The sequence below is a fragment of the Peromyscus leucopus genome, unplaced genomic scaffold (genome assembly GCF_004664715.2).
Source record: "Peromyscus leucopus breed LL Stock unplaced genomic scaffold, UCI_PerLeu_2.1 scaffold_1098, whole genome shotgun sequence".
In the NCBI taxonomy this organism is placed as follows: domain Eukaryota; kingdom Metazoa; phylum Chordata; class Mammalia; order Rodentia; family Cricetidae; genus Peromyscus; species Peromyscus leucopus.
The window spans coordinates 1-119,364 of NW_023504224.1; the positions used below are offsets into that span (position 1 = coordinate 1).

Sequence of the window (119,364 nt, forward strand, 5' to 3'; positions counted from 1 at the left end):
CTTAGGTCTGTCTGTACGTGTGTTAGTGTATATGTGTGTGAATGAGTGTGGCTCTATTATGTGTGTGCCTCTGCATTGGTGTATGTGTGGAAGTGTGTATGTGTGTGTGTGTGTGTGTGTGTGTGTGTGTGTATGGTGCATATTTATATTTGGTGTTTGTGTGTATTTCTTTGTTTGTATTTGAGTGTTTCCTCTGAGAGAACTAAAATTCTAGGAACACAATGACTTTATTTATTCACATTCTTTCATTGAGTTTCTCCCTTGGGCACTTTCAATAAATTTGTCTTAGGATAAAATCAGAACATATTCTCAAATCTAAAATAAGGTAATACAGACTGAAGAGTGTTGTCTATCTTTCAGCTTCACCTATTTCTGAAGAATATGCACTTTGTTAATCCTGCTGGAGATGTAATACATATGACTCAGAAAGAAAAACTGCAAGCAGAGTATGGCATTTACCACATTTGTAATTTCCCCCATGGTGTTGGACTTAAGGTGAAAATAGGAGAGTTTAAGCCATATTTTCCACATGGTCAACAGCTCAATTTATATGAAGACATGATAGCGTGGGCCACAGGAACTAGACAGGTGGGTCTGACCAAAATGTACTGATGCACACCTCACAGTTTTCACCAGTGTCAAGTGGGGCCATTTGGGTTTCTATGTGACTTAGTGAAATTAGATGGATGGTCATGAAAAGACTTAATTTTAAACTTCTAGTTGGTGTTTCTAGTTTTTTTAAAATATGATTTTTTAAATAAATTTTTTAAAATCTAAGCCACACATATGATATATTTTTATCATATCAGAAACTCTGATTTATAAACAAATATAAAACTAGATATGACCAATGTTTGATATTATTCCCAGTAAAGTTATCAATATTCTCTCAGTACCATTCTGATTGCTGCCCATTGCCTTTTTTCTCTTCTGCTGAATCTCTAATCTGCAAGCTGGAAAGACTGAAGCTAATTGTAAGGAAAGATGTGGAACTAGGAACAGATATGCAAGTTATTAATTTATATTCTATAATTTTATTCAAGCACTGTGACCAGGAGGTCCTAAATTCCCCACTTCTCTAACAATACATCACATTTTCATGGGCCACCTTAGATATTTTACTAATTATAACTTTTTAGACTACTTTTTGTATGTGGATGTTTTGCCTGTATATATCTGTGTTCCATGTGAGTATGAGGTATCTAAATATGCCCGGAGAGGGATTAAGATAACGAGGAACTGAATACAATTTGAACCTAAGTGTAGGAGTGGGGGATAGAACAGCAAGTGTGATGGATTGCTGAGCCACCTCTACTGCCCTGTATCATAAATTCTAAAGGAATCCCTCATTAGAAGATCATTTATTTGCACCTTAATTCTTGCATAACGCATTCAAACAAAAAAGTGAACAAGCAAAAAAAGATTTGTATTGTTTCCTTATCCGTTTGGGCAGGTGCTCATAGTTATAATAATTGGGCTTTGAGAAAATTTGTAAATAAAATATCCCATTATGTGTCCCCAGATATATATAGGTATTGATTTTGATGTGTCTGGTTTTATAGTATCTGAACTACACCACATACTACAATGTTGTGTGTTGAGTTTGAAAGGGGTTTACGTCCAGAAAGTGTGCAAAGTTAATCTGAAGTGATATCTCAAGTTGCTCAGATAGAGTTAAATCAAGAGTTAATATTCTATTTTCACAGTGATGAGAAACTTATACTCAGAGGAGAGAGCAAGTGGGTTAAAGTTTTAGCTAATGGCCTTTTCCCCTAGATCAGAGGACAGCAGTGAAATCACAAGTCTGCTTCTATCAGGCCTATCTTGAACATTATAGAAACATCAACCAAAAGGATAGGGAGGACTAAAAACAACTCAATATATACCGTATTCTAGATATGCACATCTAAAGCAGAAATGGCAATTTCAAACAGTGAGGCAGCAGGACAATCATAGGCTCACATGACAGTGAACTCAGTGACATACTAACAAAGACTTCAAATAATAATTGTAAAAATGTTGCAGAAATCAAAGAGCATACAAATAACCTCTAAGGACAAAACAATTAGACCCCAAACACTTGCAAATAATAAGAAATTGAGTGATGTGACAAAAATTCAATAAAGGTACAATAAACATGAAGAATTCATGATATCTTTCTGAAAATGAAAGACCCAACAATTCAAATAACAGACTGTCTAAAACTTCTTACTAAGAGAATGTCTCAAGTAGAAGACAGACTATTGGGACTTGAAACAAGACAGACAAATTTTAATTTAAACTCTGACAAAGATAAAACAATAAGGAAGGATAAAGAAAACACAAGAGACTCAGGGGACATCAGTAAAAGACCAAATTAAGAAAGCACAGGCAAAAGAGGAGGACAACATGTTACAGGCATCATAGGTATTTCTCATAAAATGACAGCCAAAATATTACCAAATGATGGGGAAATATGGCCACCCAGATACAGGAGGCAGTCAGAAGGCCTAACAGACATGTTCAGAAAAGGATAGTTTGAATTTTTAATATTACTTAAAATCTCAATTATGCAAAATGAAGAGGAATTTTAGGTTACAAGAGAGAAGGTCAATTTCATTGAAAGTCCCCATCATAACCACAGTAGCTTTATTCATAGACACTTTAAAAGGAGGGAGTATTAATTATGTTTTTAAAACAGAGACAAAATTTCCAACTTCACCTACTATACCCAGCAAAGCTGTCCTTCATAATTTTAGGAAGATAGAAAAACTTGTAATGATGACTGCAAATTGCTGGGATATATAGCTACGGGAACATCACTAAAGAAGACAATTCCACAGTATCTTTACACTTCACACTCCTTCACACTGAATATTAAAATTAACAGTAGATGTAACAGGAATGTGTAGACTACACTAGATCATTAGACAGAAAAGCAAAATTTTGAAATACATCAAAACTTACAAAAACACAAATTGACAATAATCACCAAATAGTTTTTGTTAATAACTGAATTTGAAGAATCCCAATCTCTAATCAAAGGACACAGACAAGGAATTTTTAAAAAAACAAACAAACAATACTGTCTTGCTACTGAACTCATAAAAAAGAATAGAGTCTCCGTAGTACATGAAAAAGACCATTCCAGGTAAAGTGAATCAGAAAGAAGAAAATTACACTCTAATCAATGAACATGGATGGAGAAATTCTCAAGTAAATACGGCAAACAGGTCTCAACAGCACACCAAATGATCAGTCCCTATACACAAGATCACTTTATTACAGGGATGTAAGGCTGGTTCAACATATGCAAATCAATCAAGTATGGTATGTCACATAAATATATGCTAGGATAAAAATTGTAGGCTCATTGAAAAAGATGGAGAAAAGGTCTTGAACAATGTCCAGCATCCCTTCAGAGAAAGCAAACAAAGAAACATTAAAAAAATCCCTTGAAAAATGAAAAGGACATTTCTTGACAAAATAATTTTGTATAAGACAAAACATGGACAACATTGTACTATATGGAAAGAAACTCAAAGAATTCCCACTTAATTCAGAAAATGAACCAAGTATGGTGGTGCTTTCCAGAATTAATGAGCAAATAAAAAAATAGATCAACAATATGACCAGAGGCCAATTAGACAGAGACAATTTCTCAATTTAGTTTCCCTTTTTTTCTTGTATCTCTGCTTTGTGTCAAGTTTACAAATCTAAGCTACACAATGGGTGGGTAGGGTGTTCAGTTCAGGCATTCCAGTGGTGACATAACATATACTCCTAGGTCTTCCTGAACTTTTAGTAGTTCAGAAGCACCTCAATATTTCATCAATTTGTTCTCACATATTCATGTGTGGCCTTGTAGAAAGTAATGAAAGAAATGTGTTCACTCAGGTCATGTATAGAAAGAAAACTTGTTAACTACTCAACATGATGAGATGCTATAACTATTGAAGGAGTAGTCAGACTCCTGGCCCAGCATCTATCTGCTTTTCCTCAGATGCCCCTCTGCTGTGTGCAGTGTTGACTGTCCCCCTGGATTCAAAAAATTCCAACAAGAAGGAATGGCAGCCTGCTGTTTTGATTGCACCCCCTGCCCAGCAAATGAGATTTCCAATGAGACAGGTAAGTGTTGACTGCAGGGTGAAATCCTTCAGACTGACTGACTTCTGCTATCCACACTGCACTTTCGAAGGGGCCTGGAAGGGGGCTGCACTGCTCTGTGTTATTCACCAGAGAAGACTGCTGGGACATAGGTTTAAGCCAAATAAAGTCATCATTAGCTGGATGTCAACTACAGTTGATGTTCAGAAACCCAGTGGAGCACTGAGCCTTTCTCAGGGTGAGATTTGAAGCAAAGGAACCATGTTCTGGGTTGACATACTTCAGTTACCAAGAACAGTGAGCCAAAAGTAGATCCATAGGAGCTAAAAAGCAAAGTTAGTACATTTTGAGACTTTCCCAGAACTATAAGGACTATGATGGATTAGGCCTTTGCTTCAGTTTGGCAGGTGGTGCTGCTAGGTGGTGAGTTTTATAGTCTGAGTGGTACTTCTATCATGGAGTCAGTTGAGCTAGGGAGGGTCTGTGGACCTACTAAGTTCTATGGCCCTTTTACAGCACAAATAAAATCTATTCCTTTCCTAAGTTTGTTTTACAAGTATATGATCAATAATAATGTCCTTATAAATAACAACCTGTGCCTTCCCATACACCTTTGACTCAGTGTAAAATCAATGCTGGTAGTATTTTGTAAAAGAAAGTGTTTTGAAAAAATCAAACAGCCCTGTGAGGAAATTCTACACTATATCTGTCCGATGATTATATCCCTGTAAAGGTACATGTAGACTAGATTGTAGTCACAAGTCTTTGTAAATTGTTGGTTATTCATTTATCCTCCTTGAATATATCTATGTGTTTCTGTGTGAGTTTATGTGCATGAGATTGTGGAGGCCAAAATAGTGCATACAAGCCCGTGGAACTTGAGTTACAGACAGGTATAAGCTTCCTCATGGATGCTGAGTCCAAACCCTTGTTCTCTGCAGAGCTGTAAGCACTCTTAACTGTTCAGTCATCTCCTGCCACTGAAGTCATGAATCCTACACAACTTGTTCTTGCCACTGCCCACAAACATTGCTGACAAAGAAAGGTATTGAGTCATGTAGCAGGAATCTTAGAAGGTCTTATTAATAAAATCAAACCTGGAACCAGATATGGTGGTAAATGCTGGAAGATCAGAGAAGCAGAACAAGCAAGAGATATCTCACCTTGCCAGTTCCTCCGCTGATCCTGTTTCCTCAGGCTGGAAGCCTCTGTGTCCTCATCCAGAATTGGTCTCAGCTGAACTGGAGCTCAAAAAAATCCTAAAATCTTAACCAGCCAAATGCTTCTAGTTTCTGGTCTTCACGCCTTATATATCTCTGTGCTTTCTGCCATCACTCTCTGGGATTAAAGGCTCTCTTCTTGGGATTAAAGGCATGTGTCACTATGCTTGGCTGTTTCCAATGTGGCCTTGAACTCACAGCGATCCAGAGGGATTTCTACCTCTGGAATGCTAGGATTAAAGGCATGTGTTCCACCATTTTCTAGCCTTTGTATCTAGTGGCTGTTTCATTCTCTGAACTCAGGTAAGTTTATTAGGATCCACAATATTTTGGGGAACACAATACCACCACAGAGTCACCATATATTGGAATGGTAAATAAGTATTCTGTGGTGGTGGGCATGCTTTTTATACAGCATTAGATGAATTGTTAGTATTTTGTGTTGTCATTTAGCTGACAGGTGAGTGGGGAAGACAGCATGAAGATGTGAATTCAGGGTGGTACCATAAGGCTGCAATGGGAGCCTGCTAAGGAAACTTTAGGAGGATGCAAGTGCTGTTACTTCCATGTGAGAGAGGTTCTCAGAGAGTTTTGAGACTGATGCCATTGTAGGTTGTGGTGACTAAAGAGTAGTAACTGTGGGTAAAATTACTAGAAACAGCTAAACACGAGACAGCACTTGATTTCATATAAAAAATGGGGAAAAGTGTGGACACTTGATGTAGAGAAAGACAGGTGTCCCTCTTAAGATTTCTGTACACAGTAGACAATGAATGTCACAATAATATAGATAAAATAGTTTTTTTTTTTTTTTGGTTTTTCGAGACAGGGTTTCTCTGTGTAGCTTTGTGCCTTTCCTAGAACTCACTCTGTAGCCCAGGCTGGCCCCGAACCCCCAGAGATCTGCCTGCCTCTGTCTCCTGAGTGCTGGGATTAAAGGTGTGGGCCACCACCGCCAAGCTGATAAAATAGTTTTGTAGGGAAAAGAAACAGCCACAATTATTCCAATGATAGTTTGCATACACAGTCCATATAAGTCAACTGGTTATTGATTTGGAGATGGCCAATTTCAAAGGAGAGTCCATAATTATTTTTGACTTTTATTGCCAGTCATTGTGTATAATCCAAAGAACATTATAAAAAAGACATCTCGGATGTTGGAGAGATGTCTCAGCGGTTAAGAGCATGGGATGCTCTTCTAGAGGTCCTGTGTTCAATTTCTAGAAACCACCCAGTGGCTCACAACTATCTGTAATGAGATTCGGTGCCCTCTTCTTGTGTGCAGGCATACATGCAGGCTGAGCACTGTATACATAATAAATAACTAAATTTTTTAAAAAAGACAATTTAGGGTCAATGAAAAGAGTTAGCATGTAAATCTCTTGCCACAAGTCTGATGACCTGAATTCATCGAAAGAAGTCTATTGGAATGAGATGGAGCCAATTCCTACAAGATGGCTTCTTGACAACTTGTGCTTTACACACACACACACACACACACACACACACACACACACACACGTTTAAAAAACAGATTGTAATAAAATTAATTAAAGATAATAACTATAAAGGGCATTTATAATAATAAATACCAACAAAAAATAAACAAAATCTTTATGTTTATGAATATTTGAATTAGGCATATGTAGAGGGTAGTAAGTACATACAGGGCCAGGTCCATGTGACATCTACCTGAGGCATCTGATGTCCTTTGTACCAGAGATACAGGTAGTAATATGGCACTTCACATATTCTTGGAACTGGACTTAGGCCTCCTGTAAGAGCAGACCATGTTCTTAACAGCTGAGCCATCTTTCCAGCCCCTTAAAGAACAACAAACCAAAAATGCAATCATAGCTGTCCATAAATGCTGGTTGGTTTTATTCATGGAATGACTTAAAATCCTGGAAGCACATCATTGCTCTCATTTATTATCCACAATTTAGCACAATTCCAATCATATTTCACTTACTTGCTGTGGTGGAAATTACAACTTATGAATGGGGTATTATTGCTCAATTCAAATATTCTGTTTTACCACTCTCATTTGGGAGTTCTCATGTTGCCTTGCTCATGCTGTTTTACCAAAAACTCCTTCACCATTGAGTACATTAGCAGAACCCAGGTCTGTTGGAGCCCACAGAGGTTTCCTAGTGATATCTGAGCTAGCTTTACTAGCATGGCTTCCTAAGAGGATGATTGGACCTCAGGCCTGGCTACTAGCTGTTTCATAGGGTCTACCTTTAGTTGTATCTAGTAAGGGGGAGGTCTTTTGCCTCCCCCTTTGGCATTGATTTAAAAAGCCCTTTGGAATAAAGTTCTGAGCTTGTGGATTAGGATCTAGGCCCTTCTGAGACTATCCTGTGTTTCTGTCTTCTCTCTCTCTCTTCCCTCTATAATTCTATCTAAATCTCTCATCCCTCACTCCCCAAGAACACCCAGGGGAAAATGTGGGGGCGGGTCCTGACACAGGTCTCATATAGAAGGAAATTAGGGAAGTAAGCAAGTGCTCTGTGCTCACTAAGGTGGTGGTATATGATACAAGACTTCTCGGTGCTATGTATGTATTGAGTTTTCTACCTTAAGTGTAGGATTAATTCATTTTATAAACTATTTGCTATCCCTATTCCCTGATGAGGACACAACTAAGGGCATCATATTTAAATAATTTTTCTTGAGAATTTCATACATTATAAAACCATCCTCTCTCCTCATTCTATTTCCCACACATCACATGCAACAAAACTCTCAAACTCATGAGCTCTTTTTCATTTACTATTTTCAAACACTATTTTTCATTTACTGCTTTCACATACATATGCACTTGCACACACACACACACACACACACAGATTCTATATGTTATTATTGCTCTGCTACTCGTGTGTTTGGTGATGATCATATGGGAATAAAAAAAGCTATAAGAGGTTTCATCCTGAATAAGACCAAGTCTCCATCTCTCTTGAGGGCATCACTTCTAATCCAGACAGAAAGATTCATATTATAGTGTATCAATAGGATCTGTGTTTGTCCTTGAAGAAGATAGGCATTATGATACGGATGGAATGCTCTTCAGAAAAGTCTCAACTACATCTTTATCAATAAAGTATGTGGATGTTTTAAAGATTCAAAAATACAGATTACACTGGAGTGGCCTGTCCATAAGAAATGCTGAAGTTGCACTAACAATACATTTGCTTTCTGCATCAGATATGGATCAGTGTATGAAATGTCCAGAGGACCAGTATGCCAATGCAGAGCAGAACCACTGCCTGTACAAAGATGTGACCTTTCTGGCCTTTGATGACCCCTTGGGGATGACTCTGTCCTGTATGGCCTTGAGTTTGTCTGCATTCACCGTTCTGGTTCGTGGGATCTTTGTGAAACACCAAGACACTCCCATTGTGAAGGCCAATAACATCACTCTCAGCTACATCCTGCTCATCTCCCTCATCTTCTGTTTCCTCTGTTCCTTGCTCTTCATTGGCCATCCCAACTCAGCTACCTGTATCCTGCAGCAAATAACATATGGAGTTTCATTCACTGTGGCTGTTTCCACTGTGTTGGCCAAGACAATTACTGTGGTTTTGGCTTTCAAAGTCACTACTCCTGGAAGAAGGATGAAGTGGCTCCTGGTATCAGGGGCACCAACCTACATCATTCCCATCTGCACCATCATCCAAATTATTCTCTGTGCATTCTGGCTGGGAGTTCTCCTCCCTCTGTTGACATTGATGCACACTCTGAGCATGGCCACATCATCATTGTGTGCAACAAGGGCTCAGTAACTGCTTTCTATTCTGTCTTAGGATACCTGGGCTCTCTGTCCCTGGGGAGCTTCACTGTGGCTTTCTTGGCCAGGAATCTCCCTGACACATTCAATGAAGCCAAATTCTTGACATTCAGCATGCTGTTGTTCTGCAGTGTCTGGGTCACTTTTCTCCCTGTCTACCACAGCACCAAGGGCAAGGTCATGGTGGCTGTGGAGGTCTTCTCCATCTTAGCCTCCAGTGCTGGCTTGCTGGGATGCATCTTTGTCCCAAGTGCTACATCATTTTGATAAGACCAGAGAGAAATTCTCTTCAAAAGTTAAGGGAGAAAACATTTTCCAGGACTCACATTTCATAAATTTCAACTGTCAAATTTAATGTTGGTACAGAACCAACTGTTAGGATACAATGCAAGATTATTCATTAGCTAATGACTCTCACTGTTTCTTCTAATGGTGTTGTTTATCAGTGTCATGTATGCTACTTTTATCGTATATTGCCTCCCATAACTTTCTACTCAGCCACCAATTTCTACAGGACTTTGCATTTGGACATTAGTGATGAGTGGAAGTGTTCTTTTGGTCTCTAAAATGTAATAAGATTTGAAATTAACTCAGAGGTTTCTTTTTGATAACTTAGTGAATGTAAGACTTTGACAGCAATTGATTATTGGAGAAATTGAAGGAAGTTTGTGACCTCATGTTTGCAGATGAAGGCAACAAAATGCTACCCCTTGTAAGCTGGAAGACTACAGAATCGTGATGCATCTTTGGATTTAGTGAAGTAGAACTTAGGAGTGACATGGATGTTTCAATAAACAGATATTGCAGAATATTGCAGAAGCTGGAGAGATGTCTCAGCAGACAAAATCATGTACTGCTCTTGTAAAGTGGCAGAGTTCAATACACAGACATCATAAAATGTAGTTTACACCCCCCTGTAACAGTATCTCGATGGGATCAATGTCCTCTTTGGACCTCCAAAGACTGTTATGCACACACACACACACACACACACACACACACACACACACACACACACACCAGAATCCAAACCTTTTCTGTCTGTCACTAGAAAATAAAGAGATTTCTGTGGATAATAATAAAATGAAACATACTAAGAAAAAACAAAACAATAACACATTAGATTGAACAAAACAAACAAAAAGAAGGAAAGGAGCCCAAGAAAAATCAGATAAATCAGAGACCCACTTGGTTGCACATTCTCAGTCCCATAAAAACTGTAAAGTGGTAGCCATTGTACATAGTCAAAGAAACTAGTAGGGTAAAATGAGAGAAGAAAAAAATAAGAAGAGAAAACAAAACAAAATGAAACAAAACAAAAAAAGATTAAAACAACAAAGAAATAAAGAAACAAAAAAGGAAAACACCCTGACATGATATTGTGAGACAAGAAACATCCAAAGATGCCACAGAGTTCATTTTCTGTTGGTCAACTACTGTTACACATGCATTCTACCCTGCCTCCTGAGGGCTAGGATTAAAGGTGAGCACTACCACCACCGAGGGCTCTTCTTAATCACCACTAATTTCTCAACTCCAGCCAGTCAGCATCCAGTATCTCAGTAAAACAAAGGTTTCCTTTAGCAGATGGCCCAGGTCAAAGAGGGTGGTGACATCCCCAGGCTGATAGTCCTGAGTTCTATAAGAAAGCAGGCTGAGCAAGGCAGTAAGCAGAACCTCTCCATGGCCTCTGCCTCAGTTCCTGTTTGATTTTGGTCCTGGCTTCCTGCAATGATGGACTCAAATGTGAAAAGTGTATGCAAAATAAGCCTTTTTTACCAACTTGGTTTTTGGTCATGTTGTTTTATTGTAGCTATAGAAACTCTAACTAAGACAATGTGGTACCAGGAGTGGGGTCTTGTTTTGACAGACCTGACCATGTTGTTTTGTAGGAGGACTATGGAGGGACTTTGAAACATTGTGTAAGAAAATTCTTTGAGTGTTTACCTAATGGGAGCTGTTCTGAGTAGCTTGGAATATAAGAATGTTGAGTGCAATGCAGAAGATGGGAGAATGGCTTGTGAAGTTTCAGAGGGAAGTTTAAAGACTCTATTGGAGCCATTTGTTATTTTGAATTAAGATTCTGTGGTCCTGGTTATCTGGGACTGAATAACCAGCTATGATTAACAAAATATCTGAACTGCTAAAGGGAAACCTTTGTTTTACTGAGATACTGGATGCTGGTTGGCTGGAGTTGAGAAATTAGTGGTGATTAAGAAGAGCCCTCGGTGGTGGTAGTGCTTGCCTTTAATCCCAGCACTCAGGAGGCAGAGCAAGTCAGATCTCTGTGAGTTCAAGGCCAGCCTAGGCTATAGAGTGAGTTCCAGGACAGGTACTAAAAGTACAATGAGAAACCATGTCTCAAAAAAAAGCCCAGCATTGCTGAGTTGAAATCTTCTGAGAAGTGGTTCCTGATGGCACACAGATGCTGTGTCCCAGAGGCAGTTGTATTTCATGCTGGCAGTCAAATTTGATGGTGTGAGTGTCACCCAGATGGTACTGGCTTTGTAGGCATGAATTGGCCATGGATTCCAGCTGAGGCTTGGCACTGTGAGAAGCCAGGAGATGCCATTGGTGAAGGTGGAAGTACACTAGCAGTTGAAGGTCCAAAATTAAAGGAGTCATACAGAGAATTTGAGACTTGGAACCATGAAGAGATTCCATGAGAGGCATTGATGAAAGTGCAGCCATGTTGCAGCAGAAGGCCCATCATTGTGGTTGATGTCAGTACTGTGGGGTGACTGACAAGAACAGCAGCAGCTATAGAGTGGAGCCATCCTGAGGCTGGAAGGCAAGCTGTGTGTGCTGCAGATGATGGAGCTGAAGAAGTGTCCTAAGCCCTTTGGAGAAGCCCAGAAGATAGTAAGTGGATCCAGACATTGGAAATCGAACTATTACATAGTTGGAGAGTAGATTTTATTTGTCAGAGAGAGACTTTGTTTTGTGCCTTTCCCTCTAGAAGTAAGGAATTATTTAACCTAATTTTTATTTTTTTAAGAGCCCACACTTGGGAGATTTCAAACTTTTAAAAACATTTTTGGGTTTTAAAAGATCTGGATATGATATAGGGACTGATTTTTCTGTGTTTTTTTTTGAGACAGGGTTTCTCTGTGTAGTACTGGCTGACCTGGAACTCACTCTGTAGATCTGACTGGTTTTGAAAGCACAGATATCTACCTGTTTCCATCTTCTGAGTGCTGGGGGTAAAGGTGTGTGACACCACTGCCCAGCAAGACTGCATTTTTTTAAAAAAAGATTTATTTATTATGTATAATGTTCTGCATGCATGTATTTCTGAATACCAGAATAAGGCTCCAGCTCTCATTATAGCTGGTAGTGAGCCAACATGCAATAGCTTGTAGTTGAACTCAGGACGTCTGGAAGATCTGCCAGTACTCTTAACCTCTGAGTGAAATTTTACTGTGTTCCATTGTGGGACACTTAAAACTGTGGGATATTTTGAAGTTACTTATGTTTTTAAAAATACTTGTTTATTTTTATTTTTTGTGCATTGGTGTGTTGCCTGAATGTATATCTGTGTCAAGGATTTGGATCCCATGGAAGAAAGTTACAGACAATTGTGAGCTGCCATGTTGGTGCTTGTACTTGAACCTGGGTTCTCAGGAAGAGTAACCAGTGCTGTTAAATGCTGAGCCATCTCTCCAGCCCCTACTTAGAATTTAATGTGAGACCTCAGGGATGAATGGGAAAGGAAAGGTACCTTTGTGGTGATGTATTTGTGTGTCAAGATGATATGGGGTCAATTGTGCTGGATGGTTTCCTACCAACTTGACACATCTGAGTCACCACATCTAAAGTCATCTGAGAAGAGGGGACATCAATTAAAAGAATGCCTTGAGCACTTATGACCATAGGGCCAGCTCTTCCCTATGAACCAGGCATTACTGGGTGAGGGAAGGGGGCAGAAGCAAGCTCATCCCTACCCATGCCATGACCAGACAGATGTCCTGTGGTCATAGGAATGGGAGAACTATCTCTGACCCCCAGCAGCTGCAACACTTGGGAGAGCAAACCCCATACTTCAGGAGAAAATCAGAATATAGCCAAACTTGTTATTGTGGTTGTGAATGAGCCAGCTTAAAAATTGTGAGCATGGGAGATCTGTCCCTGTTACACATCTGTCTTGAGGTGGTATCTTGGAGGAGAGTTGCCCTCCTCCCCCATGCCCATCAATATCTGGGGCAAGTGATAGAGCTGGCTTTGTGGTCATAGCGTGGGAGAGCTATACCTGACCCCACCAGTGCAATACTTGGGAGAGCAGCCCCTGTATCTCACCAGTGCAGCACAGTGGATCCATACTTGTTAGTGCAGGTGTGTGTGAGCCAGCCCCGAAGTTGTAAGCATGGGAGAGTTGTCCCCTTTTGACATCTGGTAGACCAATCCTACAGTTTCACAGGCCCAGACCTAAGGATATGACTTGACCACTATCCACCCCATCTATGATCTGCTGGAGCTTGTGAAGAGACCTGGTCTGTAGACCTAAAGTCTCAAGATTTCTAAAACACAGGGCAACAACAGGATATCCAGGAGGAGCCCTAGTGAGGGCCCAGCATCGATAAGATAGTAGAAACCAAAGGCCTCGAACCAGACCAATGACTCTTTGCAATGAACACTTGCAAGTAAAGATAGATGCACAAAGGGGTTTATGGCGTGAATCATTGTCTCACACTGCAGCTTCCATGATGAGATTAAAAAAAATTCCCTCATTTTATTTTATTCCATTTTCCATTTTTCTCTTATACACACACTTTTCCCCTTATACACACAAACACACACACACACACACACACACACACACACACACACACACACACAATGTATTTGAATGGAGCAGCCAACTGAACAAAGTGTATTTTCATGAGAATGAGGGATGTACATCATGGGAAGAGTCCTGGGGCTTTATAGACACATGAAGCATCCTCTTCTTTTGGGAACCCTGTGTGTATAAGAATGTGTGCCAGTCCCCATCTTCTTTATGGATTATTATTTACTCTTGTCTTCCTGACTGACTTGGCTCTCTCAGACATGGTTCAATAAGTCTTTGTTCACATACAGGCATCACACAGACCGGTTCTGAAGCTGAGTGCCAAGTATCTTCTGCTGATTCTTTCTGGAATCCAGGATATAGAGAAGCCTCTGCTTCAATGGCTGCAAATGGCCTTCCAGGATTGTAGGTCTTTCCCAGTCTGTATGAGTTGAAGGCATATGCACCAATTTAGCAAAAGGTAAAGGACTGTGAAGAAATGACAAGATAATGGCTGACTGGATGTTTAGAGTAACACAGAGAAGTGAATACAAAGTCAGTGGGAGTAGTTACATCTGGGCATTTGACACAGGGCATCATAATGCAAGAGAGGCTCCAGTTGTTGACTACAAATTGGCTGTTCTGGTTGACATTTGGTGTTGGGTTATAAAATGAGGTCCTGAGTTTGCAATAACTTAGTATGTAGCTCATTATGTACTGTTCTGTTACAGTATAATCTTTATGAAAAGTTACATGGAATGTGAATAATTTGAATTTCTTCAGAATAAAACATATAAGAAAAGAACACATGACAAATTGGAGAATGGTCTCAAGGGCTTCAGAAACAAAACACTATATTGACACAAATTTGTTGTAATGAATGTCAAATTTAAAAATGTTTAATATTTACATGTATAACTCTTGAAACTGTTAATCAACACATATAATTGACAGCAGAAATATTTTTTTGGAATAATCTAGTGGTCAAATTAATAAAACATGTGAATGATCCAAGTGGAAAATTCCCAAATTAGCATTTCATCAGCAAATGAAATCATTAACACAAAAGTAATAGTGAATGTAAGAGGAGAACTCAAAATGCAGGCTATATTCCAACATGAATAAGAGGATTGATGCAAAATTCATTTAGCCTAATATGATTACTTAAAGAAATAATAGGGTATGGGATCAAATGCCAAATTATGACTTCATATGTGAGTATTCAGAGAGTGAAGAACAATCATACATCAAAACTCTTTAATTTAAGAAATATGGGAGCTAGGTTTTAAGGTTTGTTCTTCTAGCATATGTTGTGTCCCTAATGTGATGAAGTGAGTTCCTTTCTTGTCTTAATAGTATTATTTAGCACTTGGGATCAAAGATGATGCCTAAGAGTGATGTACTAGAAGTCAAGATAGAGAGGACTTCCACAGCCACCATGACCTTTGCTGTGGGACGGTCTATATGTCAAATTGCTCTGATTGGTCAATAAATAAAACACTGGTTGGCCAGTGGCCAGGCAGGAAGTAGGTGGGACAAGGAGAGAGGAGAATTCTGGGAAGTGGGAGGCTGATGCAGAGAGACACTGCCAGCTGCCGCCATGACCAGCAGTATGTGAAGACGCCGGTAAGCCACCAGCCACGTGGCAAGGTATAGATTTATGGAAATGGATTAATTTAAGCTATAAGAACAGTTAGCAAGAAGCCTGCCACGGCCATACAGTTTGTATGCAATATAAGTCTCTGTGTTTACTTGGTTGGGTCTGAGCAGCTGTGGGACTGGCGGGTGACAAAGATTTGTCCTGACTGTGGGCAAGGCAGGAAAACTCTAGCTACAAATGGCGCCCAACGTGTTGGCTAAAGTTTCTACCTAAAACCTGAGAAAAGATTCTAAAACGGAGCTAAAAACAGCTTCCTAATTGTCTCTCTCAAATGAGCAGCAGCTGCCGGTTTGAGTTACTGGCGGGTTCCTGGCGTGTGCGCTCGATCTGCAGTATGGCGGGAATGAGGCCTCTGCAAGTGGCACATTAAGCTGCGTGGTGGATTTAGCCTTTGCTAGTACAAAACAAAAAGAGGTTTCTGGGCTACACGCTGCTTGGATAAAAGCATAGACCCACGATGGCTCCCAGAGCTGGCGAAAAACATACTACCGCCATGTTGGGAAGCTGAAGTGGGAGGAGCCAGCAGCCACAGCGCCGTTTCAGGCTTAGAAGGCTGCAGTTTAAAGCATTAGGCTCAAGGTAATATAAAACATAAGCCACATAAAGATGGCTACCACACAGAGAATCTGGATTATGTTCTCTTTGATATTCATAACTGAAGAGAAACATTTGATTACAAAAGCTGTTGAGTTATGCCAAAATGTGTATTTTAAAGGCACCTTAACTTCAAAATTTGGATGTAAGGATATGTTGCTTTGGAAAGGAGGCTCTGCTTTTGTTTCCACAGAAAGCCAGAGGCTATGGATTTGTTCCAGATTAAGATACATCAGGTTTGACCAGCCAAGACCACCTGAAAGGTCTCCGATGACACCATGGCCCAGATGATCCAACATCCAGAATCGTTTCAAGTCATGGACTACTCCATGATCCTAAAAAATTCTTTGTGTCCCCATAAGATACAGCGCCCCCCTCCAGCAGGAAGTAGTAAGAAAAGCTACGCCCAAATTCCCAAATATACCAAGCTGACTTTGGAGATGTGTAAAAGTTAAAACCTTCCTTTTAAAAAAAAGAAAGGGGAAGTGCTGTGGGACGGTCTATATGTCAAATTGCTCTGATTGGTCAATAAATAAAACACTGGTTGGCCAGTGGCCAGGCAGGAAGTAGGTGGGACAAGGAGAGAGGAGAATTCTGGGAAGTGGGAGGCTGATGCAGAGAGACACTGCCAGCTGCCGCCATGACCAGCAGTATGTGAAGACGCCGGTAAGCCACCAGCCACGTGGCAAGGTATAGATTTATGGAAATGGATTAATTTAAGCTATAAGAACAGTTAGCAAGAAGCCTGCCACGGCCATACAGTTTGTATGCAATATAAGTCTCTGTGTTTACTTGGTTGGGTCTGAGCAGCTGTGGGACTGGCGGGTGACAAAGATTTGTCCTGACTGTGGGCAAGGCAGGAAAACTCTAGCTACAGACCTTCCCTTTGGTGCTATGGTAGACAGGGAGGAAGCTGATCCACACACTGCAGAACACCAGCATGCTGAAAGCCAGGCACATGGCTTCATTGAATGTGTCAGGCAGATTCCTAGACAAAAAAGTCATGAGGTAACTCCCTATAGCCAGTATTCTCAGGTATCCCAGGATGCAGTAGAAAGCAATAGCTGAGGCTTTGTTGCAAATAATGATGATGTGTCCATGTTCTGAAAGGACATTTTTGTGAAGAAATGGAGGAAAGGTTGCCAGCCAGATTCCAGAGAGAACAACTTGCAGCAGGGTGCAGATAGGAATGATGAAACAAGGGGCCCTTGCTATCAGCAGCCACCTCCTTATTCTCCCCGGAGTAGTGATCTTGATGGCTATAAGTACAGTGACAGTTTTGGCCATCACAGTGGAAAGAGCCACATTGAACAGAAGTCCAAATATGTTCTGCTGCAGGATACAGGTGACTGTGCTAGGATGACCAATATCAAGTAAGGGATAGAGAAAACAAAGGATGAGAGTGATGAGCAGGATATAACTGAGATGCCGGTTATTGGCCTTGACAATAGGAGTGTCTCTGTGTTTCAAAAATACCCCAAGAACAACAGCTGTGAGTGAGGAGAAACCCAAGGACATGAAGCTGAATATCTTCCTCAAGGGGTCTTCATAGGCCAGAAATGGCACAGTCTTTTGTTGACAGTGACTCTTCTCAGTATTTGCATAGTGAGTTTCTGGACACTTCACACACTGATCCACATCTGGCAGAAATGCAGGTGGTTATGAATGCATATGCAGGTTTCCCCTTTTATTCTAAGTCACTTACCTGCTCAAGAACATTGCAATGATATCTGAACCACCTTGCTTTGTTTAGATATAAATACAGAAGGATTAAACTCAATTTGCCTTCTACTTCATGCTGACAGAAATTAAGCAGCACCCATGCTTTCTCTGTTGTTACTCATATGGTATCCTCTCCTGGAGTGACAATGCTGTATCTGTTTTACAAGTCACTAGAGCACTGGCATACATCACATGAACCTAATTTCACTCTGTCATTGCCTCTTCATTAATACATCTCCATTCTTAAGAGGGCACGAGACTTCAGTGCAATAGAAAGGATGTCCTTTGAAAACTTATAAGGATGTTCTCTTGTATTTCAAATGCATCTACATTCATAATATCCATGGTGTTCTATAAGTTTCTTCATTCTATGAAAGGACCTGAATGAGCTAAAATTCTTAAATTCTTGTAGCCTTGACCCACTTCATCAGTGATACTGTTTTCATAACTCTGTATAATAGTATCTATGAATTGCATAGATACAGAACTACTCATGTGTTCTTCTGTCTTTATGGAACAGTGTTTGAACACTCTGTTCCTGATATTTTATCAATTTGCTCTTGGATTATGTTGTATGCTTATGTATTTTTCTGCTGTATTTTCAGTGTGTTAATAACATCCATATTTCTATAAACTTTTTTATTTGATATATATTTAATTCTCTTTCTATCCATATTACCATTCACACTCCCTATTTAATACATTCTTATTATGATTTTGCACTACTCTAACTACTCTCAGATTCTCCCCAAATCCATGTGCACCCAATTCCACACCCTGTCTTTTTCTCTTTCATTAATAAGAAAAATTCACGACAAACCAAACAAGACAATAATTAAATAAGCTCAATCTCTCACACATGCACACATAAAGCACAAAACACAAAGTTGTAAATCAAAGTATAAAAGAAAAGTCCAACAAGACAAGAAGAAAATATAAAGAAAAATAGCAGCACAGAACCTTACCATCTCTGCTCAGCTCCATATTCTGGCCCACAACTCTGGCAGCCTTCATGGAGTCCAGGTTTATACTAGGGACCTCAGCATTTTAAAGCCTCCAGGTTGCACTATCTTCTCTGTGCTTCATATTCCAACCCACAGCTTCAGCAGAAGACTTCTGCTTTACCAAATGTGAGGTTTGTTCTAGGAACCTTAGCATCCCCTTCACTCAGATCCATATTCCAGCAAACAGCTTTGGTAGGTCTTAGGGACCCCAGATAAGACTCTGCCCACTGCTGGCTAACAGTCCTTAAAGCCTGCCCTACAGCCCCAGAATGTACTCCCTCCCCCTGGATCCATATTCCATCTCACACCTTAGGCCGAAGACTTCTCTTTTCCCCAGGCCAGGCTGGTTCTAGGGACCCAGAGTAAGACACTGCCCACTGCTATCCAACACTCACCAAACCTGGCTCAACAGCCCCCAGCTGCACACCACCTGCACTCCCCATACCAGCCCACAACTTCCGCAGAAAACTTCTGCTTTACTGCAGCCTATGCTGTGCTAGGAATCCCAGACACCAAGCAGATACCCAGAACACAAGAGGCCACACAGGTTATTGGAACCACAGAGGCCAGGGTGGCATCCAAATTCCAGAGGTCTTGCAGGCCACAAAACTTCACTGGAAACACCCTACTGGACCTATAAACTGCCTAGTCACCAGAATCCCTGGCCACTTAGGCCAGAAGACCAGAGGAAACAGAAACCAAGAAACAAAACACCCATTCAATAAAGACAAAGTCAGGAATTAACATCTAAACTTATAACCAATGCAAACCTAGATGCCTAATTGCTAGTATAAGAATACAATCAACAACAGAAAGGGCAATAAGGCACCACCAGATACCAGCTACCCTATAACAGAAAGACATGAACATTCCAAAGGTGCTGAAGCATAAGAAAGCAACCTTAAAAACAACTTTATGAAGATGATACAGGAAAGAGGGAAATAAAAAATCCCTTGAGGAAAAGACAATCAAAAAATTGGAGGAAATGGATAAATTCCTTAAAAAATGCCAAGGAATCCAGTAAAATATAAACAAACAGGTGAAGGAAACTGTTCAAGACCTGAAAATGGAATGAGAAGCAATAAAGAAAACAGAGATAGAGGGAATTCTGGAAATGGAAAATCTGGGGAAGTGAACAGAAACTACAGATGCAAGCATCACCAAAAGAATTCAAGAGATGGAAGACAGAATTTCATGTGTTGAAGATACAATACAAGAAATATATTCACTGGTCAAAGAAAATGTTATATCTAAAAAATTCCTAACACTAAACATCGAGGATATTTGGGAACCTATGAAAAGACCAAGCTAAGAATAATAAGAATAGAAAAAGAATACCAGCTTACATGGTCAGAAAATAAATTCAATAAATTCATAGAAGAAAATTTTCCTAACCTAAAGAAGGACATGCCTATACAGATACAAGAAGCTTACAGAACACCAAAGAGATTGGACCAGAAAAAAATGTCTGCATGCTACATAATAATCAAAACACTGAACATACAGAACAATGTTCTAATACAACTATTAGAAATTCAAACGGGAAAAAAAACAAGTAACATATAAAGGCAGACCTATTAGAATACACCCAACTTCTTAATGGAGACTCTAAAAGTCAGAAGGATCAGGAGAGATGTTATGTAGACTCTAAGAGAATGATGATGCAAGCCAAGATTACTATATTCAGCAAAAAGCTGAATCACCATAGATGGAGAAAACCAGATATTTCATGACAAGTCAAATTAAATAATATCTATGCACAAACTCAGCACTAGAGAAGGTACAGGAAGCAAAACTCGAACCAAAACTCCAAGGAGGTTAATTATACCCACTAAAATATAGAAATAGATAATCTCATACCAACAAAAACCAAAGAATGGAAACACACACACACACACACACACACACACACACACACACACACAAACACCATCAACAATGAAATAACAGGAATTAACAATCATTGGTCATTATTAATGGACTCAATTCCCCAATAAAAAGACAATAGGTAAGAGAATGGATATGAAAACAGGATCCATCCTTTTGCTGTATACAAGAAATGCACATCAACACCAAATATAGACATTAGTTCTGAGTAAAGGGTTGGGAAAAGGTGCCTACATAAAAAATGGAGAGATCTCAACCCTAAGGAAATAGAAATGGCCATTAAAAGTCCTACAGCTGATAAATGATTTTAGTAATGTGGCATGATGCATGATTAACTCAAAAACATCAGTATTCCTCCTATATACAAATGATAAACGTGCTGAGAAAGAAATCAGAGAAATATCACCCTTGACAATAGCCGCAAATAGTATAAAATACATTGGGTTAACTCTAACTAAACAAGTGAATGACCTGTAGCATAAAACTTTAAATCTCTGAAGAAAGAAATTAGAGAAGATATCAGAAAATGGAGAGATCTCCCATTCTCATGGATAGGTAGGATTAACATAGTAAAAATGAGAATGCTACCAAAAGCAATCTACAGATTCAATGCAATCATGATCAAAATCCCAACACTGTTCTTCACAGACTTGGGGAGATCAATACTTAATTTTATATGGAAAAACAAAAAACCTATGATAGCTAAAAAAAATCCTGTATAATAAAGCAACCTCTGGAGTCATGATGATCCCTGACCTCAAACACTACTATTGAACTACAGTAATAAAAACAGTATGGTACTGGCATAAAAACCGACTTGTGGACCAGTGGAATTGAATTGAAGACCATGACCTTAATCCACACACCTATGAACATATGATTTTCAACAAAGAAGCCAAAATTGTACCATGGAAAAAAAGCATCTTCAATAAATGGTGCAGGCATAACTGGATGTCAACATGCAGAAGATTGCAAATAGATCCATACCTGTCACCATGCAACAAAACTCAAGTCCATGTGGATCAAAGATCTCAACATAAATCCAGTTACACTGAACATGATAGATGAGAACATAGGAAGTAGTCTTGAATTCATTGGCACAGGAGACCTCTTCCTAAATATAACACCAGTAGCACAGACACTGAGAGCAACAATTAACAAGTGGGACCTCCTGAAACTGAGAAGCTTTTGTAGAGCAAAGGACACGGTCAAGAAGACAATATGACAGCCTACAGAATGGGAATAGATCTTCACCAACCTCACATTTGACAGACGGCTGATCTCCATAATATATAAAGAACTCAAAAAGTTAGACTTTCAAAATACTGAACAATCCAATTAAAAATGGGCTTCAGAGATTAACAGAGAATTCTCAACAGAAGAACTTCAATGGCTGAAAGGCATTTAAGTAAATGCTCAGTATCCTTAGTTATCAGGGAAATGCAAATCAAAACAACTCTGAGACACCATCTTACACCTGATAGAATGGCTAAGTTAACAACACTGAAGACAGCTTATGTTGGAGAGGATGTGGAAGATGGGGAATACTCCTCCACTGTTGGTGGGAATGCAAACTTGAACAGCCACTCTGGAAATCAATATGGTGCTATCTCAAAAAATTGGGAATAAGTCTTCCTCAAGGCCCAATTATACCACTTTTGGGCATATACCCAAGGAATGCTCAATCTTACCACAAGGACACATGCTCAACTGTGTTCATATCAGCATTATTTTTTAAAGTCAGAACTTGGAAACAACCTAGATGCACCTCAACTGAAGAATGGATAAAGAAAATATGGCACATAGACACAATGGAGTACTACTGAGGAGTAAAAAACAATGATAACACCAGGCAATGGTGGCACATGCCTTTAATCCCAGACCTTGGGAGGTAGAGGCAGGCAGATCTTTGTGAGTTTGAGGCCAGCCTGGTCTACAGAGCGAGATCCAGGAAAGGCACAAAGCTACATAGAGAAACCCTGTCTTGAAAAACCAAAATAACAAAAACAAAAACAAAATACCAAACCAAAACAAACCAAATGAAAACAAAACAAAACAAAACAATGATGTCATGAAATTTGCAGGCAAATGGATGGAGCTCAAATCATCATCCTGAGTGAGGTAACCCAGACTCAGAAGGACAAACATAGTATGTACTCACTCATAAGTGGATACTAGATGTGAGGGAAGGGATGGCCACACTGCAATCCACAACTCCAGACAGGCCAGCTAACAGGGAAAGACCCTAGGAGGGACACATGAATGGCCCAGCATAGGAAAAGTGGATGAGATCTAAATGAGTGGACTGGGAGTGTGGTGGGGGTGGCAAAGGGTGAGGAGTGGGGGATGTGAACATAGGGAAATGGGAGGGTTGAGCTGGAATAGGGACAGAGTTGAAGGTCAGGGAGGAAGATACCATGATAGACGAGGACATCATGGGAATGGGAAGAGGCAGGGAGTTGGAGTGGCTCTCAGGAATCCACAAGGATGACCCCACCTTGGCCTGGTGGCAGTGTTCCAGAGGGTTCCTGGACTGGTCTACTCTGATGACAGGTCTAGGGAATACCCTAACTGTCATCATAGAGGCTTTGTCCAGTGACTGATGGAGGTAGATGCAGAGATCCATGGCCAGACACCAGGCTGAGTCTGGGAATCCAATCAATGAGATGGAGGAGGGATTCTGCAGGTGGAGAACATCGAGATCATGATAGGAAGACAGGCAGAGATGACCGGCCACACTATGGAAGCCCATGAACTGTGGACTGGTGGCTGTGGAGCCCCCATGGGACTTTACTAGGCCCTCTGGATATGGAAGATTGTTATTTGGCTTGAACTTTTTGTGGGGCACTCAGGCAGGGGGATTGGGATCTGTCCCTGGTGTATGGACAGGCTTTTGGGAGTCCAGTGTCTGTGGTGTGATGCCTCAGTGCAGTGGTAAGGGGCTTGGACCTGCCTAGGTTCAGTGTGCTCGGCTCTGCTGACTCCTTATGGGAGACCTAGGGTGGCTTGGGAGGGATGGCTGGGGTTGGGAGGAGAGAGGAAATGCAAACTATGGGTTGTATGTAGAGTGAGTAGAAAATTTCCTAATAAAGAAAAAAGAAAAAAAAAGTAAAGAGCTCTCATACCAGCAACTTAACAGTACATCTGAAAGCTTTAGAACAAAAAAGAAGCAAGAACACCCAAGGAGAGTAGATGGCAAAAATAATCAAATTGCAGACTGAAATCAATAAAATAGAAACAAAGAGAAGAATACAGAGAATCAATGAAACAGAGTTGGTTTTTTGAGAAAATCAACAAGATAGAAAAATGACTATCCAAACCAATTAAAAGGTAGAGAGAGAATACCCAAATTAACAAAATCAGAAATGACAAGGGGAGGGCACCAAGATAATAACAACAGACTCCAAGGAAATTCAAAGAATCATTAGGTCATACTTTAACAACCTGTACTCCACAAAACTGGAAAATCTAATTGAAATGGATATTTTTCTTGAGAGATAGAACTTATCAAAATTAAATCAAGATCAGATAAACAATTTAAATAGATCTGTAACCCCTAAGGAAATAGAAGCAATCATTAAAACTCTCCCAACCAAAAAAAGCCCAGTGCCAATAGAAATTGAAGGAAAATTGCTAAATTCATTTTGAGGTTATGGTCACCCTGATATCCAAATCACCGAAAGAGTCAACAAAGAAAGAGAATAACAGACCAATTTCAATTTTGAATATAGATGCAAATATAATAAAATTCTTGCAAATAGAATCCAAGAATATATCAAAAATTTCATCCATCATTATCAAGTAGACTTCATCCCAGAGATTTAGGGATGTTTCAACATAAAAAATCTGTAAATATAATCAACATATAAACAAACTGAAAGAAAGAAATTGTATATAATCATCTCAGTGGATACTGAAAAATCCTTTGACAAAATCCAATACACTTCATGAAAAAAGTCTTAGAGAGATTAGGGATACAAGGCACATACTTATTCATCACAAGGCAATTTATACCTATAGCCAACATTAAAGTAAATGGAGAGAAACTCAAAGAATTTTCACTAAATTCAGGAAGAAGACAAGGTTGTGCACTTCCTCCATTATTGTTCAATATAGTACTTGAAGTTCTAGCTAGAGCAATAAGACAACTGAAGGAGATAAAGGGCATACATATGGAAAGGAATTATTGAAAGTATCATTATGTGCAGATGATATGACAGTATACAGAATTGACCCCAAAATTCTACCAGGGGAATCCTACAGCTGATAAACATCTTCAGCAATGGCTGAATACAAGTTTCATTAAAAAATTAAGTAGCTCTCTTCTTTACAAATTACAAAGTGTTTGAGAAAGAAACCAGGGAAACAACACCCTTCCCAATAACCATAAACAATATAAAATCTTTTGTGGTAACCGTAAATAAGCAAGTGAAAGACTTGCTTAGCATAAACTTCAAGTATTTGAAGAAAGAAATGAAGACTATATAAGAAGATGCAAAGATTTCTCATGTTCATGGGTCAGTAGGTTCAACATAGGAAAACATGGCCATTTTACCAAAAGCAATCTACAGATTCAGTGCAATCCATGTCAAAATTTTATCACAATTCCACGCTTTACAGAGTTGAAAGGACAAGACTCAATTTTATGACAAAGCAAAAACCTGGGATAGGTAAAACAATAGTGTACAATATAAGAACTGCTGGAAGTATCACCATCTCTGATTTAAAACCCTATTACAGAACTATAGTAGCAAAACCCATAAGGTATTAGCATAAAAACAGATAGGTTGATCAATGGAATCTAATGGAAGACCCAGACATAAATCCACACACCTATGGACACCTGAATTTTGATAAACACCAGAGAGACACAATGGAAAAAAGAAACCATAGTCTACAAATGGTACTGATCTCATTGGATGTCTGTATGCAGAAGAATGCAAATAGATCTATAATCATCATCTTGTATAGAACTCAGGTCCAATGGATCAAAGACCTCAACATAAAAGCAGACTCATGGGAAAGAAACCAGATTCACTGAACTTTACAGAAGAGAAAGTGGGGAGTAACCTTGAACCCACTGGCACAGGCCTACAAAAGGGAAAAGGTTTTCACCAACTCCGCACCAAATACAGGGCTTATATCCAAATGATATAACAAATGGCAGAAACTACACATCCACAAACTAAATAATCAAATGAAAAAATGAAGTCCAAAACTAAATAGAGTATTCTCAATAGAGGAAACCAGAATGGCTGAGAAACACTCAGACAAATGTTCAACATTCTTAGTCTTCAGGCAAATGCAAACCAAAAAGATTTTTGATATTCCATCTTACACCAGTCAGAATGGCTAAGTTCAATCACACAAGTGACTACTTATGCTAGTGAAGACACAGAGCAGGGGGAACACTGCTGTGCTGGGGGAAGTGAAAATTTGTACAGCCACTATAAAATCAATATAGTGATTCCTCAGAAAATTGGGAACTGACCTACCTCAAGACCCACATATGCCACTCTTGGGCATAAACCCAAAGGATGCTCCATCCTCCCATAAAGAAACTTGCTCACCCTTGATCACAGCAGTGCTATTCATAATAGCTAGAAACTGGAAACCATCTAGATATATCTCAACCAAAGCCTGAATAAGAAAATGTGGTACATTTACAGAAAGGAATATTATTCATCTGTTAGGAAAAAAAGGCACCATGAAATTTACTGGTAAGTGGATGGAAGTAGGAAAAAAACATACTTTGTAAGGCAGTCCAGAATCGGAAAAAAGACAAGCAGGATATTTACTCACTTATAAGTGAACATTAACTGTTAAGGATAATCATATTACAATTCACAGACCCAGAAAGGCTAAGTAACAAGGACTCTTGAGGTGACAAATGCATCTCCCTGAGAAAGGGAAATGTAATTGATTTTTGTGGCTGTACTGGGGGCAGGTGGGGAAGAGAATGGGAGAGATCAGGTGCAGAGTGAGGGACACAGGGAGAGAGTTTGAGGAAAGACTATTGGAACAGGTGGATATATAGGGAACTATGTGGAAATCTGGTGCAGTGGATACTTTCTGGAACCTATGAGGGCAACCCTTGAGAGGACACCTAGTAACGAAGGATATAGAAACTAAACTGGCCATCTTATTTCACCAGGCTAGGCTCTCATTGGTGGGAACTGGATACCAATCTAGCCACCAAACTTTCCACCCACAACTTGCCCTGCCAACAAGCTGTGCTGGGGCAATAGTGGCCCAGAGCTTATGGAATAGCCAATCAGTGACTGATCTGTCTTGAGGCTCAAGTCATGAGAAACAGCCCATGCTTGACACTGCCTGGATGACCAGGAACATGAAGCTGAATGCTCATAGACCTAGATGAGAACCAAACACTACTGAAAAGAAAAAAAGAAGGAAATAAATAAAGAAAAAGTCAATGAAATTATTTCTAATCATATTCTGATATAATCATTGGCTGGTGGCTAACTTAATCATCATCAGGAAGATTTACTCCAGCAGCTGATGAGATGCAGAGACCCACAGCTAAATTATAGGAAGTTTGGTAAACTACACACAAGAGGAGGAGGAAGGATTGTAGGAGCCAGAGAGGTTGAAGTCACCAGGAGATCATGGCCTGAAGAATCACATAAACAGGGCTCATAGGGGCTCACAGAAACGGTAGCAGCAATCAGGGAGCCTCTGTGGGTCTGTGCTAGGCCTTCGGAATGCATGCTGTGTTTTTTTTAGTTTGAGATGTTTTTGAGAAGTGGGGGTATCCATGACTCTTTTTGCCTGCACATGGGACTCGTTCATCCTACTGGGTTGCCTGGTCCAGCCTTGATATGAGAGTTTATGCTCAATCTTATGTTTAGAAGGAATGGAGCTGGAAAAATAGCTGAGAGCTTACATCTGATCTACAGGCATGATGGAGACAGAGAGAGTGAGAGAGAGAGGGGGAGAGGGAGAGAGAGAGAGGAGAGGGAGAGAGAGAGAGAAATGGGAATGACGCAGACTTTTGAAAGTGCCATTCCTACTCTTCAATTACAGACCTCCTTCAATAAGGCCACATGTGATCCCAATCCTTCCCAAAGAGTTCCACAACTGTAGACCAAGTATTCAAACATATGCGCCTATGGGGTCCTTTTTCATTCAACCTACCACACATGCCTCTGCTGAGCCCTCACGGACTCTTAACAGTCTGAAATTGAAAACCATTTAAATGTCTTCTTTTATAAGTTGTTTCGTCATAGTGCCTTTCCATAGCAAAAGAGAAGAAACGGAGACAAAGCACATGGTGACATGAAGCATAGTTCACTGGTGTGAGAAGAGTGGTTTTCTGTAGACAGTCATGTCCACACTGGTTCAAGAATAAAAACAGGTATGAATTTCAATATCAATAGCATGTTATTTCAGTGGGAAAATGATATACAACGTGTTGTTTTATAACAGTTGGAGGGAAGAAAACTGATTGTCTTTACAGATGTGAACTAATTGCAGTTAACTTATAGATATTTTTCATTTGCTTGGACATTGCAGATGTGGAAAGCTGTGATGTTTTCTGCACGATTGACATGTACCTGTCTCATTGGAAATCTCATTCTCTGGGCATTGCTTGCAGTCAAAGCAACAGGCAGCCTTACCCTCTTGGTGGGTTTTCCTCAATACAGGATGACAGCTCTCACTGCATACAGACTGAGGAATCTGAGAATAATAAATGAATGATAGCAAAGGGCCATGTTTTATGCAATCTGCAATAGAATGTTTTGGAATATATAACTGTTAATATTTATGAATGCAGATCATTGAGATTTTTGTTGCTAAAGTGAGTCATTCACAGGCCCATGTGGTAAATGCTTAACACTAATGACATCACTTTGTTGGAAAATTGTTGAAAAATTATGAGATGAGGCATAAAAGTAAGAATTTAGGTCATTGGTAACATGTCTTGTTGAAACTACAAACCTATTGTCTCTTGATTCCTGGGTAGAAAGGCAAAAAAATTTTTTTCTTCCATGATAAGTATTCATCTTGTCTTCCACAGTAGTGGTTCATCTCAGAACCATCGTGGAAACCAGTCTAGGAGAACTATTCTGAAAGGTTTTCTACATTAGGTTACTTGAGGTGAAAAAACCTCTCTGAAATGGGTGAACTCGAGTTATTGGTCCTGGTCCCTAATTAATGTAAAGGAAGCAAGAAGCAAGGATGTTAACAGTAGCTTTCAGCTATGTCTGCATCCTGACTGTTGATGCAAGGTGAACAACTATCTCTACCACCTTAAAACATGACATCCTGCAGTGAATGAATATACCCTGAAAGAGTGACCCAAGGAAGACCTCCCATACTGTTTGTTAAGTAGTTTTTTTTGGAACAGCAAAATAAACAACTAAGACATCTAAATATTTCCATCATGTTCTTCTATCTTGACAGGGGTTTAGAAGCAAAAGGCCAACTGACCATTGGCTGAAAACTTTCAAGATGGGATCAAAATAAATCTTTTGTCAGATGATCTGTGATAATGATGAAAATCCATATTAAATAAAATGGCAGATTGGAAAATAAATAGTTCATCCAGAAAAATTAGATATGAAGAGAAGTTTTTATTTTGGTGGTTATTATGTGTCTATAAATGGGTCTTATGTAGGTATAAATATGTTTTTGAAATTTACATACAGGTCAAAAATAGCGAAGTAAGATGAAACACACTTCTGTTAATCCTGTGGCCCTCTGTATCATGTAAGAAGATAAGGACAATTTCTGGCCCTCTGGAGCATTTGGAGAAAATGTTCCTACTTTTGTATTTATCCGAAGACCTTTTGGGAAATTCCAAAAATTGAGAATGTCATATTCTGCATGTGATTTCCTTTTCCAATCCAGAACCACCTTGTTTCCAGCATGGTTGATGAATTTAGTGTTCTTTAAAAAATGGTGAACCTGGAAGATATGCATGCTGTTATGCTACATGAACTCCAGAGACATACAACAGAGGCAGAATTAGGCAACATCTCTTCGTGATTTTAATCCCTATTGTGAAAAGCACCTTTAATACAGGTATCAGTCATATCAATCAAGTTATATCCAAGGATAATGGAAACATCACTATGGTTCTAAAATATTCCAATTAGTTCCATTAGAAAACTTAGAACCAAGCACTCCCAAATCATATATGTGCATGGAGCAAAATCCCACCTTCTTTTAAAATATAGTTATACCTCAGCATGAGAGATGGCTTTGATGTTAAGAGCACTGACTGCTCTTAGAGAGAACTGGGGTTCAATTCCCAGAACCCACAGGGCAGCTCACAACCATCTGTAACTCCAGTTCCAGGGGATGTGACCCCCTCACCCAGACATAGATGCATTAAAAACACTAATTTCATAAAATAAAATAAACAAAAGTAAAAGTATAGTCACTTCCAATTATGTTTTGAAAATATTTAGAGTTTCACTACGTAAAATAATAGATTTTATGAGTGTTCATTTATGTAACATAAGCATTTTAGAAGTATCCATGTCCATTGTTGCAATTCTTTGTCTGTGTGTTTTCTGTTGTGTGAAATCCCTGGGGTTAATGGACATTTCATATTGAAGAATTTACCCTGGAAATATTGTATGACTCCTTGCAATAAAACTACATATCGACTTAAAACAGATTCTTCCTTGCATAGTCTCTATCGTAGATTTTGAGAAAATAAACTAAACTATGTATTGTCTAGTTTTAGTGCATTTATAAACCCTTAGAGTGGCATCTTGCTGATGTTATAATACCACAGGAGTGACATTACCTGCCATGGGAAGAATACCATCTCTTATCCTTTTCCATGAGATTGAAATTGTACTTGACTGAGAGTCATCTCATGTAGACTGGGTCACAGCATACACTGCATTGTACACATAATATCTCTCTTCACTCATGGCCATGACAAATATGTTCCCTGGCAAGAATCCCAAGGAGGCATTAAGCAGACAGTTATCCACCTTTTTACAATCTTCCCTCAAAAAGGAGCAATTGAAGAATGAGTGCCATAATACATGAAGATAAATGTCTTATGGGTATTTGTAAGGATTGGCTTTCTGGATGAAGTCTGTAAAACTAATAATCTCTGTAGCTGGAGAGTTTTCTCTCTGGGTTCCGCCAAGCCCTGGCAGTCTGACAACCCACTTATAAAATAAATACACAGATGCTTATATTATTTAAACTGTTTGGCCTAATGGCCCAGCCTTCTAGTTATATAGTTCTTACATCTTTAATTAACCCATTTCTATAAATCTATACTTTGCCATGTGGCTCGTGGCTTGCCGGAATCTTCACATGCTGCTTTTCATGGTGGCAGCTGGCAGTGTCTCCTTGCCTCTGCCTTCCACTTCCCAGAATTCTTTTATCTGCTTGTCGTGCCTATACTTCCTGCCTGGACACTGGACAATTAGCATTTTATTTATACAGAGTGATATCCACAGCACTTCCCCTTTTCTTTTCTTTTTTAAAAAGGTTTTAACTTTCATATAGTAAAATTACATATGACAAAACAGTTATCTAGCAAGATTTATAGTTACAATGTCTAGTCTATTTATAATATCTAGTCTATTTGTATTTGGCAAAACTAAAGAAGATATTCTATCTCTCCTATATTTGTGAGTCTAAGGTTTCATATCTAACTTATCTTTTGTCATAACTGAGGAACAATCTAGTCTTCAACTACATCAAGATCTTCAAACACTTAAAGACCTACAGCATATGGCATTTAAAATATATTTTAAAAATTTAGACTTTCTGTTCAGTGAGACATGACTGCTCCTGGCAGCACCAATTTACTTCAGAGAGGAGAATGGGCATCAAAGACATTCTATATGGAGTTTATCTTCTTGGCAAAAATAGCCATTTGGGCAAGAAACTGTTCTTGCCTGGACTACTTGATTGACTAGACCTGCAGGACCCATAGGAAGGTAACCACTGAACTTTGCTTGGCAAAATGGTCCTTCAGGTTCATGCTTCACAGATGAAACTTTCGGAAATTCTACAGGACATAGAGAGAAATGACTGAGAGAATCTAGGCCTGTGGGTTGAAGACAGATGCCCCAAATTTACAAAGCAACATTAGGTGACTGTCCAGGCTAATAGTTGTCTCTGTCTAACCTGCAAGACTTCTGAAAGTTGTTTGTGTCCTTCTTCCAGTTCTTGGATAATATTATATCCTTCTGGGGTCTTTGATGTAGTTGAAGATTACCTGTCTATCTGAAATATATCTATATATACCTAGAAAACTTAACTAACATGCTACAAGTTTGACTATCATAGAAGACTAATTAATCTGTATTTCTTAATTATCCATTACAACCTAAATGAGTTACATAAACATAATACCTCAAATGAGATTATATATACAGTATAACAAAATTAACTTCAAATTTGTATCAATAAACTAACATCCATAGCAATGTAAAACAATTCAAACACATTTTAGCTCTGTAAAAGCACCTTCATTAATCTATCCTTTTATCCTATCATATCTATACTATATCCCCTTTTCTTCTTTAGAAAGAGATCACATTTATAATCAATCTGATTTAAATAAAAACACCTTTTTTTTCTCTCTCCCACACCAGAGGGCTCTTTTGATATAGGACATAAGAATCTCTTAACTTTTTTTAAAGCAATATGTTTGGGTTTAGAGAAGGAGCAAGCCAATTCCATCTCCAAAGCCAGCTTGGTATATTAGGGAATTTGGGCGTAGCATCTCTTACTACTTCCTGCTGAAGGGGGAACTGTATATTATGAGGACACAAAGAAAATTTTAGGCTTATAGGGTAGTCCGTGAGGCTGTATTGTCTGAGCCAGTTGCCTTGAAACCATTCTGGATGTTAGATCATCTGGGCCATGGTGTCATCAGAGAACTTTCAGGGGATCTTGCCTGGTCAAAACTGTTGTATCTTAATCTGGAACAAATCCATAGCCTCTTGCTTTTTGTGGAAACAAATGCAGGGCCTCCTTTCCAAAGCAACATATTCTTAGATCCAAATTTTGAAGTCAAGTTACCTTTAAAATATCCATATTGGTTTAACACAACAGCTTTTATGATCAAATGTTTTTCTGCAGTTAAAAATCCCAAAGACAATACAATCCAGATTCTCTGTGTAATATTCATCTTTATGTGGTTTATTTTTTTATATTAATTCTACTGTCTCTTTAAAGACTTTATTTTTAAAGCTATGTATTTATTTATATAACTGTATATATCACCTTTTTTGTCTCTTTCAAGTTTAGGTATATTTTACACACACTGTAAACTATTATATCTGAATCTGTCTTATTGTGAATCCATTGTTTTAAACTGCAGCATTTGTAAGACTGAAAGGGTGCTATGGCTTCTGGCTCCGCCAACCTCAGCTTCTAAAAGCAGTGGTAAATTTACCACCAGCTCTAGGAGCCATCATGGGTATATGCTTTTATCCAAGCAGTGTGAGTACATGGTGGCTGCTTTATGTAGGCTTAAACTAAGTTTCTATCATTTTATTTACCAATAAAGACTGAGAAGTCAGATGTGAGAGTGAAAATCTATTAGATCAGAGAGACCAAAGAGCATCCATCTGAATTTCCTGTTTGACTAGAGACCCAGCAACAGACACGTCTCTCCATTCATCCCAAAGCAAAACAAAGAACCAAATTCCATGTCCCACACTACCCCTTCCTGTGCTGTCTCTCTATCTGTATTCCTGATTCATCAGAACCCTCTATGGCTAATCCCAATCAAATATTTGCAGGCTCTACCCCACTGAACCAAGGTTGATTTTACTTAATTAATGCATACACACTACAGAGTGATTGATATCCTGCAGGAATACAGGCAATGTTCAGATGTATTATAGTGGTATGACTGCTCCACCCTTCCTTCCCCTTCTCTTTCTTCTAAGCTACAAAAATATACATGTATCAACTGTGTCTGCTTTATTTCCCTATCCATGAAGAGTTACTCAAGCTTGCTCTTTTCCTCACAGACGGCTGATATGTCACCAAGCAGAGATGACATCATGTCTTATCCCATCACCTTCACTCACCTGTGGAAATTTGTAAAGATCCAGCAGTGTCCCTACGTATTCAGATATTGCCCATGATGGTCCTGTAAGTACAGCAGCTGACATGCCATCTCTTGTACACCTATATTTAGGGATGCCATAGCCAGGGCCTGAAAGTGAGCCAAAAAGAGCTGCCAGAGTGGCCCTTTGACCATTTGGGACATTATGTACCCCAAATCCCAGGGATGTTTTAGGTAAAAGATAGGGATTACTGTTGATCTCCTCAATGGCAAACATCATGGCCAAAATACATTGGTAGTTCCTCAACTTGAACCTGTACAGAAGGTAGAGCAATATTTAGGAGAAAGACTTACATACAACCATAACATATGTGCAAGCAAATTGAAAATAGATTTTTTCATACAATATAATCTGATTACAGTTTTCCCTCCACTAACTCCTACAGGTTGCCCTCAATTCCCCTCTTGCTCAAATCTATACCCTTTCTTCCTCTCTCTTATTAGAAAACAAACAGGGCTGGAGAGATGGCTCAGAGGTTAAGAGCACTGACTGCTCTTCCAGAGGTCCTGAGTTCAATTCCCAGCAACCACATGGTGGCTCACAACCATCTGTAATGAGATCTGGTGCCCTCTTCTGGCCTGCAGTCATACATGCTGTATACATAATAAATAAATAAATCTTTAAAAAAATGCTACTCACATCACCAGTGAGGCTACCTGGAAAACGGGACCCCAAGAAAGACATGGAGAGGTGGATGAGATCTGCATGGACAGCCTGGACATGAGTGGGAGCAGTGAGGGGCGAGGGGCGAGAGAAAGAGAGCAGGAGATCCTAGCTGGATCGGGAAAAGGGAGGGAGAACAAGGAATGGGAGACCATGGTGAATGAAGACCACATGAGAAAAGGAGGAGACAAAAAGCTGGAGAGGCCCACAGAAATCCACGAAGATGCCCCCACGAAGGACTGCTGGCAGTGGTTGGGAGACAGCCGGGACTGGCCTACTCTGGTGATGGGATGGCCAAACACCCTGATAGTTGTGTTATAAGCCCCATCCAAGGACTGAGGAATCTGGATGCAGACATCCACATCTGGGCCCCTGGTGGAGCACTGGGAGTCTAATTGGTGAGAAAGGGGAGGGTTTATGTGAGCGAGAATTGTTGAGACCAAGGTTGGATAAAGCGCCGGGACAGATGACCAAATGAATGGAAACACATGAACTATGAACCAAAGGCTGAGGGGCCCCCAACTGGATCAGGCCCTCTGAATGGGTGAGGCAGTTGATTGGCTTGATCTGCTTGGGAGGCATCTAGGCAGTGGTACCAGGTCCTGGGCTCATTGCATTGGTTGGCTGTTTGAAGCCTGGGACTTATGCAGGGACACTTGGCTCAATCTGGAAGGAGGGGACTGGACCTGCCTGGACTGGGTCTATTGGGTGGATCCCAGTCCTCGGGGGAGACCTTGATCTGGAGGAGGTGGGAATGGGGGGTGTGCTGGGGGGAAGGGTAGGGGGGCAGGAGAGGAGAGAATGAGGGAATCTGTGACTATTATGTGGAACTGAATAGTATTGTAAAATAAAAATAAATAAATAAATAAAAATAAATAAATAAATTCCAGTTCCAAAAAAAAAACAAAAAGAAAAACAAAATTTCATTCACTGATTCGAATGCTTATTAAAAAATTTTGTAATTTTTCCCATGTTGTAATAAAAAGAAAAATGCATTTCTAAGAAAAAAGAAAACAAACAGGTATAGAAAATCATGATAAATTAAAATGAAAACAAACATGTCAAAATTGGATAAAATAAATAAACAGAAGAAAAAATCCAAAGAAAAAAGACAAGAAACACAGGGAGGAAAAGACACATATTTTCATACACAGAAAATCATGAAAAGAAGTAATCAGAAACAGTAATTGTGCACAAAAGTCATGAAATCTTAAAAATTTAACATCCACAAATGCCATTAAGTTTATTTTTTGTTTTCCCTCTACTACTGAGCATGGGGCCTGACCTTAAGAATTGTTTGTATACCCAGGGAGACTTCCTTGAAAAAAACTAGTTATTGTATTTGCAACTGGTTAGTGATGGAGGCTTGTGACAACTTGGAGTTGGCTTCTGTATTAAAGATGAGAGCTTGTGTTCACTACCTCTCTCAGTGCTGGCAACCCATCTGTTTTAGTGGTGCAGGCCTTGGGCATCCTTCCCAGTCTCTTGAGTTCATATGTGTATCAGTCCTGCTATGTTTAGAAAGTCTTATATCCTCAGTGTCTTCGACTTTCTCTGACTCGTATAATCTTTCCACCTCCTCTTCTATCGGGTTCCCTGAGACCTGAAGGAAGGGACTTTAAGAAGACATCTCATTTAGGACTGATTGTTCCACAGCTGAAGGGAACATCTCTGATGATAACCGAGTGACACAATGATCTATGAATATTGCAGAATATCCTTAGGAGACATTACATTGCTACATGTCTTTAGCAAAACAATAGTACTTAGTTTCCCCCTGGTTCCATGGCCTATCTTGTTTCAAGTTTTTGACATTCTGTGAAGGGTTGGGTTCCATCTCATGGAGTGAACTTAAAATTCAATCAGATAGTGGTTGTTTAGTCCCACAAGCTTTGAGCCATTTTGCACCAGTATATCTTACAGGCAGGACATCGTTAGAGATTGGAGTGTCTATAGTTAGGTTGTTGTTTACCTCCATGCATTCTCCCTGCAGACTACCCTCCAGTTACATGAACACTAGTGTATAGGAGCAAAGATTTTAGGTAGGCACTAGCTCAACTTCTCCATGTTCAATGAGACCTGTGGTGTTGTCTTTATCAATGGGACTTTACCATCAATTTGTGGAGAGCAACCAATAACTTTGGCAGTAGCCTGGGGTGTTTGGGCGTTTGCAAGGGGGGGGCTGTTTGATAACAATTCAATAATTCTTCCCCAAACTGGAAGTTTTGCCTGTTGGTGAGAAATATTTGGTTGGTAAGAAAAATGGGCTTTCTCTCCCATTTTTTGGTGATTTCCTTGAGATTTCTTTCATATGTGTATATATTTTAAGAAGCTGCTACTTTATTAAATTCCTATATGACTTAAGAGGCTCTTTGTTTTATTTATTTGCTTTTATGCTAATATGTTGTCTATTTTAGAGAAAATTTAATGGGCTACAGAGATGAACGCATATTTTTTTTTGTTTTTGGTTGGAATGTTCTATAGATATATGTTAAATCTATTTGATTTTTCAGAACTCCAAATATAAAGCTCCACAAAAGAAACTTCCTATGTTATAAAAGAATAGTGATAGTTAATATACCGAACCAAGAAAGAAAATGGAAAGCTACAAATGTGAATGATCAAGTTTTATTTAAAGGGAACCCATCAGAATATCAACAGATTCTTTCAGTAGATACTAGAAAGCCAGAGTAGATTGGGATGATATTCTACAAGTTATGGAACAATTCCAATACTCCCCAGACTACTATACCCACCAAACTATCAATCATAATGATAGAGAAAGGTAAACTTTTCATGATAAAACGTGGTTGAAGAAAATTATGGTCAATAGACCCATTTGCAAAAGGCAAATGAAGGAAAAGTTAGGTCTGAAGCAAAGGATAGACTTATTTAAGTTGGCAGAGTAAAAAATAAACAATTCCAAAAATTGTTACTGAAAAATAAGTCTGAATAATAAACCTCTCATGATACATCTTAAAAAAACAAACAAAATCCCAGGAATTAATATATACCATTCAATAGTAACTTCTAATATATGTGGTCTCATAATATTACTTATGAGAAAAGGTAAAGAGGTTTAACCAGAAAGCAATACACAGGATTTTAGCGGTCTCTCATAAACACAATTTTCAACTAATGATAGCCCCCAAATTAGCATTAAAGGATGGAAAAAAGCTTCCATGCAAATGTAACTAAAAACTAAGCAGGCTAGAGAGAGTAGGGATACTAGGAACATACATCAACATAATAAAGTCAAATTATAGCAAGCCTATAGCCAATATCAAGTTAAATAGAGAGTAATTTAAGCAGTTACACTAAAATCAGAAACATGAAAGGCAGTGTACTCTCTCCATTTCTATTCAATATAGTACTTGAAGATTTAGCTGTATCAATAAGACAAGTGAATGAGATTAAGTAGATATAAATTGGAAAGGCAGAATTCAATGTATCAGTATTTGAAAATGATCTGATAATACACATAAGTGACACCAAAAATTCTATCAGAGAACTACTACACCTGATAAACCCCTTCAGCAATGAGACTGGATATAAGACTAACTCGAAAAATTTAGTAGCCATTCTATATACAGGGACAAATGGACTGAGAAAGAAATCAGGAAAATGACACACTTTTAAATATCCACAGATATTAAAAATATCTTAGGGTAACTTCAAGTAAGCAACCAAGCATTTGAAGACTTGTATGAGTTAAAACTTCAAGTCTTTGAAGAAAAATGTATAAGAAGATATCAGAAGATGGAAATCGTACACTCATGATTTGGTAGGATCAACATAGTAAAAATGGCCATCTTACCAAAAGCAATCTGCAGATTCAATACAATCTCCATCAAAATTCCAACAATTCTTTACAGTTCTTTAAAAAACAATATTTGATTTTATATGGAAAAACAAAAAACTCAGGATAGTTAAAGGAATCATGTACAAAAAAAGAACTCCAATGGTATTACTATCTCTGATTTCAAACTGAGCTATGAGCTGTAGTAATAAAAACTGCATGGTATTGGCATAAAAACAGATAGGATGATCAATGGAGTCTAATTGAAGACCCAGACATAAATCTACACACTTTTGGACACCTGATTTTTGATGAAGAATCCAGAGAGACATAATGCAAAAAGAAATCATCTTCCACTATGGTGCTGGTTTAAATATGTCTGCATGTAGGAAAATCCAAAATGATTGAAATTTATTGCCCTGAATAAAATTCAAGTCCATGTGTATCAAAGACCTCAAAGTAAAACCAGACACATTGAACCTAACAGAACAGAATGAGCATGGAACTTCTGTTTTCTATTGTGTTTTGGTCTCTTTCTAAGAGGTTTAAAGTTTTCATTGTAGAGTTCCTTCAATTGTTTGGTTAGATTTATTACTAGATAGTTTGTGAGACTCTTGTGAATGAAAGTATGTTTATGAATTTCTTCTCTGTGCATTTGTTATTGATGCATAGAAATGATATTTATTTGAGCAAGTCGATTCTCTGCACAAATTCCTGAATCAGTTGATCATTTCTAGATTTCTCCTGTAGAACTTTTGGTATCTCTAATGTACAGCATCATGTCATTCACAAATATGGATAGTTTGACTTCTTTTTCTCTCTGTGCCCTCTTTGTCTTTCTTCTCTTGCCTTATTGCTCCAGGCAGTACTCCAACCACAGTTCTGTAAAGGAGTGGGCAAAGTGGGCATCTCTTTCCTCTTCCTGACTTCAGTGGCGTTGCTTCATGCCTTTTGCCATGTGAGACCAGGGTGTCTGTGGGTTTTGTTCCATGACACAATGTTAAAAGTTTACTTTGGGTCTTTTGCAGAACAATAAAATAAAATGCAGATGGTATTCCTCCCCTGGTGAACACTACAGCAGCTTCTCTGTAGATCATTGTGCACAGATGGTGAGAGGGTTCCTATTCTGAAAACAACTCAGCTTTAACTAAATAGCACCTTACATCCAGTTTTCTTTACCTTGATGAAGATTATTGTGTCTCACCACAGGTTTTAATAATAATCGAATCTCTGATACCCTGTAATTCTTCTCTAGAAATTGGTTGGTTTTTGAAGTAATAAAATAAGAATAGGTTAACTGTGGATGGGCTTCATATTATTTGGTTTCTTTAATAAATTACAGCCTATGTCATGGCTTAGATAAAGAATAAAGTGTTGTAACAACAATGCAAGGGTGTCTAAGGTTGTCTGTAGTGGATTGCAAGAGATAATTCTTTCTCCATCCATTTCAGAGCATAAAAGACACAGCGAAACCTTTTTATTCTCAATGTTCCAGGATCATTGGGTCTATCCATCTTTTGTAAGAAGATACAAATTTTTAATTCTGTGTTACAATCATACTGGAAAAAGAATATCAGTAAATAAATGGGTGAGTTCATGAAAGATTGATTTTAAGAATGACATGCCTTATACAATTCCTTCAATACAATATGAGGTGTTTGTTGTTGTTGTTGTTGCATTCCTGTTTGGAGTGTGAAATTAGCTGTTTAACTTTAGCTCTCAGATCTCCATAATACATTCTATGTTCAGTCCTATGCATCCTAAAACAAAGTTCATTTATCAATATCAGAAGACAAATGTGACTAGCTCCTAGACATAACATGCTTGTTACATAAATGAATGAATAGTAACTTTGGTTATATGTATAAGGCTTCAAAGAGATCAAGAAAATAAGTACTTTTATCATAGAAAGGTGATTGTTTCATGATGCTCACACATAGTTGAGGGGTTGTGGATTTTTTAGCATTTGACTTTATTCTTTTATTAGACAATTTAAATTTATATAATGACGAATTAAAATCAAACTCATCAAGATAGAAATGAAAGTAACCCTCTATAGGCTAGATATGGTAACAACTGGCAAGGCAGGATATGCCTTATCTCTAGTAGTGGCACAAATGTTATGTTGGCAACCAACTACTTTCTTATTGAATTCAAGGTGTGCTCAGTAGACAGAAATGCATTTATGGTGATATAATATGGCTAAGATCTCCAAGGGCAAATCACTTCTATTAATTATCTAAGTGAACAGAATATCAAACAGTCCTCTAAATTCATTTCCATATCCCCTGGTTAGTGCAACTCTCGACACAATTAGCAAAGCACATTTGTGCAGTGTAGAGTCGTTAATACAGATACCCAGAAGTCATCAGTGTGCAGAGAAAAAGTGACAGTTGAATGGTCAGCCACATCTAGAAATATATATCAACCCACTGACAAAGGCTCAGGGACCACCATGAAGGAAGACAAAAAGTTTTCAAGATTCAGAGGTTAGGGATCACCTGATCAAAACAGTATCTTCTGTACAAAATAGTACTGCTGTACTCATTAATTAATATTCTTTGATATTATATACTCAAAGTGGTAATCAAAGTATTATATAAAATTGAACCTCAATAAAGTGTATAGACATATGCAACACAGCAAAACCCACAGAACACCACAGCACACAAAATAACATTATGAAATAGAAAGACAAGTTCATTTGTAGAAAAATTTAAACTTCAATTCTAATAGAACACAATCAGTAATTTTGTATTTTCAATAAAAGGTGAGTCTACTCATCTATGTTTTGAATTTTATATAAGGTATGGATTCTGGTTACTAATTTTTAATTATAGGGTTCATTTCTGTCAGTAACAGTTTTCTCATTCATGAACTCCTTTAAAGTTTCATGTCATCCCAGTATGTCCTTCCCTGACCTCACACTCCATCCTCGCTCCAACAAGACCCTCTCATTTCCCTGTGTTCTCACGCCCCATTCCATGCCCTCCACCAGCCCCTCCAACCCCAGCCCGGTCAATGCAGATCCCATCCACTTCTCCTTTGCTGGGCTATCTATGTGTTGCTCCCTGTCAGCTAGCCTCTCCGAAGCTGAGGACTGCAGTCTGGCCATCTCTTTCCCTACATTATTGGAGTGAGAAGAAGCAGGGTGCCGGGGAAGCTCTCAGGAATCCACAGGGATGATCCCACGTTGGACTGCTGGCAGTGATGAGTGGGTGCCTGGACTGGTCCACTCTGATGACGGGTCTAGTGAATACCATAGCTGTCATCATAGAGCCTTTATCCAGTGACTGATGGGGGCAAGATGCAGGGATCCACAACCCAGGGTCAAGCTGAGCTCTGCAAATCCTGTCATGGGAGAAAGGAGGGATTCTGAGGGCAGAGGGATGTTGAGATCATTATGGGAAGACATGCAGAGATGACCTGACACACTAGTGGAGACCCATGAACTGTGGAATAATGGCTGTAGAGCCCCCATGGAACTGGCCTAGGCCCTCTAGATATGAGAAACAGTTGTTTAGCTTGAACTGTTTTGTGGACACACAGGGTGGGGTGGGGGTGGGAGAGATCAGGATCCTTCCCTGGTTCACGGGCAGGCTTTTGGGATCTTGGTGCCTGTGGTGTGGAACCTTGCTCAGACTTGGTGCAGCAGGGAGGGGCTTGGACATGCCTGGGGTTGGTATTCCAGGGCTCTGCTGACTTCCTATGGGAGAACTTGATTTCTAGGGTATGGAGATGGGGTGTGGCTGGGGAGAGAGGGTTGTGGGGGTGGGTAGAGGGAGGAGGTGGGATCTGTGGGTGGGTAGATCTGTCGGGTAAGTAGAAAATTTCTTAATAGAAAAATGGAAAAAAATGAAATAATTAAATGTGAAATAGAGACCTTGGTTTCCTTAATTTCTCAGTAAAAATACTAATATAAATATTATGTAGCTTTAAATACTTTCCTTTATGAGTGGAATTAGAATTATCAGAACAGAAAATTTACAAATATAACCACATAAAAAAACTTGAGGACTAGATGAAAAGACATGGAAATGTCCAGACACCCTGATTTTTCTCAAATAAAAACTTTAAATAAGTGCTACATGAACACAAGCATTCTGATGCCATGACTGTCAGACTGATAGCCAAGATGCTAATTAGTGGGTAACATTTCCAATATAGACACTTTGGACAAAGTTATTCATGTCTCAAGTAAGAAAGAATGAAAAGACACAGTATTTTATCATGCTACTTAAAATGACACTAACTTAGAACTTATGAATGACTTATATCTGGAATTTTTCCATTAAATATTTTCAAACTATTGTTGGGAAAGAGTACTGAAACCATGGATGCTGGGATATTGAGTAATTATATCCTAGGGACTAGAGAAGCAGCTGATGAGTGATGAAATGTTCCTGTTTTCTTTACTTCCCCAACTATAATCAATTGGTGGTTCTAGCAAGGCTTCTAACTGCCATCTTACCTGATAACCTTCAATTCTTAGCAACAACAGCAGTTGTACTAAAATCTTATACCAAGGCCAGCAAGTTGTCTCGGTGGCAAGAGACACAGATAGACTTGAGGCTATGAGACCAACCCCAGGATCCCACAGTGACAGGAGAGAATAGATTCTGAGAACTACCCTCTGACTTCCACACCCACACTTTAAATATCTGTATTTAGACACAAATGCGTGCATGCATGCAAACACACGTATACACACAAATTAAAAAAATAATAAAAATTCATACCATATAAGGTTGTGATTTCTTAGTCTTTCATAAAACACCTACCAGAAAAATTGCCATGCTAAATGATCAAATGTTAACAACAAAAACAACTTGGCATAATTGGGAAAAAAAAACTGAATTCCCATTATCTTCATTTTATACAGCACTCTAGTTTAATCAGGCAATGAAAAGAAAATTTGATTGTGAAGGAAAAAAAATAAAATTAATGTTATTTCCACTGGATGAAACTATAATGGTTAGAAAGTCCAAAATTTTTAACTAAACTAAAGAGTGAATGATGAGCTTAGCAGGTCGATATGACTTTCAGCATAACTAGGGGATATTGGAAATTCAATGCCACATCCCCAATAAAGTAAATATTTAAAAAGATTATTGTTACATTGTTTAGTAACAAGGTATAGCCAAGCCAGTAGGGACTCAATCTCCCCCATTATTAGGAGACCTCATGAGGATCCCCCTCATGTATTTTAGAAAGTCTTCAATGCACTAGGTTTCTATACCATCCATCAACTGCTCCTCAATCAGCTGTCTCTCCCTGGATTCCCTTCCTCAACCCAATTTCTCTCCATCCTGCCCACCTGACACCCCATTCCTGTCCCACCATCCCCATTCTATTTTATTTCTCCCCCTGAAACATTCACACATTCTCCCAGAGCCTTTTTTCTATACATAACCTCTCTGGGTCTATGGATTACAAGTAGGTTATCATTTATTTAATGGCTAATACCCACACATAAGTGGATACATACCATATTTATTGTACTGGGCCTAGGTTACCGCAGTTAAGATGTTTCTTTTTTCTAGTTCTATTTTTTTTGTCTGTAAATTTCATGATTGACATTTTTTTGAAACAGGGTCTTTCTCTGTATCTCTGGTTGTCCTGGAACTTGTTCTGTAGACCTAGCTGTAATGAACTCACAAAGATCCCTCTGCTTCTTCCTCTTGAGTCCTGGGATTAAAGTCATGCACCACCATTGCCCAGCTGATGTTGTCATCTTTTAAAGAGCAGAGTAACACTCCCTTGTGCAAATTTACCACATATTCTAACATATGACACATATACACATATGACATGAACTCAGAAGATAGATAATTGTGCTGAGTAAAAAAAAATCAATAGTAAAATGAGTGACAAATGTGGGTAATAAAGGAGCAATCACCAGTAAAGTACATTGGTACACACATATGAAAACCCCACACTAAATCCTATTATGTTATACACTAATTTAAAAACTAACAATAATTAGTAGAAAGAATTAGTCCTGAAACCTGTGATCAATAGAGATTCTGTTATGAAACATGAATTTTCTCATTTTCATATGAACGTCTACTCCCATCACATCTGTCAATATTCACATCTTACACAGTCTTAGGCAGCTCATCACAGACCCAGGGGGCCATGCATATGTTAAATGTTGATTTTTAAATATTCCACAAGATCCAGAGAACACCAGCCCTGTGTACCTCACCTCCAGTACTAAATAACATTTACCATTCTCCACACCATGTAATGGCCCTACATTTATGCTGCTTGCTCTTGTAGTCCATATCATCTAAAGGTGTTTCCTCAGCCCACACTCATCAATGAGCTCTCCCACTGGCAATACATATTCTAGAATGCAGCCAAAATATATGAGCATGACAATGGAGTAAGAACAGCTTACACATTGAACATAGGCTTTATTCCCAGTTACTAATGGTTTTTAAGCTACTGAACACAGTGCTGCTTTGGAGTAACTACTCAGTTTTGTGATAAGCATGAGCAAATAGATACTGAAGGATAAAGTTGAAGAAATAGGTCACCAGAAGGAACTGAATTCAGAGAAGTTGATATTATTTTATAACCAAATACTCAACTTTGTTTCTCATGGATAATGATGGTCTGGGCAATTCTGGACACAGTATAAGACAAGGAATTGGTGGATTTGACCTGATTATTGGAACTTCACACAATGGAGAGCAGGGATACTGGTTGGATATTTGGTTTCTGTGACTGATGTAGCATGGGCCATACTGCTCACGCTCTATGAATTGTGGATGCTGTACACATGAGAGTGAGGTTCTCTTACTTGCACTTGGGAATAGAACACACAGTGTGTCCACATTACTGTGATTGTCATGGGTTGTTTCAATTCTTTAACTTCACGTATAACCATCCATCATTTGATACATTCTACTGAGATCATTTCTAAAGGAGTTCAAGCAAATAACTCATTGACACTGTGCTGGGACCAATCTGCCCAAAATTGCTTTCTCCCATGGGCCTCAGTATCCAGGGATATGAGTTGATGTCATAGGACCTAAGGCTGAGATGTCATCAGATTATTTTCCAACCCATGTTTTTTACCTGTGCAGTGGATGTCAGCTGCAGACCCCTAGGTCAGAGAGTGCTTGACATTTCTCCAGGGTAGTGGAGTCACCTGGAGAGCAAGGCATCTCATCCACATAAGTGATCTCTCCATTAGGCAGAAGACATAAAAGCAGATGTGTATACATTTTTATCCATTAGATAAATTGATATGCATCCCAGACCCAAGAACTGGCTGAGATATTTGGAAGCAGGACCTGATGCTCACTCTGCATTTCTTCTTCTGGCTCCTGAACATCCCCCTCCTCATGTCCAACCTCACTCAGCCCAAGTGCTTTTGGAGAATGAAGAAGAATGAAGAGAAACATGGAGATGTGGTGACAGGTTGTGTCTTTTACCTTGCTGCAAGGCAGAGACCGGTGGGCAAAGAGTATTTCAACTTTGTCCTGGATGTGCTGTAAGTGTATTTTCATTTTTCATATAAATGTCATGATATATCATGAGTTGTAGGTGTGTGAATGGGCAGAGCAATGCTGGGAGCTTCGGTTCTTTTCTCCCAATCTTATCTCCAAGATCTGATGCCAAATATGTTTTGATTTTTAATAACCACTCTTTTCCCACTATCAAGGTGTGAGACTTTTAATTTTTTTCCCAATTAGCCTCCATTTACAAGGCTGAAAGCCTAGTTGAAAACAACATTCTTTACTTTGACCTATCAATAGGCAGCCTTCCTTTTCACGGGTGCCTTTGTGAGGTGGACAGTGGTGTCCTAAGACAAGAAACTCCAGACGACTACAATGAGTTCAGTAGTCACAAGGTGCATTCAAGCCTCTTCCAGAGTCTGCTAATGTCACATGTATCAGTGTGTGACTCCTAGTGCAGAGGCAGGGTCTCTAATATTTGTGCCACTCCTCACTGGGGAGAGTATCCATGTAAGCATTTAGTTCAGCTTTCAGATACTCTGCATGTGATCACCCCACACCTCTGAAGCTGCGAGGAGAAGGATGTATGAGATCTGTCTACTGTGAGGTACATGAGTGTGTCTTTTGTCCTTCACTTACTTGAACACATGCACAGTCACAAGCTTTTATAAATTACAAAGGCCAGGTATATCTCTATCTTCAAAGTCAAAAAGGAATGTCTGCATTTCAAATGTTGTGTTTTTGTCCAAAAAAGCTAGGATATCACTTATAGTGGTGACTGCTTACTCCCCTTGTCATTGTTACAGCGACAGGAGCTGCCTGTGGTAGCTGTCAATGTTTAAGAACTGGGATGGAGATGCTACACACTGGGTAATCTCTGCTACTGTAAATGATGTGTGTGTCTGATGTTTTAAGTCTAAACATTTTATTCTCTGATAATTACATTTACCTCTATTCTTCTTTTTCTTGTTTTTTTTTTTTTTTTTTTTTTTTTTTTTTTTTTTTTTTTTTTTTTTTTTTTTTTTTTTTTTTTTTTTTTCTTGTTTCTTTTTTGTTAAGGATTTTTTTTTATTAATTTACATACCAACCACATACTCCCTCTCTTCCTTCCTCTCACATCCCCAGCTTTCTCCCCTCCCCAAATCACTATTCATTCCCTTCTCTAATAAGGTGTCCTCCATGGGAATCAGCAGAGCCTGGTACATTCAGTAGAGGCAGTCCAAGGCCCTCTCCCTACATCAAGGCTGTAGAAAGGTGTTCCATCTTATATAGTGTGCTCCAAAAAAGCCACCTTGTGCACTAGAGATGGATCTTGATCCTAATGCCAGGGGGGGCCGTTAATCAGATCAAGTTACACAACTGTCTGCCTTATTCAGAGAGCCTACTCCAGTCTCATGGAGGCTCCACAGCTATTGGGCAAAGTTCATGAGGTCCCACTAGTTTGGTTTGGTGTTCTCTGTAGGTTTCTCTATCATGATCTTGATGTCCCTTGCTCATAGAATCTCTCTTCTCTCTCTTTGACTGAAGTCCTGGAACTTGGCCTGGTGCTTGGCTGTGGATCTCCACAAGTGTTTTCATTAGTTACTGGATGAATGCTCTATGATGACAGATAGGGTATTCACTGATGTGATCACTGGGGTAAGCCAGTTCAGGTATCCTCTCCACTCTCGCTAGTAGTCTAAGCTAGGGTATTCTTGTGGAACCCTGGGACCTTCCCTAGTACTCAGTTTCTAGCTATCCCCATGATGTCTCCCTTTATCATGGTATCTCTTTCATTGCTCTCCCACTCCTTCCCAATTACAGTTTGAACATCCAGTTCCCTTATGTTCTCTCAATTAATTTTTTAAAGGAATCATTTTCACAATATTGAGTATTCCTCTGTGTGTGTGTGTCTGTGTCTGTGTGTGTATGTGTGTGTGTGTGTGTGTGTGTGTGTAAGATTTCCCCATCTACTAATGATATATTCAGTTTCTTCATTATTTTAAAGTTTTCATTATTGATGTCCTTCAATTTTATTAAGTTTATTTTACCATATTTCTGAGGCAATGTGAATGCGGTTTTCTTAATTTCTTTCTCGGCAAATGTGTTCTTTGTATGTAGGGAAGCAACTGAGTTTTGTGGTAATTTTGTGTTCTGTCATTTTGATGTAAATAATTTTCTGTGGAGTGTTTAGGATCTCAAATACGGAAGCCTGTTATTGGATTCTCTTTTGTTCTTTGATATGAAAAGAGGTTGAATTTTTGTCCCAAGTATTTTTTCCATCTAGCCAGATGACACTGTGATTCATTTCTTAAACCATTTGTGCAATACATTACATTTATAGGTTTCCTTATCCTGATCCATTGTTGCATCTCTGGAAAGAAGGCTGTGATCATTGTGAATGATTTAATCTAAGGTGCACTTTAATTGGTTTTAAAAGTACTATATTAAGAATCTACAAATAGCTGGTCATGATGGAGCATGTCTGTAATCCTAGCACTCTGGAGGCAGATATAAGCAGTCTCTGGTGATTTCAAGACCAACGTTGTCTATATAGTGAATTCCAGGATAGCCAGGGAGACATAACTGACCCTGTCTCAAAAAGATATGAGTGTTTTATTAAATGATCATATAAGTTTTGTTTTGTATAAATCTTGTTTGGACATCAGAACGACACTGCCTTCATATCTATATTTAGATAGTACTTCATCCATTTCTGCTGAATGGACTAATTTAATAGCTTAATAGCATTGGTGTTAGATATTGGAAGATTTATTTGCATCTAGTAGTGACTACTACTAGTCTGCTATGTTTTTAGTTGGGAGATTTTTTATTACTGTTTCAATCTCAATCCTTAGAGTAGATTTGCTTAAGGTGTTTGCCACATCTTGGTTTATTTTTCTAACAATACCTGTTGTGGGATGTTCTGTATGTCAAATGTGTTTCTCTGACTCTTTAGTAAATAAAACACTGATTGGCCAGTAGCCAGGCAGAAAGTATAGCAAACAAGCAAGAGTAAATTCTGCAAGTGAAGGCTGAGAAGAGAACTGCAGCTGCCATGAAAGAGAGTAAGTACTGGTAAGCCACGAGCCATGTGCAAGTATAGATTAATAAAAATGGGTTAATTTAAGATATAAAAACAATACAAGAAGCCTGCCACAGCCATTCATTTTGTAAATAATATAGGTCTCTGTGTGTTTACTTGGTTGGCAGCTCTGGGACTGATGGATGACAGAGATTTGTCCTGACTGTGGGCCAGGCAAAAAACTCCAGCTACAGATACCTAAAGAAAATGCAACAAGAATGTCATTCAAACAATTTCAGAAATTGAAAGGAAAGTAATAGAACAATGATATTTCAAAAACTCAGTATGTCCCTGACACCAAAACCAAATAAGGAAACATCAAAACAGAATAAAGGAAAAGGCAATTATAGGCAAATATTACTGATGTATTTAACCAAATATTCTCCAGAAAATGCATGCAATCCAAATTCAAGTATGTATCAGCAAGATCCGCTGTGGACTAGGTGCCTCATTCCAGGGTTGGAAAGATGGTTTAACACCAAAACTCAGTGAATGTCACAGATAGCTTTAATAGACAAGGCAGACATGACATGATCATCTCAACAGATGCAGAAAATGCATCTGACAATCTACAGTATCCCTAAAACTTTAGGGATAGAAGGATAATGTCTCAATGGGATGAAGTCTGCACAGGACAAACCCATGTCCAGAATTACATCAAATGGAGGATAACTGGGAACCTTCCCTTAAAAACACAGAAGGAGGGAAGATGCTCATTCATATATCTCAAAAGTAAGTCTTGTTCATATTCTGCTAAAACAATAAGCCCAGAAAAAAGAACTGAATGAATCAAGAAAAGAAGTCAAACTTTTTCACCAGTAGATAGTATGAACTTGTACATGAGGTGGTCAACACTCCCTCAGTGTGTCTTAGACCTAAAGTATACCATCAGGAAAAGAGAAAAATACAAAATCAAGATACAAAATATCATTTTTGTGTACAAGGAATGATGATACTGAGAAAGAAGTCAAGAAAGCAACCACAGTTACAATAACTTCCCACAATAAAATACCTGAGAATAAATGCAACCAAGGAACTCAAGGGTCTTCATGGTGAAGATCTTGTAACTGTAAGGAAAGAAAGTGAAGACAATGGAAGATGAAACTATCTGACATATTGATGGGTTGGCACAATCAATGTGTACATTAATACTTGGTTACATTACCAAAATAATCTAAGATTCTATGAATCTCCATCAAAATTCCATTGAAACATAACTAAAATACATAGGCAAAAACAATCCAAAAGTCCCATAAAAAATCAGACTCCAGATAGACCAAGCAAATGTGAAGAAAGGAAACAATGCTGGAGGTATCACAATATGTGTGTCCCATTTATAACCTAGGGCAATAGTAACAGAGGATCACAGTGCTAACTTGATATTATATAAATATTTCAAGAAAGCAAAATGGAAAACTCATAATTCAATTCCATGGGTATAGACACCTGGGCTTTGACAAAGGTTTCTGCAACAACCAGTGTAGAAGATTCAGTCTACTCAACAAATATAGGTAGGAAACTGAACATTAAGGATTAGTATCTCAAATGCACAAGAACATCAAGCAAATAATAGCCAAATTAAAAAATGGGGTAAAGTATTAATCAGTAAGATCTCAGAAGATTAAACACAAATGTCTGAACAATACTTAAAGAAATCATTCTTAGCCATCACAGAAATGCAAATAAATACTACTTTGAAAATTCTTCTTACATCAATCAGAATGTCCAAGACCACTAAGACAAATGACAGGAGATTCCGGGAGTGGGGAACACTTATTGATTGCTTGTGGGGGTAAAAACATGTGCAGTCACTATGGACACCAGTGTGACAATTCCTCATGAGGTTGTGAATCTATCTACTTCAAGATCCAATGATATAATTCTTGGGCACATACTCAAAGTATTCTGCATCTTGCTACACAGATACTTGTTCATCATTTTCATTCTTGTTCTATTTATAATTGTTGGAAATTGTAAGCATCCTAGAACCTCATCAACTGAGGAATGGATAATAAAATCATAGCACATTTGAACTATGGGGTTTTTTTTCAGTTGTAATAATTTTTTTTTAAAAAGTAATTCCTGAACAATGCCAGAGGCCCACAGTCAGACACTGTTCTGTGTTTGGGAAATCCTGCTGGAGAGAGAGAGGGCAAGGAGTGTAGGAGCCAGAGCCATCAAGGACATCACAAGAAAATGCACAGAAACATCTAACCTGTGATCATGGGAGCTCACAGAGACTGAACCAACAACAGGGAGCCTGCATGGTAGTGACCTAGGTGTTCTGCATATGTGTGACAGTTGTGTAGCTTTGTCTTCTTGTGGGACTCCTAACAGTGGGAACAGGAGCTATCTCTGATACTTTTGCTGGCGTTGGGACCCTACTCCTTATCCTGGGCTGCCTTAATACAAGGGGAGGTGCTTAAGTCTTCCTGATACTTGATATGGCATAATTTTTTGATAACCATTGGAGGCCTGACCCTTTCTGAATAGAAAAGTAGGAGGAATGGATGGGGCAGGGAAAAAGTGAGGTGGGGGGAAAGGTTTGGATGAGAGGAGGGAGGGGAAACTGTGGTCAGGATATAAAATAATAAATAAACGTTATTTAAGTAATTCTTGATATCCACAAGCAAATATTGGAACTAGTGAAAATCATCTTGAGGAATATACCAAAGCACCACCCTCCTCCCAAAAAAGACAAATGTATGTTTTCTTTTACATGTGACTATTAGCTTTTAAAACTTTGATATGCATTCTACCATCTGAATAACCACAGAAGTTAAGTATGTAGTAAGGGACCATGGTAGAGAGGATCTAGCATGGAAGGGAAAATGGAACATACTGTTATGCAGGGATACAGGACAAGCTAGAATTAGAAGATTAAATAGGGAGGTAATGGCAGAGAGTGGTAATTGTGGGTGTGTTTAGAAGGGCAACTCATACTCGAGGCCAGTTGAAAACTATCTGGAAACCTGCTACTTGGAAGGTTCCTAAAGTATTTACATGTGTAAAGGAAGTCTGAATGGAATCACCAAATAAAGGGGGGAACAGTGCCCCAGCTAGACATTTTCTGCACCAAATATTTATCTAATGCCAGGAACAGGTTACATATCTTGTTGAGTCATTGGCCAAAGGGGATCCATGGAAACTACCAAACATCATTGGCTATTCCCAAGGCTATGGGTTACTCTACACAAGTTTCTGTTAAGGCTTTATTGCAGAACACAACACTTATTATTTTACTGAACATGGAGAAGTCAAGATAGTGCTCTCTAAAGCCTTCACCCCCACAGACTTGCATTCATGGTACTGGAAAGTATTCTGCATTCTACCAGAGGAACATTGAAACCACCAATCCAGCTACAGACTTTGTGATCTACAGTGATGACCTGCCTGCATGGTACATAAATACAATAATGGCATAAATACTAGGGGTTTAACCAACCAATGTCTAACTGGATTTAAAGTCCACTCCATGAAATGGAACTCGACCTGACATGCATAAAGATTCCCAGAACCTCAGAGTATATATGTGAAAGACATAGGGGGAAATCTAGTACTAATTTTCTGTTTAAAGAACACAGAAATAAATTGAATCCTAATGATATTCTGCTATACTCATTGATCAGTGCATCACTCAGCTCTCATCAGAGAAGATGCTTCTTGTAGTCAATGGGAACTAACACAGAAATCAACAATGGAACAGTGTGCAAAGGGTGTGGAACTTTTGACCACATTGTTTTCAGTGAGTTGTCTCATCAATTCCTTCAACTCAAGGCTCAGAGATCGATGTGGAAGAGGAGACTGACAGAATTATGAGTCAAAGGATATGAATAACTCCAAGGAAGCAGTGTCTTCCTGACACAATGGCACTGAGACATATATAAGCTCACCCAGACTGTGTGAGCATGCCCAAGGCTTGTTGAGGTTCAAATGCTGTATACAGGTGTCTCATAATTGAGAGGGGCAAGTGAACACCAATTTTCACCCCTAAAGAAGAAGCTATGTGAAATAGATACCTGCTTTGAAAAGGAAAAGAAGTTTCCTCCAGTGGAGTCTCACTGGGTATATTATTAGAAACACGTCAGGACAAGTCCCATGCACAAGAGTGGTTCAACAACACAAAATAGACAGAAAGATTTTTTCATAGATTATTTTTCTTATTTTGCTTCCCTTGGTCTTCTTTGTGTATTTGTTTCTTTTCATTTTATCATATTTATTATTATATTTTTATTTATTTATTTTCTTGATTTTACATTCTACCCAAAGCTTATCTTCCCTTCCCTCTTCCTAGGTCCCCTACAGCATTGTTCTCCCCCTCCACCACATCAAATCCTCCTTCACTGTTATTCTTTAGATACAGACAGGAATCCCATAGATAGATATCAGTGAGCCTTGGTATATCAAGCTGCAGTGAGAGCAGGCACCCGTCTCCACCAAGCTTGGATCAGGGAATCCAGCAGGAGGAATGAGTCCCAAAAGCAGGCAACAGAGTCAGAGACATCCCCCTGCTCTCACTGCTAGGAGTCCTACACGAAGACCAAGTTACAAATTGTACCAAATAGGCAGAAAGTCTAGGTTAGTCCTATGTAGGTTCCCTGGTTGTCGTTTCAGTCTCTGTGAGCCCTTCTGAGCCCAGGTTAGTTGATTCTGTGGGTTTTCTTGACACTACTGGACCCTGAAATCCTTCCTTTCTTTCTTCTTCAGTATTTCCCATGCTCTGCCCAATGTTTGGCTGCTACAATTTGGCCTACAAGATATGTTGGAGTAAAGATGGTATAGAAATTGCAAGAGTGACCAACAGATGACTGGCACAGCTAGTAGACCCATTTCATGAGAGGAAATCCCCCTTGAGGACAAGGACTCAGAGTCAGCATATCCCAGAGACCTGGAATAGAAACAAACAAAATGGAAAAAAATTCAATGGAAGGGTTATTAATGATATTCTGCTATACTCACAAATTGATATCTAGACAATTGTCATAAGAGACGCTTCACCCAGCAACCCATGGAGACAGATGTCTATTTAGTTTTTGATGTTTATTTTAATTTTCATTTTTATGGCTTTTTTTTCAGAGCTGAGATCCAAACCCAGGACTTTGCACTTGCTAGGCAAGTTTTCTGCCACTAAGCTAAATCCCCAACCCCCTTTGTGGTGTTCTCTTTGCCTTTTTCTCCTCTTTTTGGTTTTGTTTTTAAAGAAAATAGAGAAAAACAATATAAAGATAAGTAGGTACTTGAGGAGGACCCAGAAGAAAGTGGGAGAAGAGTAAAATATTATCAAAATACACTCTAGGTAATGATTCAATTTAATAGTAGGCAATCTCCTCATATATAAAGTGAAGAAGAGAAGCCTACTCAAGAAATGCTAGTGGAAAACCTGCCAACCAGAGGTTGAAAAGAAGTACCTCCCAACCATTGTCCTGTTCCAAAATCAAGTCCAAATGGACCAAACGCTTTAGTGTAAGTCCAGAAAGGATGAATCTGATGGAGAAAACATCTAAATAGAGAGAATAACTCAGGAAATAAGACCACATTTTAACAAGTGTGATTGCATAAAGCTAATTTTGTTTGCATTAAAAAGTGCTATGAACTTGTTAAGAGGCAGCCCACGAAGATGGAATAATATCTACTGGCTGTACTAGACTGAAGAATATCTAGAATATAGAAAGTAGCAATAAACTGGGGCTGTAGACATGAGTCATCAGTTAAGAGAACTTGCTGATCTGTCAAAGGATCTGAGTTCAGTTTCAACCACCCATGTTGGCAGGCACCTCAAAACCACTTAAATTTCCAGCTCTCCAGGATCCAGCTTCCTCTTCTGGCCCCCATGAGAACTACATTCTCAAGCTTCCTATAGATACACACACATATCATTTATCAAATGGGCATTCAGTACTCAAATTACCAAGATGAAATTCTTTGTCAAAGTGGACAAGAACACATTTCTCATTTTTGTGACATCCACTCTCATCAGCCGTTTAGGTTTTTTTCAAGCTCTCAAGCATCTCCTGTTTTTCCAACCTTACAACACAGTAGAATTTGTCAACCTATATCTGAAAATGCCATCGAATGCATGATAATCCTTGTATTAACGACAAACCATTCATCTATAGAGCCTTATCTGTACTAAATCCTGTGCCTTTATTTTCAGAATAGCACCTGAAAACTACCAGTTTGCTCTGCCTTTGGCTTTTGCTGTGGAAGAAATCAACAGGAATCTATATCTTCTACCAAATGTGTCTCTCATGTTCTACTTCTTCACAGACAATTATCATGATAAACATGCATTTCAAAATTACTACAAAAAGGTGTAGACTTCCTCTTAACTACAGCTGTAAACGTAAGATCCAATGTCGTGTAATGATTACAGGACCAATGTTAGCAACATCCATGAGCCTGGCACAATTTTTGGTGTTCTACAATTATCCACAGGTGAGGCTGTTTGGGTGGTAAATTATGGAATCTTTCTCATTATTTGGCTAAGCCTGATGCTGAGGAGAGTATAATGGGGAGATTGGCTTCAAATTTATGTAAATCAAGTTCAAGTGTATTTAATCATGCACTCAAAGGGACATTCCCAATTCATTGTTTGAGATATGGATGAGAAGAAGAATTAGCAGTCAAGGGGATATTCCTTGAACAAACTGTAGAAAGTGATTTTTTTCATGTTTCTAACAGTGTAGTATAACTGTAGTAATAGGGAAAAATTGCCCTTCCTGTCATTTAAAACTGGTACTTCACACACCTCAGGGCTCTCATTGAGATTTCTGACATTCCTATACCTCATGCTGCTCCTGTGTTTTATGTCCTTCAGCTCACCTATGGACCTTTCCATCCTATCCTGAGTGATCGTGAACAGTTTCCAATCTGTATCAGATGGCCCCCAAGGACACAGCTCTGGCCCTGGCCATGGTCTCTTTGATGATTCACTTCAACTGGAACTGGGTTGGGCTGGCCATCTCAGATGATGACCAGGGTCTCCAATTTCTCTCAGATCTGAGAGGAGAAAGTGAAGTCCAAAGAGTCTGCTTAGCCTTTGTGATCGTGATCCCAGTCAACATGGAGTTATACATGTCAAGAGCTGAAGTGTATAACAACCAAATTGAGACATCATCCACAAATGTTGTTATCATTTATGGTGACACAGACAGTACTCTAGCTGTGTGCTTTAGAATGTGGGTATCACAGGGTATACAGAGAATATGGGTCACCACCTCACAGTGGGATGTCACTACAAGTAAGAGAGACTTCACCCTTGACTCATTCCATGGGACTCTTGCTTTTGCAACACCACCATGCTGAGATTTCTGGTTTTAAAAATTTTGTTCAGACACTGAACCCTTCCAAATACACAGACATGTTCCTGGCAGGACTGGGGTGGATGTACTTTAGCTGTGAAGCCTCAACATCTAACTGTAAGACACTGGAGAACTGCTCTTTGAACGTCTCACTGGAATGGTTAATGCTACAGAGTTTTGACATGGCCTTTAGTGATGATGCTTATGATATATACAATGCTGTGTATGCTATGGCCCATGCTCTCCATGAAATGCTTCTTCAACAAGTAGAAAACCAGCAAATCAACACTCTGAGAGAACTGCATTCTGACTGCTCACAGGTACTGTATCTTCCAATGGATGGTACTTGGTGTCATCAATGTTATAATCTTTACATAGTCTCTCACATGCTGAAACCAATATTTGTCATGTATGTGGTGTTTGCTATAAGGGATGGTTTGTATAAGTGTACTCACCTGATTCTGACACCACTGTAGGCTCTGGGGACCTTAACCCTCGTGATTCTGTGACAGCTATATTACAGGAAATAGTGCTGATTCAGTTCAATACCTACTTGTGTACCTGTGTGTGTGAGTATACTTGCATCTGATTTTCTGTATGTCTTCATGTTTGTCTCTGTGTACATATTTGTGTCTTTGTGAGTATCTAAATGCATTTCTGTGACTTTGTATGCATGTGTATATATGTGCTACTTTGCATATATGAATATTTCTCTCCTGTGTTTGTTCGTGACTGTGTATATGAGCATATATTTGTTGTGTGTGTCTGTTTGTGAATGGTTTTTTATCAGTGTGTGTCTCTCTGTGTGTGTTTTTATCTTTATGTGTCTATGTGTTTCTGTGTCTGTGTCAGTACTTGATTGCTTAGGTCTGTCTGTACGTGTGTTAGTGCATATTGTGTGAATGAGTGTGGCTGTATTATGTGTGTGCCTCTGCATGGGTTTATGTGTGGAAGTGTGTTTGTGTGTATGGTGCATATTTATATTTGGTGTTTGTGTGTATTTCTGTGTTTGAATTTGAGGGTTTCTTCTGAGAGAACTAAAATTCTAGGAACACAATGACTTTATTTTATTCACATGCTTTCATTGAGTTTCTCCCTTGGGCACCTTCAATAAATTTGCCTTAGGATGAAATAAGAACATATTTTCAGACCTAAAATAAGGTAATATAGACTGAAGAGTGTTGTCTATCTTTCAGCTTCAACCATTTCTGAAGAATATGCACTTTGTTAATCCTGTTGGAGATGTAGTAAATATGAATCAGAAAGAAAAACTGCAAGCCGAGTATGGCATTTACCACATTTGTAATTTCCCCCATGGTGTTGGACTTAAGGTGAAAATAGGAGAGTTTAAGCCATATTTTCCACATGGTCAACAGCTCCATTTATATGAAGACATGATAGTGTGGGCCACAGGAACGAGACTGGTGGGTCTGACCAAAATGTACTGATGCACACCTCACAGTTTTCACCAGTGTCAAGAGGGCCATTTGGTTTCCATGTGACTTAGTGAAATTAGATGGATGGTCATGTAAAGACTCAATTTTAAACTTCTAGTTGATGTTTCTAGTTTTTTAAAATCTAAGCCACACATATGATATATTTTTATCATATCAGAAACTCTCTGATTTATAAACAAATATAAACTAGATATGACCTATGTTTGATATTATTCCAGTAAAGTTATCAATATTCTCTCGGTATCATTCTGATTGATGCACATTGCCTTTCTTCTCTTCTGCTGAATCTCTATTCTGCATGCTGAAAAGACTGAAGCTAATTGTAAGGAAAGATTTGGAACTAGGAACAGATATGCAAGTCATTAATTTAATTCTTTAATTTTATTCAAGCACTTTGACCAGGAGGTCCTAGATTCCCCACTTCCCTAAAAATACATCACATTTTCTTGGGTCACCTTTGATATTTTATTAATTATAACTTGTTTTTGAAACTATTTTCTATATAGGGATGTTTTGCTTGTATATATCTGTGTTCCATTTGAGTATGTGGTAGCTAAATATGCCTGGTGAGGGATTAAGATACTGAGGAGCTGAATACAAATTTGAGCCTAAGTGTAGGAGTGGGGGATTGAACAGCAAGTGTGAGAGATTTCTGAGCTACCTCTCCAGCCCTCAATCATAAGTTCTAAAGGAATCATTCATTATAAGAGTATGTCTTTGCACCTTAGTTCTTGCATAACTCATTCAAACAAACAAAGGAATAAACAATGAAATAAAAAAGATTTGTATTTTTTCCTTTTCTGGTTGGACAGGCACTTATAATCATCATAATTTGGCTTTGAGAAAATTTGTGAATAAAATATCCCACTATGTGTTCCCATATATATTATAAGTATTGATTCTGATATGTCTGGTTTTAGAGTATCTGAACTACCTTGCCTACTACAATGTTGTGTGTTGGATTTGAAAGGGGTTTACTTCGAGAAAGTGTGCAAACTTAATTGAAGCGATAATTTCAAGTTGCTCAAATAGAGTTGAATCATGAGTTAATATTCTATTTTCACAATGATGAGAATCTTATGCCCAGAGAACAGAGCAAATGGTATGAATTTTTAACTACTGGTCTGTTCCACTAGATCAGAGGCAAGCAATGAAATCACAAGCCTGCTTCTACCAGGTCTAACTTGAACATTAAAAAACATCAACCAAAAGGGTAGGCAGGTCTAAAATCAACCCAATATGTGCCGAACTACAGATATGCAAATCATAATGCAGAAATGAAACTTGCAAACAGTGAGGCAGCATGACTCCAAATGATACAATCATAGGCTTATGTGACAGTGAACTCAATGACATACTAAACAAAGACTGTAAAGAATAATTGTAAGGATGTTCAAAAAAAAATCAAAGAGCAAAAAAAATCACCTCTAAGGACAATCCAATTAGATCACAAACACTTCAAATAATAAGGAATAGAGTGAAGATGTGACAAAAATTCAGTAATGTTATAATAACCATGAAGAATTCATACTAACAGTTTGAAAATGAAAGACACAACAATTCAAACAACAAACTGTATAAAATGTCTTATGAAGAGAATATCTCAAGTAGAAGACAGGCTTTCAGAACTTGAAACAAGACAGGTGAAATATAATTCAAACTATGACAAAGATAAAACAATAAGGAAGGATGAAGAAAACACAAGAGACTTAGGGGACATCAACAAAAGACCAAATTAAGAAAGCACAGGCACAAGAGGAGGACAACATGTGAAAGGACCAATGTATTTCTAACAGAATGACAGCCAAATTTTTACCAAATGCTGGGGAAATATGGCCATCCAGATAGAGGAGGCAGTCAGAGTGCCCACAGACAGGTTCAGAAAAGGATATTTTGAATTTTGAATATTACTTAAAATCTGAATTAGGCAGAATAAAGAGGAAATTTAGGTTACAAGAGAGAAGATCAGTTTCATTGAAAGTCCCCATCATAATCACAGTACCTTTATTCATAGACACTTTAAAAGGAGGGAGTATCAATTATGTGTTTCAAAGAGAGACAAAATTTCCAACTTCAACTACTGTACACAACAAAGCAATCCTTCATAATTTCAGGAAGATAAAAAAAAACTTGTAATCATGAACACAAATTGCAGGAATATATAGCTACTGGAACATCACTAAGGAAGACACTTTCAGACTGTCTTGACATGTAACACTCCTTCACACTGAATATTAAGATAAACAGTAGATGTCAAAGGAATGTGTCGACTACACTAGATCACTAGACAGAAAAACAAAGTTTTGAAATACTTACAAAAACACAAATTGACAACAATCACCAAATAGCTTTCATTAATAACTGAATTTGAAGAATCCCACTCTCTAATCAAAGTACAAAGACAAGGAATTTTTTTAAAAACAAAGAAACAAACAATACTGTCTTTCTACTGCACTCATAAAAAGAATAGAGTCTCCACAGTACAAGAAAAAGACCACTCCAGGTAAAATGAATCAGAAAGAAGAAAATTGTACTCTAATCAATGAACATGGATGAAGAAATTCTCAAGTAAATAACTACAAACAGGTCTCAAAGCACATCAGAAAGATCAGACCCTATACACAAGATGACTTTATTACAGGGATGTAAGGCTGGTTCAACATATGCAAATCAATCAAGTATAATATGTCACTTAAATATATGCTAGGATAAAAATTGTATGCTCATTGAAAAAGATAGAGAAAAGGTCTTGAGCAATGTCCAGCATCCCTTCAGAGAAAGCAAACAATGAAACATAAAAAAACACATTTGAAAAATAGAAAGGATATTTTTTTTAACCAAATTAGTTTTTTTTATAAAAACAGAACATAGAAAACATTGTACTACATGGAGAAAAACTTAAAGCATTTCCACTAAATTCAGAAATTGAATCAAGTGTAGTGGTATTTCCTAGAATTAATGAAAAACTAAAAATTAGGTCACCAATATGACCAGAGACCAATTAGACAGAGAAAATTTCTCAATGAAGTTTCTCTTTTTTCTTGTATCTCTGCTTTGTGTCAAGTTTACAAAACTAAGCTACACAATGGGTGGGTAGGGTGTTCAGTTCAGGCATTCCAGTGGTCACACAACATATACTCCTAGATCTTCCTGAACTTTTAGTATTAGGAATCACCTCAATATTTCATCAATTTGTTCTCACATATTCAAGTGTGGCCTTGTACAAATTCCTGAAAGTAATGTGTTCACTCAGGTCATGTATAGAAAGAAATCTTGTTAACTACTCAACATGATGAGATGCTATAACTATTGAAGGAGTAGTCAGACTCCTCGCCCAGCATCTATCTGATTTTCCTCAGATGCCCTCTGCTGTGTGCAGTGTTGATTGTCACCCTGGATTCAGAAAATTCCATCAAGAAGGAATGGCAGCCTGCTGTTTTGATTGCACCCCTGCCAGCAAATGTGATTTCCAATGAGACAGGTAAGTGTTGACTGCAGGGAGAAATCCTTCAGATTGACTGACTTCTGCTATCTACACTGCACTTTTGAAGGGGCCTGGAAAGGGGCTGCACTGCTGTGTGGTATTCACCAGAGAAGACTGCTCAGACATAGGATTAAGACAAATAAAGTCATTATTATCTGGATGTCAACTGCAGTTGGTGTACAGGACCCCAGTGTAGCACTGAGCCTTTCTCAGGGTCAGATTTGAAGCAAAAGAACCATGTTCTGGGTTGACATACTTCAGTTACCAAGAACAGTGAGCCAAAAGCAGATCCACACAAGCTAAAAAGCAAAGTTAGTACATTTTGAGACTTTCCCAGAACTATAAGGACTATGATGGATTAGGCATTTCCTTTAGTTTGGCAGGTGGTGCTGCTAGGTGGTGAGTTTTATAGTCTGAGTGGTACATCTATCATGGATTCAGTTTTGCTAGAGAGGGTCTGTGGACCTACTAAGTTCTGTGGCCTTTTACAGCACAAATAAAATCTATTCCTTTACTAATTTTGTTTTACAAGTATGTCATCAATAATAATGTCCTTATAAATAACAACCTTTGCCTTCACATATACCCTTGACTCACTGTAAAATCATTGTTGATAGTATTTTGTAAAAGAAAGTGTTTTGAAAAATCAAACAGCCCTGTGAGGGAATTCTACACTATATCTGTCCAAATGATTATATCCCTGTAAAGGTACATGTAGACTAGATTGCAGTCATTAGTCTTTCTAAATATTTGGTTATTCATTTATCTTCCTTGAATGTATGTATGTATTCCTGTGTGATTTTATGTGCAGGAGATTGTGGAGGCCAAAAGAGTGCATACAAGCCCTGGACCTTGAGTTACAGACAGGTATAAGCTTCCACATGGATGCTGTGTCCAAACCCTTGTTCTCTGCAAGAGCTGTAAGCACTCTTTTTTTCCATTTTTCTTCATTAAGAAATTTTCTACTCACTCCACATATTAACCATAGACCCCCTCCCTCCTCCCACCCTATTCCTCTTTCCCAAGGCACACCACATCCCCACATACCTTAAATTGAGTTCTCCCATGAGACTAGGCAGGTCCAAGCCCACTGCATCAAGGCTGTTCAAGGTGTCACACCAAAGGGGAGTCTTTACCCTGGAGGAGATGGGAATGGGGGATGTGCTGGGGAGATAGTAGGGGAGGGGAGGGGGGAGAGCAGGGGAATCCGTGGCTGATATGTAAAATTAAATTAAATTATAAAAGAAGATATAAGAAGAGTTAGCAAGAAGCCTGAGCCATTAGACCAAACAGTTTAAATAATAAAAAATAAAAATAAAAAAGATTTCTGGGGATTGGAAAGATGTCTCAGCAGTTAAGAGCATGTGATGCTCTTCCAGAGGTCCTGTGTTCAATTTCCAGAAACCACATGCTGGCACAAAACTATCCATAATGAGATTCGGTGCCCTCTTCTTGTGTGCAGGCATACATGCAGGCTGAGCACTGAATATATAATAAATAAATAAATCTTAAAAAAAGATATTTAGGATCAATGAGATGATTTAGCGGGTAAATCTCTTGCCACAAATTTGATGACCTGAACTCATTGCAGGAAGCCCATTGAAATGAGATGGAGTCAACTCCTACAAGATGCCTTCTTGACAACTTGCACTTTACACACACACACACAAAAAAAAAAACCATGCATACGCATGTGAAAAATTTAACAGATTGTAATAAAATTGATTTAAGATAATAACTGTAAAGGACATTTATATTAATGAATACCAACAAAAAATAAACAAAACCTTTATGTTTATGAATATTTGAATTAGGCATATGTAGAGGGTAGTAAGTCCATACAGGGCCTGGTCCATGTGAAGGCCACCAGAGGCTTCTGATGCCCTTTGTACCAGAGTTACTGGTAGTAATATGGCACTTCACATGTCCTGGGAACTGGACTTAACCGTCCTGTAAGAGCAGACCACATTCTTAACACTTAGCCATCTTTCCAGCCCCTTAAAGAACAACAAACAAACAAACAAAAAAAGGAATCATAGCTGGCCACAAATGCTAGGTTGGTTTTATTCATGGAATGACTTAAAGTCCTGGAAGCACATCATTGTTTTCCATTATATCCACAGTTTACCACAATTACAATCATATTTCACTTACTTGATGTTGTGGAAATTACAACTTATGAATGGGGTATTATTGTTCACTTCAAATATTCTGTATTACCACTCTCACCTGGGAGTTCTCCTGTTGTCTTTTTCATGCTGTTTTACCAATAACTCCTTCACCATTGAGTACATTAGTAGAACCCAGGTCTGTTGGAGTCCACAAAGGATTCCTAGTGATAACTGAGCATGCATTACCATCAGGGCTGCATAAAAGGATGATTGGAACTCAGGTCTGGGTACTAGCTGTTTGGCATCTATAAAGGGGTGGTCTTTTGCCTCCCCCCTTGGAATTGATATAAAAAGCCCTTTGGAATAAAGTTCTGGGCTGGTGGATAAGGATCTAGGCTCCTGTGAGGCTATCCTGTTTTTCTGTCTCTCTTTTCCTCTATATTTCTATCTAAACCACTTATCCCTCACTCCCCAAACACCCAGGAGGAAAGTCCCCATGGAGGTCTCATGTAGAAAGAAATTAGGGAAGGAAGTAGGTGCTGTGTGTTAACAAAGGTGCTGATAAAAGATACAAGACTTCTGGGAGTTATATATGTATTGAATTTTCTATCTTAATAGTAGGATTATTTCATTTTATAAACTTTTTAGTGTCCCTGTTCCCTGCTGAGGACACAATTAAGGACATCATATTTAATTAATTTTGCTTGAGAATTTCACACATCATTATAAAAGCTCTCTTTATTTCCCAATTCTATTTCCCATACATCACATGCAAAAAAACTCTCAAACTCATGAGCTCTTTTTCATTTACTATTTTCAAACACTCTTTTTTATTTACTGCTTTCACATACATATGCACATTGCACACACACACAATAGATTCAATGTGTTTTTGATGATCATATCGGAATAAAAAAATACTGAGTGTTTCATCCTGGATTAGACCTAGTCTCTGTCTCTCATGAGGGCATCACTTCTAATTCAGACAGGAAGATTCATGTTATAGAGTATCAATAGGATCTGTGTTTGTCCTTGAAGAAGATAGGCACTGTGAAATGGAAGCATTGCTCTTCAGAAAAGTTTCAATTATATCTTTATTAATAAGTTACACGGATGTTGTAAAGTTTCCAAATTACACTGGAGTGGCCTGTCCATAAGAAATGCTGAAGTTGCACTAACAATACTTCTGCTTTCTGCATCAGATATGGATCAGTGTATGAAGTATCCAGAGGACCAGTATGCCAATGCAGAGCAGAACCACTGCCTGTACAAAGATGTGACCTTTCTGGCCTTTGATGACCCCTTGGGGATGACTCTGTCCTGTATGGCCTTGTGCTTGTCTGCATTTACCATTCTGGTTCTTGGGATCTTTGTGAAGCACCAAGACACTCCCATTGTGAAGACCAATAACCTCACTCTCAGCTACATCCTGCTCATCTCCCTCATCTTCTGTTTCCTCTGTTCCTTGCTCTTCATCGGCCATCCCAACTCAGCTACCTGTATCCTGCAGCAAATAACATATGGAGTTTCATTCACTGTGGCTGTTTCCACTGTGTTGGCCAAGACAATTATTGTGGTTTTGGCTTTCAAAGTCACAACTCCTGGAAGAAGGATGAAGTGGCTCCTGGTATCAGGGGCACAACCTACATCATTCCCATCTGCACCATCATCCAAATTATTCTCTGTGCAATCTGGCTGGGAACATCTCTTCCCTCTGTTGACATTGATGCACACTCTGAGCATGGCCACATCATCATTGTGTGCAACAAGGGCTCAGTAACTGCTTTCTATTCTGTCTTAGGATACCTGGGCTCTCTGGCCCTGGGGAGCTTCACTGTGGCTTTCTTGGCCAGGAATCTCCCTGACACATTCAATGAAGCCAAATTCTTGACATTCAGCATGCTGTTGTTCTGCAGTGTCTGGGTCACTTTTCTCCCTGTCTACCACAGCACCAAGGGCAAAGTCATGGTGGCTGTGGAGGTCTTCTCCATCTTAGCTTCCAGTGCTGGCTTGCAGGGGTTCATCTTTGTCCCCAAGTGCTACATCATTTTGCTAAGACCAGAGAGAAATTATCTACAAAAGTTAAAGGAGAAAATATTTTCCAGAACTCACATGTCATAAATTTTAACTGACAAATGTAATGTTGGTACAGAACCACCTATTAGGATACAATGCAAAGTTATTCATTAGCTAGTGACTCTTACTGTTTCTTCTAATGGTGTTGTTTATCAGTGTCATGTATACCACTTTTATCTATATTGTCTCCCATAACCTTCCACTCAGCCACCTATTGTTACAGGACTTGGCTTTTGGATATTTGTGAAGAGTAGAACTGTTCTACTTGTCTCTAATATGTAACTCAGAGGTTTCTTTTTGATATCTTATTGAATTTAAGACTTTAATAGCAATTGATTATTGGGGAAATTGAAGGACGTTTGTGACCTCATGTTTGCAGATGAAGGCAACACAATGCTTCCCCTTGTAGGGGGAAGACTAGAGAATCCTGATGCATCCTGGGAGTTAGAGAAGTAGAACTTAGTAGTGAGCAGAATGTTTCAATATACAGTTAATGTAGAATATTGCAGAAGTTGGAGAAATGTGTCAGCAGACAAAATCATGTACTTCTCTTGTAAAGTAGCAGAGTTCAATACACAGACAAAAAAAAGTAGTTAACACCCACCTGTCACAGTAGCTGCAAGGGATCAAAGTTCTCTTTGGGCCTCCAAGGACTCTTGTACACACACATGCACATAACAATACACTCAACATACCCATATACACAACACACAACACACAGCACATACACACACACACACACACACACACACACACACACACACACCAGAATCCAAGCCTTCTGTCTATCACTGGAAAATAAACAGACTTCTATGGGAAAATAATGAAGTAAAATACACTAAGATAAAAGAAAAATATAACACATTAGATTGAACAAAACAAACAAAAAGAAGGAAAGTAACAAATCAGAGACCCACTTGGTTGCACATTCTCAATCCCATCAAAACTGTACAGTGGTAGCCATTGTACATCAATGTACAATGTACTCAACGAAACTTATAGGGTAAAATGTGAGAAGAAAAAAATAAGAAAAAACAAAACAAAATGAAACAAAACAAAAAAGATTAAAACAACAAAGAAATAAACAAACAAAAAAAGAAAACACCCTGACATGATATTGTGAGACAAGAAACATCCAAAGATGCCACTGAGTTCATTTTCTTTTGGTCATCCACTGTAGCACATGCATTCTATCCTTCAGCATAGTTGAAACTCCAGTGAGACTCCCTTGGTGGAAACTAAACTTTCATTAGAAGCTGGCTATCAACTGGATATTGCTTCTGGGTTAGGAATGAAGCCTGTGTCCACTTCTCCTTTCAGCTCAAGCACCCCTCACTGGATAGTTTTTTGTCAATCTGACACAAGCTAAAGTCATCTGAGAGGAGAGAACCCCAATTTAGAAAATGTTTTTAAGCTGGCGGTGGTGGTGCACACCTTTAATCCCAGCACTTGGGAGGCATAGGCTGGCAAATGTCTGTGAGTTTGAGGCCAGCCTGGTCTTCAGAGTTATTTACAGGATAGCCAAGGCTACATAAAAAACACTGTCTTAAAGCCTCCCACCCCCTTGAAAGAAAATGTCTCCATGAGATCCAGCTATAGGGCATTTTCTTATTCAGTGATTGACTGGGAGGGCCCAGGTCAAAGTGGGTGTTGACATACCTACACTAGTGGTTCTGAGTTCTATAAGAAAGCAGGCAGGGTAAGGCAGTAAATAGTACCTCTCCATGGCCTCCGCCTCAGTTCTTGTTTGATTTTGGTCCTGGCTTCCTGCAATGATGGACTGAAATGTGAAAGTGTATGCAAAATAAGCCTTTTCCTTTACAACTTGGTTTTTGGCCATGTTGTTTTATTGTAGCAACAGAAATTCCAACTAAGACAAGTTAGTACCAGGAGTCAGGTCTTGCTTTGACAGACCTGACAATCTTGTTTTGTAGGAGGACTTTGGAGGACTTTGAAACATTGAATAAGAAAATCCTTTGAGTGTTTATGGAACAGCAAGCTGTTCTGTAGTAGCTTGGAACATAATAACATTGAGCACAATGCAGGAGATGGGAACATGACTTGTGTAATTTGAGAAGGGGGAAGTATAAAGACTCAATTGGAGCAATTTCATATTTTGAATTAAGATTCTGTGGCCCTGGTAGCAGGGGGTGAATAATCAGCTATGATTAACAAAATATCTGAACTGCTAAAGGGAAACCTTTGTTTTACTGAGATACTGGATGCTGGTTGGCTGGAGTTGAGAAATTAGTGGTGATTAAGAAAAGCCCACAGTGGTGGTGGAACATGTCTTTAATCCCAGCACTCTGGAGGAAGAGCCAGGCGGATCTCTGTGAGTTCAAGGCCAGCTTGGGCTATAGAGTGAGTTCCAGGACAGGCACCAAAACTACATGGAGAAATGATGTCTCAAAAAAACCAAAGGGGAAAAAAAAGAGGAGGCCAGCATTGCTGAGTTGAAATCTTCTGAGAAGTGGTTCCTGATGGCACACAGATGCTATGTCCCAGATGCAGTTGTATTTCATGCTGACAGTCAAATTTGGTGGTGTGAGACACCCAGGTGATACTGGTTTTAAAGGCATAATTTGGTCATGGATTTCAGCTGAGGCTTGACACTGTGCGAAGCCAGGAGATGCAATTGGTGAAGGTAGAAGTATACTAGCAGTTGAAGGTCCAAAATTGAAGAAGTCACACAGAGAATTTGAGACTTGGAACCATGAAGAAAGTCTATGATGATGAAAGTGTTGATGAAAGTGCAGCCATGTTGCAGCAGAAGACCCAGCATTGTGGTTGATGTCTGTAGTTGTAACCACTCGTCTTAAAATAAGAATCACAGAGCCAATAGAGAGATGAAAACCAAGAGTTGAGAGCAATAGCTAAGAGCTAAAAACAATGTTGCTGTTGATGTACCTCCCTGAAAGAGAGCTACTTCCTGTGCCTGTCGTTTTTTTATAGAGTTTTTGTTCTGCCTTTTCATTGGTTGTAAATCTAACCATACGACCTCTTAGTCACTGCCTGTCTGTACAGACCTCCAGGTTTTCTATGGTTGGTATTGAGATTAAAGGTGTGTGTATCTAATGCTGGCTGTATCCTTGACAACACAGATCTACCTAGCTCTGCCTACCAAGTGCTGGGATTAAAGGCATGTGCCACCAACGCCCAGCTTTTGCGATGGCTTGCTAATCTCTCTGACACCCGAGCAACTTTATTTATTAACATACAAATCACATTTCAGTACAAATAAAATACCACCATAGATATCAGTACTGTGGGGCGACTGACAAGAACAGAAGCAGCTATAGAGTGGAGCCATCCTGAGCCTGGAAGGCAAGCTGTGTGTGCTGCAGAGGATGGAGCTGAAAAATTGACCCAAGCCCTTTGAATAAACCCAGAAGATAGTAAGTGGATCTAGACATTGGAAATGGAAATATTATACAGTTGGAAAGTGTATTTTATTTGTCAGAGAGAGACTTTGCCTTGGGCCTTTCCCTCTAGAGGTAAGGAATTATTTAAGCTAATTTTTAATTTTTTAGAAGCCCACACTTGGTAGATTTCAAATGTTTAAAAGAATTGTTTGGGTTTGAAAACAGACTGGATATGATAAGGGGACTATTTTTTCTGTTTGTTGAGATAGGGTTTCTCTGTGTAGTATTGGCGGGCTTGGAACTCATTCTGTAGATCTGACTGGTTTTGAAAACACAGAGTCTCTGAGTGCTGGCAGTGAATGTGTGTGCCACCATTTCCACTTCCAAGCAGGACATCATTTTTTAAAAAAAGAATTATTTATTATGTATAGTGTTCTGCATGCAAGTATTTCTGAATGCCAGAAGAAGGCTCCAGCCCTCATTATAGCTGGTTGTGAGCCAACATGCAATTCCTGGGAGTTGAACATAGGACCTCTGTTTCCATTGTGGGACTTTTAAAACTGTGGGACATTGAAAGTTACTTATGTTTTTTAAAATATGTGTTTATTTTTTTATGTGCATTCTTGTTTTGCCTGAATGTTTATCTGTGTCAAAGTATTAGATCCCATGAAACTAAAGTTACAGACAGTTGTGAGCTGCCATGTTGGTGCTGGGACTTGAACCTGGGTCCTCAGGAAGAATAACCAGTGCTGATAAATGCTGAGCCATCTCTGAAGCCCCTACTTAGAATTTAATGTGAGATCTCAGGGATGAATGGGAAAGGAAAGGTAACTTTGTGGTGATGTATTTGTGTCAAGATGATATGGGGTCAATTGTGCTGGATGGTTTCCTAACAATTTGACACATCTGAGTCACGACCTCTAAAGTCATCTGAGAAGAGGGGACATCAATTAAAATAATGCCTTCAGCTCCTAAGACCACAGGGCCAGCTCTTCCACATGAACCAGGCATTGCTGGGTGAGGGGAGGGGGAGGAAGCAAGCTCATGCCCCTCCCTGCCATCACCAGACATATGGGTACTTGGGAGAGCATGTCCTGCGGCAATAGGAATGGGAAAACTATACCTGACTCCCAGTAGCTGCAACACTTGGGAGAGCAAACCCTATACTTCATGAGAAAATCACAATGTAGCCAACCTTGTTGGTGTGGTTGTTGAGGAGCCAGCTTAAAAATTGTGAGCATGGGAGATCTGTCCCAATTATGCATCTGTCTTGAGGTGGCATGGGTGGAGGGAGTTGCCCCCTCCCCCATGCCTATCAATATCTGGGACAAGTGATAGAGCTGGCTTTGTAGTCATAGCATGGGAGAGCTATACCTGAACCCCACCAGCGGCATCACTTGGGAGAGCAGGCCTTGGACCTCACCAGTGCAGCACAATGGATGCATCCTTGTTAGTGCAGGTGTGTGTAAGCCAGCCCCAAAGATGAAAACATGGAGCAGTTGTTCCCATTTGACATCTGGTAGACAAATCCTACAGCTTCCCAGGCCCAGACTGAAGGATATGACTTGGCCTGCCCCACTATTCACCACATCTATGATCTGCTGGAGCTTGTGATGGGACCTGGTCTGTAGATCTAAAGTCTTAAGATTTCTAAAACACAGGGCAACAAAAGGTTATCCAGGAGGATCCCTAGTGAGGGCCCATCATTGGTAAGATAGTGGAAACCAAAGGCCTCGAGCCAGACCAATGACTCTTTGCAATGAACACTTGAAAGTAAAGATAAATGCACAAAGGGGTTTACTGCATGTGTCACTGTCTCACACTGCAGCTTCCATGATGAGATTAAAACATTTTCCCTTATTTTATTTTATTCCATTTTCCCTTTTTTCTCTTACACACACACACATACACACACACACACACACACACACACACACACACACACACTATTTGAATGTACCAGGCAAATGAACAAAGTGGGTTTCCATGAAAATGAGGGAAGTGCATCATGGGACGTCCTGGGGCTTTAGCGACACATGGGGCAACATCTTCCTCTTTTGGGGACCCTGTGTGTATAAGAGTGTTTGCCAGTCTCCACCTTCTTTATGGATTATTATTTACTCTTGTCTTCCTGACTGATCTGGCTCACTCAGACATGGCTAAAAAAGTCCTGGTTCACATAGAGCCATCACACAGACCAGATCTCAACCTGAGTGCCAAGGGTTTTCTGTTGATTCCTCTGGAGTCCTGGATACAGAGAAGCCTCGACCTCAATGGCTGCAAATGGCCTTCCTGGATTGTAGGTCTTTTCCAGTCTGTATGAGTTGAAGGAATATGCACCAATTTAGCAAAAGGTGAAGGACTATGAGGAAGTGACAAGATAAAGGCTGACTGGATGTTTAGAGTAACACAGAGAAGTGAGTACAGAAACAGTGGGAGTAATTACATCTGGGCATTTGACACAGGGCACCATAATTCATAGAGAGTCTCCAGGTATTGACTGTAAATTGGTTGTATTGGTTGACATTTGGTGTTGGGTTATAAAATGAGGTCTTAAGTTGGCAATAACTAAGTGTGTAGCTCATTATGCAGTGATCTGGTATAGTATAATTTTTATGAATAGTTACATTGAATGTGAATAATTTGATTTTCTTCACAATAAAAACCTATAAGAACTCATTACAAATTGGGGAAATGTCTCAAGGGCTTCAGAAAAAAAACACTATACTGACACAAATTTGTTATACTGATGTCAAATTTATAAAATTTAAGAATATATACATGTAAAATGCTTGAATCTTTTCATCAGCATATGTAATTGACAGGATAGATACAACTTTTTTGGAATAGTCTAGGGTTCAAATTAATAAAATGTGTAAATGACCCAAGTGGAAGAATTTCCAAATTAGCATTTCATCAGCAAATGAAATCAATAACACAAAAGTAACAATGAATGTAAAAGAAGGACTGAACATGAAAGCTATATCTGAACATGAATAAGAGGATAGATGCAAAATTCATTTAGCCTAATATGATTACTTAAAGAAATAATAGCCTATGATATCAAATGGCAAATTATGACTTTTATGTGAGTATTCAGACAGTGAAGAACAATCATGCTTCAAAACTCTTTAATTTAAGAAATAGGGGAACTAGGTTTAAGGTTTGTTATTCTAGCATATGTTATAACCCTATTGTGATGAAGTGAGTTCCTTTCTGGTTTTAATAGTATTATGTAGCACTTGGGAACAAAGATGATGCCCAAGAGTGATGAATTAGAAGCCAAGATAGAGAGGACTTCCATAGCCACCATGACGAGCCTGACGCAGACACTACAGAACACCAGCATGCTAAAAGCCAGGAACTTGGCTTCATTGAATGTGTCAGGCAGATTCCTGGAACAAAAAGCCATAAGGTAGCTGCCTATTGCCAGTGTTCACAGGCATCCCGGGATGCAGTAGAAGGCAATAGCTGAGCTTTTGTTGCAAATGATGATGATGTGTCCATGTTCTGAAAGGACATCTTTGTCAATAAATGGAGGAGAGGTTGCCAGCCAGACTCCAGGGAGAACAACTTGCAGTAGGGTGCCGATGGGAATGATGAAATTGAGGGCCCTTGATATCAGCAGCCACCTCCTGATACTTCGTGAAGCAGTGATCTTGAAGTGTATAAGTACAGTGAGAGTTTTGGCCATTACAGTGGAAAGAGTCACAGTGAACAGAAGTCCAAATGTGTTCTACTGCAGGATACAGGTAACTGTGCTAGAATGGCCGATGTAAAGCAATGGGACAGAAAAATGAGAGGATGAGAATGATGAGCAGGACATAACTGAGATGCCGGTTATTGACCTTGACAATAGGAGTGTCTCGATGTTTCAGAAATACCCCAAGAATGACAGCTGTGAGTGAGGAAAAACCCAAGGACATGATGCTGAATATCTTCCGGAAGGGGTCTTCAAAGGCCAGAAATGTCACAGTCTTATGTTGGCAGTGGCTCTTCTCATTATTTGCATAGTGTGTTTCTGGACATTTCACACACTGATCCACATCTGGCAGAAGTGCATGTGATCATGAATGCATACTCAGGTTTCCCCTTTTATTCTAAATCACTTCCCTGCTCCAGAACTTTGCAATGTTATCTGACATCTCTTACTTTGTTTCACATAAAATGCAAAAGGATTAAACTCTATGATGATATTTTACTTGCGCTGAAATGTGATTTTATTTGTATGTTAATAAAGTTGTCTGGGGTTAGAGCTAATAGCAAGCCATAGTAGAAGTCTGGCAGTGGTTAACACATGCCCTTAACCCTGATCAAATGACAGGCAGATCTCTGTGTGTTCAAGGATACAGCCAGCATGGAGACAAGACACACGCCTTGAATCTCAATACCAACCATAGAGACCTGGAGGTCTATATAGACAGGCAGTGACGAGGAGGTCATGTGGTTGGGTTTACAACCAATAAGAAGGCAGAACAGAAAGTCAGTAAAAAGACAGATAGACATTAAGTAGGCCTCTTTCTCAGGGGAAGGACAGCAGCGGCAATGAAGGATAAGAAAGGGTTTTTAGTCTCAGCTCTTAGCTAGTGCTCTGGCATCTTGGGCTTTTAACACTGCATTTGGCTCTGTGTTTCTTATTTAATAAGACTGTTACATCTACAGTTGGTGCCCACATGGCAAGAATTCATTAAAAACTGCTTGGCTTGGTGGCCCAGCCTGGCCGGATTTCCCCCCTCAGCTGGCCTGGCTCCCCAGATCCGGCCAGCTGAGACCAGGCCCTAGGCCTGACTGACCATAGTTACAAGCGGTTACCCACATCTGGAGCTACTTGCAGCCATATTGATAACTCAAGCAACTCAGGTTTTTTTTTTTTTTTTTTTTTTTTTTTTTTTTTTTTTTTTTTTAAAGCAGGTGATAAGAACAACACAGTCCCTGCTGGAGCTACTGTTTGGTGCACTGTAGTTGCAGCAGCTACATGCAACTGCAGATAGAGCTGCTTTCAGCCAAAATGGCAACACATGTGGGCAGAGCTTAAGGAAGCCGGAGGCCAGGCTTGACTCGGCTCAAGGGGGAACAGGTGGCTGGATTTAAGCTTTTAGCCAAAACTCGTAGCTATTCTTTTTCTTTCTTTCTTTCTTTCTTTCTTTCTTTCTTTCTTTCTTTCTTTCTTTCTTTCTTCTCTTCTCTTCTCTTCTCTCTCTTTCTTTCTCTTCTCTCTCTCTCTCTCTCTCTCTCTCTCTCTCTCTCTCTCTCTGTTTCTTTGGATTCCCACCTTGGATGCTAGGTAGCTGTTTTGAAATTCTCTCGGATTTCTACTGTTCTACACAGACTAAGTAAGTCAATTAAGATAGCAGATATTTTAAAGAAAAAACTATTTAAAAGAGAATAAAAATTCCCACATTAAAAAATGGGTAATATGTGTACATTAGAAGAAAATTGAACTTTGTGTGATAAAATTTTAGGCAGTCTGAAAATGGAACAACTATATAAGAAGATTAATGTTGATGGGATTATGCATATTATTACTTTCCTTATCCTTATTTTACTATTTAAAAAGATAGTCAATTTAAGTGCCAGGATAAAAGCTTTAGAAAAACCTGTTAAACCTGTTAAAATGAATTATAGAGAAATTCAGATTCAGACAGCAGAAAATATGGAGAAATTGTTTCAGTATTGGATTATAAGGTTACAGAAAGAAAGCCTGTTTTCACACAATCACCCTTAATTTATCTGGTGACCATACAGCAGTACCTGGTCAAGTGAATGCACAAAATATTTGGACTCCAATTGAAATGTTAGATTTACAAAGGTTTAAGGAGGCAGTACTATCTTATGGCATGCATTCCCCATTTGTAAAGCAAATGTTAAACTACTGGTCAACTTATAGTAAGATTATACCACAGGACTGGAGAGAGTTGGTAAATGCTGTTCTGGAACCTGGGGCACAGCTGCAGTGGCAAATGTGGTTGAAAGAGGAAGCTAAAAACATAGAAAAAAATGAAGGGCTAGAGGTATACAAATCTTCCAGGATCAGCATGTTGGAGAAGGCCAATATGTGGCAATACAAACACAATGTTTATATGATAACCAAATCCTAATTCTGTGTCGAATGGCAGCATTGACTGCATGAGACATAGTTGAGGAACCAGAAAAGAAAATTGAGTCATTTACAAGGGATATACAGGGCCCAAAATAATCCTTCACGGATTTCTTCCAAAGACTGACTTCAGCAGTAAAGAGAATGGTCCCGAATTCAGAAGCTAGCAAGATAATAATTGAATCTTTGGCTTTTGAGAATGCAAATGCAGCATGCAAGAGAATAATCAGGCCTTTAAAGGCCAGATCTGCATCCATGTAAGATTGTATTAGAGACACGTTTATTGTTGAGGCTCATGACCATGATGATATGTGGATAGGAGAAGCAATTTCAAGAGTTTGAGGAATGTTAGATGGTTTGGATGTGGAAATCAAGGACACTGGAAAAGGGACTGTAAGCAGGGCATTCCTAGAAACAATGTTTCTTCAAGAAACAATGGCAACAGAATGCCTCTTCCTTATGGAGTATGCAGAAGTTGTGGTAAGGGAAACCAATGTAGTTCAACAAGAGACAGACTAGGTAATACTTTGCCTCAGTCTTTGGAAAAATCTCAGAGGAGCCTCAGGCAGGCCTCCACAGGAAATCCAGTTCAGAACTTTCCTGCAGTCATAGAGGAAACCCTACTCAGAGCAATTAAATAAACAAAATCCTATTGGAATAAACCAGCCTGCTCGGTCTGATGAAACAGCTGAGTAGAGAGAAAATAAAATTCATGGAGAAATCATAAAGAAAAATATTTTGGCAAACTTCTTTAAATGAACAAAGACCAAAATTAACATATAAATATAAATGGTGTTTTGTTGTCTGGTCTGGTAGACACAGGTGCTGATGTGACCACAATTGCACCAGAATTTTGGCATCAAACTTGGCCTCTTCAGGAGGTAAACATTCAACTGTTAGGAATTAGAATATTATATCAAGTGAAACAAAGTGCAAGATAGCTCCAATGTATAGGTCCAGAAGGACAGAGAGGAAAAGAAAAACCATATGTGGCTACCATAGCAATGAATCTGTGGGGTTGAGACCTGTTACAACAATGAAATACTCAGATTAACATCCTTCCAACCTCAGAAACAAATCATAAACTAGTACATGTTTCTGAGAGAAATATTAGAAGATATTATTCTAATGAGTGGTCACCAGTCATCCAGATTGTACAAGAACAGGCACAGCAACTGATGATCTTCCAAAGACACCAACAGCTCTGCCTTTAAAATGGTTAACAGAGAAGCCTGTATGGGTTCATCAATGGCTTTAACAACCAAGAAACTCCAGGCTTTAGAAGATCTGGTAGAAGAGCAGTTAAATGCTCAGCATATTAAAGAATTAAGAGAGCCCTTGGAATTCTCCTGTATTTGTTATTCAAAAGAAGTCTGGTAAATGGAGAGTGGTAACAGACCTTAGAGCAATTAACAAAGTAATTCCTTCAAAGGGCTCTCTACAATCTGGAATTCCTTTGCCTACTCTGTTACCAAAAAGATGGCTTCTTATAGTTATTGATTTAAAAGACTGTTTCTCTTAAATACCCTTACAAGAAAAAGACAGAGAAAGATTTTCCTTCATGGTGCCTACTTATGATAATTTTCAACAAGTTAAGAGATATCAATGGAGGGTCCTCCCACAGGAAATGTTGAATAGCTTAACCCTGTGCCAATATTTTGCACAACAGCCATTGGAAGTGATACTTTAAAAATTTCCTAAATCTATAATTTATCATTATATGGATGATATATTACTAGAAGACTCAAATGCAGATACTTTGGTAAGAACATTTGAAGAAGTAAAGACAATTTTGCCTTGTTGGGGTTTATAAATTGCTACTGAAAAGATAAAAAGAGGAAATTCTATTAATTATTTAGGATTAATATAGGTCTACAAAAATTAAACCCCAAAAGGTGCAAATTAGGAGAGATCGATTACAGACTCTTAATGACTTTCAGAGATTATTTGGACACATTTCTCATCTACAAACTATTGTTGGGACAAAAAATGATGAACTTAATAATTTGTTTAAAACCTTAGAAGGTGACAAGGACTTTGTCCAAGAGAATATTCACCTGAGGTTGAGAAAGAATTTGCCTTGGTAGAAGAAAGTACATGAAGGATATTTGGATTGTATCCATCCAAAGCTGGATTGTATTTTGCTTATTTTACCCTCTAGGCATTCTCTTACAGGAATATTAATGCAGAGGGAAGATATTATTTTGGAATGAATACTTTTTACCAAATAAACTGAATAAAAATTTAAAAACTTATGTTGAAAATAATCTCTGACTTGATTTTGAAAGAAAAATTGACATTGTCTATTGGTAGGAATAGACACAGCAGAAATTGTTTTACATTTAACTAAGGAGGACATTGAAAAAATATGGGCAGAAAGTGAACCTTGGCAAAAAGCTTGCAGTATTTTTTGGAGAAATTAACTGAAAATATCCCAAAATTGATAGAATTGATCTTATAAAGAGATATGATTGGATATTGCCTCGAATTGTACAGTGAAAACCCATATCTGGAGTTCATACATTTTATACGAAATGCCAAAAAACAAGGAAAGGCAGATTACAAATCAGAAAATTTAAGTAAAGTGGTTTGAAGTCCTTATAATTCAGTTCAAAAATTGGAATTTTATGCTATTCTGTTTATATTAATGGATTTTACAATATAAAGCTTATTATAGGTATACCACATAATCCTACAGGCCAAGCAGTTATAGAAAGATCAAACAGAACTCTAAAGAATAGGCTAAGTAAACAGAAAGAGGTAGCAAAAAAAAAAAACAGAAATAGACTGCATAATGCTCTGTTAACTTTGAATTTTCTCAATGCCAATGAGAAAGGAGCAACAGATGCACAGAGACATTGGATAATATAAAAAACTACAGTATTAAATCAGCCTATATATTTAAGCATAGGCTGACCTCAGAATGAAAACTAAGACATGTGTTACCTTTGCATGAAGTTTTGCTTTGGTTTCTATAGGAGAAGATAAACTATGGATAACATCAAAATTGATAGTGTTTCGATTTGAGGAGGTGATTGTTCATCAACCAGCATGAACAACCAATTTAAACTAACTTATACCAGTAACACATGCCTTTTCATTTAATCAGATAATAACTTGCTGAAAGGGAACCTCCCCAAAATTAGTCTTAGGGAAAGGTTGTTGTTTTTTACTTTTAGGAGAATGAAGACTAAGGAATCAGAAAACACTGGACAAATGAGACAACTGAAGAAAAAGGGCAAATCTTCTGTCCCAGGAAAAACAGTAAAATGACCTGTTGGTATATCATCTACAAAATTTCATAAGTTTTCCTAAATGTTTGCTTCTGCTCTTCTCTAAAGACATTTAACACTATTGGTCTTCTTGTAGTGCCAGTTCAATTAAAATTTAAAGCTGGCTCTGGAATTGGAGAAGGACTCTCTCCTTCTTTAATCGCAAGCATGTTGTTAAAAGGAAAATGCAAACACTCTCCTTCTTTAATCGCAAGCATATTGTTAAAAGGAAAATGCCAGAAGAAAGAGCCATCTTCTGATATGAGACAGGAGAAAAACCAAATCAATTAAGGTACTATTCTATTACTACTAATCTCATTTCTTTGATTCTATTCTGATTCTTTACATTTTTTCTTAAAGTATGAATTTTATATCAAAATTGACAATATATATATATATATATATATATATATATATATATATATTAAACTTTGTTAAGATATCAATGGCCATATAGAGTACATACATTTCTAGAAGAAAAGGCTTTAATTAGCTGCTTATACATGTTTTTGTGTTTGAATCTTTATCAGTTTTCTGCAGGAAATCACAGCCAGGCCTAACATCAACTGATGTCTCCAGGAAGAAGATGGTGCCCCACAACAACAATTATTCCATGTGGACAATAATAATATCACTAAGCTGACAAACATCATATACAGATCAGCTTTGGACTACAAAGTGCTCAGAGCAATTTTGAGATGGCTAGCAGAGATAATCCAGTTTCAAACATTACTTGAATAAGAACTCGAGATAAGCCCTGAACTTTGGCATTATTCTCAGACTGGACAACAAAGGATATAGCTACATTTTCTAGAATTTGACAATTAACCCAATTTTTTTGCTTTTCAGAAAAAGATACCTTTGCCCATATCCACCAGGAAGCAATTTTATTATTATGATGCCCACATTCCCAAAGATGTGGTGTGAGGCACGTGGTTCTTTTGTCTTTTAGTGGGTTTGGGTCTGTGATAATTTTTATTGTTTACTAGGGTTGGTTACAAGTTGTTGTTAAGGGTTAGAAAAAGGGCTAAGCAAGGAGATTAGATTTAAGTTTCTTGTCTTAAAAAAGATACATACAAATGATAGAATAGAGGGTAGATTATTGAATCTACTTGGAAAAGTAAAGAGAAGATATAGATATGATATAGATAAAAAGAAAGATTATTTAATCTACTATTAAAAAACAATTACTAGTTTTAAATACTTTACATTGGATTGGATTTTTGTGTATTGAATACAAATTATATATATATATATATATATATATATATGTTATATATATAGAGAGAGATTGATATTGTCAGAAAATGTTATATGTATATTTCTAATCTTGTTCAAGATATTGTACTTATACCATTCATTTAACAATGTAATACAATTTGCTGATCCTTGAATGTTATTATTACCAACTATTAGAATACAAAGAAATGAAAGTTAGTAGTTAGACATTGTAATTGAACTTGTAGTCATATTAGATGTGTTTTCAAGATTGAGCCGATATATTCCAGATAGACAGGTCATATCAAACTCTTCATAGATCTATAGAATATGGCACTTAAAACATTTTAATAACTTAGAAAATTTTTCTTTATTTTTTGATATGACTATGAGATATGTCGGCTCCTAGCAGTACCAATCTACTTCAGGGAAAATATGGGCATTGAAGAAACTGCATATGGAGTTAACTTTCATTCTCGCAAAAGTTAGCCACTGGACAACAAAGTATGCTCAAATCAACTGCTGACAAACAGGACAAAATGGACAGACAGGACATGAAACAAAGGTCTACCAAATCCTGCCATGATAAGTGTGGTTGTAGCTTTAGCAACAGACATCCTCTGAGGTCGGGACAATATGGTACCATCTCTGAAGTGTCCATTGCAATTTGGAAAAGGTACAGTGCCCTTTACTTCGAAGGCAGCTGAACTGGCAGTGGACTCATGCCTTCTGATGTGCAGTGGAAGAGCAGCTGAAACAGTTGTTCCTGAAGAGTAACTTTTAATAGAGCAATGTGTACAAGAATGGGATGCTGAGATGAAGCCACACACACACAACCAAGAAGAATGGACACCTGAATTTAAAAAAAAAATCAATAATTACCAGAATTTAAACTCCTGAATCATGGCCTGACGCTAGTGAAATTCAGGTATTTCTGGTACATGGACTGCTCTCACAAAATGTGAGGTCAAACTGGTAACATTGTGTACATCCTACTTCACAAATGAGTCTGTCAGACAGGTTGAAGATGATGCTCCAACACTGTGGAGAAACCTCTGGTGATTGTCCAGGCAACTGGCTGTTTCTGTCAACTCACATTTTTTTGGAAGCTGCTTGCGTACACTTCCTGTTTTTATTTTTGTTAGGTAATATTTCCTTCTTGGATCTCTGATAGAGCTGAAGATTAGACAGTTATAGTTAAAGTTTAGATAGTTATATTTTTCCTTGTTAAGAATTTTAGAAAAGGAACTCACTAAAGAGTAAGTGTGTAAATTTGAAAGACGTTATAAGATAGTTCTGTTAGTAATATAAGTTAGGATAGAAAGTGAATCAGGTACATGTTGAACTTACCAAAATAGGATGGATAATGGAATTATTTTCTCTGAATTTGTCAAATGCAAATTACAATTGGAATATGATTTATGCTTATGGATTTTTCTGCTATATTTTCAATATATTAATAATGTCCATATTTCTATACACCTTTTTATTTCTGATATATATTTAATTCTCTTTATATCATCGCATTACCATTCACACTCCCTATATAATACATTCTGATCATGATTTTGCACTACCCCAAATCTTCTTAGATGCTCCCCACCACCATTCCTGCCCAAATCCACATGCTGTCTTTCTCTCTTTCTTTAAAAAAAGAAAATCACAACAAACCCAACAAAACAACAATTAAATAACCTCGCTCTCTCACACATGCCACCCACAAACCTCAAAAGCACAAAACACAAAGTTGTGAATCAAAATATTATGGAAAAATACAACAAGACCAGAAGAAAATACATGAAGAAAAATAACAGCCCAGAACATTACCATATCTCCTTGGATCCATATTCTGGCCCCAAACTCTGGCACTATAATGGACTCTAGGCTGGTCCTATGGATCTCAGTCTTCCCAAAAGCTCCAGGCTGCACTGTACCCTAGGGCTCCATATTCCAGCTCACAACATCAGAAGAAGACTTCTGTTTTACAGAAGGCCAGGTTGATACTAGGGACCCTAATATCCCCTTCACTTGGATCCACATTCCAGCAAACAGTTCTGGAAGGTCATAGGAACACCAGGTAAGTCTCTGCCCACTGCTGGCTAACACTCATTGAAGCATGCCCAACATAAACCAGCAGCACCACGTCTCTTGGGCTCCATATACCAACCCACACCTGTGGCACATTTACTGGATGACAGGTTTATCATAGGGACCCCAGATAGGATGCTATACCACCTCCATTTGCACCTAACACTTCTTAAATCCTGCTCTACAGGCCCAGACTGTATTCCCTCCCCTGGGCTCCATATTTCTACCCACACATTAGGCTGAAGAATTCTGTTTTACCTCAGGCCAGGCTGGTTCTAGAGACCCAGAGAAAGACACTGCTCACTGCTATCCAACACTCACAAAAGCTGGTCCAACAGCCCTCCACTGCACACCACCTGCACTTCCTATCCCAGCCCACAACTTCTGCAGAAAACTTCTGCTTTACTGGAGCCTATGCTGTATGAGGAACACCAGACACTAAGCAGATTCCCATAATACAAGAGGCCACACAGGTTATTGCAACCAGAGAGGCCAATGTGGCATCCAAATATAAGAGGTCTTGCAGGTCACAAAGCCCCACTGGCGATACCTAATGGACCTATAAACTGCCTATTCACCAGAATCCCTGACCACTTGGGCCAGAAGAACAAAGAGGAAACAGAAACCAAAAAACAAAAAACACCCATTCAACAAAGACAAAGTCAGGAATAAACATATAGATGTATAACTAATGCAAACCTAGATGCCTCAATGCAAATGTAAGAATACAATCAACAACAGAAAGGGCAATATGGCACCACCACAGCCCAGCTACCCTATAACAGAAAGACCTGAACATTTCAACAGTGCTGAAGCACAAGAAAGCAACCTTAATGAAGGTTTATGAACATACAACTTTATGAAGATGATAGAGGGAATGAAAAAAATCCCTTGATGAAATTTAGGAAATGACAAACAAAAAATTGGAGGAATAGATAAATTCCTTAAAGAATGCCAAGGAATCCAGGAAAATACAAACAAACAGGTGAAGGAAACTGTTTAAGACCTGAAAATTTAAAGACAAGCAATAAAGAAAAAACTGTTGGAGGGAATTATGATAATCGAAAATCTGGGTAAGTGAACAGGAAGTACAAATGCAAGCATCACCAACAGAATTCAAGAGATGTAAGAGAGAATTTCAAGTGTTACAGATACAATAGAAGATACAGATTCATTGGTCAAAGGAAATGTTAAATCTAAAAATTCCTTAACACAAAACTTCCAGGAAATATGGGAATCTATGAAAAGACCAAGCTAAGAATACTAAGAATAGAAGGAGAATACCAGATTAAATGGTCAGAAAATAAATTCAATAAATTCATAGAAGAAAAATTTCCTAACCTAAAGAGGACATGTCTATACAGGTACAAGAAGCTAACAGAACACCAGAGAGATTGGACCAGGAAAAAATGTCCCAAAGCCACTTAATAATCAAAACACTGAACATACAGAACAATGTTCTAATACAACTAGTATAAGCTGAAAAGGAAAAAATTGTATTACATAAAGGCAGTGAGGTAACTCAGACTCAAAAGTCAAGCGTGGTGTGTACTCACTTATAAGTGGATGTGTGAGAAGCAATGGCCAGACTGCAACAAAACCTATTTAGAAGAGACAGTGAAGTATACTTTGTACTCATTAAATGAAAAATACAACAACAGGGTATTTCAATGCTAATCTTGTACACATCAAATACAGGAGTCCCCAGCTTTACTAATGAAAGAGTCTTAGATTTAAAGCACAGATCAATCCCAGCACAGAGATGGTGGGTCATTTCAATACCCCAGCTTCAGCAACAGACAGGTAATATGAAAAAAAAAGTATATAGAGAAATTCTGAAGGTAAATGACATCATAAGTCAGTTTTAACTCTATATTTTACACACCCCATGGACTTGTAAACCTCTAGATAGAAGACATATTTACAGAAAGTACTCTTTGTCCACTATGCACACAGCAGCCTTAAATAACCCATCAACATGAAACAATACTTTCAAAATATCCTCAAAATATGAGCATTCTGTCTCAGAAACCTTTTATTTTCTAACAACCAAAAGAATATGAAGCTCAAAATTTTGAGCAGACAATTTAAATACGAAATATATCAGTTTAAAAGGATTTTTTTACATATACAGAGCCGGATGATGTCAATAGGAACTCCCTTATATTTATATGCACTAAATACAAATCATTGCAAAACTAAATGGGATGATGGTTCTCCATCTCATTGTGAGAACACAGGCTTAGAGCTTGGCATTTTGTTCTCCTGGGAACCAAGGTTCAAAAACACTGTGGACAACTCAAGAGGGGTATATATCTTCCCCAAATATTATTACATATGAATTTTTTCACTAAAAAGTATTTACAATCTATGTTGTTTTAATAGTTCTAATAAAGTAAGAGCATCTAAAAAGATATTTCTCAAAGAGTACTCAATATATGTATTTGCATGTTCCAGAATTTCTGTGTAGACCATGTTTGCCTTGAAAACATAAGGTTCACCTGCCTGTGCCTCACAAATGCTCAGATTATTGGCATGCACCACCATGATACCCAGTAAGATGCTTGGTTCTAATAAAACATGGCTTGTTATAAAATGGATAATTAATATGATTAAAATTGAAAATTAAGACATGTTAATTTCCATAGTTTAATCACTGCAGATATTTATACGTGATGAATTATCATCCTCTATCCCCTAGATAGCGATGTCATGATGATAAATGAACATTTATAAATATTACTGATAACTATGACAATGCAAAACTTAAAGAAAATAGCTTTAGAGTTAAGTATGAAAGCTGTGCGATTCCTGAAAAATAGTTTTGTAAACTGATAAATATACCTTGTACAACTAAAAGTTTGTGTTATTTTATACCTTCAGTGTGACATAATATAAATATTAAAATAACTAATACCTTGTCAAAATTGTTTCAAACAGCCAGTGAGCAGATATTTATATCTTTTAATTACTAAAAAGTATAAATTGAAATATATCCCCAGTAAAATAGAATAAAAATCTTAAAATCTGAGTTTTCATATTCTTCTAATACATAAATTGTTTCAAGTTATTAATATGCAAATGCACAGATAATTGAGACAATGCAACTTGAATATACTAAGTCAGTCATATTTTTAAGTTAGTGTTAAGGAAAAGCACTCTAACAAAGTGGGAAACTGTCATTACTACTTTGCAGGGAAACTAATCACCATGCATAAAGATTCTATTAGTGTACATCAACATGTGCTCATGTAGATTAATCTGCTTTAATCTGATGGTAGACACATATTGTATCTACTAGACATTATTCACTACCTGTCAACTATTCATTTATTATCTTCTTAATTTTGACAAGAAAGTAAAATCCAATTAGAAAATTAGATGACACAAAATTAGTGTCTTATAAAATAATGCTAGCTCTATAACTTATGGTGGTTTGTAGTTATGGTAATTAAGAGAAATATACTTATTCAGCCACAGTGAGGAAATTTAACTGGAGAATGACAGAACAATCTCTCTTTTAAATTATACACATAGTTCATCTCAGCTATATATTTTTTTATCAAAAGCATGAAAGCAGTTGTGAATGTTGAAGTGTATATGCTTGCATTGTCTCATTCTCTATTTATAGTATAAATTGAACATGGATTGTCTAAATCAAATATGTTAAATGCTTATAGCTTTTATATGTTTATTTTAGTTTCTTTCTGACTTCATAAGATATCAAATCACATTGACAAAGCACTCTCTTCTTGTACATATTAGACAAGCCAGTCACAGAGAGCTGATGTAATTACATGTGTGATCTTTGCAGGCATTGGGTTTCTGTTGTACAACCTCAAGAGGGACTCAGGTTGATGGAGAGTTGTGCCTGAGCTGCTTAGATTGGAGATCAGAGGTGAAGAGGAGGAACAGGGAGGAACAGGGACACTATCTGCCTTAAAGCAGAGGAGTCTCCTAGCATGCAACATCCATTGTCTGGTAGACCATACAGCACAGTAACCTTACATGAAGTAAGCAATGTTCCCTGGAGCCAGTTGACTATAGAATATTTTATCGAGATGCCAATTTTTTAAATCTTCCCAGCTACCATTGGTATGTCCATTTCACAATAAACCTATTACAATATCCTTTATGTCAAATGACATTTCACACTTGAACATTATCCCCTTCCACTGCTGAACTCACCACTAAACTCAATAGCCATATTTCAGCAGACATAGTAATGTCACATGGACAACAATCCATCTGTCCTATATTTGTTTCAGGTGGGTTAACATCCATTGCCTCCAACTTAATTCCTGAATATACATATCCATGTTGCCTTTGTTGAGTTCAGACTTGAGTGTAAGCTGCACTTCTCATTTTCTGACACTTATTATATGGTTACCTCCAGGTATGGGCATGTCAACCTAGGATAAAATATACTTGACTTCTTTCAAATCCTAACATACATGATGGTTTCTCTTTAGTAGGACCAAAGATGCTTGTGCAGATTAGTCTGACAGTATGCCTTAATCTTGCATCTTTGAGAATGCCTAGAAACATCTTTCAGAGGTCCAATCACAGTCAATGTGTGCACAGAAACACACTCATAATAATGAACAAAATACACATTGGATAAATTATATGTGCAGCATACAGGTGAACATGATACATTATTAGATAATACAAATATTAAATGTCAGATGAAGGATCTGAAACAGATGAAGGCATTTCTAATGCATAGAGTAGTTTCCAGTGCCTAATTCCTATATTCCCTCTCTGAAATCTTCTCCAGCAAACTGAGACAGTATTTGTCACAACAGCCTCACACAAGGAAATTGCTAGTAACTAACTTTAGTGACATCATTCCTTCTCACAGGAGTGTGTGCTGCCTGCTAGAAACCCCTCAAATATTCTATACATCTTCTATTATATAATCTTTCTCTTGCAGAAGTAATATTTCAAGCATCAAAATCCCAAGGAGATATAGGCATGACAGAGAATATGGGGGAAATTCCTTATGTCTACAACAGAAAAGAGGAAGAATAAAACCCAAATTCCTTCTTCTATTTGAAAATACCAGAAGAGTCACTAGGAAATATCTTAATGGGATAGAGATTGAATGATGTTACAGTCTGTACTTCACCTAGGGCATATCAATGCCAAACCTTGAAAAGGAACAAATGAATAAAAGACTTACTCATTCATAACATCTCTGTTAAATTTAGTCATTAACCAATCAATTGTTTTGTTGAGTGGGTAGACAGCATAAGCTGGGAAAAATCTAACAATCACCACATTTCCTTCACCAGTTAAATGGTAGTTCATTATGACTCAGCACTCACTGATGCTTCTGTAGCAGCACTCAAAAATAGGAATCTGCAGAAAGCAATATGTAAAAATCCAAGAGCACAGCATATTAACAAAGTATCTACCCACCCATGAGTATGGTAAAGTGGATTCTGCAGGGTCCAGTATGTATATACAAAGCTTGTGTGTGTAAGTATTTGTTTATAATTTTATTGGTGACTGGAGTTATCCCTTGAACCATCCCAAGTTCTTTCTAAATGGATTCTTCACTCTGCTGTGGAATTACCCAATAATTACTTCCATCAGGCATTGAATCTGGGGCCTTGATTTCAGAAAAACAAACAGTATGCATAAAAATATTTTTTAGGATCTTCTCCAGCCACAATCAGTATGATTTCATCCAAGACCATAGAAAACCAGTCCCAAGACATGAAATCCTCTTTGTGGATTTGGCACATTCAGCGCCAAATGTAGATGTAACCGTCTTGTTAAATAAGAAACACAGAACCATTGCAGAGATGGAAGCCCAAGAGGTCAGAGCAATAGCTAAGAGCTAAAAACCTTACCCTTCACTGCCACAGCTGCCCTCCTCAGCAAGAGACCTCCTTCCTGTGTTTGTCCTTTTTATTGAATTTCTATTCTGCCTTATCATTGGATGTTAACCCAACCACATGACCTCCTCATCACTGCCTGTCTGCACAGACCTCCATGTCTTCTATGGTTGGTATTGAGATTAAAGGTGTGTGTCTCCATGTTGACTGTATCCTTGAACACACAGAGAACTACCTAGCTCTGCCTCCCAAGTGTTGAGATTAAAGGTGTGCACCACCACTGCCCAGCTTCTGCTATGGCTTGCTATTAGCTCTGATTCCAGGCTACTTTATTTATTAACATATAAATAAAATCACATTTCAGTAGAAATAAAATATTACCATATTTCCCCTTTTCTATTTTAATAAAAAGAAAAAAGGAAAAAGTTATAACTAATATAAGAAAAACTCTCTACAAAAAATACAATAACTACATACCATATATACAAGCAATAAATACATAAAAAATGTCTAGTCCATTTGTATTTGACAAATTCAGAAAAAAAATTCCATTATCTATCCTATTTTGGTAAATCCAACATGTACCTAATTCACGTTTTATCCTAACTATTCTTCAACTATGACTAACTTATCTTCAATTATAACTAACTAATCTTCAACTCTCTCAGAGACCCAAGAAGGTAATAATATTACCTAACAAAAATAAAAACAGGAAGTGTATGTAAGCCACTTCAAGAAAAAGTGTGAGTTGAAAAACAGCCAGCTGCCTGGACAGTCACCTGAGGTTTCTCCACAGTGTTGGGGCATCATCTTCAACCTATAGGCTTAGCATATCTGACAGACTCATTTGTGAAATAGGATGTACACAAGGTCAACAGTTTGACCTCACATTTTGTGAGAGCAGTCCATGTACCAGAATGACCTGAATTCCACTACTGTCATGTCATGATTCAGGATTTTAAATTCTCAAAATTGTTGATGTTGTTTGAATTCAGCTGTTCATTCTTCTTATGTGTGTGTGTGGCTTCATCTTGGCATCCTATTCTTCTCCACATCCCTCTATTAAATGTCAGTCTACTATTGAGAGGTGTGAGCTTAATTACTCTTTAAGAATAATTGTTTCAGCTGCTGTTCCACTGCACATCAGAAGTCATCAGCCCACTGCCTGGTCAGCTGCCTTTTCCAGATTGCAAAGGCCACTTCAGGGAAGGTGCCATATTGTCCTGGCCTCAGAAGATGCCTTTTGATAAATCCACAATGAGACTTGTCTTGGCAAGAATTGATAGTCCTTTGTTTCATGTCCTGTCTGTCCATTTTGTCCTGTTTGTCAGCAGTTGATTCCACGATATTCTGTTGTCTAGGGGCTAACTTTTGCCACAATAAAAGTTAACTACATATGCAGTTACTTCAATGCCCATATTTTATCTGAAGTATATTTGTACTGCCAGGAGCTGACATGTCTCACAATCATAACAAAAAGAAAACATTTTCTAACTTATTAAAACATTTTAAATGCCATATTCTGTACATCTCTGAAGGGTTTGAAGATGACCTCTCTATCTAAAATTTCTCTGCTCAATTTGAAAACATACTTAATATGATGACAAGTTCTATTGTAATGTCTAACTTCTAACTTTCATTTCTTTATACTTCTAATAGTTGGTAATAATAACATTCAAGGATCAGCAAATGGCATTACATTGTTAAATGAATGGTATAAGTACAATATCTTGAACAAGATTAGAAATATATATATAGCATTTTCTAACAATCTCAATCTCAATATATATAAATTGTATGCAATATACATATGGTTATATTGGTCCCTGTGCTTTATACAACCTTGGTTTCAACAATTCTCGCTCATATAAACCCTCCTCTTTCTCACTAATTAGACTCCCAGCACTCCATCAGGGGCTGAGCCGTGGATGTCTGCAGCCAGATTCCTCAGTCCTTGGATGAGGTTTATGGCACAACCATTAGGGTGTTTGGCCATCCCATCACCTGAGTAGGTCAGTCCTGGCTGTCTCTTGACCATTGCCAGCAGTCTTTTGTGGGGTATCTTTGTGGATTTCTGTGGGCCTCTTTAGCTCTTTATTTCTTCCTTTTCTCATGTGGTCTTCATTTACCATGGTCTCCTACTCCTTGTTCACCCTCTCTTTTCTTGATCCAGCTAGGGTCTCCTGCTAAAATTTCCCTCGAACCTCGACGTTCATTGCTCCCACTCATGTCCATGCTGTTCCTGTAGATCTCATCCATTTCTCCGTGTGTTTCTTGGGGTCCTGTTTTCCAGGTAGCCTCACTGGTGATGTGAGTAGCAGTCCAGTCATTCTTGTTCCACATCTAGCATCCTCCTATGAGTGAGTACATACCATATTTGTCTTTCTGAGTCTTGGTTACCTCACTCAGGATGATTTTTTTCTAGATCCATCCATTTGCCTGCAAACCTCATGATGTCATTGTTTCCTCTGCTGAGTAGTATTCCATTGTGTATATGTGCCACAATTTATTTATCCATTCTTCAGTTGAAGGGCATCTAGGTTGTTTCCAGGTTTTGGCTATTACAAACAATGCTGATATGAACATAGCTGAGCAAGTGCTCTTGTGGTATGATTGAGCATTTCTTGGGTATATGCCCAAGAGTGGTATAGCTGGATCTTGGGGTATATTGATTCCCAATTTTCTAAGAAAGTGCCATATTGATTTCCAAAGTGGTTGTACAAGCTTGCATTCCCACCAGTAGTGGAGGAAGTTTGCCCTAGTTCCATATCCTCTCCCGCATAAAGTGTCTTCAGTGTTTTTGATCTTAGCCATTCTGACAGGCATAAGGTGGTATCTCAGAGTTGTTTTGATTTCCATTTCCCTGATGATTAGGGATGTTGAGCAATTCCTTAAATGTCTTTCAGCCATTTGAATTTCCTCTGTTGAGAATTCTCTGTTTATTTCTATAGCCCATTTCTTAAATGGACTGTTGTTGTTTGGATGTCTAATTTCTTGAGTTCCTTATATATTCTGGATATCAGCCCTCTGTCAGATGTGGGGTTGGTGAAGACCTTTTCCCATTCTGTAGGCTGTTGCTTTGCCTTGTTGACTGTATCTTTTGCTCTCCAAAAGCTTCTCAGGTTCAAGAATTCCCATTGATTGATTGTTTCTCTCGGTGTCTGTGCTACTGGTGTTATATTTAGGAAGTGATCTCCTATGCCATTGCGTTCAAGATTCCTTCCTACTTTCTCTTCTAGCAGGTTCAGAGTAGCTGGATTTATGTTGAGGTCCTTGATCCACTTGGACTTAAGTTTTGTGCATGGTGACAGATATGGATCTATTTACAGCCTTCTACACATTGATATCCAGTTATGCCAGCACCATTTGGTGAAGATGCTTTCTTTTTTCCATTGTACAGTTTTGGCTTCTTTCTCAAAAATTATATGTTCATAGGAGTGTGGATTAATATCAGGGTCTTCAATTCAATTCCATTGGTCTACATGTCAGTTTTTATGCCAATACCAAGCTGTTTTTATTACTGTAGCTCTATAGTAGAACTTGAAGTCAGGGATTGTGATGTTGTTTTATTGTACAGGATTCTTTTGGCTAACCTGGGTTTTTTGTTTTTCCATATGAAGTTGAGTATTATTCTTTCCAGGCCTGTGAAGAATTGTGTTGGTATTTTGATGGGGATTGCATTTAATCTGTAGATTGCTTTTGGTAAGATTGCCATTTTTACTATGTTACCCCTGCCTATCCAAGAACATGGAAGATCTTTCCATTTTCTGACATCTCCTTCAATTTCTTTTCCAAGGACTTAAAGTTCTTGTCATATAGGTCCTTCACTTGCTTGGTTAGTGTTACCCCAAGGTATTTTATGTCATTTTTGGCTATTGTAAAGGGTGATGTATCTCTAATTGCCTTCTCAGCTTCTTTGTCCATTGTATATAGGAGGGCTACTGATTTTTTGAGTTGATATTGTATCCTGTTATGTTGCTGAAGGTGTTTGTAAGCTTTATCAGTTCCTGGGTGGAATCTTTGGGGTCACTCAAGTATACTATCATGTCATCTGCAAATAGGGAAAGCTTGACTTCTTCCTTTCCAATTTGAATCCCCTTAATCTCCTTATGTTGTCTTACTGCTCTGGTTAGAACTTCAAGTACTATATTGAATAAGTATGGGGAGAGTGGACAGCCTTGCCTCATTCCTGATTTTAGTGGAATTGCTTTGAGTTTCTCTCCATTTACTTTGATGTTGGCTGTTGGCCTGCTGTAAATTGCCTTTATTATGATTAGTTGTGTTCCCTGTATTCAAGATCACTCCAAGACTTTTATCATGCAGGGTTGTTGGATTTTGTCAAATGACTTTTCTGCATCTAGTGAGATGATTATGTGGTTTTTTTCTTTGAGTTTGTTTATATAGTGTATTACATTGATGGACTTTCGTATGTTGAACCACCCTTGCATCCCTGGGATGAAGCCTACTTGATCACGGTGGATAATTGTTCTGATGTGTTCTTGGAGTCTGTTTGCCAGTATTTTATTGAGTACTTTTGCATCAATGTTCATGAGAGAGATCGGTCTGTAGTTCTCTTTCTTTGTTGCATCCTTGTTTGGTTTAGGAATCAGGGTAATTGTAGCCTCAGAGAAGGAGTTTGGTAATGTTCCTTCTGTTTCTATTATGTGGAACAATTTAGAGAGTATTGGTATTAACTCTTCTTTGAAGATCTGGTAGAATTCTGTCCTGAAACCATCTGGTCCTGGGATTTTTTTGGTTGGGAGACTTTTAATGACTGTTTCTATTTCCTTAGGGGTTATTGGACTATTTAAATAGTTTATCTGGTCTTGATTTAACTTAGGTATGTGGTACCTATCCAGAAAAATGTCCATTTCTTTTAGGTTTTCTAGTTTTGTGGAGTAGAGATTTTTGAAATATGACCTTATAATTCTCTAGATTTCCTCAATGTCTGTTGTTATATCCCCCTTTTCATTTCTGATTTTGATGATTTGGATTCTCTCTCCCTGTCTTTTGGTTAGTTTGGATAAGGGCTTGTCTATTTTCTTGATTTTCTCAAAGAAACAACACTTTGCTTCATTAATTTTTTTGTATTATTGTCTTAGTTTCTAATTTATTAATTTCACCTCTCCCTTTGATAATTTCCTGGTGTCTATTCTTCCTGGGAGACTTTGCTCATTCTCGTTCTAGAGCTTTCATGTGTGCTGTTAAGTCACTAGTGTGGGATTTCTCCAACTTCTTTATGTAGGCATTTAGTGCTTTGAATTTCCCTCTTAGCACTGCTTTCATAGTGTCCCATAAGTTTGGGTATGTGGTGTCTTCATTTTCGTTGATCTCTAGGAGTTCTTTAATTTCTTTCTTTATTTCTTCCTTAACCCATTGGTGATTCAGTAGAGCATTATTCAGTTTCCATGAGATTGTAGGTTTTCTGTAGTTTTTGTTGTTGTTGAAATCTAGCTTTAAACCATGGTGGTCTGTTAGAACACAGGAGGTTATTCTAATTGTTTTGTATGTGTTGAGATTTGCTTTGTGGCCAAGTATGTGGTCGATTTTAGAGAAAGTTCCATGGGGTGCTGAGAAGAAGGTATAATCTTTCTTGTTAGGATGGAATGTTCTGTAGATATCTGTTAGGTCCAATTGGGTCATGACATCAGTTAAGTCCTTTATTTCTCTTTTAAGTTTCGCTTTGGGAGATCTGTCCTGTGGTGAAAGTGGGATGTTGAGATCTCCCATTATTAATGTGTTGGGATTTATATGTGGTTTATGCTTTAGTAATGTTTCTTTTACATATGTGGGTGCCCTTGTGTTTGGGGCATAAATGTTCAGAATTAAAACTTCATCTTGGTGGATCTTTCCTGTGATGAGGATGTAATGCCCTTCTTGATCTCTTTTGATTGATTTTAGTTTGAAGTCTATTTTGTTGGATATCAGGATGGCTACGTCCGCTTGTTTCTTAAGACCGTTTGATTGGAAAGTCTTTTCCTAGCCTTTTCTTCTTAGGTAGTCTCTGTCTTTGAATTTGAGATGTGTTTCTTTTATGCAGCAGAAAGATGGGTCCTGCTTTTGTATTCATTCTGTAAGCCTATGTCTTTTTATAGATGAATTAAGTCCGTTGATATTCAGGGATATTAACCACCAGTAATTGTTCATCCCTGTTATTTTTGGTGGTAGTGTGTGTGTTCTTCTCTTCTTTGGGGATTACTGTTTGTCTTTATCTATTGCCTGTGTTTTCAAGTGTCTTTCTATCTTCCTTTGTTTGGAATTTTCCTACTAGTGCTTTCTGTAGGGCTGGGTTTGTGAATAGGTATTGTTTAAATCTGGCTTTTCCTTGGAATGTCATGTTCCTTCTGTCTATGATGATTGAAAGTTTTGCTGGGTATATTATTCTGGGCTGTCATCCATGGTCTCTTAGTGTTTGCATTATATCTGTCTAGGTCCTTCTGGCTTTCAAAGTTTCCATTGAGAAATCGGGTGTTATTCTGATGGGTTTACCTTTGTAGGTCACTTGGCCTTTTTCCTCGGCTGCTCTTAATAGTCTTTCTTTATTCTGTACATTTAGTTGTTTAATTATTATGTTCTATAGGCGTCTTGTATCTTCATAGGCATTTCCTTCTTTAAGTTGGGAAAGTTTTCTTCTACAATTTTGTTGAATATATTTTCTGTGCCTTTGAGTTGGTATTCTTCACCTTCTTCTATCCCTATAATCCGTAGGTTTGGTCTTTTCATGGTGTCCCAAATTTCTTGGACATTTTGGTTCATGACTTTGTTGGCTTTAGTGTTTCCTTCCACTGATGAAACTATTACTTCTACTGTTTCTTCAATGCCAGAGATCCTCTCTTCCATCTCTTGCATTCTGTTGGTTATACTTGCATCTGAAGTTCCCGATCTTTTACTCAAGTTTTCTATTTCCAGCATTCCCTCTGTTTGGGTCTTCTTTATTTTTTCAATTTCCCTTTTCAGGTCTTGGACTGTTTCCTTTATTTGTTTCATTGCTTTTTCATGATTTTCTTTCAGTACTTTATTGTTTTCTTCCAGGACTTTATTGTTTTCTTCTAATTTGTTTGCCCTTTCCTCTAGTTGTTTACAGCCTTCTTCGAATTTTTTTTCTTTTCCTCTACACAAGCCTCTACCTTCTTCATGATGTTACTCATAAGGCTATTTTCTTCTGCTTCTACCAATTTTTGATGCTCAGGTCTAGATGTTGGAGGCGGGCTAGGTTCTGGTGATGCTGTATTGCTCTTTCATTTTGTTGTATGTACTTCTGCCTTCATGTCTGCCCTTCTCCTTGTGGTTCCTTCTTGGTCTTATCAGTGTACTTGGTTCAGAAAGAGCTGACAGATTCACGAAGTCTCTCTTTCTTTTCCAGATGTGAGTTCTCTTGTCCAAATGGGAAGTCGGGGCAGGATGGAAGCTCTTATCTGGACCGGAAGTCTCTGGTCCAGAAGGGAAGTCAGGGGCAGGATGGAAGCTGAGCTGGGGGCCGGTCTCTAAGTCTCAGGAAGTGGCTGGGGTCTTGGGCAGATGGGTATGGAGGCAGGGCGTGGAGATAGCAGGGGCTGCTGGGGGGCTTGGAAAAGGGGGTTCCTCCTGGTGGGGCTAGAAGGGGACCTGCCCGGTGGCCAGAAACTGGGGCCAAGGTGGGCAGGTCTTCCTGGAGTGGATGGTGCCCAGGGATGTGGTCCGGGTTGGGCCCGGATACTCACCTCTGTCCAGAAGGGAAGTCGGGGCAGGATGGGAGCTGGGGGCCGGTCTCTAAGTCTCAGGAAGTGGCTGGGGTCTCGGGCAGATGAGTGTGTGTGCAGGATGTGAAGATTGCAGGGATGCCAGGGGGGGAGGGGCGGGGGCTTGAAAAAGGGGATCCCTCCTGGTGGGGCTAGAAAGCAGACCTGCAGGTGACCAGAACCTGGGGCCAAGGTGGGCAGGTCTTCCCAGAGTGGCTGGTACCCAGGGATGGGGTCCAGATTGGGCCGGATACTCACCTCTGGTGTAGAAGGGAACGAAGGAAACTTTTTAAGACCAGAAAATGGAAAGACAAGCAATAAAGAAAAAAATCTTTTGGAGGGAATTATGGAAATTGAAAATCTGGGTAAGTGGACAGGAACCAACAGAATTCAAGAGATGTAAGAGAGAATTTTAAGTGTTAAAGATACAATAGAAGATACAGATACATTGGTCAAAGGAAATGTTAATTCTAGAAATTCCTTAATACAAAACTTCCAGGAAATATGGGAATCTATGAAAATACCAAGCTAAGAATACTAAGAATAGAAGCAGAATACCAGATTAAATGGTCAGAAAATAAATTCAATAAATTCATAGAAGAAAAATTTCCTAACCTAAAGAGGGACATGTCTATACAGGTACAAGAAGCTAACAGAACACCAGAGAGATTGGACCAGGAAAAAATGTCCCAAAGCCACTTAATAATCAAAACACTGAACATACAGAACAATGTTCTAATACAACTAGTATAAGCTGAAAAGAAAAAAAAATGTATTACATAAAGGCAGTGAGGTAACTCAGACTCAAAAGTCAAACGTGGTGTGTACTCACTTATAAGTGGTTACTAAATGTGTGAGAAGCGATGGCCAGACTGCAACAAAACCTATTTAGAAGAGACAATGAAGTATACTTTGTACTCATTAAATGAAAAATACAACAACAGGGTATTTCAATGCTAATCTTGTACACATCAAATACAGGAGTCCCCAGCTTTACTAATGAAAGAGTCTTAGATTTAAAGCACAGATCAATCCCAGCACAGAGATGGTGGGTCATTTTAATACCCCATTTTCAGCAACAGACAGGTAACATTTAAAAAAAAGGAAATAAAGAAATTCTGAAGATAAATGACATTCTAAGTCAATTTTACCTCTATATTTTACACACCCCATGGACTTGTAAACCTCTAGATAGAAGACATATTTACAGAAATTATTCTTTGTCCACTATGCACACAGCAGCCTTAAATAACCCATCAACATGAAACAATACTTTCAAAATATCCTCAAAATATGAGCATTCTGTCTCAGAAACCTTTTATTTTCTAACAACCAATGGAATATGAAGCTCAAAATTGTGAGCAGACAATTTAAATACAAAATATATCAGTTTAAAAGTTTTTTTTTTACATATGCAGATCGCGGATGATGTCAATAAAAACTCCATTATATTTATATGCACTAAGTACAAAACTTTGCAAAACTAAATGGGATGATGGTTCTCCATCTCATTGTGAGAACACAGGCTTAGAGCTTGGCATTTTGTTCTCCTTGGAATCAAGGTTCAAAAACACTGTGGACAACTCAAGATGGGTATATATCTTTCCCAAATATTATTACAAATGAATCTTTTCACTAAAATGTATTTACAAACTATGTTGTTTTAATAGTTCTAATAAAATAAAAGCATCTAAAAAGATATTTCTCAAAGAGTACTCAATATATGTATTTGCATGTTCCAGAATTTCTATGTAGACCATGTTTGCCTTGAAAACATAAGTTCACCTGCCTGTGCCTCACAAATGCTCAGATTATTGGCATGCACCACCATGATACCCAGTAAGATGCTTGGTTCTAATAAAACATGTCTTGTTACAAAATGGATAATTAATGTGATTAAAATTGAAAATAAAGACATGTTAATTTCCATAGTTTAATCACTGCACATATTTATATGTGATGAATTATCATCCTCTATCCCCTAGATACTGATGTTATGATGATAAATGAACATGTATAAATATTACTGATAACTATGACAATGCAAAACTTAAAGAAAATAGCTTCAGAGTGAAGTGTGAAAGCTGTGCGATTTCTGAAAAATAGTTTTGCAAACTGATAAATATACATTGTACAACTAAAAGGTTTTGTTATTTTACACCTTCAGTGTGACATAATATAAATATTAAAATAATACCTTGTAAAAATTGTTTCAAACAGCCAGTGAGCAGATATTTATATCTTTTAATTACTAAAAAGTATAAATTGAAATATATCCCCAGTAAAATAGAATAAAAATCTTAAAATCTGAGTTTTCATATTCTTCTTATACATAAATTGCTTCAAGTTATTAATATACAAATGCACAGATAATTGAGACAATGCAACTTGAATATACTAAGTCAGCCATATTTTTAAGTTAGTGTTAAGGAAAAGCACTCTAACAAAGTGGGAAACTGTCACTACTACTTTGCAGGGAAATTAATCACCGTGCATAAAGATTCTATTAGTGTACATCAACATGTGCTTATGCAGATTAATCTGCTTTAATCTGATGGTAGACATATATTGTACCTATTAGACATTATTCACTACCTATCATCTATTCATTTACTATCTTCTTAATTTTGACTAGAAAGTAAAATCCAATTAGAAAATAACAAATACAGGCGAATTCCAAGGGCTGGTTGATCCTTCAATATGCAGAGCATTTAACTGTTCTTCTACCAGCTCTTATAGAGCCTGGAGTTTCTCTGTTGTTAAAGGCAATTGCTGAACCCATACAGGCTTGTCTGTCAACCATTTTAAAGGTAGAGCTGTTGGTGTCTTCAGGAGATCATCAGTTGTTGTGCCCTGTTCTTGTACAATCTGGATGGCTGGTGACCACTCATTAGAATAATATCTTCTAATATTTCTGTCAGAAACATGTGCTTGTTTATTATTTGATTCTGAGGTTGGAGGGATGTTAATCTGAGTATTCCATTGTTGCAACAGGTCTCGAGCCCACAGGTTCATTGCTATGGTAGCCACCTATGGTTTTTATTTTCCTCTCTGTCCTTCTGCACCTATACATTGGAACCATCTTGCACTCTGTTTCACTTGAGATAATGTTGCAATTCCTAACAGTTGAATGCTTACCTCCTGAAGAGGCCAAGTTGGATGCCAAAATTCTGGTGCAATTATGGTCATGTCAGCACCTATGTCTACCAGACCAGACTACAAAACACCATTCATTTTTATTGTTAATTTTGGTCTTTGTTCATTTATACAAGTTTCCCAAATAATTTTCTTTATGTTTTCTCCTGAATTTTCTGTTCTCTCTGTCTCAGTTGTTCCATTACTCTGAGTAGCCAGGTTTATTCCAATAGGCATTTGGTTATTTAATTGCTCTGAGTAGGGGGTTCCTCTATCACTTCAGGAAAGTTCTGAACTGGATTTGCTATGGGTGTCTGCCTAAGGCTCCTCTCAGAGTTTCCCAAAGACTGAGGCAAAGTATTACCTTGCTTGTCCCTTGTTGATCTACATTCCTTGGTCCAGTGTTTTCCCTTACCGCACCTTCTGCATACTCCAGAAGGAAGAGGCATTCTGTTGCCATTGTTTCTTGAAGAAACATTGTTTTCTAAGGAATCTGCATCGGGACCATTCTCCTTACTGCTGAAGTCAGTCTTTGTAAGAAATCTGTGAAAGATTCCTTTGGGCCCTGATATAAGCTTTGTACATGACTCAGTTATTTTTCCTGGTTCCTCATCCCATGCATTCAAGGCTGCCATTCAACATAGAATTAAGGCTTGGATATCATATAAACATTGGTTTGTACTACTGCAGCATATTGGCCTTCTCCAAAAAGCTGATTCTGGAAGACTTGTGTACCTTTATTTCTACATGGTTTTGCTATGTTTTTAGATTCCTCTTTGAACCACATTTACCACTGGAGCTGTTGTCCGGTTTCTAGAACAGCATGTGCCAGCTCCTGCCAGTCCTATGGTATAATCCTATTATGAGTTGACCAGGAATTTTACATTTGCCTTGCATATGGGGAATGCATGCCAAAGATACTATGAACATCTACTTTCATCACATCTCTCTATATCCACATCACATGAAAATGTCACACTAAATCCCATTATGTTATGCACTAATTTAAAAACTAACAATAATTAGTAGAAAGAAAGCATTAATGCTGATTGCTGTGATCAATACAGATTCAGTTTTGAAACACGAATTTTCTCATTTTCATATGAACGTCTACTTCCATCACATCTGTCTATATCCACATCTTACACAGTCTTAGGCAGCTCATCACAGAACTAGTGGGCCACGCATGTGATAAATGTTGATTTTTAAATATTCCACAAGATCCAGAGAACAACAGTTCTGTATACCTCATCTTCAGTACTAAATAACATCAAGCATCCTCCACACCAAGTAATTGCCCCACATTTGTGCTGCTTGCTCTGTAGTACACATCATCTAAAGGTGTTTCCTCAGCCCACAATCATCAACAAGCTCTTCCACTGGCAACACATATTCTAGAATGCAGCCAAAATATATGAGTATGACAATGGGATAAGAACGGCTTACACATTGAACACAGGCTTTATCCCACTTACTAATGGGTTCTAAGCTACTGAACACAGTGCTTTTTTGGAGTCACTGCTAGGTTCTAATATAAGCAGAAATGAAAAGATAATGAAGGATAAAGTTGAAGAAATATGTCATCATAAGGAACTGACTTCTGAGAAGTAGTTCATGTTTCATAACTCAAATACTCAACTTTATTTCTCATGGAGAATGATGGCATGGGCATTTCTGGACACAGTATAAGAGTAGGAATTTCTGGATTTGACCAAATTATTGGAGCAACACACAATGGAGAACAGGGATACTGGTTGGTTATTTGGTCTCTATGATTGGTGTAGCATGGGACATACTGCTCTTGCTCTATGAATGGTGGATGCCCTACACATCAGACTGAGGCTCTCTCATTTGCACTTGGGAATAGAATACACAGTGCATCCACATGAACTCTGATTGTTATGGGTCGTTTCAAATCTTTACCTTCACAGTCTGCTGAGATCATTTCTAATGGTGTTCAAACAAAAACTCATTGACACTCTCCTGGGACCATTCTGCCCAACATTGCTTTCTCCCATGGACCTCAATATCCAGGGATTTGAGTTGATGTCATAGGACCTGAGGCTGAGATGTCTTCAGATATATTTTCCAAACAATGATTTACCTCTGTGGTAGACCTCATCTGCAGAGCCCTAGGACAGAGACTGCTTGTCATTTCTCAAGGGTAGTGGAGTGATCTGGAAAACATAGCATCTCATCCACATAAGTGGCCTTTCCAGTGGGCAGCATACATAAAAGCAGATGTGTATACATGGGTATCCATTTGATAAACTGCTCTGCATCCACAATCCACACTATCAACTTAGTGATTTGGAGGCAGAACCTGATGCTCCGTTTGAATTTCTTCTTCTGGCTCATGAACTTCCCCCTCTTCATGTCCAGTTTCACTCATCCCAAGTGTTTTTGGAGAATGAAAGAGAATGAAGACAAGCATGAAGATGTGGTGAAAAGTTTTTTATTTTTCCTTGAGGCACATCAAAGACCCACGGAAAAAGAGAATTTTGGCTTTGTTCTGGATATGCCGTAAGTGTTTTTCATTTTTCATGTAAATGCCATGATATATAATGCATGATAGGGGTGTGAATGGGCAGAGCAATCCTATGAGCTTCTATCCTTTTCTCCCAATCTTATCACCAAAAATGGATACAAAATATATTTTGATTTTTAATAACCACTGTTTTCCCACTATCAAACAGTGAGACATTAATTTTTCTTCCAATTAGCTTCTATTTACAAGGCTGAAAGCCAAGTTAAAGCAGCATTCTTTACTTTGGTCTATCATAGTCAGCCTTCCTTTTCACAGGTGCCATTGTGAGGTATCCAGTGGAGTCCTAAGACAAGAAACTCCAGACTACTACAATGAGTTCAGTAGTCACAAGGTGCATTCAAATCTCTTCCAGAGTCTGCTAATGTCACATGTATCAGTGTGTGACTCCTAGTGCAGATGCAGGGTCTCTAATATTTGTGCCACTCCTTACTGGGGAGAGTATCCATGTAGCCATTTAGTTCAGCTTTCAGGTACTCTGCATGTGATCACTCCACACCTCTGAAGCTGTGAGGAAAAAGATGTATGAGATCTGTCTACTGTGAGGTCCTTGGGTGTGTCCTTTGTCCTTCCCTCACTTGAACACATGCACAGTCACAGGCTTTTAGGGATTACAAAGACCAGGTCTATCCATATCTTCAAAGTAAAAAAGGAATGTCTGCATTTCAAATGTTGTGTTTTCTTTATGAAAACACTAGGACATCACTTATAGTGGTGACTGCTTACTCCCCTTCTCACTTGCTATAGTGGCAGGAGCTGCCTGTGGTAGCTGTCAACGTTTGAGAACTGGGGTGGAGAGGCTACACACTGGGTCATCTCTGCTACTGTAAAATATGTAGGTGTCTGATGTATTTAAGTCTAAATATTTTATTCTCTGATAGTTACATTATATTTACCTCTGTATCTCTTTCAGTAATCTTACTAAGTATGACTGCATATTTTACCAATGTGGACACTACACACATTTTTTTTCTGAGAATTGCTGGCAGTTGTTGCTCAATCACATCACCTTAGGTCATCCTGTAATCTCAAGTAATCATCATTTCTTAAAGTTGTATGTGTGCAGAATTTTGTTTGTTAGTTGAGTAATTCTAAGCCATTGATATAAAACCCTGTTTGTGCCAGTATTGTGGTGGGTTTGCTGTTTTTCACTGAAGTCAGGAGTATGATGATGTCACCAACATTATTCTTTTAGGTCAGAACTGCTATACCCATCAATGGTATTTTGTTTATCATATGAATTTCACCTCTCTTTTTCTCTTTATACAAAGAATGGCAATAAATGTCTGTAGGAGTCAACTCTAAGTCTCTAGATTAATTGTTTAATGTAGTTATTTTCACAGTATTGAGTATTTCAATTTATAGATATGAAAGATTTCCCCATCTTCTAATGACATACTTAATTTCCACATTATTTTAAACTTTTCATCATCGATGTCCTTCAATTTTATTAAGTTTATTCCACAATATTTCTGAGGCAATTGTGAATAAGGTTTTCTTTTTTAAAATTATTTAATTTTTATTATTTTATGTACATTGGTATTTTGCCTACATATATGTATGTGTAAGGGTGTCAGATCCCCTGGAACAGGAGGTGCAGAGAGTTCAGAGCTCCCATGTGAATGCTGGAAATTGAACCCAGGTCCTCTGTAAGAGCATCCAGTGCTCTTGACCTCTGATCCCAGATTTCTTCTCCTTTTTATCCTCTCTGCCTGCCAGCCTTGTCTACCTTTCTCCTTCCTAGCTACTGGTCATTCAGCACTTTATTAGACCAACCAGGTGTTTTAGACAGGCATAGTAACACAGCTTCAAGAGTTAAACAAATGCAACATAAAATTACGCAACACAACTTTGCATCATTAAAACAAATGTTCCCTAGCATAAATAAATGTAACACACCCCCAAATAATATTCCATAAGAGAAGTGTCTTTTCTTCAAGGAAAGAAACTTTGGTTCTTGCTTTCCTATTTACATCCCTGTATGTCATCTTTTGTCCTTTTGCTTTGGCTAAGACTTCAATCATGGCATAGCATAAAATGCCAGAGAAAGAAGATGGACATAGTGATGAACTCCTTTAATCCTAGCACTCAGGAGGCAGAGCCAGACAGAACTCTGTGGTTTTGAGGTTAGCATGTTTTTCATAGTATGTTTCAGGCCAACCAGAATTGCCTTCTGTGATAATTTGAAAGAAAATGGCTCCCAAAGTGAGTGGCACTATTAGGAAATGTGGCCTTGTTGAAAAAAGCATGTCACTGTGGGGCAGTCTCTGAAGGCTCTTTTCTCAAGCTTCCCTCAGTGTGACATTCAGTCCATTTCCTGTTGCCTGTGAGTCAAGATGCAGGACTCTCAAGCTCTAGCACCACATCTGCCTGTGCTCTGCCATGCTCCCCATTCTGATTATAATGGAGTGAACACTGAAACTGTAAGCAAGCCACTTCAACTAAATGTTTTTTATTTATGAGTTGTCATGGTCCTGGTGTCTCTTCACAGTAATAAAAAACCCTAACTATGACATCTTTTATGATTTTGTCCCATCCTCATTCTCAGAATGGATGATATGGATGCCCTTATTTGTTCCTTCTTTTAGCAGAAATAGCTATAGTTTATTTCTGTTTATTACATTGTTGGGTCCTTGTCATAAATATTATTACAGTGTTGGAATATACTTTAGTTTGCTTTGTTGCTGTTATAAATCACTGATCAAAAGGAAGTAGTAGAGGAGATGTTTTATTTTGCTTCCTGTCCTGATTACAGTCCATCACTGAAGAAAGACAGGTCAGAAATTTAAGCAGGAACTATGGAGGAACATTGCCTACTGGTTTCTTCTCCATGACTCGATCAACTTTCTGTCTTGTACAGTCTTGGTCTACATGACCAGGGATGGTTTGGACCATAATGACCTGTGCTGTAGGAATCGAGGTGCCAATCCCCAGCCCCTATTCATGGTCCTTTGAGAAACTGCTTCTCAAGGGCTAGGGAAGTGTGAAACATATGTATAATAACTTTACACACCCGGGCAGATGCTCATCATTCTATGTGCTCTTTATTATTGTGTTTTTTCTTTCTTCATCTTTATTCTCCTACCTGCTTTGAAAGGTAAAAATCTCTTTTCTCCAGTGGAGTGTCACTGAGAATATTATTAGATACACTTTAGGACCAGTCCTGTGCACAAGAGTAGTTTGATAACACAAAATGTACAGAATGGTATTTTTGTAGACTTTTTGTCTTATTTTTCTCCCTTCTGCTTTTTTTGTCTGTTTCTTTTTCATATTTATTATTATATTTTTATTTATTTATTTTCTTGATTTTACTTTCCACCCAAAACTTCCCTTCCATTCCCTCTTCCCAACTCCCCCTCCTTTGTTTTCCCAGGCCTCGCCATCCACTCTCCTTCTACTGTTTATGTTTAGGTACAGGCAGGCATCCCATGAATATCCCAAGCCATGGTTTATCAAGCTGCAGTGAGACCTGGTAACCCTCCTCCACCAAGGTTGGATCCAGCAGGAGGAAAGGGTCATCATTGCAGGCCACAAAGTCAGAGATATCTGCTCACACTCTCAGTGCTAGGAGTCCTACATGAAGACCAAGTTACATAATTGTAACCTATAGGCAGAGAGTCTAGGTCAGTCCCATGTAGGCTCCCTGGTTGTCTGTTCAGTCTCTGTAAGCCTTCTGAGCCCAGGTTAATTTATTCTGTGGGTTTTCTTCTGGTATCCTTGACATCACTGAGGCCTACAATCCTTCCTTTCGACCTTCTGCAGGATTCCCCATGCTCTGCTAATGTTTGGCTGTTACAATTTGTTCCTGGCTTACAAGATATGTTGGGGTAAAGATGGTGCAGAAATTGTGAGAGTTACCACCTGATGACTGGCACAGCTGGAGACCCATGTCCTGAGAGGGAGTTCCCCCATGTGAGCCAGGACTCAGAAGTGGGATATCCCAGAGACCTAGGATAGAACCAAACATGAATGCCAAAAAAGTCAATGAATTATTGATATTATTCTGTTGTACTCATAAATTGATGTCTAGTCCAATTGTTTTAAGAGAGCCTTCATCAAGCAATTTATGGAAACAGATGTCCATTTGTTTTTTGATGTTTATTTTGATTTTCATTTTTTTTTTGCAGAGCTGAGGACTGAACCCAGGGCCTTGCACTTGCTTAGAGTTCTACCACTGAGATAAATCCCCAAACTCTTTTGCATTTTTATGCATTTTTATTCTATTCTTAGTTTTGTGACAACCACTCTCATTAACTTTTTAGTTTTTTTTTTTTTCAAGCTCCCAAGCATCTCGTGTTTTTCCAACCTTACAAACCTGGGGAATTTGTCAAGCTATATCTGGAAAGACATGAAATGCATGATAGTGCTTGTATTAACTACAAAGAATTCATCTAGAGAGCCTTATTCATACTGAACCTTGTGCCCTTTTTTTCAGAACACCAACTCCAAACTACCAGTTTATTCTGCCTATTGTTTTTGCTGTGGAAGAAATCAACAGGAGTCTATATCTTCTACCAAATGTGTCACTCAATTTTCACTTCATGCATAACAATTATCCTGGTAAACAGGTACTTCAACTTTTCATAGACGATATTGCAGCAATGCACATTCCTATCCTTAACTACATCTGTGTAGATCTGACCAAATGTGAAGTAGTAATTACAGGACCAATATTATCAACATCTCTAAAGGTGACTCCAATTCTAAAGATCTCCAAATATATACAGGTAAGGTTGTTTGAGTGGGAAAGAATTGAATTTTTCTCCTTAGTTGGGATAGCCTGATGCTAAGGAGGATATGAGGGGGAGATTGGCTTCACTTTCACGTAAATCAGTTTCACGTGTGATTAATCAGGCCCTCAATGGAACATTCACAAATCATTAGTTGATATATAGATGAGAAGAGGAACTAGCAGTCAAGGTGATTTTCCTTGAACAAATTGTAGAAATTTGATTTTTTTTCAGGATTCCAACAATGTAGTGTAACTGTAGTAATAGGGAAAAATTGTCTTCCTGTCATTTCAAACTGGTGTTTCATCCCCTCACAGCTTCCATTGAGATTTCTGATAATCCTCTACCTCATGCTGCTCCCTATGTTTTATGTCCTTCAGCTCACCTATGGACCTTTCCATTCTATCCTGAGTGATCATGAACAATTTCCCAATCTGTATCAGATGGCCCCCAAGGACACAGCTCTGGCACTGGCCATGGTCTCTTTGATAATTCACTTCAACTGGAACTGGGTTGGGCTGACCATCTCAGATGATGACCAGGGTCTCCAATTTCTCTCAGATCTGAGAGGAGAAAGTAGAGTCCAAAGAGTCTGTTTAGCCTTTGTGATGGTGATCCCATTCAACATTGAGTTATACATGTCAAGAGCTAAAGTGTATAACAACCAAATTGAGACATCATCCACAAATGTTGTTATCATTTATGGTGATACAGACAGTACTCTAGCTGTGTGCTTTAGAATGTGGATATCACAGGGTATACAGAGAATATGGGTCACCACCTCACAGTGGGATTTCATTACAAGTAAGAGAGACTTCACCCTTGACTCATTCCATGGGACTCTTGCTTTTGCACACCACCATGCTGAGATTTCTGGTTTTAAAAATTTTGTTAAGACAATGAACCCAGCCAAATACACAGACATATTCCTAGCAGGACTGGGGTGGATGTACTTTAGTTGTGAAGCCTCAGCATCTAACTGTAAGACATTGGAGAACTGTTCATCTAATGTCTCACTGGAATGGTTAATGCTACAGACTTTTGACACGGCCTTTAGTGATGATACTTATGATATATACAATGCTGTGTATGCTATGGCCCATGCTGTCCATGAAATGCTTCTTCAACACGTAGAAAACCAGCCAATCAACACCTTGAGAGCACTAGATTCTGGCTGCTCACAGGTACTTGGTGTCATCAATGCCATATTCTTTAAGAGTTTCTCGCTTGCTGAAACCAATATTTGTCTTATATGTGATGGTCACTATAACGGATAGTTTGCATAAGTGTATTCACGTGATTCTGATACCACTGTAAGCTCTGTGGACCTTATCCCTCTTGATTATCGGAGAGCAATCACAGGAAATAGTGCTGAGATTCAGTTCAATACCTACCTGTGTGCCTGTGTGTGTGAGTATATTTGTGTCTGATTGTCTTTATGTCTTTGTGTTTGTGTCTATGTATGTGTTTGTGTCTTTATGGGTGTCTAAATGCACTTCTGTGCCTTTGGATGTGTGTGTATAGATGTGCTTCTGTGTATGTATAAATGTCTCTCTCCTGTGTTTGTGAGTAACTGTGTATATGAGCATATATATTTGTTGTGTGTACGTATGTCTCTTTGTGAATGTTTTTATCAGTGTGTTTCTCTGTGTGAGTTTTGTGTCTTTATGTGCCTGTGTGTCTCTGTATTTGTGTCTGTATCTGATTGCTTATGTCTATCTGTAGGTGTGTGTTAGTGTGTATGTGTGTGGTTGTATTATGTGTGCCTCTGCATGGGTATTTGTGTGGAATTGTGTGTGTGTGTGTGTGTGTGTGTGTGTGTGTGTGTGTTTGTAGGTGTGTGTGTATATGGTGCGTGTTTATATTTTGGGGTTGTGTATATATCTGTGTTTGTGTTTGATTGCTTCCTCTGAGAGAACTAAAATCATATGAACAGAATGATTTCATTTATTCACATGCTTTCATTGAGTTTCTCCCTTGGGCACCTTCAATAAAGTTGCCTTGGGATGAAATCAGAACAGATTTTCAGACTTATAATAAGGGAATATAGATTAAAAACAGTTGCCTATCTTTTAGCTTCACCCATTTCTGAAGAATATGCACTTTATTAATCCTGTTGGAGATGTAATAAATATGAATCAGAAAGAAAAACTGCAAGCAGAGTATGGCATTTACCACATTTGTAATTTCCCCCATGGTGTTGGACTTAAGGTGAAAATAGGAGAGTTTAATCCATATTTTCCACATGGTGAACAGCTCCATTTATATGAAGACATGATAAAGTGGACCATAGGAACTAGACAGGTGAGTCTGACCAAAATGTACTGATGCACACCTCACAGCTGTAACCAGTGTCAAGTGGGGCCATTTGGGTTTCCCTGTGACTTAGTGAAATTAGAAGGATGGTCATGTAAAGACTCCATTTTAAACTTCTATATGATGTTTCTCCATTTCAGTTTTTAAAAAACATGATTTTTAGATAATTTTTTGAAACTTTAAGCCACACATATGATACAGTTTTATCATTTCAGAAACTCTCTGATTTATAAACAATATAAACTAGATGACCAATGTTTGATATTATTCCCAGTAAAGTTATCAATATTCTCTTGGTACCATTCTGATTGCTGCCCATTGCCTTTCTTCGCTTCTGTTGACTCTCTCATCTGCATGCTGAAAAGACTGAAGCTAATTGTAAGGAAAGATTTGGAACTAGGAACAGTTATGCAAGTCACTAATTTATATTCTATAATTTTAGTGAAGCACTTTGACCAGGAGGTCCTAGATTCCCGATTTCTCTAACAATACATCACATTTTCATGGACCACCTTAGATATTTTATTAATTATAACTTAAAGTTATTAAGTTATATAATAACATAAAGTTATTAATTATAACTTAAAGATATTAAGATATCAAGAACTGAATACAAATTTGAGCCGAAGTGTAGGAGTGGGGGATTGAACAGCAAGTGTGAGAGATTGCTGAGCCACCTCTCCAGCCCTGAATCATAACTTCTAAAGGAATCCTTCATTAGAAGAGCATTTCTTTGCACCTTAGTTCTTGCATATCTCATTCAAACAAACAAAGAAATTAACAATGAAATTTAAAAAAAAGATTTGTATTGTTTCCTTAACTGGTTGGAGAGGTACTCATAGTCATCATAATTTGGCTTTGAGAAAATTTGTAAATAAAATATCCCATTATGTGTCCCCAGATATATTATAGATATTGATTCTGATGTGTCTGGTTTTATAGTATCTGAACTACATTGCCTACTAGAATGTTGTGTGTTGGATTTGAAAGGGGTTTACTTCCAGACAGTGTGCAAACTTAATTTGAAGTGATAATTTCAAATTTCTCAAATAGAGTTGAATCAAGAGTTAATATTCTATTTTCACAGTGATGAGAAAATTATGCTCAGAAAACAGAGCAAATAGGATGAATTTTTTGCTACTGGCCTGTTCCACTAGATCAGAGGCAAGCAATGAAATCACAAGCCTGATTCTATCAGGCCTAACTTGAACATTGCAAAATCATCAACCAAAAGGGTAGGCAGGACTAAAATCAACCCAATATGTACTATGTTCTAGATATGCAAATCGTAATGCAGATATGAAACTTGCAAACAGTGAGGCAGCATGCATGACTCCAAATGATACAATCATAGGCTTATGTGACAGTGAACTCAATGATATATTAAACAAAGACTGCAAAGAATAATTGTAAGGATGTTCAAAAAATCAACGAGAAAATTAAAAAAATCACCTCTAAGGACAATCCAATTAGATCACAAACACTTCAAATAATAAGGAATAGAGTGAAGATGTGACAAAAATTCAACAAAGGTACAATGACAATGAAGAATTCTCAATAACATTCTGAAAATGAAAGACAAAACAATTCAAATAACATACTGTATAAACCTATAAAACTTCTTACTCAGAGAATATCTCAAGTAGAAGACAGGCTATTGAGACTTGAAACAAGACAGGTGAATTATAATTCAAACTATGCCAAAGAGAAAACAATCAGGAAGGATGAAAAAACACAAGAGACTTAGGGGACATCAACAAAAGACCAAATTAAGAAAGCACAGGCACAAGAGGAGGACAACATGTGAAAGGACCAAAGGTATTTCTAATAAAATGACAGGCAAAATTTTACCAAATGCTGGGGGCGTTATGGGCATCCAGTTAGAGGAGGCAGTCAGAAGGCCTAACAGACAGGTTCAGAAAAGGATATTTTGAATTTTGAATATTACTTAAAATCTGAATTAGGCAGAATAAAGAGGAAATTTAGGTTACAAGAGAGATCAGTTTCATTGAAAGTCCCCATCATAATCACAGTACCTTTATTCATAGACACTTTAAAAGGAGGGAGAATCAATTATGTTTTTAACACAGAGACAAAATTTCCAACTTCAACTGCTATACCCAGCAAAGCTATCCTTCATAATTTCTGGAAGATAGAAAAACTTGTAATCATGAACACAAACTGCAGGAATATATAGCTACTAGAACATCACAAAGGAAGACACTTCCAGACTGTCTTGACATGTCACACTCCTTCACACTGAGTATTAAGATAAACAGTAGATGTCACAGGAATGTGTAGACTACACTAGATCACTAGACAGAAAAGCAAAGGTTTGAAATACATCAAAACTTACAAACACAAATTGACAATAATCACCAAATAGCTTTCATTAATAACTGAATTTGAAGAATCCCACTCTCTAATCAAAGTACACAGAGAGGGATTTAAAAAAAACAATACTGTCTTTCTACTGCACTCATAAAAAAGAATAGAGTCTCCGCAGTACAGGAAAAAGACCATTCCAGGTAAAATGAATCAGAAAGAAGAAAACTGTACTCTAATCAATGAACATGGACAGAGAAATCCTCAAGTAGATACTCGCTAACAGGTCTAAAGAGCACATTCGAAAGATCAAAACCTACACAAAAAAGACTTTATTACAGGGATGTAAGGCTGGTTCAACATATGCAAATCAATCAAGTATAATATGTCACATAAATATATGCTAGATTATAAATTGAATTATTTTAAAAAAAATCCCTTGAAAAATAAAAAGGACATTTCTTGACAAATTAATTTTGTATAAGACAAACCATAGATAACATTGTACAATATGGAGAGAAACTCAAAGCATTTCCACTAAATTCAGAAGTGGAACAAAGTGTGGTGGTGCTTCCCAGAATTAATGAGCAACTAAAATAGGTCACCAATATGGCCAGAGGTAGAGACAATTTCTCAATGAAGTTTCTCTTTTTTCTTGTATCTCTGCTTTGTGTCAATATGACAAAGCTAAGCTACACAATGGGTGGGTAGGATGTTTAGTTCAGGCATTCCAGTGGTGACACAACATATACTCCTAGATCTTCCTGAACTTTTAGTAGTTTGGAGGCACCTCAATGTTTCATCAATTTGTTCTCACATATTCATGTGTGGACTTGTACAAAGTCCTGAAAGAAATGTGTTCACTCAGGTCATGTATAGAAAGAAAACTTGTTAACTTCTCAACCACATGATGAGATGCTCTAACTATTGTAGGCATAGTCAAACTCCTGGCCCAGCATCTGTCTGATTTTCCTCAGATGCCCTCTGCTGTGTGCAGTGTTGATTGTCATCCTGGATTCAGAAAATTCCATCAAGAAGGAATGGCAGCCTGCTGTTTTGATTGCACCCCCTGCCCAGCAAATGAGATTTCCAATGAGACAGGTAAGTGTTGACTGCAGGAGAAATCCTTCAGACTGACTGACTTCTGTTATCCACACTGCACTTTCAAAGGGGCCTAGAAGGGGTTGCACTGCTGTGTGGTATTCACCAGAGAAGACTGCTCAGACATAGGTTTAAGCCAAATAAAGTCATCATTAGCTGGATGTCAACTACAGTTGGTGTACAGGACCCCAGTGTAGCACTGAGCCTTTCTCAGGGTGAGATTTGAAGCAAAAGAACCATGTTCTGGGTTGACATACTTCAGTTACCAAGAACAGTGAGCCGAATGCAGATCTACAGAAGCTAAAAAAGCAAAGTCAGTACATTTTGAGACTTTTCCAGAACTGTAAGAAAGATGATGGATTAGGCCTTTGCTTCACTTTGGCATGTGGTGCTGCTAGGTGGTGAGTTTTATAGTCTGAGTGGTACTTCTGTCATGAAGTTAGTCGAGCTAGGGAGCGTGTGGGGACCTACTAAGGTCTGTGGCCCTTTTACAGTACAAATAAAATCTATTCCTTTCCTAATTTTGTTTTACAATTATGTGATCAATAGTAATGTCCTTATACATTACAACCTGTGCCTTCACATATATCTTTGACTCACTGTAAAATCATTGCTGGTAGTATTTTGTAAAAGAAAGTGTTTTGAGAAATCAAACAGCCCTGTGAGGGAATTCTACACTGTATCTGTCCCAATCTTTATATCCCTGTAAAGGTACATGTAGACTAGATTGTAGTCATGAGTCTTTGTAATAGTTGGTTATTCATTTATCCTTCTTGAATGTATGTATGTGTTTCTGTGTGAGTTTATGTGCAGGAGTTTGTGGAGGCCAAAATAGTGCATACAAGCCCCAGGAACTTGAGTTACAGACAGGTATAAGCTTCCTCATGGATGCTGAGTCCAAACCCTTGTTCTCTGCAGAGGTGTAAGCACTCTTAACTGTTAAGTCATCTCCTGCCAATGAAGTCATAAATCGTACACAACTTGTTCTTGCCACTGCACACAAACACTGCTGACAAAGAGAGAGATTGAGTCACCCTGTGTTGAGATGGTAAATAAGTATTGTGTGGTGTTGGGCATGCTGTTTATACAGCATTTGATGAATGGCTAGTATTTTGTGTTGTCATTTAGCTAACATGTGAGTGGGGAAGACAGCATGAAGATGTGAATTTAGGGTGGAACCATAAGGCTGAAATGGGAACCTGATAAGGAAAATTTGGGAGGATGCACGTGCTCTTACTTCCATGTGAGGGAGATTTTCGGAGATTTTTGAGACTGATGCCATTGTAGGTTGTGGTGAATAAAGTGTAGTAATTGTGGGGAAAATTACTAGAAACAGCTAAACACGAAACAGCACTTGATTTCATATCAAAAAAATGGGGAAAAGTGTGAACACTTGATGTAGAGAAAGACAGGTGTCCCACTTAAAATTTTTGTACACAGTAGCAATGAATGTCACAATAATATAGATAAAAGAGTTTTGTAGTTAAAAGAAACAGCCACAATTATTTCAATGATAGTTTGACATACACAATCCATATAAGTCAACTGGTTATTGATTTGGAGATGTCCAAATTCAAAGGAGAGTCCAGAATTGTTTTTGTCATTGTCTATAATGCAAAGAACGTTTAAAAAAGACATTTAGGGCATTGGAGAAATGTCTCTGTGGTCGTATTGTGTTCCCCAAAATACTGTGTACCCTGATAAACTCATCTGGGGTCAGAGAACAGAATAGTCACTAGATACTTAGGATAGGCAGTGGTAGCTCATGCCTTTAATTCTAGCATTCCAGAGGCAAAAATCCATGTGTTTAAGGATACAGCCTAGCATGGTGACTCACACCTTTAATCCCAGGGACTAGTGGTAGAAAGCAGGAAGGTATATAACGTGTGAGGACCAGAAACTAGAAGCATTTGCCTGGTTAAGCTTTCAGGCTTCTAGCAGCAGTTCAGCTGAGACCCATTCTGGATGAGGACTCAGAGGCCTCTAGTCTGAGGAAACAGGATCAGCTGAGGATCTGGAAGGTGAGGTAGCTGTGGCTTGTTCTGTCTCTCTGACCTTCTAGTGTTCATCCCAATAACTGGCCTCAGGTTTGATTTTATTAATAAGATCTGTTAAGATTCCTGCTACATGTCTCAGTGGTTAAGAACATGGGATGTTCTTCCAGAGGTCCCGAGTTCAATTTCCAGAAACCACATGGTGGCTCATGACTATCTGAAATGAGATTTGGTGCCCTCTTCTTGTGTGCAGGCATACATGCAAGCAGAGAACAGTATACATAATAAATAATTAAATCTTTAAAAAAATATTTAAGGTCAATGAGAAGAGTTAGCGGGTAAATCTCTTGCCTCAAGTCTGATGACCTGAGTTCATCTTAGGAAGCCCATTGAAATGAGATGGAGCCAACACCTACAAGATGGCTTCTTGACAACTTGCACTTTTCACAACACACACACACACACACACACACACACACTCAAACAAACACACACACTCAAACAAACACACATGTGTAATAAACAAACAGAATGTAATAAAATTGATTTAAGATAATAAGTATAAAGGGTATTTATAATAAAAATACCAACAAATAATAAACAAAAACTTTATGTTTATGAATATTTGAATTAGGCATATGTAGATGGTAGCAAGTCCATACAGGGTCAGGTCTATATGAAGGCATCTGTAACCAGAGTTACAGGTAGTAATATGGCACTTTACATGTACTGGGAACTGGACTTAGTCCCCCCTGTAACAACAGACCATGTTCTTAACAGCTGAGCCATCTTTCCAGCCCCTAAAAGAACAACAAACAAAAAAATGTAATCATAGCTGGCCATAAATGCTAGGTTGGTTTTATTCATGGAATGACTTAAAATCCTGGAAGTGTTATTATCCACAATTTACCACAATTACAATGATATTTCACTACTCGCTGTGGTGGAAAGTACAAATTATGAATGGGGTATTATTGTTCAATTCAAATATTCTGTGTTATCACTCTCATTTGGGAGTTCTCATGTTGTCTTGTTCATGCTGTTTTACCAATAACTCTTTCACCATTGAGTACATCAGTTGAACCTAGGTCTGTTGTAGGACACAGAAGTTTCCTAGATATATCTGAGCTTGCGTTACCAGCAGGGCTGCATAAGAGGATGATTGGACTTTGGGCCTGGGTACTAGGTGTTTGGTATTGTCTACATTTAGTTGTATCTAGCAAGGGGGAGGTCTTTTGCCTCTCCCCTTGGCATTAATATAAAGAGCCCTTGGGAATAAAGTTCTGGGCTGGTGGATTTGAATCTAGGCTCCTCTGAGGCTCTCTCTCTCTCTCTCTCTCTCTCTCTCTCTCTCTCTCTCTCTCTCTCTTCTATATTTCTATCAAAATCTCTTATCCCTCATTTTCCAAGAACACCTAGGGGGAAAGTCCCCACAGAGTTTTCATATAGAAGGAAATTATTGAAGGAATTAGGTGCTCTGTGCTCACAAAGGTGGTGATATAAGATAAAAGATTTCTGGGTATTATATTTGAATAGAGTTTTCTACCTGTAATATTAGGATTATTTCACTTTATAAACTGTTGGGTATCCCTACTCTCCAATGAGGACACAGCTAAGGGCATCATATTTAATTAATTTATCTTTAGAATTTTATACATAAGGAAGTAGGTGCTCTATGCTCCCAAAGTGGTGATATAAGATACAAGAATTCTGGGTGCTATGTATGTATGTATAGTGTTTTCTACATTAATAGTATGATTATTTTATTTTATACACTGTTTAGTGATCCTGTTCACTGATGAGGACACAATTAAAAGCATCATATTTCATTAATTTTTCTTGAGAATTTCATACATCATTATAAAACCTCTCTCTCCCCATTCTGTTTCCCACACATCACATAACAAAATCTCTCAAACTCATGAGCTCTTTTTCATTTACTATTTTCAAACACTCATTTTCATTTACTGCTTTCACACACATATGCACTTGCACTCACAAACACACAATAGATTCATTTTTTTTGTGCTCAGCTACTCATGTATTTGGTGGTGATCATATGGGAATTTAAAAAAAAAAGCTGTAAGAGTTTTCATCTTGGATAAGACCAAATCTCCATCTCTCATGAGGGCATCACTTCTAATTCAGACAGAAAGATTCATATTATAGTGGGTCAGAAGGATCTGTGTTTGTCCTTGAAGAAGATAGGCATTATGAACTGGAAGCATTGCTCTTCAGAAAAGTCTCATTTACATCTTTATCAATAAAGTGTGTGGATGTTGTAAAGTTTCCAAAAAACAATGGCGTGGCCTGTCCATAAGAAATGCTGAAGTTGCACTAACAATACTTTTGCTTTCTGCTTCAGATATGGATCAGTGTATGAAGTGTCCAGAGGACCAGTATGCCAATGCAGAACAGAACCACTGCCTGTACAAAGATGTGACATTTCTGGCCTTTGATGACCCCTTGGGGATGACTCTGTCTTGTATGGCCTTGTGTTTGTTTGCATTCACCATTCTGGTTCTTGGGATCTTTGTGAAGCACCAAGACACTCCTATTGTGAGGGCCAATAACCTCACTCTCAGCTACATCCTGCTCATCTCCCTCATCTTCTGTTTCCTCTGTTCCTTGCTCTTCATTGGCCATCCCAACTCAGTCACCTGCATCCTACAGCAAATAACATATGGAGTTTCATTCACTGTGGCTGTTTCCACCGTGTTGGCCAAGACAATTACTGTGGTTTTGGCTTTCAAAGTCACTACTCCTGGAAGAAGGATGAAGTGGCTCCTGGTATCAGGGGCACCAACCTACATCATTCCCATCTGCATCATCATCCAAATTATTCTCTGTGCATTCTGGCTGGGAGTTTCTCCTCCCTCTGTTGACATTGATGCACACTCTGAGCATGGCCACATCATCATTGTGTGCAACAAGGGCTCAGTAACTGCTTTCTATTCTGTCTTAGGATACCTGGGCTCTCTGTCCCTGGGGAGCTTCACTGTGGCTTTCTTGGCCAGGAATCTCCCTGACACATTCAATGAAGCCAAATTCTTGACATTCAGCATGCTGTTGTTCTGCAGTGTCTGGGTCACTTTTCTCCCTGTCTACCACAGCACCAAGGGCAAGGTCATGGTGGCTGTGGAGGTCTTTTCCATCTTAGCCTCCAGTGCTGGCTTGCTGGGATGTATCTTTGTCCCCAAGTGCTACATCATTTTGATAAGACCAGAGAGAAATTCTCTTCAAAAGTTAAGGGAGAAAACGTTTTCCAGGACTCACATTTCATAAATTTCAACTGTCAAATTTAATGTTGGTACAGAACCAACTGTTAGGATACAATGCAAGATTATTCATTAGCTAATGACTCTCACTGTTTCTTCTAATGGTGTTGTTTATCAGTGTCATGTATGCTACTTTTATGTATATTGCATCCCATAACTTTCTACTCAGCCACCAATTTCTACAGGACTTTGCTTTTGGACATTAGTGATGAGTGGAAGTGTTCTTTTTGTCTCTAAAATGTAACAAGATTTGAAATTAACTCAGAGGTTTCTTTTGGATAACTTAGTGAATGTAAGACTTTGACAGCAATTGATTATTGGAGAAATTGAAAGAAGTTTGTGATCTCATGTTTGCAGATGAAGGCAATAAATTGCTACCCCTTGTAGGCCGGAAGACTACAGAATCCTGATGCATCTTTGGATTTAGTGAAGTAGAACTTAGGAGTGACATGGATGTTTCAATAAACAGATATTGCAGAATATTGCAGAAGCTGGAGAGATGTCTCAGCAGACAAAATCATGTACTGCTCTTGTAAAGTGGCAGAGTTCAATACACAGACATCATAAAATGCATTTTACACCCCCCTGTAACAGTATCTCGATGGGATCAATGTCCTCTTTGGACCTCCAAAGACTGTTATGCACACACACACACACACACACACACACACACACACACACACACACACACACACACCAGAATCCAAACCTTTTCTGTCTGTCACTAGAAAATAAAGAGATTTCTGTGGAATAATAATAAAATGAAACATACTAAGAAAAAACAAAACAATAGCACATTAGATTGAACAAAACAAACAAAAAGAAGGAAAGGAGCCCAAGAAAAATCAGATAAATCAGAGACCCACTTGGTTTCACATTCTCAGTCCCATTAAAAACTGTAAAGTGGTAGCCATTGTACATAGTCAAATAAACTAGTAGGGTAAAATGAGAGAAGAAAAAAATAAGAAGAGAAAACAAAACAAAATGAAACAAAACAAAAAAAGATTAAAACAACAAAGAAATAAAGAAACAAAAAAGGAAAACACCCTGACATGATATTGTGAGACAAGAAACATCCAAAGATGCCACAGAGTTCGTGTTCTGTTGGACAACTACTGTTACACATGCATTCTACTCTGCCTCCTGAGGGCTAGAGTTAAAGGTGATGACTACCACCACTGAGGGCTCTTCTTAATCACCACTAATTTCTCAACTCCAGCCAGTCAGCATCCAGTATCTCAGTAAAACAAAGGTTTCCCTTTAGCAGATGGCCCAGGTCAAAGAGGGTAGTGACATCCCCAGGCTGGTGGTCCTGAGTTCTATAAGAGCAGGCTGAGCAAGGCAGAAAGCAGAACCTCTCCATGACCTCTGCCTCAGTTCCTGTTTGATTTTGGTCCTGGATTCCTGCAATGATGGAGTCAAATGTGAAAGTGTATGCAAAATAAGCCTTTTTTTCCAACTTGGTTTTTGGCCATGTTGTTTTATTGTAGCTATAGAAACTCTAACTAAGACAATGTGGTACCAGGAGTGGGGTCTTGCTTTTACAGACCTGACCATGTTGTTTTGTAGGAGGACTATGGAGGGACTTTGAAACATTGTGTAAGAAAATTCTTTGAGTGTTTACCTAATGGGAGCTGTTCTGAGTAGCTTGGAATATAAGAATGTTGAGTACAATGCAGAAGATGGGAGAATGGCTTGTGAAGTTTCAGAGGGAAGTTTAAAGACTCTATTGGAGCCATTTGTTATTTTGAATTAAGATTCTGTGGTCCTGGTTATCTGGGCCTGAATAACCAGCTATGATTAACAAAATATCTGAACTGCTAAAAGGAAACCTTTGTTTTACTGAGATACTGGATGCTGGTTGGCTGGAGTTGAGAAATTAGTGGTGATTAAGAAGAGCCCTCGGTGGTGGTAGTGCTTGCCTTTAATCCCAGCACTCAGGAGGCAGAGCAAGTCAGATCTCTGTGAGTTCAAGGCCAGCCTAGGCTATAGAGTGAGTTCCAGGACAGGTACTAAAAGTACAATGAGAAACCATGTCTCAAAAAAAAGCCCAGCATTGCTGAGTTGAAATCTTCTGAGAAGTGGTTCCTGATGGGACACGGATGCTGTGTCCCAGAGGCAGTTGTATTTCATGCTGGCAGTCAAATTTGATGGTGTGAGTGTCACCCAGATGGTACTGGCTTTGTAGGCATGAATTGGCCATGGATTCCAGCTGAGGCTTGGCACTGTGAGAAGCCAGGAGATGCCATTGGTGAAGGTGGAAGTACACTAGCAGTTGAAGGTCCAAAATTAAAGGAGTCATACAGAGAATTTGAGACTTGGAACCATGAAGAGATTCCATGAGAGGCATTGATGAAAGTGCAGCCATGTTGCAGCAGAAGGCCCATCATTGTGGTTGATGTCAGTACTGTGGGGTGACTGACAAGAACAGCAGCAGCTATAGAGTGGAGCCATCCTGAGGCTGGAAGGCAACCTGTGTGTGCTGCAGACGATGGAGCTGAAGAAGTGTCCTAAGCCCTTTGGAGAAGCCCAGAAGATAGTAAGTGGATCCAGACATTGGAATTCGAACTATTACATAGTTGGAGAGTAGATTTTATTTGTCAGAGAGAGACTTTGTTTTGTGCCTTTCCCTCTAGAAGTAAGGAATTATTTAACCTAATTTTTATTTTTTTAAGAGCCCACATGGGAGATTTCAAACTACTAAAAACATTTTTGGGTTTTAAAAGATCTGGATATGATATAGGGACTGATTTTTCTGTGTTTTTTTTTTTGAGACAGGGTTTCTCTGTGTAGTACTGGCTGACCTGGAACTCACTCTGTAGATCTGACTGGTTTTGAAAGCACAGATATCTACCTGTTTCCATCTTCTGAGTGCTGGGGGTAAAGGTGTGTGACACCACTGCCCAGCAAGACTGCATTTTTTTAAAAAAGATTTATTTATTATGTATAATGTTCTGCATGCATGTATTTCTGAATACCAGAATAAGGCTCCAGCTCTCATTATAGCTGGTAGTGAGCCAACATGCAATAGCTTGTAGTTGAACTCAGGACGTCTGGAAGATCTGCCAGTACTCTTAACCTCTGAGTGAAATTTTACTG

General features: G+C 38.4%; 1 protein-coding gene and 3 pseudogenes across 2 annotated transcripts; 3 read left to right on the plus strand and 1 right to left on the minus strand.

Annotated features, from left to right (window-relative positions):
• Positions 1–360: 360 nt before the first annotated feature.
• On the plus strand, positions 361–9,434 carry LOC114685610 (annotated as a pseudogene).
• A 5,708-nt stretch (positions 9,435–15,142) lies between these two features.
• Positions 15,143–86,680, minus strand: LOC114685600 (annotated as a pseudogene).
• LOC114685602 lies at positions 45,586–65,285 on the plus strand (annotated as a pseudogene).
• Positions 86,681–105,107: 18,427 nt separating the features above from the next.
• Positions 105,108–116,272, plus strand: LOC114685604 (vomeronasal type-2 receptor 116-like). Of its 2 annotated transcripts, none has more exons than XM_028860244.2 (5): positions 105,108–105,250; positions 105,622–106,435; positions 107,328–107,555; positions 110,870–110,993; positions 115,353–116,272. In XM_028860244.2, the coding sequence occupies exons 1-5, from the start codon at positions 105,123–105,125 to the stop codon at positions 116,270–116,272; spliced, it is 2,214 nt and encodes a 737-aa protein (XP_028716077.2). In that variant the 5' UTR covers positions 105,108–105,122. The 2 variants fall into 2 exon arrangements, with proteins under 2 accessions (XP_028716077.2, XP_037057579.1); XM_037201684.1 differs by lacking the exon at positions 105,108–105,250 and adding an exon at positions 113,323–113,325 and having other exon boundaries at positions 105,680–106,435.
• The last annotated feature ends 3,092 nt before the right edge of the window (positions 116,273–119,364 follow it).

Coding starts and splice junctions, on each gene's coding strand:
- LOC114685604 (XM_028860244.2), top strand. CDS start 105,123: ATGCACATTCCTATCCTTAACTACATCTGTGTAGATCTGACCAAATGT. Junction 105,251..105,621: donor ATCTCCAAATATATACAGGT/AAGGTTGTTTGA, acceptor CCCTATGTTTTA/TGTCCTTCAGCTCACCTATG. Junction 106,436..107,327: donor TAGATTCTGGCTGCTCACAG/GTACTTGGTGTC, acceptor CCTATCTTTTAG/CTTCACCCATTTCTGAAGAA.